Raw genomic sequence first — 144,179 nt, forward strand, 5'->3', positions numbered from 1 at the left:
ACTTTACAAGTTCTAAAACCTCCTGAATAATCAATCGATAATCAATCGAGGCCGTATGCATTCCATCTTACTGAATAATTCCTTTCTAGCCCACTCCCCAGAGAATGGCAGAAAAGAGGTGTGAGAGGCTGCAAATTCGATTTGAGCGGTGAAACACAGGCAGCGCAGGCTCCCCACGTCCCGGCGGGGATGCCCGGCCAGGCGGCGGGCGAAGGCGGCTGGACCCGACGCTCCGGGGCTCGTTCCTCTGACGCCACAGGCGTCCTCGCCGAATACCGCAGGCACAAACGCGCCGCGTCGCGGGGGCTGGCCGCGGCCGAGGCAGGGCTCACCAGGTACGACCAGCCCAGTCAGCCCACCGTCCTCTCCGATGTCACGATCACCCTCCTCTCCCACCACGCGCCCTCGCGCCTCCCTTCCCAGCACCCGGGCGGGCTCCACAGGCTCCTCCCAGAACTGACTCCGCGCCCCCGCGCGCTCTCCCCGCCCGGCCCCCGCCGCACGGCCCGCGGCTGCCATGGCAACCCTGCGCCGCCGCCGCCTCTTCACGCACGTCGCCAACTAGCGGACTCCGCGGCGGCGGCCGGCGCCCCACCCCCACCCCACCTGGACCGCATCGCCAACAGTGCGCCGACCTGCGGCACCTGGGTAATGAATCTGAAGGAGAGGGGCGCGAGAGGGACAGCAGGTGGCGGGGTGCTCGAGCTGGCAGCCCCGCCCTGTCTCCCGCCGCCGCAGGCGCCCAGCCCGTGTACGGCGGGGTTCCTCCGGGGCGGGCCGCCGTGCGGGGAGGGGAAGAGGAGCGGGCGCGGGGGGGATCGCGGGGCATCATGGGGATTGTAGTTCTGTGGCGCCGCGGGCTTGCGGCCGCGGCGGGGCGGCTCGGCCTGGGGAACTACAAAGCCCGGCGGCCCTGGCCGCTGGCAAAGACCGATAAACTTTGAGCGGACCGGGAGGGAGAAAAATCTTTCTCTTTGTCTTGAGGGGGCTGTGGGGTGGTCGCCGAACTGGGCTCTGTGCGCAGGAAAAGGGAAGTGGAGGTGAGACTCGTGCTTCCCGCCCTGTGGTCTGTCCCGCCCCGGCTGCAGCGCTCAGCCCCACCCAGGCTGGGCCACCGCCCAGCGTAGTCTCAGGGATGAGCAGCCGCCCAAGCTGCAGGGCCTCGGGCCTTCGGCGCCTCTGACCCTCCCAGGTTGCTGCCTCAGGGTGCAGAACCGTATGTATGTCACACATTTGATGTGAGACCCGAGAAACCGTATTTTAACAGGCTTTTTTTTTTTTCCCTTCCCAGATTCGATTATTTCTAGGTATTTAGTCATGTTTAAAGTAGCTCAGAGGTGTTTGCATATTAAACCCATCAATTTTAGTAGTTACTCAAAGAGCAGTAATGTTTAAAAGGTTAGGTGTGGAAGTAGAGAAAAGGTATCATTGCCATTATGTGCTGGTATCTAGTATTTTTTTTACTGTTCTACATTTTTGCATTTTATTTATTGAGGTTCAAGGTTGCCCCCCCACCAACCTGAGCACTGCCTACACAGATTGATTCTATTTTGAAGATTAGTTCAGCTTTAAATTACCAGTAACTTTTAAAGCACCGACTTTTATTTTTTTAGCAGTAGGTAGTAATAATTATTTTCTTTGATTATTCCAGTGTTTTTTTCAGAATTTCTCAGGAGCATGTTTACAGAATGAAAAATGCTATATTCTGATTTGTGTTTTTTTATGTTCTGGAATGCACCTTAGTCGTTAGAGTCAACCCAAGGCCTGGCAGTAAGGAAGCTGATACAGATTTAGAAAACCTTCCTTGATTACCCTTGAAAATTTTTCAATAGGTAGATAACCATTCTAGATGTTTACTATTTTATACAGTAATTCTTTGATCACGGGCTTATTTGTTGTGTGTGTGTGTTTTTAGAAACAAAAAATAAGACCAAGAATCTTATACAATTAGTTTTCTCCCAATTAAAATTAAGCTGTAAATTTTACTTAAAAGCAGCAATTTTGTACAAGAAAGAGATGGAAAGTAGGTTTAGTAAGACCAATAGAAAAAAGACTGAGGCCTTATGTTACACAATGTAGGGATTTGAAGTATTTATATATTCATTCACGATTTGTGAAGAATTTACTGTGTGTCAGGCATTATGCCAGGTGGCTGGAATAAAGGGATGAATTGAAGATAGTCTGTGTCTTGATGGGCAAACAGTCGTGTCATCACAATAGTGTGATAGAGATACATGCAAATTGTAGGGACCCAGAGTGGAAATAATCATATAATGATAACATTTATTAAGTATTTATCCTGCATGAGGCATTGTGCAGAGTATTTTGCATGCAGCTTCTTTCTTAATCCTTACAACAGCTATGTGAATTAGTTACTGTTATTTAGAGATGAGGAAACAGGTTTAGAAACCTTGCCCAAAATCATAGTTTGTCAAGTATGAACCTGGGATTTCAACTTATGTGACTCATGAGTCATTATATAAGTCATGATCTCAAGCACTGATGCCATTCTCCCTGTCAGTTAGTAGAGAGATCCTGACTGTCTAACAAGGTCAGAGGAGGTCTTCAGTGTGATGTGACTTTTGGCTTGTGTTAAGACAAATAAGCTTTCATTGGGGAGAGGATGATGAAAGTTATTCTAGGTAAATGACACAGCATGAACAAGGGATAGATTTAAGAATGAGTGTTTTTTATTTGTTCTGAATGACCGGATCCCAGAATATTTGCAAGTAGTGAGAGAGAGGCCAGATCTTAAAGTACTTGGTACCATGATCAGAGTTTAGAATTTTTCTTAACATGGGGCAACCACTGAAAAATTTCACATAGAGTAGTGATATCATCAGGTTTGTATTTTAGAGAGATAACTCCAGTTCCAGTGCGGAGGGTGGACCTAGGAGAGGAAAGATTAGAGTGGTGGTAGGGCAACCAGTTGTAGAAAAAACAAAAGTCCAGTAGAGAAATGAAGAGGGTCTGAACTAAGTAGTTGGAGTTACAGAAAGAGATGGATTTGAGGCATATTTAAGAGGTAAAATTGATATGACTTAATAAGAGTTCGGATGTTGAAAGATTTTGAACCCCAAATGAATGATCCCTAGGTTTCTGGCTAGGGATGATGGAGAGGATAATGAAACCCTTGACAGAGATGAGAGGTTTTTGTTGGGGTGAAGATAAAGATAAATTAGTCGAGTTTCGAATATTTGTTCAAGGTTCCTGTGGGAAATTCCGGTGGGATGCATTTGGGTCTGGAGTTCAGCGAGATCAGGGCTGGAGATAAAAGTTTGCATATGGATAAGTATTAATAGTTGAAGGTACAGGAGAGAATGGAACAGCTCACCTTGGAGGAATGAGTAAAAAGAAAATGGAAGAGGTTTGACTATAGAACTCTGGAAGCAGCATCATTTAAGCTGTGTGTGTGTGTGTGTGTGTGTGTGTGTGTGTGTGTGTGTGTGTGTGTGTTTGAGGGAGGCTCCATGTTGGAGAAGAAATGGGAGAAGAGCCCTCAAATGAGACTGAGGTTAGGAGGCAGAGAGGAGGCAGACCTGGGGGAGAGCATAACAAACAAAGCAGAGGCAAGTAAGAAGCAGGCAGCAGAGCATCAGGTGCCTTTGAGAGGGCACGTAAGGTGAAGACTGAGATGTGTCTGATAGATTTTGTGGCTAGAAGTCATTTCAAAACTTTGCAAAAATGAAGAGGAATCAGTGAGCTTACTTTAAAAATGTTTAAATTTTTCGATAGTAATACATATACAAAAGAAGAGAAAATAGAATGAACCCTCATGTAACTATCACCTAGCTTGAAGAGTGAACACATAACCAAGTTTGTTTTGTCTATAATCCCTACCTCCCAGTTGGATTATTTTGAAGATATGCAGACATCGTATCTTTTTATCTGTAATTATTTCAGTATGTATTTTTACAAGTTAAGGACTCTTTTTAAAAAAATATGACTTTAATATCATTATCCTACTTGACTGTACTTCCTTAATATAAAATGTCCAGTCACACTTTTTTTTAAAAAGGAGACTGCTATGAAGAGAAGAAAGAGATGAGGCAGTAACTAACAAAAGTTTGTAGGGTTGTTTTTTTTGGTTTTATTTTGTTTTTGTTTTTAAGACAGGGTCTTGCTCTGTCACCCAGGCTGGAGTCCAGTGGTGTGATCATAGCTCATTGTAACCTCCAACTCCTGGGCTCAAGCAATCCTCCCACCTCAGCCTCCAAGGTATCTGGGACTAAAGATGCATGCCAACACAGCTGGGTAATTTTTACATTTTTTGTAGAGATGAGGATCTCACTATTTTGCCCAGGTTGGTCTTGAACTCCTGTGCTCAAGAGATCCTCCTGCCTCAGTGGGAAAGTGAAAAAATTGTTCTTGAATTAATGTGTCACATTTAAGAAAGATCAATTAAGGGCTAGCTGTATTCCTCGGCACTATGCTAGTATTGATAGGAGAGAAGCAGCACTTCCAGCAGAAATGAGACTGGATATAGCTATTTACATATTGGGTATTAAAAAAGTGAAAGGTCAAAGCTTATGGTCTCTAAGAGGTAGACAGGAGTAAAGGTCAACTGATGAGAGAAGAGATTAGGGTACGAAAGGAGAAAGTGAGGATTTGGAATAGCCACTGTGGGAAAGGAACTGAGCAAGGACAAGTAAGAATTGTTTTATTGAGTGAGGTTGGAAATCAGTTTTGAATGGCAGTAAAACAGGAGGTTGTGTGATTTTTCTCCTTAAATTTTGATCAGTTTATTAAGGGGGAGCTTAAAATAGTGAGGAAACCAGTAGGCTAATGTGTTGCTGAAGAGAACAGAATCCAGGCCAAGATCTGATGATTGGATCATTCCTCAACCATTTTAGATTTATCAATTTAACTAATGTCTATCTTTTAAATAAATATAACAGTAAAACTAGAAAGGCCCTTATTAATACTTTATACTTTATTTTCTCGATATTTACAGTAATATTCTTAACATTTACAGTGATATTCTTTTATAGAGAACATTTCCCTAGCTATCGTTTACTGAATGTGATGTAGTGGAAGGAGCCAAGCAGATCTGACTCCTTGTATTGTCTAATTCTGGAACTACAACTTACTTTCTGTGTGATCATAGGCAGGTCTTCAAATCTATACCCTTATCTCATAAGTGGTGTTAATACTATCTATTTTATATGATTATGGGAAGACAAAACAGTTTAATGGAAGTAAACCCTAAGTGCTCAACTGAAAGCATCTCTCTTCTCTTCTTTACTGTTGCCTCCCCAACAGAGGAGTTCATTTGCTTGGTGGATATCAAGTCAATCGACAAAGCTAAGTTGGTTATAGCAAGGGGGTTTTTATTACTTGGCACAGGCAAGGTGCACACTAGGAATGGTTCCCAACTTTTTGTGTCACCAAACAAAAAGGTTGAGCTAGTTTTATAAACATAGGGTAATGAGTCATGATCTGATTGGATTTTGCAATGAGTTGATTTTGGGACCCATGATCTGACTGGGTCCTGCCATGGGGTCACGCCAGGGCTTAATCTGATTGGATCCTGGATCCTGCATGTGGTGTCCACTTGTTAATTCATTCCCCACTGTTGCTCGAAACAACGTATAGGTGCATGCTTGATTCATATGGGCATGCTCATGTGACCTTCAACCTGGGGGTCCATGGCAACTGAAGGCTCACAACTTAGTTGCCTAAAAGTTGAGCCAGATTAGTCTGGTGTCGTTACATTACTTACATTGTGGCAAGACTGTCACTTCTGTCTGAGGAAAAGCCCATGTTCTGTGACTTGACTTGATCATATTAAGCAAGAAGATCAGGTAGTAGTTGCATTATAGAATAACGATTTGACTATGTGGAAGGATTATTCTTTTAAACAAAGCTGCCTTTAATGTTATAAAATGTTATTTTATAGGCCATTAATACTAACGTGCTTTTGCTTTCTTTTCATCTTCAAAGAAACAGGAAGTTTCATTAGATGGTTTGAGATCCCAAAACCTCTAAAATATAATACTTCGATTCTCTGTATCTCATTTCTGAACTGATTTATATTATGATTTCACTGATATTTGAACATCTGTAAATTAAAATATGTGTATATTTTAATGTGCTCAATGTTTTAAAAACATTTTTTCTCTCCAATTATAGCTATCGTTGTATATGGTAGACCTAGAGAAATTATGCCTTAGCTTAGAATACCTAGTAAAAGTCAAGTGTGTACAGGCATTTGCCAGATAAATTGTGACAGTAGTTTAAAAAATGGAGTAGGTGTTTAATTTTCACTTGATGTCTTCAGTTATATTTCTTTTGCTAGGGATGGTTTGATTGTGGCCTTAATTGAAGGTATGGAAAAGGAATAAATGACCTTTTACGTCTCTTTCTAACTTTGTTTCTGTCCATTGGTAATTGTTTAAAACTCCTATTAAGCAGCATATTAAAAAGTGAGTTTTAGTTTGAAATCTTTATTCTTTTTAATATGCCTTTGGTATGAAGCTATTTTTAGCAAACACTTTTATAGTTTTTAATTACGTCTCTGTGTTTTTTTGTGTTTTGTAGAGACTTTTATGCTTAATTACTGATTACCAATTGCATTTACTCCCTAAGGTATTCTAGAACTCTTGAGAGTGATAATTTTATGACATTTATAAAGCACACATGCTTTGCATTTTAGTTCAAGAAACATTATTGTAAGTAAGTCTTTATGTCAAATAGTACACCAAATTCTGACAATACACAAATAAAATCTGGCCCCTCTCAAAGGAACTTAGAGTCTAATCAGTGCTCAATAAATACCTACTTGTGGTATAACCATTCTTGTGTTTCTTAAGGAGAGTCTTCAGAAAACAATGAATTTTATTTCTTTCTTTCATAACTTTTATTTGTTTGAGAGACAAATAATATAACTTCATTTGCTGTATTTCAATAGCCCATTCCTTTAATCTCATTTATTTCTCTATCCTTGTGAATGTCTATATGTCAATATTCTTCTCTGTTTTCCCCTTCATTCCATTTTTCTTAGTATTAGGAGGTAAGAAGAGGAAACGAACGAAAGAGAGGAAACCAGTAGGTTTTGTTTTATTTTTCTTAGTTGTGGAAGAATATGGATGAAAGAGGTATTTAACACATACTTCCTGGTATGAATGTAGGTATTTTATACTCTTATTTTCTGTTACCTGATATCTAATATTAGATACTATTTGAAGTCAAGAATTAAGTTGGTAAATTCCACGTGGCCTTACATAGTTTCTTACATATGTGCATAGATAATTGTTTAATGGGGTAGGTGCTTACTAAATAATGTAGATTGGATGATGACTGAGTGGATAGATATGATAAAATTACTTGTTTAGAGACTACTTGATAAAGTAATATGAAGCAGATGGTATTGAAAGGTTTTATGTTGTGTCATTCAAAGCACTATGAAATTAAGAAACAAATGAATTAGAAAATAATGAGCCTTTTATTTTTATTTTTGGATTAGCTGCATAACTTTAAAGGAATTGATGTATTTGGAAGGGATTTGAGGCAGTGCAATATAATGAGCTAGGAGGGCGGGCCCTGAGTTAGCAACATCAGAAACATCTGGGTTCAAATCCAGGCTCTGTTGGCAAGTTGTTTAAATTCTTTAAAGCCTCAGGTGCCTCCTCTATTAAATGGGGAGGGAGGATGAGTAACCATTTCTGTTTCATAGTGTTATGAGGATTAAATGAGATAATGTCTAGAAAACCATTTTTATCATGTTGTCTGTTGTGGAGTAGGCATTCAATAAATGTTATTACTATTATTTTCATGCTAACGGGGTATTTATGCAGTTAAGGTAAAATTTATAGTTCAAGCTGCCATCTTGAGGTAAAATGGCAGATGATCCACATTTTCTGTGTTTTGTAATGTTTTCAAGATGCCAGTGGAAGTTAGTACATGAGCAGAAATTATTGTGATGTTTACTTCTGAGAAACATTTACCCTCTTAGAACCATGTATCTAGATTCTTTTGTGTTTCATGGACAATTTTTTTTCTTTTTCTAAAGTATTTGCAGAATTCAGGTAACTTCATTGCTATAGACGTTCTTCTGTTATCTCTGGGTTTGTGATTAAGTTATATTCTCTATTATTCATGGCAAGCTGCAGTCCTTGAGAGTATTACCCAGCATAAAGAGATGGGAAGTATTGGGATTTTTAAAGTTAACGTTTTGGTAATGAGTACTCACATAGTAGGTTAATTTATTGCTATTAAAACATCCTTTGAGATGCATTAATTAGAGAAGTCGTGGTTATGTATTTTCTTAATTGCTTGTATTTATATCAGTCATTACATGAAATAAATGAGACTTTGGTCATTTGAAGAAACATTTTTTTTCTTTAAATATGTAAAATCTAGACATATTGGTAGATTTCTTTGTGGTAGATAATGCTGAAAGTCAAACTTGATTTGTTGTTTTGCTGACCATTGTTCTAACCGGTGTTACTGACTTCATATTGCTGTAGTTGAGGCTGCTTCAGTGTTTCTAAAATAAGCATCTACTTTCAGGAATTTACAACTCATATAAGGAAAAGGAACATATGAGAAATATGGAAGTGTGAGGATGAAAATAGTTTAAAGCAGAAATTTTTTTCTTAGCCTCATGTATTGTAAGTATAACTGAATTAAACATCATGCACATAAAATTATTAATAGTTTGAAAAAATGTTTTATTTCCTATGTAAAAACCACTACTGTGGAGACAAAAGAGTTATAAATATAATTTCATTAAAAAATTATTAGTGACAACTGAAGCAGGATTGGGCTCTAGATACAAGCTAGTTTTTCATTTTCCCAATTATATGTCTTAGTCTTGACATGAAATAAAAATTCACGCCTGTTGGGTTAGAGAGCTCATATGTGAGCGTGTGTGTGTGTGTGTGTGTGTTGGGGATTTAAAGGAGAGAAGGGAGTGAGTGGTTGGAGATGTAGCTGAGGGAGATAGGTTGGGACCATGGCTTTACGTGTTATGTTTAGATCTGACTCGTGAAACAGTGACACATCATAATTTTCTGGGACCAAATGAAGCAGTATTCTTTCTTGATCTGTGCACGAACTTGAACTGAGCTCCTCTCAGTCTGAGTGTAAAACTCCTTGATGAAGATATTGTTTGGATCATTTTGTATACGGTGACATTACTTGGTCAGTTAGGCAGTAAGTATTGCAAGAAGATGCTGAATTTATTTTTTGAATACGTGATAAACTCAAATAAGAGAGATGCTATCAAGTATGAGACATTGCTAAAATATTTCATGTCATTAGATTTAACCTGACCTTTAAAAAGTCCTAGAAATTCTTCTAATTTTTATTAAAGAATATTGAAAAAATTATTTCAAGATTATGGTGAAAAGTAATTAAAGTCATAGTATAGATTCTAGGAATTTATAGTGAAAACTGGGTCAGTTGATTTCTTGTTTATGAGGAAAAATTAGGTGCTTCAATTCTCTATATTAATGTTGACTGTAGAGTAAAAATAATACCTTACATTGATTCAGGGCTTGTTATATGCTGGGAATGATGCTAATGTATTATCACATTTACTTTTCAGAGTAACCTTACAATGATAAATGTTAATTTTTCCTGTTTTGTAGACATAAAACTAAGGCCTAGAGAAATTACATGGTTTGCCTGAGGTTACAACCAAAAATTTGTGGTGCCTGGAATCATACCCAGGTTTTTCCATCAGAAATTTTTATATTGCATTTATAAAACATAAAACTTGAATATTTTAGTTTGATATATCTGTCTGAAATTTTTATATTGCATTTATAACACATAAACTTGAATAGTTTAGTTTGATATAGTTTAGTTCTAGGTTGGCATCCCCCCTTTCCTTCCTTACTACTTGGAAGATATTATTCTGCTGTCTCCGGGCCTCTGATGTTCCTCTTGAAAAGCTAGCTGTCAATATAAATATTTTTCTTTTGTAGGTAATCTGTCATTTTAGTCTATTGCTTTAAAGGTTCTTCAGTCTTATTATATTGTCTCTAGATTTGAACTTTATTTACTTAAAAACTGAAAATTATTGTCTTCTGTCAGTTTTGGAAATTTCTCAGTGATTATATGCTTGAATATTGCCTCTCCTTTTTTCTGCTTCTGGAATTCATAATAGACATATGATGGACCTTCTCTTTCTACTCTTTGCGTTTCTTAATCTTGTTTACTTATTCTATCTGTACATGCTGCATTCTGGGCAATTTCTACAGCTCTGTCTTCTGGTTTATTGATTCTCCTTTCATCTGTGTCTGATGTCTTGCTTACTCAGTTCACTGAGTTTTTCATTTCAGTGAGTGTGTGTTTTAATGCCAGAAGTTCTTATTAATTATTTTTCAAATATGCTTATTCATTTTTTAGCGTCTTATCCCTGTGTTTTAAAAACATACTTATTTTATATTATCCTTCCAATAGGTCATCAAGGGCTTTAGATAATGGCATTAGTGCTGCCGTATGTTGTATTATCGGACTCTCACAGTGGATTTTTTTTTTGTATGTTGTAGTTTTAGATGTAATCTCAGTGGAAATAAAGGAAGGCCTGGGTCAAGGATATATCTTGTGTTTTTGTGAAGTGCCTGATGGAGAACTGATTAGTGAATAAACAAATTTTAGTATGTTTGTATAATGGGCTACTACTCAGCAATAAAAATTAATGAATTACTGATACATGCAGGTACATAGTTGAATCTCAAAAGCATTATTTTAAATGAAAGAATTTCGACTCCAGAGAACATACTGTATGATTCTATTTATGTCATTCTAGAACAGATAAAACTACAGGCATACCTTGGAGATATTGTGGGCTTGGTTCCAGACCACTGCAATAAAGTGAACATTGCTACAAAGTGAGTCACACAAGTTTTTTGGTTTCACAGTACATATAAAAGTTATGTTTACACTACACTGTAGTCTATTAAGTGTGTAATAGCATTACATCTAAAAAACAATGTACATACCTTAATTAAAAAAACTTTATTGCTGGAAAATGCTAATGATCATCTGAGCCTTCATTGAGTCTTAATCTTTTTGCTGGTGTGGAGAGTCTTGACTCAATGTTGATGGCTGCTGACTGGTCAGGGTGGTGGTTGCTGAAGGTTGGTATGGCTGTGGCAGTTTCTTAAAATAAAAGAACAGTGAAGTTTGCCACATCACTTGACTCTTCCTTTCCCGAAAGATTTCTCTGTAGCATGCAGTGACGCTGTTTGGTAACATTTTACCCCCACTGGAACTTTTTTCACAATTAGAGTCAATGCTCTGAGACTCTGCTGCTGCTTTTTTGACTAAGTTTATGTAGTAATCTAAATCCTTTGTTGTCATTCCAACAGTGTTCACAGCATCTTCACCAGGAATAGATTCCATCTTAAGAAACTACTTTTGTTGTTCAGCCATAGGAAACAACTCTTGTCTGTCCAGGTTTTATCATGAGATGGCAGGAATTCAGTCACCACTACAGGCACCACTTCTAATTCTAGTTCTCTTGCTGTTTCTACCCTATTATATATAATAGATTCAGGTTCTGTAAGTTTAGGATTGTGCTCCTGTAATTCAACCTACTTCACATGCAGATATTGCCAGGCCCTTTTCAAATTGCCCTGTAGAAATTGGGGCTCAGGGGCCGGGCGCGGTGGCTCACGCCTGTAATCCTAGCACTCTGGGAGGCCGAGGCGGGTGGATCGCTCAAGGTCAGGAGTTCGAGACCAGCCTGAGCAAGAGTGAGACCCCGTCTCTACTAAAAATAGAAAGAAATTATCTGGCCAACTAAAAATCTATATAGAAAAAATTAGCCGGGCATGGTGGCGCATGCCTGTAGTCCCAGCTACCCGGGAGGCTGAGGCAGGAGGATCGCTTAAGCCCAGGAGTTTGAGGTTGCTGTGAGCTAGGCTGACGCCACGGCACTCTAGCCCGGGCAACAGAGCGAGACTCTGTCTCCAAAAAAAAAAAAAAAAAAAGAAATTGGGGCTCAGGGAACTGGTGTAAAAAAATACCTTGTGTGAAGTTATAAAGCTTCTTCTGGAAGCTTTATAGTTTTTACTCTTATGTTTAGATCGATTTTGAGTTAATTTTTGTATATGATGTGAAGTAAGGGGTGAGTTTCAGTTTTTTGGGAACAGTATGGACATACAATTGTTCAGTACCTTTTTTTGGGAAAAAATTATCCTTCCCTCATTGAATTGCTTTGGTGCCTTTGAAAATAAATTGGCTGTATATGTATGAATCTGTTGTTGGACACCCTAATTTGTTCAGTGGGTCTATATGTCTGTCTTAATGTCAGTCCCACACTGTCTTGATTCCTATAACTTTGTAGTAAATTTTGAAATCAGGTAGTAGAAGTCCTCCTTTTTCACTCTTCTTTTTCAAAACTATTTTGTCTATTCTATATCCTTTGAATTTTAGAATCTTCTTGTGGATTTTTACAAAAAAGGCTGCTGGTATTTTGATTGGGATTGCATTGACTCTATGGATCACTTCCAAGACAATTGACATCTTACCCACATTGAGTGTCTCATTTCATAAACATGCACACACATGTGTATCCATTACTTTAGGTCATCTGTAATTTCTCAGTAGCTTTTGGTAGTTCTCAGGTTACAAGTCTTGCACATATTTTGTTAAATTTGTCCCTGAGTATTTAACATTTCTGTATGATTTTACTGTTTTGATTTTAGTTTCCAATTATATGTTAGTATGTAGAAAAAATTGACTTGTGTCCTGCAAACTTATACAACTCATTTATTAGTTCTAAAGCTATGTGTAGATTCCTTGGGATTTCCCGAGAATTTTCTCCATTGATAATCATGTCTGTGAATAAAAGTACTTCTACTTTTACAATTTGTATGCCTTTTATTTTTGTATTGCCTTATTGCACAGGTTAGACCTTCTAGTTCTCCTGTTGATTAAAAGGGGTTAGAGCCAATATCCTGGCCTTGTTCTTGATCCTAGGCAGAAAGCATTCAGTCTTTCACAATAAATATGATAGTAGCTATAGGTATTTCATAGATGTCCATTACTAGGTTGAGGGAATTGTCTTTTATTGTTAGTTTGCTAAGCATTCTTATCATGAATTGTGTTGAATTCTGTCAAATGTTTTTTCTGTATCTATTGAGATGATCGTATGATATTTCATTTCTATTCTCTTAAAGTTATATTGGTTAGTTTTTAAGTATAATCCATCTTGAATTCTTGGGATGTACTCCATTGGGTCGTAATGCATTATCCTTTATATATATTACTGGATTTTATTAGCTGAAATTTAAAGATTTTTGTATCTATATTCAGAGGGATATTGGTATGTAATTTTCTTACAAGGTCTTTGTCTGGTTTTGATATCAGGCTGAAAACTGGGCTTAAAATATGAGTTGGAAATGCTTCTACTACTTCTATTTCCTGGGAGAGTTTGTATAGAATTGGTTTTATTTCTTCCTTAAATACTTGGTACAATTCACTAGTGAATCTATTTGGGTCTGGAGCATTTTGTGTGTTTGGTGGGGAAAGGTTTTAAATTAAGAATTCAATTTCATTAATCGACATAGGACTATTCAGATTAACTGCTCTATTTCTTCTTGAGTAAGCTTTGGTATGTTATGACCTTCATAGAATGTGTCCATTTCATTAAGTCTCTTTTGCCTTTTAATATCTCTAAGGTTTATAGTGATAGGCCTCCTTTGTTTCTGATTTTGGTTATTTGTGGGTTTTTTCCTTCCTTTCCTCATCAGTCTTACTAGAGGTTTATTCATTTTATTGATCGTTCTGAAGAACCTGTTTTTGGCTACATTAAACATTTCTATTATTTTTCTGTCTTATATTTCATTGATTTCTTCCCTTTATTATGTCCCTCCTTCTCCTTTTGGTTTTAATTTGCTCCCCAACCCCCAGATTGTTAAGATAAAAGCTGAAAGCAGAACTCACTAAACTATAATCCAGGGGCCAAATCTAGCCTGCCACTTGTTCTTGAATGGTCCATGAACTAGGAGTGATTATTGTATTTTTAAGTGCTTGAAAAAAATCAACCATATCAAAGTATTATTTTGTGACATATGGAAATTAAATGAAATTCAGATTTCAAGGTCCATCAGTAAGGTTTTAGTGGAACACAGCTACACTTAGTTGTCTATATATTGCGTATGGCTACTTTTGTGCTAGAAGAGCCGAATCGAGGGATTGAGACAGAGACCATATGGCATTCTCATGGCTTTGCATTGCTGTTTGGTGCACTGTAATCAGTGTTTCAAGTGCTGTGTGCATCACTGTGTTGTGACATTTTACTTTATTATCAATGCATGCCCATCATGTAAAAACAACAAAAGACGAAAAAAAGTAGACTTGGAATGTTATACTTTTAAAGCACAGTGGAGTGTGGATTATCGAATTATATGCAAAGCCTTGTGTTTATTATGCTGTAACACTATAGCTGTGTTAAAGAAATACAGTGTACACTGACATTACCAGACTAAGCATTCATCACAACATTCCCAACTCACAGGAAAGTAATAGTCAGAAAAGTTAGAAAACTTAAAAAGGAATATCTTATTTCAGTAGAATTTTTTCACAAAATAAAAACATGAAAATGAGGCTGTATCCAGAGTAAATTTTCAAGTGGCTCATTTGTTAGCCAAACGTGGAAGTCATTTACCAAGGGTGGGTTAACTAAATTGTGTTTGATTGCAGCAGGCACAGAATTGTGTCTGGAGAAAGTAAACTTGTTTAAGACTATGAGCCTTTTGGCAAGAACAGTTGTTCGAAGAGTTGACAACATCAATAATCAATTAAAAAACAAGGCAAATGGCTCTTGATGTTACCAATACTGCTCAGTTGTTTATTTGAGAAATCAATGCTGACTTTGAAGTTATTGAGGAATTAGTCTTAATGAATAATATGTGTGGAATAACTATGACAAAGATATTTTCAAAAAGTTAAGAAAACACTTTCTGTACAACCTGAAGTGCAGTCTGCTAGAATGTGTTATAACTGATGATGGTAAAAGTCTGTGTAGAATGGAAAAAGCTCAGGTGGACAAATTTATAAAGCTGTGAAAATTTAAGATGATTAAATTCTATGGTTATTCATTGTTTCGTTTCTTAGCAGATTTTTTTTTTTTTTTTTTTGAGATAGAGTCTCACTCTGTTGCCCAGGCTAGAGTGCCGTGGCGTCAGCCTAGCTCACAGCAACCTCAAACTCCTGGCTGGGCTCAAGCAATCCTCCTGCCTCAGCCTCCTGAGTAGCTGGGACTACAGGCATGTGCCACCATGCACGGCTAATTTATTATATATATTTTTAGTTGTCCAGCTAATTTCTATTTTTTTGGTAGAGACGGGGTCTCACTCTTGCTCAGGTTGGTCTAGAACTCCTGAGCTCAAACGATCTGCCCGCCTCAGCCTCCCAGAGGGCTAGGATTACAGGCCCCTCTTAGCAGGTATTTTGCAGAGAATATTTGAATCTGTCATGTAATGTGGAACCAATAGTGTCATAACGTTTGCCCTTGTTGACTTAGCCATTGTCAGTTCCATGAATTTTTTTTGTCAGAAATAAAAGCTGAATATCCTCATGCCCTGCTGTATAGTAGTTTGATTGCGTAGTGGTGATAAGATTTTACTGCAAACTTTTGAGTGTAGGGCCGAGATTGAAATTTTTCAGAATGGTTTGAATGGCTTTAGAAATCAGTTTTTATTGCAGACTTTATAATGTTTCTTAATTCAACCTAAAATTGCAAGACAAAATAGTGCTTAAAACTAATATTGCGGTAAAGTTATTTTGATGGCAACTAATGTTGTTTGAATCACAAATAATATCAAGTCATTTTGTATAGCTTTTCATGCTGTCAAAATTAAAACAAAGAAATGAGGTTTCCATTCCTACCCAGAGTTTCAGTAGATACATATTTTTGAGCTCAAACTATGTTTCAGCAGCATTTTTCAGACTTTGATGCAAGTACAAAGGAAATTTCCATATTATAAAATCCATTTAGCTATGCAGTTGTGGCATTTTTAATTGGAGTGATTAATTTTCAGTGTATTTATCTGATATGATAAAAGGCAAATACTAAAAGGAGAAAATTCTTTAAATGCCTTCCAAACTATGAATATGCTTGAAGTTGTATGCTTGTGATTTGATATTGTTATGTGGCAGTATCTAACTGGTACTTTTTGAAAAAAGACATTTTCAAAGATGAAAAATATAAAATCTTATTAAAAGTTAACACTAATAACCATAGGAACATTTGCAGTGGATTTTAATGATAGAGAACACTAACTTTGAATCCCATATATTTAAGTGAAATATATCCCCCAAAAGAGTTCCATTCTTCTCATTAGTAAACCTGTCTTACAGAAAGTTGTACTCTGTTGTTACTACTATATTTTGAATTTCATTAATAAAGATTATGGAAATTTTTGTCTCATTATATAAGTACTACATAATATCCTCTATTTTGCTTGTCAGCCCTCAAAGTCTAAAGTGTTTACTGTCTGGGCCTTTACAGGAAAAGATGTTTTTTATCCTTCATAGTTGTGTACCGGTACTTATTAGCAGAATTAATGTTTTTGTGTCATAGTGACTTTAATTAATTTTTTCCACCTCGCCCCTCCCTCCTCCACAGTGGCTTTAAAAGGGAATAATTTATGGAGCAGCTTTGTTTCCACTGGATTTATTAATTACAGCTTATGCATTGTAATAAACCCTTACTGTTCTATGTTAATGTTCCTAAATTTGAAGGAAGAGACTTTCCATGGTGTCCTGCATTCTGTGGATAGATCTACTAGACATTGAAATTTGTAATGGCATAAAAGTAGTGTACTATTTGCTGCAGTGTGATTCTCAAGTAACATAACTCTACCTTCAAGGAACCTGTACTGGATGGATGGAATAAGGGGCAAATAATATGCCAGAATGCATAAAGCAATAGCTTTATTTTCAAGAACATGCTGAAGTCAGTTGAAATGCTTAGGACTAGTCATCTTTAATTTTGAGAAAAAATTTTTGAGCTCCTCAAGAATAGATAAAATATTGAGAGAGAGGAAAAGTCAAGCTCTCAAACCAAAAGTTTAATTCCCTCAGGAAGGCATAAAGAAGTATTTTGATTTTCTCTACTACTTGTTGTCATTGGTTTCCTGTTCTAGGAAATAAGAGTAGGGCAGTTTAGACTCTTTTCCAGCATATCATTCTTCTCTGTCTCTGGACTCCTATCCTATGTAGTCTTGGGAGGAAAGTGTCTTTGCATGGAAGCCTTGGATGATTCTAGGAGACTTTTGGGAAGCTTGGAAGAAAAGCCAGAGTTACTAGACTGGAGGGCTTTGATGGAAACCAGAGGTTTAAAGGATATTCTAACTAGCATCTTATAGAAAGGAAAAGATTAATGATAGTTATTTGTGCAGCCAAAAAGCTGTAGAGAATGACAGGATCGTGGAAGATTGCACACTGAAGAGCAAAAAGGGTTCAGATAGTTTAATTCATAGTTTTTGTGTATGGGGCAATTAAATGCGTATAAAAAGTGCATGTACAGCTATAGGCTGACTGTTCCTTTAAAATGTGTTCCTTAAGTATAACTTTTTATTTTTGGAGCCAAAAAGTTTTAGTGAAAACTAATTTCTACAGTTTTAACTAACATCAGTGGAAATATATTTATGTGATATTTGTATATTTATTTCTGTATTGTCAAGAATAAACTGAATAAAATAAGGCCATCTTTGCTATGATTGCAGCTTGTGGTTATTATAAATGAACAAGAAAAACTAGTGTGCAATTTATATACCTGTAAAATGAATCAATAGTTCAGAGCTCTGTAACTTCTCTCCCTGTTATTTCCTTGGTTATTCTATTATGATCACCTTTGTACTTCCCAAATTGGAAACTTTGTTCAGTATTATAAGACTGTGGTTCCCCAACCCCCGGGCTGAAGACTGGTTCTGGTCCAAAGACTGGTTCTGGCCCGTGGCACGTTAGGACCCAGGTGGTACAGCAGGAGGTGAGCGGTGGGCCAGGGAGCCAAGCTTCATTTGTATTTACGGCGGCTCCCTGTGGCTCACGTCACCGCATAAGCTCCACCTCCTGTCAGATCAGCAGCAGCATTAGATTCTCATAGGAGTGCAAACCCTACTGTAAACTGCGCATGTGAGGCATCTAGGTTGCCTGCTCCTTATGAGAATCTAATGTCTGATGATCTGAGGGGGAGCTGAGGCAGTGATGCTAGCTCTGGAGAGTGGCTGCAAATACAGATTATCATTAGCAAAGAGGTTTGACTGCACAGTGAATGTAATGTACTCAAATCATCCTGAGTCCACTCCTGCTCCCCCCACTGCCAGTCCATGGAAAAATTGTCTTCCATGAAACTGTACCTGGTGCCAAAAATGTTGAGACCACTGTTATAAGATGTATTCAGATAACCTTGAATGAAAGGTAACTATTTGACTTTCAAAGTAGTTTTAAGCAGATATTTTAAAGAACAATAAAAAATGTTTTAAAGTTGGTACTAAACACTGAAAGTCCTTATGTTTTATGTTTAGGTCTCTGAAAGAAGATGAATTTGGCTGAGATTTGTGATAATGCAAAGAAAGGAAGAGAATATGCACTTCTTGGAAATTATGACTCATCAATGGTTTATTACCAGGGGGTGATACAGCAGATTCAGAGACATTGCCAGTCAGTCAGAGACCCAGCTATCAAAGGCAAATGGCAGCAGGTAAGATCACGTTAAAGTATTCAGTGAATGAGGGTGGCAGTAACCTGTTACACTTGAGAGATTACAGTTGAAGAATTAGTTTGAGATATTGTAAATAGTTCTTATTTTTCTGAATGTTGAAATATACTTAAAATGTACTTTGAATAATTTTCTGATGTCTTGCCTAATTAATGTTTTATTTATTCTTGATCATATATTTCTTTCTTTCTTTCTTTTTTTTTTTGGGACAGAGTCTGGCTCTTTTGCCTGGGCTAGAGTGCCATGACGTCAGCCTAGCTCACAACAATCTCAAACTCCTGGGCTCAAGCAATCCTTCTGCCTCAGTCTCCCGAGTATCTGGGACTATAGGCATGCGCCACCATGCCTGGCTAATTTGTTCTATATATATTTTTAGTTGTCCAGATAATTTCTTTCTATTTCTAGTAGAGATGGGGTCTCACTCTTGCTCAGGCTGGTCTTGAACTCCTGACCTTGAGCGATCCTCCCGCCTCGGCCTCCCAGAGTGCTAGGATTACAGGCGTGAGCCACCACACCCGGTCTTGATCATATATTTCATGAGATATGTTTTGAAGATTTTTAATTCTAATTGAATCTACTTTTAATTTTTTTCTCCAATCAGTTACTTAATTGTATGTGACTACAGATTTTCAAAATAAAGTATTTCTACTTGCCCTTTTGCCTTTCATTTTTACACGTAGTTTTTACCCATTTCATAAAACTTTTCCTCAAGAAAGTTTCCTCATCTTTGGAAAGACTCCTTACAAATAAAAATGAGTTCATAATCTAATAAAAAATCAATATATTTGCTGTCTTTTTACTATACAACTTGATTATTTAACAGTACAGTTAATAAAAACTTGAATTATAATTTTCCCACTTAACTGTTTTTTTAATTTAATTTTAATTTAATACTTTAATTGATCAATATCTTTTAACATGGTTCTTGTTTTTTGGTGGTGCCCTAATTCCAAATTCATTGTAACTTTAAAAAAAAATTTTTTTTAAACAAGTAATACTTACAAGCAATATATCTTTCTTTAAGGAAATGAATAAGTAAAACCATCCATCTTCAATAAAGTTTAAACAAAATTGGCTTTTGTTTTATACAGGCTTATTAAGTTTGTATTTTTCACCTGTTATACTAAAACAATATGCCATACTTTTTCGAAAACTTTTAAGTCAAAACATATGGAACACTTCATAAATTTGTGTGTCATCCTTGTGCAGGGACCATGCTAATCTTCTCTGTATTGTTCCAATTTTAGTAAATGTGCTGCCAAAGCAAGCACTCTCCACTTAGTGTTAAAACTTAAAATCTTTTTAAAATTAAAAGTACAAAGTCAAGCATTTCTTTGAAGTTTCCATTTCATGTACTAATGCCTTTCAAGTGTTTCTTTTAATTTTTCCACTAGTTAGAAATTGATGTTTTACTAAGTTTTGAGGGTAAATTTGGCTTATTTTCTGATTTAAGTATTACCAAATTATAACGAGTGAGAATAACACGCTTGGGTGTAACTCAGGCTGAAATTTTAGTTGTTTTCTTCTACCCTTCCTACAGCCACAGGCAAGTTAGTTTGTTAATCTATTATGGAAATATTTTTGACATATTCTTAATAGTATATGTTAAATCGTGACCATTTCTACCGTGTTCTTTACCTTGGGTTCTGAAATTTCATTTCTCCCAGTACTGCATATTGTATAATTGTATGTATTAGCAATTAAATTTTACCTAGATTTTTCTTTGGTTTTGTAACTCCTTCATATGTTCCTTTTAATATAGTATTCAAGATAAAGGTAAGGGAAAGTTTCTTATGCTTTGCTTTACAGTGAAATGTGCTTTCTGGTTAAAAAGAAATTAGAATCATTAAAATGGATTTATAAATGTAATTTTCAATCTTTATCTGTTTGCTTTTGAAAATTTTTTTTTTTTTTTTTTTTTTTTTTTTTTTTTTGAGACAGAGTCTCACTTTGTTGCCCAGGCTAGAGTGAGTGCCATGGCGTCAGCCTAGCCCACAGCAACCTCAAACTCCTGGGCTTAAGCGATCCTACTGCCTCAGCCTCCCGAGTAGCTGGGACTACAGGCATGCGCCACCATGCCCGGCTGATTTTTTCTATATATATATTTTTAGTTGTCCAGATAATTTATTTCTATTTTTAGTAGAGATGGTGTCTCGCTTTTGCTCAGGCTGGTCTTGAACTCCTGACCTCGAGCGATCCACCTGCCTCGGCCTCCCAGAGGGCTAGGATTACAGGCGTGAGCCACTGCGCCCGGCCGCTTTTGAAAATTTTTTGAGCTCACAGTTTGAAAACAAAAGAACTCCCTTACAGTAGGTGCTCAGATAAATTTTTTAAATATAGGAAAAAATCTTGCTTTTGAACTCAAAATAAACTTTACACAGGACTTGAAAGTTTAAATAAGGCCAAAAGAATTCAGATTTTAGGTGAGGAGAATTTAAATAAAAAATGGAAGTGTATAATTCATACCGTTATACTACTTTTGACTTTTAGACACTCATGACAGGCATTTTATATTTAGTGATGTTGGGGATAGGAAATGCTGATGAAAATTTGGCTGATAATTTTTTGAAATCTATGTATAAATATATTAAAAGGATTTAGCATAACATTTTAGATTTATGGAAATGGATAACTTGTTACCAACTTAGTTGCTTGTTTTAAATTGTACTAATGATCATCACATTTTTTGGTAGAAATAGAGTTCCATTATGAAAGATATATAATTACTTCCCTTATTAAAAGGTGTATATAATTATCTTTTCTCAAACTAATTTCTACCCTTCTCTCTACCTTACTTTAAGTAGTTCTTTGTATTTCTGAATATGTTTTAATGATTCATTTTTGCATACTTTGAATGGCATTAAGAAAACTTGCATTTTGTAGCAATTGATTACAATTTATGAAATCTTTAAATAGTTTCTAGAGTAAAAGCTAATTTTTTTTTAAGGTTCGGCAAGAATTGTTGGAAGAATATGAACAAGTTAAAAGTATTGTCAGCACTTTAGAAAGTTTTAAAATCGACAAGCCCCCAGATTTCCCTGTGTCCTGTCAAGATGAGCCATTTAGAGATCCCGCTGTTTGGCCACCACCTGTTCCTGCGGAACACAGGTAAATGGGGGTTGACATTCTCTTTAGGCACTTCTAGTTTATTGATATTCAGAATGGAGCTTGATTTGAACAAAGTATGAAAAAGCATTTTTGAGGACATGTAAATTTAATATGTTTTAAATTTTCACACTTCTAAGTTTACAGTTGGTATTTGATAAAAAGTAGAACTAAATCACTTGTCCTATGTCTTGCTTTTCAAATGCTTTATTACTATAATAATAGAAGCCTGCTAGTCCTAAAATTTATCAGTTAAGAGAGATCTTTTAGGTTTCATAGTATTAGCATTAAAATTTAGATGGTTTTGCTTTTTTTTTGCTTAAAGAGACTCTTAACAACTTCAAGTGAAATTGGATTTATCTAGTTGGGCCTATAGCCAATTTCCAGAGTCTTAGTGTAGAAGGAACCTTACCAATAATGTTTGAGAGGCTTATTTCTTAAAGGTCAAATTTCCTAATGTGGCATGTAAGGCTCTAAGTTTCTCTCCCACCAGTTTTCCCTGACATCCAGTGTATGCATCATCTAAATTAAACCTCTCACTTTTTGCCTTTTCTTGTCCTCTTGTCTGTGCATGCTCTGTTCTTCAGGGAATATCCATAATCTCCATCTCTTACTAAGCAACTCAATATTCATTCTACAAGTTTCAGCTTCAGCGACTCTCCCCTCTGCAGCCTTTTTGATTTGTCTAGGCATAGCAGTTTGTTTATAGCAGTTATCATGTTGCATTTATTTGTCTCTTCACAAGATTAGGAGTGTTGCAAGGACAAAGGACGTGGTTTTGTTTACTTAAAACAAAAATCAAATAACAAATTACCATTGCTAACACAGGGTTTGGCACAGCATAGTAGGCATTCAACCAACATTGCACGAATAACTCTATTAATTTCATAAGTGAGGAAACTGAAGCCTGGGAGACCCTGACTTGTAAGTTAGTCTGGACCAGGATGTGAGTTTAGGTTTTTCTGGTTTGTCTGTCCACTTTATTGTGAAAGTGATAATGTGGCCAGTGTGGGACCATAGAAAATAAGTTTTTCTTTTGGTCAGTAGCTACGATTGTCTGTTTAACTTACTGATTTCTTAAAGTTTTCTAAAAACATTTTAAGAATTATGGAAAGTGGTTAATTTATTCCTTCAGGATTTTTTCCACTGAGTTGCAGATAATTTTGTGATTTTCATTGCAAAAACACTAGATAAGGATTTTTTTTAAAGGTTTACAACAATTTTTTTTCTTCTGATGTAACCACCTTCATATGTTTTTGGATTAAGGTGACTTTTATTCCTCAAAAGGTAGTGTTTCAAGAGTTGTAGGATTGTTATCATGGCAGTTCCAAAGTAAAGACTGAAAAAAAAATGGCATTGTGATCTATCAGAACTTGAAATTTTTCTGTATGTGTATATAATGGATACCTTTTTTTACTGAAAGTTATTAATTCTGAAATATACTCTAATTTAAAGCTAAAAGCTGACAATAACTTTAAATATAGGAATATATGTTCAGAATTGCTAGAGCACCATGATTCATTTCTAAAAGCAGGGTCCACAGTTAATAGCTCTAATATTCATGGCTCAAACTGAATAAAAAATTGTGGGTGGCATTTCCCATTGATAAATATTAACGTGAAAACTTTTCATTAGAATAACAGGACAATTTTCTTTGTCCTGTCTTAACTGTTCATAACATAGATCTAATTTAATTTTATATTTGTTTTAAAATCCTTTTTCTTAATGAAAGATGAATGTATCAGAATGTATTTCTTTGAGCCTCCTTTCTCTGTATTAAATTTTTAAAAAAGTTTCCCTTGTGTGTAGCCATTGTATGTATGTTTTTTTGTCCCTTTGTGAATCAGAAACGCTTAATCAAAGCAAATGTAAGACTGTGTATTGCCTGGGAAAAAAAAAGATTCCTATTCCCATGTATATCATCAACACCAATAGGAAAACAGCTAACAACACCACAGGGTTGTTTTTTTTTTTTTGAGACAGAGTCTCACTCTGTCACCTGGGCTAGAGTGCCATGGCGTTAGCCTAGCTCACAGCAACCTCAGACTCCTGGGCTCAAGTGATCCTCCTGCCTCAGCCTCCTGAGTAGGTGGGATTACAGGTGCACACTACCACATCTGGCTTATTTTTCTATTTTTTAGTTGCCTGGCTAATTTTTTCTATTTTTAGTAGAGATGGGGTCTCAATCTTGCTCAGGCTGGTCTTGAATTCCTGACCTCAAGTGATCCTACCATCTTGGCCTCCCAGAGTGCTAGGATTATAGGCATGAGCCACTGCACCCGGCCCACAAGGTTTTATCAGAGAAGGAGTTATGTTTAATACCTTGAGTAATAGCATGGGATCAGTAATTGTAAACTTTATGAATAAAATCTTTAAGTAAGCAAAACAACAGGTCCTTCATAAATTAACAATGTAAGGCAAATGTTAATGAAGTAAATCTTTCACTGGTTCATAGCACAGAATGTGTATAGGGCTAAAAAATAAGTAAATATTCAGATTGTAAGTTTAGAGTTAAAAGTTGTTGGAAGTTAGAATTGTATATTTTTCTCCTTTTACCAACTTTATTTCTTCTCCAAATCATGTAAAACGAACATAATAAAATTTTCACCTAGAGATAGTGAATAGTGGATATAGTCCTTGGATATTCTTGGTTTAATGAAACGGTACTTGACTTAGTCTATGAGATCTTGAATTCTGCTTCTGAACACCTACTTGCTTTATGACCTTGAGCAAATTATTTAACTTCTCTAAACATTAGTTTCACTATCTCTAAAATGGAGATCTTTACCTCATGGAATTAGCATAAGAACATTTAATGTCTAAGACAGTAACTGGCAGGTAATAAGTAATTAAAATTAATGGTCAACTATGAAATAAAGTACTAAATATTCTTTCAGACAAATATCAAGAGAATAACAATTAAAAAATGGTAGCCTCATTTATAAAACTTCTCAAGTAATTTTATTTGCTCCCTGCAAATTCTGTATAATTCCTTTAGTTTTCTGAAACATTTTGAGTAATTGTGGCAGAGAAGATATGGCTTTTTAAATGTTCCAGTCTTATGAAGTTGGTGAGTATTTTCAGGGAAAGAATGATAGTTAAGAATTGTTAATCACTTACTATATGTTTTATAAGCAGTATCTTATTTAAACCTCCAGTGATCTTATGAAGTAGGTACTGTTACTGTGTACCCATATTGTCATTGCTAATTCATTATTATGAACCCCATTTACAGCTGAGGAAATTGAAGCTTGTGGAGTTTATTATTTTTCCAAAGTCATCTAAATAAGAAAGTGGCAGAGCCAGAATTTGAACCCAAGTTTCCTCAACTTCAGGAGTCCACTTACATCTACTCTGCTATATCACTTTTGCACAGCATACTTAGTGGTATCTGTGGGTATATTTTGATATACATCTATGTATCCTAATATTATTAAATTGTTAGTGGTAGGAAAATAAAGAAACTGAAAATGCTTAATGAAATAAATACTGACATTTTAAGTATAATTAAAAAAATTTTCTATGGGAGCATCACACTGAAATCATTTCACTTCATTAACTTTTAAGACAAAACTACTTCTTCATCCTATTGCAGCATACCAAGGTAATGTGTATACCATGGTTTTCTACCAGTGGTTTTGCCACGTTGCTTGAAGTTTTGCCTTCTAAGTCATGCATCTGCTGAGTTTAATCATTATCATGGGTTTTTTTTTGTTTTTTTTCTAAGAGATGAGGTTTCACTTTGTTGCCTAGGCTGGAGTGCAATGGTATGTGATTGTGGCTCATTGCAGCCTCAAATTCCTAGGCTCAAACAATCCTCCCACCTCAGCCTTCTGAGTAACTAGGACTACAGGTGCACCACCATGCCTGTCTGATTTAAAAAAAAATTTTTAGAGATGAGGTCTTACTATGTTTCCCAGGCTGGTTTTAAACTCCTGGCCTCAAGTGATCCTCCCACCTCAGCCTCCCACGTTGCTGGGATTATAGGTGAGAGCCACCGCACATGGCCCATGACCATATTTTAAATTACCAGCAGTTGCTTGAATAAATCAGCACAATTTTTTAAAGAGATTAGATTCATTGCCTTAAATGTGAGGAAATTGAGCTACAAAAGTAGGATTATGATGGGAAGTAGTGGCAATATTAGAATTAAAATCCAAAGAGATGGAGGCTGCATATTGTTCTTAGTGTCCTAAGTTAAAAGATTTATTGTATTAATGAAATGATTTTATAATATTTTGCTTGTAGGCTTATTAAGTACATTATCTTTAATTAGTTGGCCTCTTCCAGTGAGACCTGTAGCCATGAAACTAAGATTTTCTGTATTGGAGCAGTATTTGACATAGCATATATTTGATAAACTATTCTTTATTCAGCTGAAAAAATAAATGTGGTAGTTCTTCCCCCCTGAGCTTTATTGAAGTACAGTTGACAATTAAAAATTGTGTATATTTAAGGTATACAACTTGACAATTTGATATACATTGTGAAATAGTCACCACAGTAAACTATTAGCATATTCATCACCTTACATAGTTTATCATTTTTTCTTCTGTTTTTTTTCATTTTGTGGTGAGAATACTTAAGATCTTCCCTCTTAGTAAATTTCAAGTATATATTATTGTTAACTATAGTCACCTTGCTGTATGTTAAATCTCCAGAACTTACTTATCTTGCATTACTGAAACTTTGTACCCCCTGACCAACATCACCCCATTTCTCTCTCCCCCACCCCCTGGTAACCTCCATTCTATTCTGTTTCTATGAGTTTGACTCTTTTAGATTCCTCATATAGGTGAGATCATACAGTATGTGTTTTTTTGCATTTGGCTTATTTCACTTAGCATAATGTCCTCCAGGTTCATCCACATTGTTGCAAATGGCAGGATTTCTTTTTTTTTTAAGGTTGAATAATATTCCATTTTGTGTGTGTGTATGTATATATGTGTGCACTTGCACACACATACACACACTACATTTTCTTTATCTGTTCATCTGTCAACTGACATTTAGTTTGTTTCTATTAATATGTCTTGGCTATTATCAATAATGCTAAAATGAACATGGCAGTGCAGATATCTCTGACATATTGATTACATTTTCTTTGGGTATACACTCAGTGGTGGGATTGCTGGCTCATAAGGTAGTTCTATTTTTAACTTTTTGGGGAACCTTTATACTGTTCTCCATATGACTATGTGGTACCAATTTACATTTCCAAGTGGCAGGTCTTTTTAAGTTACATCTTTTAGGAGGGTTGGCAGTAAGAATAGGATACACAAACCTGAAATTAATCATTTGGCTTGGTCTGCATAGTGTGCTAAAACTCTCATAGGCCTTCTAATGTTATTTCATCAAGAACCAAAGGAAGTGGTATAATGTGTTTCTGTGTACATATAGATCAGAAGATTGATTTTTTTATTGAATTAGTGCTGTTATGTAGAATTTTAGCAAAGGGAAAATTCTTTTTGACTTAGTATTAAAGTGGTTGCCTTATGTTTCTTTGGGCACTCAGATTAAGTAGCTGGTAGCATTTTAAATCCCAATTTGCAGTGAAAAGATTAAGGCCAAAATCAAGTACTGGTGAGAGAGCAAATTACCCTCTCCTTCATACAGATATTTCACCCAGGTTCTGGCTCAGTTATTTTGCTGAGATTAGAAGGCTGGAGAGCAAAGTTTTTATCATTTCCACTACTAATTGATTGTGCAAGTTCACTTCTCTGTGCTTCATTTTTTCTTCTGTAAAATGTATATTGTAATGAGATTGCTTTGTAGGATGCTGGCACCTATTATATGCCAAGCACTGTACCTGGTGCTGTCCCATATATGGCAGGATACAGAAACAGACATGTTCCTTGCTCTCTTAAGCATATATTCTTGTATTAATAGATGGGTGTGAGAGCCATTGCTGAGGTGGAATTGACTGGATTTAATGATTAGTGAGATATAGAGAATGAAAGAAAAATTTGACCAAATAATTACATATCTGGACCAAGCTGTTGAATAGAAGTGAGAACCAGACTTGGAGAGAGATTGAAATTAGTGATAGTTATTTCAGAATCATGAGCAATCAAGGACAAGAAAGAAATTTTAAGGTCATTCTTTATATGGTAGAGTAGGTTATTTGCCTAATACTCTTGGCAGGTTGAGATTATACTCATTTTCATAATATTATGGAGTCATATTATCTTCCAGAATTCTGTTTCTGGAGTATGGGATGGACTCTATTTTTAGAAAATGAGTAGAATGTAGGTAGCAGAGCTGATTAACCCCAGTAATAACTGACATTTATTGTGTTCCTAGCTGTGAACTAGGTACTATGCTTTTACAAAAAGTTTTATTTCTTTTTTAATTTTCATAACCACATTTTAAAATAGGTACTATTATTATCATTCCTATTTTTTTTAGAAGAAAAAAACCAAGCTTTAAAGATTCTAAGTTACTTTATCAAATGCTGCATATAGGTCAAATAGGGTGAGGATTGAGGACTGGATTGGATTTGGCAGCATGAGCGCACTGGCAGCCTTGACACAGTTTTGATAGAATGGTAGACAATGTTGGAGTGGGTTCAGAGAATGGGAAGAGGGGAGCTGAAGACAATGAGTATGTATTAATATAACGCAGTTCTTCCAATGAATCTTGCTGAAAAAGGGAACAGAGAAAATGGTAGTTGGGGAAGACAAGGAGTCAAGGTTTGTTGTTTTAGAGAGAAAGAATAACAGGATGTTTATATGCTGATGAGAATGTTGCAGTAGAAAGGGGAAAATTGATGATTCATGGACCAAGTGGACAATTGCTGGACCAGTGTCCCTGAGTCGACAAGAGGTGATGGGATCTGAGGCATGTGTTGAGGGAGTGTGTGGCTCAGAGTCACCCGAGGCAGGTGGTTATAAGGGTGTGAATGCAGTGAGGTGGGAAGATACAGTGGTGAGGGCTTGTGTGGGTTCTTTTGTGATCATTTCAGTGAGGAGAAAAAAGCAAGCAAGACTGTCTGAGAATGAAGAAGGAGCAGGTGTTTTTCTGGGTCTAAATTCTGATCTGAAGTGTCCTGGGGTGGGAGGACATTCCATTTGGCTATTTTATGTTATTGTTTCCTTTATGTAAGTTTTCTCTAGGGAGTATTTGTCTTATTTTATAGAACTCAGTAGTCATTCATTTCAAATTTCTATTTTGGAATTCTAGGTATTTATTTTAATAAGTATCTAAACACTTGGTATTTCTATTTTTATGTTACAGAAAAGGCAACTGAAAGATAGAAATTGTAATTCATTAGAGATAAACTAAGGAGTGGGAACGAGATAGTGGTAAGTCAGAATGAAGCATAACACGTTACTTTTACATTTTCACTGAAAAGATCTTTGCCTTGCTTGCTGCACATGAGCCTCTGTCATTTCCCCTTTTCGTGGCAAACTGCTGTATAACTGTAGTGTACATTTATTGACTTCCACTGTCCTTTTTCTCTTAATTACTAGAAATCCTGGCCTTCTAGTCACTGTAGCATTGGGACAGAATTTTTGAAAATATCGGATAACTTCCCAATTTAATAATGGGATACATTTTCTTATTCTTTCTGACCAAACTCTTTTTTCCCTCTTATGGCATCTGTGACATTATACTATTCTGCTTTTCTTCCTCTTATTTTTTATTCTGACTGTGGTCACCTCTTGTTGTTGTTTCCTAGTTCTCAGCCCTCTGCTCTTTCTGTAGTCATTTCAGCTCAACACACTCAGCACTGTTATGTCTGGGCACTATGGATGCAAAGACCAGTGGGAGGAAGGTCCCTGCCTCCATTTTCCTTTGCCCGGAGCTTGATAATTAACCAGGCTAGAAGGTTCTTACCCTAGCCCTGCCACATAGTGTCTTTGAGGACAAGTCATTCACCCTGTCCCTCATTTTCCCCCTCTGTGAATTGGGGATCACTATGAAAGTTACCTGATAGGGTTATTGTGAGAATTAAATGATTTAATGCAAGTAAAGTGTGAAGAACAGCCTAGCACATATGAAAAGCTCAGGAAATGTTTGCAGTTTTCATTCCTTACTCCTCACTTCCACTCCACTTGATATATGGTGGCCAGTGCCCTCACCTCATTTAGGCCTTTGTTCAGATGTCACCTAGAGAGTCCTGCCCCGACCACCCTATTTGAAATATTTACCCCTTCACCTGTCACCACTCTGTCCCCTTACTGTGCTTTATTTTTCTTCATAGCACTTATTGCCACCTGATACTATTCTGCGTGTGTGTGTTTTGTTTATCATCTCCTCTAGATTGTAAGCCCTGTAAGGTCAGGGCCTTTGATTTGTTCATTGCTGTACCCCTAGCAATAAGAGTGTGGCCTGGCACAATGTAAGCATTCAATGAACATTTGTTGAAAGAATAATTAAGTGCTTATTTAGATTTATTCCTGTGTTTAGCAATTGTTTTATCATTCCTTGCAGGTTACTCTTTCTGAATTCAGTTTCATCCTTGCTAAAGAATATTTAGTATTAATATTTCTTACAGCAAAGGTCTCTGTTAGTGGTAAACTAAGTTTTTCTCTCAAAATATCTGTATTTTCATGACACTCTTAAATGATAGTTTAGTGTAGAATACTAGGTTAGTGGTTATTCTCTATGCTTTGACGATAACATTAGTAATAGTATTATTTTGCCTTCTGACTTGTATTATCAGTCTATTTGTTGTTTGTTTATAGGTAACGTATCCTTTCTCTCATTATTTTTAAGATTTTATTTTTTGTTTTTTGCATTAAACAGTCTATCAGTTCTCTAAGCGTGGATTTATTTTTATTTATGTTACTTAAGACTTGTATATCTTTTGCTTAATTCTTTTTTTAAATCTTTACTAATTTTAAACATTCATTTTGTAGTCTATAACTGGCAGTTCTATTATCAGAAGTTATTGGGAGTCATCTTGCTTTTTGTTATTTCTGATGAATCTGGTTTGTGGTACAGTTGAGAATGTCTCTTCCACAAGTTTTAATCAGTCATTCCAACATGTGGCTTGTTTAAAAGGGGTTGTTACTCCTGAGAGGTCTGTGTTTGCTTCGGCCAGGTGCCTTAGGGATGTAACCTGCATAGGACCACTTTTAGGTAAATTTCTTTGCTTAGGGTAGTATAAAATTGAGTCTCAAATCCTTTGAGGATGGGCCCTTGGCTACTATTTCTAGGGAAGACATTTACTTCATTCCACAAATACAGAGCATAGACCCCAGTAGACAAGTGTACTTATTTCTTCCATATGTTTTAAATTCTACCCTTTCACTGAGATTCTTGCCCTTTGAGGGTCCAGGCTTTATACAGTATTCTCGGTTCAACTTCTTTGACTTGTGTGGGCGTGAGACCCTATCTCAAGTCTCACTGTGTGGTCATTGTAAGGTTTCTTTGAAGTAGCCGGCGCCAGAGAAAGAAAGACAAGCAGAGTTGAAAGGGATAAGTAAAGAGGCTTTATTGGAGCACTCCCGGGTGGGGGTAACGAGTCCCTGAGAGAAAGGGACCCGGGTGAGCCTCAGGGGACCCACGGAGTAGTACCAGAGAGGCTGCGCCACCCAGAAGTCTGAGTGGGTTTATATAGGTTCTTAGGACTGGGGGATGGGAGTTTCTTGGGCCAGGAGACGTTGGTGCGAGGAGTGAGGAATTTCTTTGTTTCAGCTTTGGGGCGGGTATTGAGGGATAGGAGGGACTTCTTCTTTTTTCCATTAGAGAAGGGAGGGGTACCTGCCACCAGCCTTACAGTCATTAAATCTCAGGCCCCAGATGTCTGAAGCCCCAAAACCCTAAAGGACGGCCATGTCATCAGCTCATATGCTTACAGTTCATTCTCTCTCTCTCTCTCTCTCTCTCTCTTTTTATCTCCACTAGGTATTTCTCATGCCTTCTGATAAGATCAGCATTTATATAAAAGGATATTTATTAAATTTTATCCAACATATTTTTACGTGTTTTATTATGGAGAGGTTTTCAGTTTGTTTATTTTTGTTGTCACTATGTATTATTTTTGTAGTTCTGTTATCATTAAGTTCTTAAGGGTCTTGTCCTACAATTTGTTGGTCTTTTTTTTTTAATTAAAAAATACATTTTTAAGGCTAGTCAAGTGAAGCAGTGGGAATGGAGAAGGAACAAAAAATCTGTAGCTGGTTGTGGTATTATTAATAGTTGTAAACAGCACTGCACTGGACCGGCCCAGTTTATTGTTTTCGATAACTCTTGTTTATAGTTGGGAACTTAACTTTATTAAGACTTTAGTTGTAGGTTATGTGTGGACAGAAGGAATATCCCATATAATTATAAAATATATATGTATATATTTTCAACTAAATTACAGGCTTTTTGAATGCTGGAACTATGTCATATGGTTTAGTGTTCCCTTTTTAAAAAATTCTATTTTTATTTTACTTTTAAAACAAAGTCTCATTTGGGCTAGAGTGCAGTTTGTCATCGTAGTTTACTGCAACCTCAAACTCCTGGGCTGAAGTGATCCTTCTGCCTCAGCCTACCCAGTAGCTGAGACTACAGACACCTGCCACCACGCTTGGCTAATTTTTATATTTTTTTTGTAGAGACAGGATGTTGCTGGGATTACAGGTTGGAACCACTGGTACTCCTGACCAGTATCCCCTTGTTTTACAAGTAGAATAATCTCAGAAGTCGGACAGAGACCTGTGAGATTTTATCTGAAGTTTAACTGATAGTATGTTGTTATCTGTAGAGATTACGTAGTCTTGATAATCTTAAAGAATACCATTATTCATTTAGTTTTAAGGTCTTTAGAGTTAGGCAGAAAATAAATTAAATATGTTAGGTTTTTCAAGTTCAGAATTCTTTAGAATTAAATGGAAAAGATAAAGGTGTATCTTTTTTTCTAATTTTAATATTATGGCGGTACAAACATTTTGCTTACATGAATTACTTTTGTACAGTTTGAGTCTAAGTTATAAATGTGTCCATCACCCAGATAGTGTGCACTGTACCCATTAGGTGTGAATATACCCATCCCTTCTTCCCCTCTCCCTCCTGCTTGATTTCCATCGAATTTTACTACCATATGTACACATGAGTGTTGGTTCCAATTTAATAGTGAGTACATGTGGTGTTTGTTTTTCCATTCTTGCGGTACTTCACTTAGGAGAATGGACTCCAGTTCCATCCAGGTTGTTACAAAAGGTATTAGTTGACCTTTTTTTTTAATGGCTGAGTAATACTTCATGGTATACATATACCATATTTTATTAAACGACTCATTTATTGTTGGCACTTGGGTTGTATCCACATCTTTGCAATGGTGAATTGTGCTGCTATAAACATTCGAGTACAAGTGTCTTTTTTTTTTTTTATAAAATGCCTTTTTTTCCTTTGGGTAAATACCTAGTAGTGGGATTGCTGGATCAAATGGTAGGTCTACTCTTAGTTTTTTGGGGTATCTCCATACTGCTTTCCGTAAAGGTTGCACTAGTTTGCAGTCCCACCAACAATGTGTAAGCATTCCTTCTCTCCGCATCCACACCACCATCTGTTGTTTTGGGACTTTTGATAAAAGCTATTCTGACTGGAGTTAAGTGATACTTCATTGTGGTTTTCATTTACATTTCCCTGATGATTAGAGACGTTGAACATTTTTTCATATGTTTATTGGCCATTAGTCTGTCTTCTTTTGAAAAGCTTCTGTTCATGTCTTTTGCCCACTTTTTAATGGAGTTGTTTGATGTTTTCTTGTTGATTTGCTTGAGTTCTTTGTAGATTCTGGTTATTAGCCCTTTATCGGATGTGTGGCATGCAAATATTTCCTCCCATTCTGTAGGTTGTGTACTTGCTCTATTGATTGTTTCCTTGACTGTGCAGAAGCTTTTTAATTTAATCAGGTATGAGAGTATATCTTTGGAGCCAAAGAAAAACAAGATACAACCCAATAATTAATTAACTTGCCTGGGAATGGTAGAATCCTAGCATTAGACTAAAGAATTAGTAATGTTACCACCGCTCCCTGACCTTTGAAATGATAGAATGACTGGCTTAGCAACTTTAAACAAGATTTAGTATGGCCCATCAGAATCACTGACAAGAATCCACTCAATGTCCTAGCTGAAATAACTGGTTGTGGGTAATATCAGAATGCTAAGAAAGCAACCCCCAACATGTTACATGGGATTGGATAATATTTAGTATAAAAAGAAGTATATCCACAGCTCTGTATCTCATACAAGCCGAAATTTCTGGTTAACTGTTACTTGGTTAACTTGGATGATAAGTGTCTTCTGTAGATTAAGCATCTTTTAACTCCAGGAAGATTTAATATTATGAATAGACATATCTAAGAGAATCAAAACTATAGTAATGCTATTTTTCTGTTAAGGGATATGTGCATGTTTATTATTTTTACGTACTTGGAATATTTAGGAAAACATGGTTAACAAGGGTGATATGCATGCATGTAATTCCACTTTAAATGTCTTATGGAATAATTTAGATTTGTAATTTTTTTTGACATACTGTTACATGTTTTATTGGAACACTTAGGAGAAATTTAAGATTACCTTATAAGTTTAATTTATTATAAAATCTATAAAAATATGTGTAAATTATGCTTTATTAAGTAAGGCAATGAAAGAACTAAGAAGTAAATAAAATATACTAAATATATAAAGGTAGGTAAAAAAAAGTTGGTGGCATTTTAGTAACTGGGTTTGTAAATAGGACCAAATACTATTCAAAAGTCTCTTAAATCTACTAGGCCTGTACATGGAAAATGATTTGTAGCTGAATCTAAAAAGCTTTAAGGAGAACTGAATTTTTTACATTTTTAACTTTAATAAGTTAAATATTTTAAAAATCAAAATAAGCCTCTAAAGAGTATTTTCTTCAGAAAAAGTACCTGAGGGGAATAACAACACAACTGAGATCAAGATTGCCTGTGACAATCAGTATGTTTCTGAATGTGATTGATTTACTTAGATGAGGGAAGAGTTAACCCAATAATACAGTCTTTTATATTATGTAACATAGTGCCTTGCATTCAGGAAGAGTTCAGATGTTTGTTGAAAGAATTAGTAAATATTTTGAACAGATTCCTATTATATTTGTTTATAATCTTCTGATAGGAAACAAACATTCTTAAAGTCCTTTTTAGAGCTGGAACTTATCATTAAAGATTAAATTCTGTGAAATCACTTGATTTGTGAAGAAGACACCAATTGAAGTTCAGGAGGGAAAGGTGGGTCTTAAAAGTAAATGCTTCTGAGTTAATTTAATACTCATTTGAGTGGGAAAAAACCATGATACTCCCTTCCCCACCTCACACCATACAAAAATTAATTTAAAATAGATTAATACCTAAAATATAAAAAGTAATAAAATAAAGCTCCTAGAAGGAAACATGGGAGGATATCATTATGATCATGGGGGTAGGCAAAGATTTATTAAACTGGACACTAACACATTAAATAAAGATTGATAAGTTGGACATCTAAAATTATGACCTTCTCTTCATCAAGATAGATACATTAAGAAAGTAAAAAGGCAAGCCACATACTGGGAGAAGATACTGGCAATGCATATGTCTGACAGGGGACTTGTATCTAGAATATATGAATAACTGCAAAGACTGTCTGATTTTTAAAAAATGGACAAAAGACTAGACCAGGCTCTCTACAAAAGGAATTAAGCATATGAGAAGATATTCAACATCTGTAGTCATTCAGGAAAGGCAGAGTAAAACCACAATGAGGTAGAACTACATTCCCACCAGAACGGCTAGAACAGAACAACTGGCAGTCTCCTATGTTGTTACTGGGAGTATAAAATGGCATCACCACTTTGGAAACCTGTATCTGCTAAAGCTAATCTTTCATATACCTTATGATCCAGCAATTCCACTCTAGTATGTACTTTAAAGAAATGAATGCTTTTGTCTTCATTATATGAACACAATGCTCATATTCATAGAAACTTTAATGATAACCTCAGACTAGAAACAACCCAAATATCCATCAACAGTAGAATTAGATAAACTGTATCTGCATATTTTTCCCCCTTCCCATAGGGAAATCTCAAATAGGAGAACTGAGCACAGTGTAGACATTTTTGCCTTTTATCTGCAATAGAATACTACACAGCAATGAAAGAGGATAAGCTAATGCTATGTGCAGTAACACAGATGAATTTTACAGGTAATATTGAAAGAAAGAAACCAGACATAGAGTATATACTATAGGCTTTTGTTTATATGGCTCTTAAGGACAGGCAAAATTAACCTATGATATTAAGGTCAGAATAGTAGTTATCTTTAGGGGCCGGTATTGACTAAGAGGGGACATGAAAGGGCTTTCTGAGATATTGGGAAATGTTCTATGTTTGATGTCCTGGTGGTTACATGTTATAAAATTTTTTGAGTTCTATTATTGATATATGTTCATTTTACTGTATGTAATACCTCAATGAAAAATAAACTTTAAAAATTCTATGAAGTATTATTATCTTCGTTTACAAAGGAAGAATGTGAAGCTTGTAGATGTTAAGTAGTATCCTCATATAATCAGTAATTGGTAGACCTGGGAGTAAAAAGATACCAAGGTTTTAGGATTCTAAATTTAGTGCTGACTCCAGATCACCATTCTGTTTCATTGTGAAGGTAGAAATAGTTTTTGCAGTATTTTTATGCTAACCGTAACATCTAGCATAGTTTCTGTACTTATTAGGTACACAATAAATATTTACTGATTTGAAAAAAATAGCAGTTATATATTTGATGAGTAGACATTAAAATTCATAATCATTAATGTTTAATTTCAGGTCACAGGTTTAAACTTTGTTTTCTGCCTGCTGATTTTTCACCAAATAATTTCTCATGGATTCAGAAGTCTCAACTGTTGACTCTAAGTACTTATAGTGAAAATGTCAGTGTGGACTACTTAGAATTTATGTTTCTTATATTTTTATTAGCTATAAAGAGAGGTGTTTTCTTGTTTATTTTAAAGTTATATAGATTAGTTTGATAGCTAAGTTAGGTTATCTTTCTTTTCCAGAAATTAACTTTAAGTAATCTGGCTTATGTTTTGGGTAAAAATTGTACTTATTCCAAATTACTTACTCTAAATAATACCAGAATTCTAACAATGTATCGACAAATAGATGTAACCGAAGAATTTTAAGTAATCATCAAACAGAAAGGTAGGGGAAGTGGAAAGAGCACATTAGCTCCTCAGAAGGAGCCTTTTATATCTATCTATTGGAGAAAATTATAATAATAAATTAGACCTTATTTCTTATTATGGCATGAAATGAAGGCATCTTCAGAGGGATGCTTTCAGCTTGCTTTTTCACTGAACATTATGGTCCTGAGATTCATTTATGGTGATTGCATGTAGCTGTAATTCATGTTCACATTTGTATTGTATTCCATTATGTGAATATTTACTAATGTATGTATCAGTGATGAACATTTGGATTATTTTCAAGTATTTATTACAAGCAGTACTGATAAGAACATTTACATATAATACTGATATTTAATATAGCTTGGAGAGGAACTATTGGAGTTTGGAGGAAATCAGGCTTATTTGCATGTGATAAAATAAGGCATATTTTCTTCCCTTCCTATAGGGAAATCTCAAATAGGAGAACTGAGCACAGTGTAGACATTTTTGTCTTTTATCTGCAGGTCAAACCAGTTATTCTTTATCTTTGACGTGCTATAGTTCAGTATCAGTCTGTTTGACCATTAGAGCAGAGGTCAGTGATGCTGTGTAACCTTACTAAAGTCTCTTTTTAAAAACAGACTAGTAAAAGAAGCATTGAGACTTTTATTATTTACACAGCCTGGAAGCTGTCACTGGGTTCTTAAATTGAAGTATGACATTGTGCAGTGATGCACTAGTGGACAAAGAAGTATGGAACAGAATCAAGGATGTCCTTTGGGAAGTTGACAGAGTCTGTTACAAATGTAATATCAAACTGCAGTGAGATGGAACTGAAGACTTACAAAGCACAGGCATACTTCCTATGAGACATGGGACTTGCCACAAATGGCACATCTGGCTTCTTGAGCAGTTTCATTCAGACCATTTATGAGCCCATCAGAATATTGAGTGGCAGGACAAGGTCAGTAATAGCAAACACTTGAAATGCAGCCTATGAACAAGCTTTGAAATAATTCTCCTACAATGTAGCTTTACTGAGCTGGATATGTGTGCAAAATGGACTACAGCAGGACTACTAAGTGACTACTAAATAGCATGACGAGGTGAGGAAAGCACAAGCTGAGAAGGCAGGCATAGCCACTAACAAAAGGGCAAACTTGACACATGGTCTGTGTGGAAGAGATTATCTTTGACCATACCCGTTAATCTGATTCAGAAAAGACATTTATACATTCACAAGTACGTATAAATAAAAGTAAAGTTGTACTCTGCTACTTTCCACAGCTTCATCAAAACCACAACAAAAAAAGTTAAGTCAGAAAATGGTGGTTACATTGAAAATGCTAGAAACAGAGTAATTTAACATTTTAAATTTTTTATTTTTTAACTAGTCTTACCACATTTTGATTTTATTGACAGAATGGTTTAAAAGACTACTAATACCCTAGAACCAATGATGTAATAATATTTTAAATTTCAGAATGCCTTACAGCCATCGTACTATGCACTATTTTCTAGTTCCTTTCCTGTGAATTTGTTTCACAAGATTGCTTATTTATCTTTGTGTCCTTCTAGGGCCATCACAGTAGAGACTGTATCACCTAATGGGTGTTCAATAAATAATTACTTAACTGGGCTGAACTCCAGTGATTAAGATGTCAGTATATGGTAATAGACATACAGTTTTCACCAGTTTTTCTTACCTTTACCAATTTCATGATGTAGTCTCATTCCAAGAATTTTGAGTATGCTGTATGAGACTTGCAGCATGTTAACACCTTTTAACCTTTTCTGCCCCTAGTTTGCAACTTCCATGGCTTTTCATCCATTTTCCTATCATGCTGGATTCACTGAATTATATGTATATGTCATCTTTTCTCATACCAGGAATGAAAACTCCATGATGAGTTAGGTGAATTAAAAGTGTGAGGCTGGAAGGGGGATCATAATAGATAAGGCACCTGGATGAAAAAGGAATACAAGTGTAGGATCTGAAGGGCTACAAATACAGGCACAACTATAGGGAGAGAAAAGGTAGGAAAATAGAGGTGGAAACAGTTCAAGAAAAAAGAACTAAGATTAGGTACGAAGTTGTAGTCTCTTACCCAAGACCCAAAAAGAGACAAATACTTACTGAGGAACCTCAAAACTTGACTATTTGAAGGAGACATGTTTCACATGACATGAAACAAAATATGCTACTTTGTATAGTTACATTTATATATTTATCAAAATTCTTAATCACATTTGGAGACCTATGTAATTGAAACCATCCCGTGATTTTAGACACCTGCAAAGTATGAATATTTTTACATATAAATTACTTTGTTTATAAGAAAGTAATTGTTAAGCCCTGTCACTTGTAATTTGATGAATGAAATGTTGAGTTTTCCAATACAGAAGCAGAGAAAATCATCTTGGTTGTAAAAAAAAATAAATAAATTAGTAAACTGAAGATAGACATATTTTGAATTTCTGTCCTTTCAGCTTTTAATGCTTTTTTTTTTTAAAGTTGCTTATTCTTGGTTTAGGAGAGTAATGAATAAAACCATTGACTTTTCGTTACACTATTAAGATTATTAGATGGGAATAGTCTGTGTTGCCCTCTATTGGTGATTAAGTTACTTTTGACAAAATAATTGCTACCATATGTGTCATTCATATGTATTTAATAATTGTATCAGCCAGTACATTTTAGAGAAAAGAATTTTTTAAAACTAACCTAATAGTTGCGGCCACAAATTAGCAAAAGGTGGAAAAGTAAGATCTGGGGCTTCTTGATTTAACAGTGTTATTGACTAAAGTAGTATTGAAATACTTTTGCCTTTGATTAATTTTAATTTTAACTATTTATTTTTTTTTGTCAGAGCTCCACCTCAGATCAGGCGTCCCAGTCGAGAAGTAAGACCGCTGAGGAAAGAAATGGCAGGAGGAGGAGCCCGGGGACCTGTAGGCCGAACACATCCTATATCAAAGAGTGAAAAACCTGCAAGTAGGGACAAGGATAATAGAGCAAGAGGGAGAGATGACAAGGCAAGACACTGTTTCTTTGTAACTCACTGACTTGACGCCCATGACTTTTGATGAATGTCATGATTTTTGTTGGCTTTTCAAGGTTTTGATGTGGAAGAGTTAAAAGAGTCTTGATTCAAAACCCAAGCCTTCTTTCTATTTTGAAGGCCATGCTGCAGTGCAAATAACTTCAGAATAATATATATACCAATGTTAAAAATATTTAGTAAAATGGATCCTTTATAGCAATACTCAAAATAGAGTTTTAAAATTTTTTGAAAAATATTTTAACAAGTATTCTGAATTTAAATGAACAATAAATGAAAACAGGCCGGGCACGGTGGCTCATGCCTATAATCCTAGCACTCTGGGAGACCAAGGCAGGAGGATCGCTTGAGGTCAGGAGTTCAAGACCAGCCTGAGCAAGAGCGAGACCCCGTCTCTACTAAAAATAGAAAGAAATGATTTGGACAGCTAAAAAAATATATATATAGAAAAAAATTAGCTGGGCATGGTGGCGCATGCCTGTAGTCCCAGCTACTGGGGAGGCTGAGGCAGAAGGATCACCTGAGCCCAGGAATTTGAGGTTGCTGTAAGCTAGGCTGATGCCACGGCACTCTAGCCCAGGGAACAGAGTGAGCTCTGGGGAGATACTTGGCTCTGCCTGCTCAAGTAGTTCCAGTAGTTGGACTATCTTTGGCAAATGAGTACATTTCATTTAAAGCTCTTCAAAACTAAGTAAATCTTGGCAGAACCCCATAGAAACCATGGCATATAATTCCTTTTTTTAAATCACCATATTATTAAATGAAGAATTTGGAGTAAATCATACTGCTTTAGTGGTGTTAATACCATTTAAAAAAGGCCCTTTTACCATTGTCTTTATGATTTTATCAAGTGACTTTATGATGTGTCCTAAGGACCTTACTAGGAAGAAACCCTGAATCCTAAGGAGGTACTTAAAGTAACAGGGAAAAAAGGCTTTGTGAGATGCATTGCAGAGTCCCAGCTCTTCCTCATCTGCAGCCTCTTTCTTGGATGCTTTGTAGGATCTAATTGTTGTGCCATACACAACCTGTTTGTAAGCTTTAAGTGACTCAGCCATGCACAGACAGTATGATATGAAGGGCATAAGTTTAGGGAGGCAGGAAGAACTGAGTTAAAATCTCTACCCTGACATTTATTAGTGAACTTGATTAAGTTACTTAGCCTTTCTGAGTCCTAGTTTCCTCATCTGTAAAAAGAAGGAAAAATAACTATCTACCTTGTAGAGTTGTTGTATGAAATGAGATAATGTATGTGAGATTTTCTACCACATAGCAGGTTCTAAGTAAATTAATTTTCTTTCTTCCTCTACATTAATATTCCAAATATTCTCTAGCAGTGGTGGAAACCCTCTGTATCCACCAATTCAGAGGTAGCCTTTCCTAATCTGTTGGGATCTAACAAGGATCATTTTAGTCTTACCTGCACTGTCCCCCACATGAATGTAGATTTTTAGTTTTTAGTAAAGTTGATCAGTCCCTCTATTTCTGATGAATTAAATAGAGGAGGATGGCATTTGAGTAATAAGAAAATATTATCTTAAAATAATAAAAATTATTTAGAAAGTGATTACATTATAATGTTTTAAAAGTTTAATGATGTTAATTAAAATTATCCTGTTATTGACCAGTGCTTTTTTTTTATACCTGTCACCAGGGAAGGAAGAATATGCAAGATGGTGCAAGTGATGGCGAAATTCCAAAATTTGATGGTGCTGGATACGATAAGGATCTGATAGAAGCCCTTGAGAGAGACATTGTATCCAGGAATCCAAGCATTCATTGGTTAGAGTCTTTTAAGTTATTGAATTAAAGTAGAAGAGAAAACAAGTTATAGGCTGGCTTGTTATAAGTCTTCTCTTGCCATCCATTAATCTCCTGATTATGACTTAATCCATAATATGAGAGTACAGAATTGATGGGACAGTTCCTCTGTCAGAGTATAGCCAAGGACATTTTACATGTTAATTTGATGTTCATATAACTGACAAAGGTTGTTAAATGAATAACATGTCCTAATTAATAAGTGCAGTATGTTTTCACTGATTTTTTTATGCAGTAAGAATTAGAATAATTTTCTTAATAAAAGAATAATTTCATAAGTAAAAAAATTAAAAGAATAGTTTTGACTATAAATCAAGCTGTTCCTGAATAACCACTATGAAACTTTGCTGTTCTTGCAAAGGGATGACATCGCAGATCTGGAAGAGGCTAAGAAGTTGCTAAGGGAAGCTGTTGTTCTTCCCATGTGGATGCCTGACTTTTTCAAAGGAATTAGACGGCCATGGAAGGTGAGAATTTACTAAAATAGTTTTGGTATGAGAATGATAATGCATGATAATGAAAGGCAGCATTGGTGTAGTTTTTTATGTGTTTAACACTTTGTAAAGGTTGGGGGAGGCTTATATACACCAAGAACACCTGGATTTGAACTTGTAGTTGAGATGTGCTACATCTGCATGACAGGAGAAATGGACTTGGAATGTAGAAACCATAGTTTTTAGGTAAAGTTACTTCCCTCAGATGTGCAGAGCTAAGAATAGTTTTAAGAATTTTCTAGATGTCTCTGTAAATAAAAAATTTAGTAAATAGAAATGGTGCATAGTCTTAATTCGATCACATACATACTTTTCTAAAAGTTGGCATATTTCTCAGTAATCATTAATTATTTTGGTTATTATTTAATCTAGGCTTTATATAATTCTCAAACATAATCAGAATATTTGTTTCCAGCTTGCCCCTGGCTTAGAGGCAGTTGACTTTATCTTTTGATGGGAAAATCTTTATGTACATTAATAGTTGATAATTTATAAAAAAACATTTTAATTTTAGAAATCATTTAAGTTCTTCTTTTGAAATTTCAGGGTGTACTGATGGTTGGACCACCAGGCACTGGTAAGACTATGCTAGCTAAAGCTGTTGCTACTGAATGCGGTACGACATTCTTCAATGTTTCCTCTTCTACACTGACGTCTAAATATAGAGGTGAATCTGAGAAGTTAGTCCGTCTGTTGTTTGAAATGGTGAGTGATGATATATTCAGAGTTCAAAGTACTATTTGTATGGGTGTATGATGCCCCCATAAGTTTAGGTCTGTTCACCTAGGAATCTTTTTTGAAAGGGCAGTGTAGTTGTATTTTAATAGTTCTTGACACACTACTAACAAGTCATGGGTGGTGGGTTTTGTGGGATAGTTGGTGTGTCTTCAGTGTATCTTTCTCTCCCAGATAAAAGAATGTCCTTTCGCATCCTGTCCAGTGAGAGTAGAGGAGGAGACTTTGGTCATGTTTGTGGGTTGACTGGTATTTCTGCCATCCAAGTGCTAACCAGGCCCGACCCTGCTTAGCTTCAGAAGATCAGACAAGATCAGGAGCGTTCAGGGTGGTATGGCTGTAGACTGACTGGTATTTCTGGATCACTAGTGAGCTGATGAAGTAGAAGAATAATTTAATATATATTTACAAAATCAGTTAGAAACTGATCTGTCTTTAAGGTTTGTTCCTTTTTCATAAGGGATTTGCAGTAATTACTAAAGAATGCATGTTTGAGGATAAGAGGTTGATTTCTTTTTTTAAAAAAAAATTCTCATTATGGAAATTTCCAAACATGAAAGTAGAAAGAATAGTATAGTGAATCCCCATATATCTGTCACCTAACTTTACCAACCATATAACTTTCATTTTTATAAATTTTTTTTCTGATGTGAATGATTGATATAGCCTCTGTCAATAACCAGATGGTGGCATTAAAATAGTGAGAAATTTCTACTCTTTTTTGCCATTGTTTTAAAAGGAGAAAATGGTATTTTAAAAAATATTCAGATTATTTTATGAGATCATTGAGTTATTTCTTTAAAATATTTTCCCAAAGGCGAAATTTTATGCCCCTACCACAATCTTCATCGATGAGATAGATTCTATCTGCAGTCGAAGAGGAACCTCTGATGAACATGAGGCAAGTCGCAGAGTCAAGTCTGAACTACTCATTCAGATGGATGGTAATTGATATTTAATTATTGTTTCAAAACTTACCTTTTTTAAAATTTTGTATAAATTCATGCTTTGGAAATTCTCAATGAATGGACTAGAAGGCAGCCTGAATTTTTAAAAATTATTTGTTTATTCATACACTCAAAAAGCATTTTATCACATACTTGTTATAAATCACATACCATTTCAGGTTCTACGGTTACAACAAAAAGACTGCCATGGCCTTCCAGGAGCTTACTATTTAGAGCAAAAGTTCTAGAGGTGTGGTCCAGAGTTCCAAGGGTCCTGGGGTCCCTTTAAAGAGTGTGCACGTTCCAAACTATTTCCCTGGTAATATCAAGACATTATTTGCCCTTTTCACTCTCATTCTCTCACATATGTGTAGAGTGACATTTTCCAGAGGCTAGAAGAAGTGGGATATCATAAAAGATGGAAAGCAGAAGCAGATATAAGAATCCAGCTGTTCTCTATTTAGTCAGATATAAAAGAGATTTACAAAAATGTAAAAAAAAATGCTACCCTCCTTAATAATTTTTTTTGGTTTTGAAAAACATATTAATACTTAACTTTTCATAAGAATATGTAAATAAGTAATGGACTTATTATTTTAAAATGAATTAATATTTAAAAATTTCTATTTTAATTTTTAATGATAAATATTGAAAGATGTACTCCACACACACAGAACTCTTTGGAGCTCTTAATAATTTTTGATAGTGTAAAAGGGTCTTGAGACCAAAAAGTTTGAGAACCACTGATCTAGATGGGAAGCAAGTAACTGATCAGATAATTATAACGTTCTGTGGTCGAAGTAAACTGTGGGTGCAATGGAAACATAATAGGAGAGGTACCACCCAGACTTAGGGAGTCATGGAAGGAGATAGTGGAGTTGGGCTTTGAAGTATTGATAGGAGTTATCCAGATATAGAACAAAAGGCATTGGGGAACCATAGAAGGAAGAGAGTTACGGGCTCAGAGCTGCTTTTTAGAGGTGTCTTTTTAGAGGTATGGTAGTGGTGTGGTAAACAAGAGGCTGTTAAAGCAAACCATGAGCAAAGATAAAATGTGTTTAAAAATATTCAAAGTCTATTGTTTCAAAACAGCCATGATCACCAACTGTGGTTGGTGTGTTGTATACAGTGCCAGGCACTGTAAGATACATAAAATAATGTACTGTAAGTCCTTTTCCTCAATGAGTTTACCATTTTAATTTTTGCTAAGGTATGAGAGAAAAGAGTGACTGTGTTACATTTTGGGGGAGGGATGTAGGGGAAAATATTAGGTGTTTAAGATGGGAAAAAGAAATCACTGAATGTAAATTTGGTCAGCTGAATTTCATTGAGCAGTATGTGTGACTATTGTTGATTATTAGTTAGACAGCTTGATTCTTCATGATAATGATTGAAGTAGGAGTTTAGTAATAATTTATTAAGAAGACACCATATTGAACTGGGTTGCTTTAAATCCACTGGTATTTTGTTATATGTCAGGCTAGAAAGTCTTATCAATAGTTTGTGGGTTTTTGATATTTTTTTTCACTACGTATTTCCCAGAGTGTCTGTTGTGTGACCTGAAATTTTTTATTCTAAAATTTTAATGCTGAAAAGTAGAAAAACTTTGTATATATGTATAGTCAATTTGGTTATTTTTGTCAGTGATTATTAGGTTCATTCTTAAATTTCTTTTCTTGTTTATTTTTTTTACAAGTCACTTAAAAGTTTGAAGGACAACATTATTACAATATGACCTGTCTTTCAAAATTATGACTGCATGCTAGTATATTAAGTAAATGTGAACCCTCTTCTGTTCTTTTATCTTGAGAAAAATCAAATAAATTAGAATAGAAACTAAAATAAAAATTTTGAGGAAATTTCCTCTTACTAATATTTTTTATAAATCATAATAAAACAGAGCCTAATCTCCTATGCCTTTTCAGAGGAAACATATTTTTCTTGTAGAAAAGTTGTTTTTCCTTATTGGATTAGAATCCTACACTAGATTGTATGGATTCATCTGCTTCTTTGTTTTGACGTTATCTGTGTGGTTTTGCCACCATGCGGAAGTCAGAAGGACTGTACTGTTTTCATCACTAATCCTACCGGCCAAGCATTTTGGCTAACATTTAAAATGTTAGTTGAATGAAAGCATAAAGGGCCAGAAGAAAAATCCTGTCTTTTCCCCCTCTTACTTTGTATAGGAGTTGGAGGAGCTTTGGAAAATGATGATCCTTCCAAAATGGTTATGGTACTGGCAGCTACTAATTTTCCATGGGACATCGATGAAGCTTTGCGAAGGAGATTAGAAAAAAGGATATATATACCACTCCCAACAGGTATGATGCCTTTCTTCTACTACATTTTGAGCTTTCTGTTACTTTCTGGTATTTTTTCTGTTTATTTAAATCTTTATTCTATTGTCATTCAAGTTGATAGCTACTACAAAACTAATTTGTAGTAGATGGAAGCAGAGGCCACAGTACTCTGTTGACATTCCTTACATTTCAGAGAAATTCTTGCATTCAGAGCAATATTCATGTTAATAAATTTGGTAGCACTTTTAAGTTTTTACTTTTAAACCTCATGAAGTCTTTATTAAACCTCATTTAAGTGATTAAGAATAAAATTCTGTTGGGATCTTTTTCAAAATATGCTGCTTTGGAAAATATAATTTCATTCTGTTAATGAATATTGAAATTTCCATGAGTGAATTTTTCTTTTTCTTTTCAAATAAAATTTACAAATAGTGAAGTGTACATATCTTAAGTGTATGATTTGATGAGTTTTGACAAATCTATACTCCTGTTTAATTGATACCCTAGCCAAGAGGTAAGGTTGTTTCTATCACCCTAGAAAGTTTCTCTGTGCCCCCACCAGTTAATTCAAACCTCCATTAAGCATTTACTTTACCTGATTTTTATCACCGTAGATTAGTTTTGCCCCTTGTTAAACTTCATATAAATGGAATCATGACAGCATGTACTCTCTGTATCTGGCTACTCTCAGTTAACAAAATGTTTTTGAGATTCATCCATGTGATTACGTGTATTAGTAGCTTATTCTTGTTATAATTATATCGCAATTTGTTTATTCTCCTTTTGATGGGCATTTGAATTGTTTCTAGTTTTTGGCTATTATGAATAAAACTATAAACCTTCTTGCACAAATCTTTTTATGGATGAATATTTTCAGTTCTTTTGGGTAATATAATAAGAATAGAATAGATGGATCATAGGGCAGGTATATGTTTAGCTTTATAAAAAATACCCAAAGTGTTTTCCAGAGTGGTTGTACCATCTTATACTCCGATAATCAAAGAATAAGAATTTTAGTAATTCCACAAATTTGTGAACATTTGGTATTATCAGTATTTTAATTGTAGTAATTCTAGTAAGTGTAAAATGGTATCTTATTATAGTTTTAATTTGTATTTCTCTGATGACTTATGATGCTGAGTCTCTTTTCGTGTGCTTATTGGTCATTGGTATATTGTTACGTAGTGTCATTTCAAGTCTTTTACCTAGTTTTTAATTGGGTTATTCGTTGTTTTATTAATGCTTTATATGTTTTTCTCACATATGTGCATTGTGAATATTTTCTTCCCACTGTAGTTTGCGTTTTAATTTTCTTTATGATGTCTTTTGATAAGCAGAAATTTTTAATTTTGATGAAGTCCTCTTATCAAGTTTTTCTTTTATTGATAGTGCTTTTTGTGTCTTAAGAAATCTTTGTGTACCCCGAAGCTACAAAGTTTTTCTCCTGTATTTTCTTTTAGAAACTATATTTAGAGCTGTGATCCCTCTTGAATTAATTTTTTATGTATTGTGTGTCAGGTAGGGTATTGAGTTTTCTTCTTCATGTGTATATTCAGTTGTTCTACTACCACTTGTTGAAAGGACTTCTTTTTTCATTGAATTATTTTGGCACCTTTGTTGAAAATTATTTTGCTGTGTATGTGTGGGTCTATTTCTCAATGCAATTTTGTTCTATTAATGTTTTAAAAAAATAGCTATGATGCTGTCTATTCAAGTTAACCTATTTCGTCTTGAGTAAACTCTGGGAGCTTCTGTCTTTCAAAGAATTTGTCCATTTCCTCTAAGTTGTCAGTTTATTTGGATTTGACCTAATATAACTGTGGAAGCTGGCAAAATATGTGAGGCTCTGGATTTCATGTCTGGTTTTGGAACTTGAAGTTGGTAGAGAGGGCACTGAGAAAGAGACGATGAATGTGCAGTGGTAGAAGTAAAGACAAGCTGTGCCTGTAGGGATGAGCTGGAACCCATGAGGATAGATTGGAATTCATGTAGGGCTCTTATTTCCTTTAAGATTCCCAACTTTAATGAATGGGAAGAAGAAGCTGGCTAAATGTATACCTGGCTCAGGACTCAAAAAAGTGAAAGGAAGGAAGAAAGACGACAGGAACTAAAAAGAGCTGGAGGCAGAAGTGCTGCCCCACACTAACAAGGTGAACCAATAGATATGTGACAATATGCATCAACTTTCTGAGCCTAGTTTTTGCCTTTCAAATCGCAGACATAATGACTCATGTAGTCAGCACTAACCCTGACAGAGCTAGTCAGTGAAGGGGATTCAGGGAAATGAAATTCCAGCTTCACTTAAATTGACATAATGCAAGTCCACACACCTTTTTTTCCTTTTATTGTTTGTAGGATCTGTATCGATGGCTCATTTTTTATTCCTAATATTAATTTTATCTCTATTCTTGATCATTTTGGCTAGAGATTTACCAATATTATTAATCTTTCCAAAGAACCAGACTTTTCCTTTAATTTTCTGTTTTCTGTTTCATTGATTTCTTCTCTTATTTTTATTATTTTCTCCTTTATACTTTATTTTTCCAAAGTTAAAAACTTAGATTATTGATTTTAAGCCTTTCTTCTTTTTTAATGTAAATAATATTAAAGCTGTAAATTTCTCTTTAAGCACTGCTTTGGCTTCATCCCAGAAATCTTGCTATATCATATTTTTATACTATTAAGTTAGAAATGTTTTCTAAATTTCCTTTTTCTTTCTTTTTTCTTTGGCCCTTGGGTTATTTAGAACTGTCTGGTTTAGTAGTCAAATATTGGGATTTTCTGGATACCTTATTGTTGATTTCTAATTTAATTCTATTATAGTCAGGAACATATTCTATAAGATGTCAATTTTTGAATATTTTTGAGATCTATTTTATGACTCAGCATATAGTATATCTTGGTGAATGTTCCAGTTGCAATTGAATAGAATGTTCATTCTGTGCTTGTTATAATATTCTATAAATGTCAGATCAGGTTGGTGTGATGTATGCAAATGTTTAAGATTCTTGCTGATTTTTTAAGTCTAGTTTTTCTATCAATTACTGAAAGTGGTTTATATAAATCTTCAGCTGTGGCTGGGAACTTGTTTATTTCTCCCTTTAATTCTGTCAGTCTTTGCTTCATGTTTTGCTTCATGCATTTTGAAGTTCTGTTATTAAGTACATAAATCATTATTGTTACACCTTCGTGGTCCTTCTGTTATTGTGAAATACCTCTCTTTATCGCTGATAATGTACTTTAGCATGATATCTACTTTGATGGATATTAATACAGCCTCACCATCTTTCTTTTGCTTACTGTTTACATGATATATCTGCTTTCCTTTAATTTTCATCCTGTCTGTCTTTATATTTACAGTATAGTTCTTGTAGACAGCATGTAATTGGGGTTTGTTACTTATCCAGTCTATCTCTGCGTTTTAATTGGAGCCTTTAATGCATTTAAATTTAATACAATTATTGATGCAGCTGTGTTAACTCTGCCATCTTGCTATTTGTCCTATTTGTTTCTCTGTGCCTCCTTTCCTAATTTCTTTTGGGTTAATTGACTAATTTTTACTATCCATTTTAATGTCATTATAGGAATTTTAGTTGTATCTAACTATTTATTTTACTAGTTGCTCTAGTGATTACAGTGTGCATAGTTTTATTTAGTTATTTTTTATTCTTTTATACTTTAAAGTCTATACCTAAATTAAAAGTGATTTATGCGTCACCATTACAGTATTACAGGTTACTCTATTTGTGTGTATATTTACCTTTGCCGGAGAACTTTATACTTTTGCTTGCTTTTGTGTTGCTGTCTAGCATCCTTTTGTTTCACTTTGAAGGACTCCCTTTAGCAATTTTTATAAAGCAGGTCTCAGAAGCCCCTTAGCTTTTGTTTATCTGGAAAGGTCTTTATTTCTTCATTTTTGAAGGGCCATTTTGCCTGATAAAGTATTGTTAGTTGGCAGGCTTTTTTCTTTCAGTACTTAGAATATATTATGCCACTCCTTTCTGGCCTGTAATGTTTCTACTGAGAAATTTCCTTATAGTCTTGTGAATACTCGTTAGTAGATGACAAATAGCTCTTCTCTTCCTGCTTTCAAGAATTCTCTTTGTCTTTGAATTTTGGCAATTTGACTATAATGTGTCTCAACTTGCCTGAACTTTGGGTTCATCCTACTTGGAGTCCTTTTGAGCTTCTTGAATTCAGATGTCCATTTTCTTTCTCCTATAGGTAGACCTCATTTTGTTACACTTCTCTTTATTGCACTTTGCCCATGATGATTTTTTTTAACAAATTGAAGGTTTGTGGCAACTCTGTGTCAGGCAGGTCTGTCAGCATGATGCTTACTTTGTGTTTCTGTGTCATATTTGTTAATTCTTGCAATATTTCAAATGTTTCATTATTATTATATCTGTTAAGGTGATCTGTGATCAGTGATCTTTGATGTTACTATTATAATTATTCTGGGGTGCCACAAACCATGCCCATATAAGATGACAAACATAATAAATGTGTACATTCTCACTGTTCCACTGAATAGCCATTCCTCCCTCCCTCTCTTTCCTCAGGCTTCCTCATTCTCTGAGCTGCAACAATATGGAAATTGAGTCAATTATAATTAATAGTCTTACAATAGCTTCTAAGTGTTCAAATGAACAGGAAGTGTCACATATCTGTCATGTGGAATCAAAAGAAATGAGTAAGCTTAATGAAGAAGGCATGGTGAAATTAGGATGAAAGCTAGAACTTTTGTCTCAAACAGTTAGCCATGTTGTGAATACAAAGGAAAAGTCTTGAAGGAAATTAAAAATGCTACTGTAGTGAACACATGAATGATAAGAAAGCAAGGGAGAAAGTTTTAGTGTTCTGGATAGAAGATCAAACCAGCCACAACATTCCCTTAAGCCAAAGCCTAATCCAGAGGATGGCCCTAACTCTTCAGTTCAGTGAAGGCTGAGAGAGATGAAGAAGCTGCAGAAAATAGTTGGAAGCTAGCAAAGGTTGGTTCATGAAGTTTAAGGAAAGAAACTGTCTCCATCACATAAAAGTACAAGGTGAAGCAGCAAGTGCTGGTGAAGAAGCTGCAGCGAGTTGTCCAGAAGATCTAGCTAAGATCACTGATGAAGGTGGCTACAGTAAACAACAGATTTTCAATGTAGACAAAATAGCCTTCTGTTGGAAAAACATACAATCTTAGACTGTCATAGCTAGAGGGGAGAAATCAGTGTTTGGCTTCAAAGCCTCAAGGGACAGACTGACTCCCTTGTTGGGGCTAATACAGCTGGTGACTTGAAGTTGAAGCCAGTGCTCATTGACCATTCTGAAAATTCCAGGGCCCTTAAGAATTATTGCTAAATGCTGTGCCTGTGTTCTATAAATGGAACAATAAAGCCTGGATGGCATCACATCTGTTTATAGCATAGTTTACTGAATATTTTAAGCCCAACATTGTGACCTACTGCTTAGAAAAAAAGATTCCTTTCAAAATATTACTGGTCATTGACAGTGTACCTGGTTACCCAAGAGCTCTGATGGAGATGTACAAGGAGATTAATGTTGTTTTCATGCCTGCTAACAGAATATCTATTCTGCAGCCTGATCAAGGAAGAGTCATTTTGACTTTCAAATCTTATTATTTAACAAATACATTTTGTACGACTATACCTGCCATAGATAGTGATTCCTCTGATGGATCTGAGCAAAGTAAATTGAAAACCTTCTAGAAAAGAGTCACTATTCTAGACAACATTAAGAATATCTTCGGTTCATGGGAGGATGTTACAACATCAACATTAACAGGAGTTTGGAAGAAGTGGATTCCAACCCTCATGGATGACTTTGAGGGATTTGAGACTTCAGTGGAGCAGTAACTGCAGATATGGTAGAAATAGCAAGAGAACTAGAATTATTGATAGAAGTAGAGCCTGTAGATGTGACTGAATTCGTGCCATCTCATGATAAAACTTGAATGGATCAGGAGTTGCTTCTTATGAATAAACAAAGAAAGTAGTTTCTTGAAATGGAATCTACTCTTGGTGAAGAGATACTGTGAACATTGTTGAAATGACAACAAAGGATGGAGAATATTTTATAAACTTAGTTGACAAAACAGCATCAAGGTATGAGAGGATTGACTCCAGTTTTGAAAAAAGTTCTACTGTAGGTAAAATGCTATCAGATAATATCGCATGCTACAGAGAAATCTCTCATGAAAGGAAGAGTCAGCTGATGCAGGCAGCTTCACTTTTACTTATTTTAAGAATCTGACACAGCCATTCCATGCTTCAGCAATCACTACCCTGATCAGTTAGCAGCCATCAATGTTGAGGTGTGACACTCCACCGGCAAAAAGATTAAGACTTACTGAAGTCTCAGATGATCATTAGGATTTTTAGTAAGAAAGTATTTTTTTTTAATTAACGTATGACTACTGGTTTTTTTAGATGTAATGCTATTGCACACTTAGTAGATTACAGTATAGTATAAACATAAATTTTATATGCACTGGGGAACTTAAAGTCTGTGTGACTCGCTTTTTTGTGATATTTGCTTTATTGTGGTGGTGTGTACCCAAACCTGCAGTATCTTTGAGGTGTGCCTGTATTTGGGAAGTGTTGGCCATTATTTCTTCAAATAAGGTCTCTGTCACTTTCTCACTGTTTCCGTCTGGAACTTCCATTACATGCATATTGGTCCATTTTATGGCATCCCATACATTTCTTAGGCTTTTTTCATTTTTCTTTTTTTGTTTCTCTGACTTGATTTCACATGACCTGTCTTTGAGTTCACTGATTCTTATGCTTGATCAAGTCTTCTGTTGATCCGCTCTAGTGAATTGTTCAATATAGTTCTTATATTCTTTAGCTCCAGAATTTCTCTTTGGTTCTTTTTTAATGCTGTGTCTGTTTGTTGAATTCTCATTTCATTCATGCATCGTTTGACTTCATTTAGTTGTTTTTTCTATGTTCTCTTGTATAACACTGAGGTTCTTTGATGATTATTTTGAATTCTTTGTCAGATAATTCACAGATCTTTGTTTTTATAGTTTGGTTCCTAGAGATTAATTTTTTCCTTTGATTGGGCCATGTTGCTCTGTTTCTTCATATGCCTTGTTTTTTGCTGTGATTTGTGCATTTGAAAGAACAGCTACCTGTTTCAGTCTTTATGGACTGGATTTGTACAGGGGAAGACCTTCACTAGTCATTCCAGCAAGAGAGTGTGGGGGCCTCTCCAACCTCTTATGGAGATGCCTCCTCTCTGGGGCTTGTGTATGTAATTTCCCAATTAGAGAGGTTTGCTGCTTTCTTTCAGGAGCTTGTAGTCTGTTGCTCCCTCTGGTGTCTGTCTGTGGTACTATCGGATCTCTGGTGCTGCAACAAGGGCTTAACTTTCTTTTGTTCTTTGTGGCCCCCAGACCTCCATGGTATGCCAGTTCCATCAGTGCTGTGCGTCTGGTGAGGCAGAAATCAGTCCCTTGGACAGTCTTCTGAAAAACTGGAATGTTAGACACATTTTCCACTCTTTCTTTCCCAGCTGAGAAGCCACAAGCTGGATACGTTCTCCCAATCATGTGGAGCTGTGTCAGCTTTTGTCTGTGGTATTATAAGTTGCTTGTGCTACAAGAAGCTGCTGAGCTCTTTTGTGTGCCTGAATCAAGTCTGGCAAGACAGGAAGTAGTCCCTTGGGCAGCCCTCTGAAAAACTGGAATGTTGGATGTACCTTCCACTTTTTCTTTCAATCCCAAGGGAAAAGCTATGAGTTGAGCTTTTCCTCCCAATTGCATGGAGCCGTGCTGGCTTGGGGAATGGGCTGACTTGGTTGAAATGAAATGGCTTTTCTTACCCATTTCAATTCTAGGCTTTGAACTTGCCTGTGGTGCTGTGACTTCCTAACTGGTTTCTAAGATTCTCAGAAAGGCTTTTTGAAATGTATATTGTTGTTAAGTCTTGTCTCTATGGGAGAACTTCTATAGGAAGTCGAGGGCTTCCTATTCTACTACTTTGCTGATGTCGTTCTTGGCTACTGTTGTTTTTTGATATGAGGTCAGCTACCATTCATGTTATTGTTTCCTTGTGTTTATTGTGTCTTTTCTCCCACAGGCTGCTCGTTTTGTTTTTTAAAATCAACTTTATTGAGGAATAATTTGTATATAATAAACTTTATCCATTTAAAATTCGATGAGTTTAACAGTTGTATACAGCCAGAAAACCATACCACAATCAAGAAGGAGACCCTATCGTTTATCCACAAAAGATTTCTTGTGCCCCTTTGTAATCCATCTTTCCCTCTTGTCTGCATGTCTCTTCCCTCAGGCAACCACTGATCTGATTTTTGTCAGTATAGATTATTTTGAATTTCATATAAATAGAGTCACACAATATATATTATTTTGTGACTGTCTTCTTTCATTCACTCAGCATTATGATTTTGAATTTTATCCCTATTGTTTGTTTTTTTTATTGGTGAGTAATGCTTTATTATGTGGACATACCACAGATTGTTTATCTATTTTCTTACTTACGAATGTTTGGATTGTTTCTAGTTTGGATTATTGTGAATAAAGCTGCTGTAAACATTCATGTTCAAGTGTTTGTGTAGACAGAAGTTTTCATTTCTCTTGAATAAATAACCTATATGTGAAATGACTGGGACGTGTGATAGTGATGATAGATGTTTAACTATAGAAAATAAGTTGGCATTTTCTTGAATAGTTGTCTTCTATTGTTGTTTTTAAGATATTTTATTTATCTTTGTGTTTTAGTAGTTTGACTATGATGTACCTCTGTAGGGTTTTCCTTTTATTTGTCCTGCATTTATGTTGGACATTTTCATATTGTTGTATGGGCCATTGGGACTCTGTTAAATTTTTTTTCCATCTTTTTTCTTTCTATTCTTCAGGTTGGATAATTTCTATTCCTCTATCTTCATGTTTACTGACCCGTTCTTCTACAGTCTCCTGTCTGCTTTTAAACCTGTCCAGTGAATTTTTTATTTTAGATATTAGATTTTGCAAATCTAACATTTCCACTTGGTTATTTTTTATAGTTTTCATTACTTTGCTGGGTTTCCTCATTGGCTCATTCATTTTTGTCTCTCTTTTCCTTTAATTCTTTGATATTCTTCCCTTCAGAAGGTGGGGCTTAATTCCCCTCTCCTTGCATAGGGATTGGACTTAGTGATTTGCTTCTAAGGAATACAGTATGGCAGAAGTAATGCTAAATGATTTCTGAGACTAAATCCTAAAAAGGATAAATATTTGCCTAGCTCTCTCACTTGTATCATTTGCTTTTGGGGAAGCCAGGTGCTATGCCACGAGGACACTCAAATAGCTGTGGATAAGCCCACATGGGAAGGAACTGAAGTCTTCCACCAGCAGCCAGCACAACTTGCCAGTCATTGAGTGAGCTGCCTTTGGATGACTGGAATCCTAACCCATGTGTGGACTATAGCTTCATGAGAGACCTTATGTTCATCAGGGTTCTACAGAGGAAAGAGAACCGATAGAATGCATATATATGCAGAGAAAGAGATTACTTTTAGGGAATTGGCTCACACAATTATAGGCACTTACAAGCCCAAAATCTGCACAGTGAACTGGTAGGTAGATACCCAGGAGGAGCTGATGTTGCAGTTGAAGTCTGAAAGCCATCTGCTGGCAGAATTCCCTCTTCCTGGGGAGAGGTCAGTCTTTTGTTTTATTCAGCCGATTAGATGATACCCACCCATGTTATGGAGGGTAATCTGCTTTACTCAAAGTCTGCCAAATTAAATGTTAATCTCATACAAAAAGTTCCTCACAGAAACATCCAGAATAATGTTTGATGAAATGTTTGGGCACCGTAATTCAGCCAAGCCATCATAGTAAATTAACCATCACAGACCCTAAGCTAGAACTTCCTAGCTAAGCTGCTCTTAAATTCTTGGTGCACAGAAACTGTGAGGATAATTTGTTGTTCAAAGCCTTTAAGTTTTAGTATAATTGGTTCAGAAATAGATAATTGGTATACAGCTTTATAGATTTTTGTCAGCTAATTCCAGCATTGGATTCATCTGTTTCTGTTGGCTACTTTGTAATTTTCTTGATTATGGGTCACATTTTTCTGCTTCACATGTCCAGTAATTTTTATTGTATGCTCTACGTTGTGGGGAGTCTGAGTTAATGTTGCTTTCCTTTAAAAGAGTGTTCTGGCAGGCATTCAGATTACTGGCAAAGTAAGAAAACTTCGTATTACAGTTCTCTGCCGCCTGTTGGCTAATACATGAAAGCAGTTGCCTCTTATATTTTGTCTCATATTATGTGTTTACCATCGGAGGGCAAGTCTGGTACTAGTTATTTCATGGCCAGAAGGTGAAGCCTCACCTTTGAATTTTGAAACTTAATTTTTATAATACATTCCTTGGTTACTTTTGTGACTAGACCTCAAGGTTGTACAACACAATTAATTGATAGATTTTTAGCTCACAGTTTCCATTTTATATTGTCTTTTGTGAGTGTTACCCTGTATTCTATTAATTTTAATCTCATTCCTTAAAAAGAAAACTTTTCTTTTTCTTAGAATAGTGTTTAATTTACTGATTGAGCTCATAAAATAATAAACTTATTTAAAGCAATAGCAGATGTGATTAGATTTAGAACCCATAAACTGTCCTGGAGTGTGACGCCTCCCAGAAGAAGAAACTCTTTAGTGCCTGGCCCTCTATTATATCAGTCTTACGAAAATTTGAAATTTGAGTGATTTGTTCTCATTTCTGATTTTATAAATTTCTTCTTTTTTCTCTTTTCCCTTTTTCTCTTCGTCTTTGATTTCTAAACAAAATATGTATATGACATCTAGTATATTTGAAAGTTTTAATTTTACTGACCATATTATAGTGATTATTAAAGAAAAATTAATACTGATGGGAGGGGGAATAAAATTTTTACTGCTTAAACTGGCATATTATTCACACTTTTGTTCTTTGAACTTAATTCACTATGAAAAGGAAGAAAAAATAGTAGAAAAATAGTTGAGGACAAGAAGTTCCTGAACTGCTGAGGAATGCTTAGGTATTGGGGGAGGGGCATACTTTATGTTTCTATCAGGTCATTAAATATGAAATGTTCAATTTCAAACCAAAAGTGTAGTTTATTATATCTCAAACAGGAAGCAGTAACAGTTGACACAGTTTTGCTATCTTAATGGTAGCTTGTTTATGCCAGCAGCGAAGAAGCCTGGAGAGCAAGTGGTAATGAAATCATGAAAGGCATTTTCCACAGCTTGTTAAGAACTGAATATTTCTCCTTGCAAAAAGTGGTCCAAAGCCTGGAAGAAGTGGTCAGTTGGTGCAAGGTCTGGTGAATACAGTGGATAACAGAGAGTTTCCAAGTCCAACTGCTGTAGTTTGAGCAGCATTGTTTGTGCGACATGTGGTCGAGCATTGTCTTGCAAGATGATTGGCCTGACTCTATTGACCAATCTCAGCTGCTAATCACAAGCATCCTCATCATTTCATCCAATTGGTTGCAGTAGACATCTGCTGTAATCAGTTGAACAGGTTTCATGAAACTGTAGTGGGTAATACCAGTGCTGGGCCACCAAACAGACACCATTAGCTTTTTATGATGAATATTCGGTTTCCATCTGTGTTTCCAGGACTTCGTCTTTATCCAGCCATTGTGCTGAACACTTGCAGTTGTCAAAAAGAATCCATTTTTCACCACACATAACAATATGGAGTAGAAATGGTTTGCCTTTATGATGTGACAGCAAAGAAAGGCGGCTTCAAGACGATTTCCCTTCTGATGCTTGTTTCACTCATGTGGAACCCATCTATCCAGATTCTTTACCTTGCCAGTTTGTTTCAAATAGTTCAATATTGTTGGAATAGTAACGTCAGACCTTGCTGCTAATTCACATGTAGGTTGAGATGGATTCGCTTCCACTACAGGTTTCAGCTCATCGTTATCCACCTTGGTTTCAGGTCACCCACATGGCTCATTTTCAAGATTAAAATCACCAGGATGGAAATTCTCAACCATCAATGTCCTGTGCGTTCATTAGCCACATCCTTCCCAGACACTTTGCTGATATTTTGAGCTATCTGCACAGCATTGGTTCCACAACAGAACTCGAAAATAACACGAAGTTTTGACTTATCCATGGTTTAACAAAAATTGCTCTAAAAAAAGTTTGAAAAATAATCACAAACCAAACCGTGAGTTTGAAAGACTGAGGATGTGCCTTCATAATAAAAATAAAACAAGAAATGTCAAAGTGAAATGTCAGAGGTATCAACTGTCAAACTTAGTACTTAAAGAAATCAGACATTTTATACTTAATCATCTAATATAAAGGTAGGAACTCAGTTTCCTTTGGAAATATAGAAGAAGAAAATAAATTTGGCTCACTAAAGGGCTTCCTTCTAAGCCTGTTTTCCCCTACAGGAAGTTTGTGTCTGTTATAGCTGATCACATTTGAGTGCTTCTCTTTGCTCATTATGTGCCTGAAGCTGTGTATGACCATGGAGAAATGCTTTCTCCTAAAAGGGCTTCCAAAGTGAAATATTAAAAATGATTGATCTCATGGAGACAGAGACTGATGGTTATTAGAGGCTGGGAAGGGTAGCAGTAAGGAGTGGTAAAGTGGGGATGGTTAGTGGGTACAAAAATATAGTTAGATAGAATGAACAATATTTGATAGCACAACAAAGTGACTATAATCAACAGTAAATTAGGGTGTACTTTAAAATAACTAAAAGAGTGGAATTATAATGTTCCTAACACAAAGAAATGATAAACGCCTGAGGGAATGGATACTCCAATCACCCTGATTTGATTAATTCACATTGTATACCTTTAAAGGCCCTGTCTCTAAATATGGTTATATTCTGAGGTACTGGGGACTAGAACTTTAACGTAAGAATTTTGGGATACATGATTCAGCCCATAGCATCCATTATGTGATTATACCACAATTTATCCATCATATTAGTTGATGGACATTTTGATTCTTTCTCGTTTTTTCTGTGATGAACACTGCTACTGTGAACATTCTTATATGTGCATAGGTGAAAATGCCTGAGTTTCTTTAGGCCAGGGATGCAGCATTCCATCCTAGGAGTGAATTGCTAGATCATGTTGCAGAGCTACAACATTACTAGGTAAATCTAATATGTTTTGCAAAGTGGTTGTTCCAATTTACACTCCTGCTAGTCTATGACAGTTCCTGGTGTTTCACATTTTTCCCACACTTGGTACTGCCAGACTTTTAAATTTATACCACTCTACTGGTATGCAGTGCTATCTCATTGTGGCTTCAGTTCTATTTCCTTTATTATTAAAGAGTTTGAAAATCTTTTATTTATTGTCCATTTGGATTTTGTGATATATCTGTTCAGGTGTTTTGCCTGTTTTCTATTGGGTAGTCTGACTTTTTCCTACTGATTTACAGGAATACTTTAAATACTTTGGATATAAGTCTTTTGTTCCTTATATGTTATAACTATCTTCTCAAACTCTGTAGCTTGTCTGTTTTCACTGTATTTACATTGTCTTTTGATGAACAGAAGGTCCTAATTTTAATGTGGTCAGACTATCAATCTTTTCCTTTGTAGTTTATTTTTTGAGTATATATCTTGAGAATACTTCCATGGGATCATTAAGATATTTTCCTATATTATTTTCTAAAATACTTACAATTTTGCATTTTAGGTTTATATGTAACATATCAGGCACTTATTTTTGTGTACTGTGTGATGTAGGACCTGATTTCATTTTTCTCCCTGTGGATAATCAGTTGTTCTGGTACCATTAGTTGAAAAGACACTCCTTTCCCTCATTTATCATAAATCAAGTGTCCATAGCATTGTAAGGCTGGTGGCAGGCACCCCTCCCCTCCCTAATGAAAAAAAGAAGAAGCCCACAAGACCTGCTGAAAACAATGCCTGCAAGGCCCAGCTAAGTTAAAGAATAGCCACACCTGGATGGTTACCCTGATAAGGGTCTCGGTTCCTGGAATCCATACATACCACCAGCCCCTCCTAGTTCTCAATACCCACCCTAAAACCATAATGGAAAATTCCTAACTCTCCACGCCAAAACTCTTTGCCCCGAAAAACCCCCATCCCCTAGCTCTAAAACATACACAAACCCACACAAAACTTCTAGGCGGCATGACTTCTCGGGTTCCTCTCTCCCAGGACCTGTGAACCTCCCCTGGGCCCCTCTCTTGGGACCTGTTACCCTTGCCCAGGAGCGCTCAAAATAAAGTCTCGTTGCTTACTCCTTTCAACTCTGCTTGTCTTTCTTTCTCTAGCACCGACCATCCAAAAACCTTACAAGTATATGCTTTGATCTGCTTCTAGGCACCTTATTCTGTGTCATTGATCTATTTGTCTATCTCTACAAGTGTGATTTCAATCCTGTTACTTTGTAGTAAGTCTTAAAATTTGATAGAGCAATTCCTCCAACCTTGCTGTTGCTCTTCCAGAGTGTCTCTGTGGTTCTTCATTCTTTCCATTTCTGTGAACATTTCAGTATGTACCTGTCAGATTCCACAGACAGACCTGTTAGGAGGATCTTAATTGGAATGCTTTGGCTCTATAAGATCAGTTGGGGAAGAATTGTCAATGTCAAGAAAGACAAAACAAAGTAAACAAAAAATAGACAGTGGGGGAGTATTTTAGATGAGAGAAGACTAATGAGACTTGGTAACTAAATGCAATATGTGATGGTTTAGAAAAGTTATAAAGGCCTGGTGCAAATGGGGAAATTTTACTTTGAATTGTGTATTGGATGATACTAACGTACCAGTGTTAAATTTCCTGATAAGGGTGAAAAATGTATATATACCTTTGTTCTTAGGAGAACTGTGCTAAAGAATTTAAGGTGAAGAATTGTGATGCCTACAGCTAGCTCTCCATTCAAAAAGGGGGAGAGGAGGGGAGGAGAGGAGGAGGCAGCTAGAGTAATAATGGCAAAATGTTAACAGTTGGCAAACTTGATGAAAGGTAAATGGGTCTTCATTGATCCCCCCCACCAACAGATTTAAAAATTTTCAAAATAAAAGCTGAAGAAAGGTAAATTTTATTTTGTGTCTCAGAAAATAGTACAGAGCCAGATAAACCAGTAACGAGTTATCTTAGTGTGCTATGTTAAGCAGATTTGCACTAAAACCAATAGTGAAATGGCAGGCATAATTGATTATTTAAAAAATTCACCAGTTTGAACTTAACTCAGTACACATTTAAGTCACACTGGAACAGCAAATGTCTGTGGGCTGGCTCTTTAAGTCAAAAATACGTTAGTGAGGCTTTGGGGTTTTTTTTTTTTCTTTTTTGCCAATTTCTGATTTTCAGGAAAATTTTTTTAAACTACTGATGAGAGTTCTGGAAATCTGTATCATTCTAAAAAGTGAGCAAAGTAGTTCATACATAGGAGTTATACTTGATGCAGTCTAGTTTCTTTTTGTTCTTGTTGTTGAGACAGAGTCTTGGTCTGTCACCCTGGGTAGAGTGCAGTGGTGTCATCATAGCTCACTGCAACCTCCAACTCCTGGACTCAAGAGATCCTCCTCCCTGGGCCTCCCAGAGTGCTTGGATTACAGGCATGAGTCACCGCACCTGGCCAGGAGTTATACTCAATACAGTTTAGTTTTGTAAAACTAGGCTAAATATTTTTTACTAGAAGCATTTGTAGTGCTTGAATACTCATGTTTATATTTCTCATATTCCTCTGTTTTCACAGCATGTATCCTCACAGTCTATAAGGAAATTTCTGAGTTTTGTTTTAATTTTTAGTTATTGCAGCAAAGACATATAGGAAGTTAACTGATTCTATGAGTCATGCAATGAATTGGTGATACCAGTGGACTCACAATTATTGACTCTTCTTTGCATTGGCCTCTTTCTTTTCTTGAATGTTAATATACGATTTCTCAGACAAATGATTTGTAAAGTAAAACGTCTAACACAACAAAAAAATCTTCCAACAGCAAAAGGAAGAGCTGAGCTTCTGAAGATCAATCTTCGTGAGGTCGAAATAGATCCTGATATCCAACTGGAAGATATAGCAGAGAAGATTGAGGGCTATTCTGGTGCTGACATAACTAATGTTTGCAGGTATCTTTTTTTAGTGATCTGTGATCTTAGACATTAGTTATAGATTTGGCAGGAGGACCAGTCTTAATGTAATTAGCCCTTGACATGAAAGCAGCTACCTATTTCTTTGAAATGGTTTCCCATTTGTCTTGATTTTTTCTATTTAACTTCATTGGTCATTGTTAGATGAATAATTATGTAATAATATATACACTGATGTTTTTGCTCTTTTGATTTTTAAGAAATTGTTGTGTCTAACTTGGTAATAATGATTTTGACAACCTAAGGTTAATTTAGCTCTATGTTAGAGCCTAACTGCATCAACATAAAGTATAATAATATCATTTAGTTTTGGTTGGCATTATTTGACCACATGCAGATGAACAAAGTTGATCAGTTTAAGCTGTGGAAGATAAATACACAAGCACACACACACACATTTTTAAATTTCTCTTTCAATTTAGCGACATTTTTAGATAATTCATATTACTCAGTGAAGAGGACTTTTTTGTTTAGATCTTATTTTTATTTTTCTAAGGGTGACTTTAGTAGCCTTTCTTTAAAGCCATAACATCTTTCTCTCACCTTCTCTGGTAGTATTTTTTCTTGGTGCATCTAAGTTTAGTGGTACACAATAAGCTCACAATAGTTTCTACTATCACTATAGTAAAATATCTAAAAATTTGAAATTTTGGTTGCTTGGCCTTCTTAATAGCTTTTTTTGTGATCACAAATCATCTATTTCTTCCAGACCCTCAGATTTATTTATAGTTGGTCAAATAGAGCTGAAAATGGGATCAGGGGAAGCCAGGGTTTATGCCTTTAGTTGCCCACAAATATTCCATGTAGGAAATTTCATGTGCTCTATATATGTCCTCATATTCATGTTCCAGAGAAAGAGGTTTCTGGCTTTACCCCTCTAATTAGGCTGTAGACAGACCAGTCTATGGTTTGAATTATCTCAACATTAGCCATATACTCATTTCCAACTGTACAATTCAGCATTTCAAAGTTCAACTTCAGTTTCCTAAACTTCTTGGTTTGTCCTTGAGGAGTAGGTGAGAAAGAAAATTCAGGGCTACCTGAGCTCACCCTAGACTTTTAGGGTTCATTAACTATATGTTTTATGTTTTAAGTTCTTTGATTCCTGTTTAACTTCTCAACCCTCAGGATGGAAAATTCTAAGCTGTATCATAAAAACACGTAAAATAATCTTGTGAGTGTTTTCCCATAAGTTTGTTACAATTGAAAGTGTTTAAAACTATACTGTCGACTGATTCTGGTACATTTTTAGGGATGCCTCTTTAATGGCAATGAGACGACGTATCAATGGCTTAAGTCCAGAAGAGATCCGTGCACTTTCTAAAGAGGAACTTCAGATGCCTGTTACCAAAGGAGACTTTGAATTGGCTCTAAAGAAAATTGCTAAGTCTGTCTCTGCTGCAGACTTGGAGAAGTATGAAAAATGGATGGTTGAATTTGGATCTGCTTGAATTTCTGTCAGCTCCTTCATGTCTGGTATTATTGTTTATAACATGTGAAGAATTCCTGCAATTTTTTTTTTAAAAACAGTTTTGGAATTTTTCATTGGAGAGATTTTCACTTAAGGGAAAAAAAAATCTAAAACTACAAAGAATACTAAATGTAGTTGAGAAATAAGAAAAGCTACATAGAGAGTCTGATCATCCCGTCCCCCAGCTTTGTGCTGGTATTCCACATACTCATGCACTCGTTTTTGCACCCCCAGCAATCTGTCAGAGAGGAGGAAGAAAGTAAGCAGTGTGCTATTTTAGGAACTTGTTTACAAGAGATTTAGAAGGACCGCTATTTCTCAGGTGTATTTGTCAGCTTTTTTTTTTTTTCCAGTTCTTTGCTTTGTCAACTTGAGGGACCTATCTATATATGTTGGTTTTTAATATCAAAAGTGGGTTTTGTGTCAAATTCATTGTTGGTTGATAAGAGAAGAATGATAGTATATTTTGGAGGAAATTACTTTGCTAGTTAAACCTTTAGAATTCAATTATTACTTACTATTAGAGTCTACTATATGGTTAGAATTTTTACCCCTCCCTCCTCCTGCCATTTCTTCTATTAGCTGTTTAATCATTTCTTGAGCTTTTATTGAGGAATATCTTCATGCTCTGTCTTTTCTCAATCATTTTGCCAGATTGTTTCTCTGGTCTTCAGTATTTTTTGCTGGTGCTTCTTATATTTCATATTGGAAAGGTAGGAAGACTATTATGATTGCATTAGATTCACTTCTTTGTTCTGGACTTCTAAGTTTGTTTTCACTTTTCTTTCAATAGGTTCAAACAAAAACTTTTCTCAGCTCCAACATGGTTTGATTTTTGTGGAATTTGACTTTAGTGTTTGAGATAAATACTTTGGCATTCTAAATAAGTCCACTCTCTTGTGGCTAATGCAAAACAAACAAAATCTTTATAGTTTTCCAGACAGCTTGTTTAACAAAACAGCATTGAAAGTAATAAATGATGTTCACTCAAAAATTTTAAAGTTCTTCCTTGTCTGTGTTGAGAAGTTGCACACACAGTAAGATTAGCATAGAAATCTGGTAGGCTTACTCAGTTCAGCAGATATTAGACAATACAAGGAAGCCACAAAAAGTAAATGGCATATATCTAATCATAAATGAAATATCCTAGTGTTAGTTTTTATAATTATATTTGTCCTGTTTTGATTATTAGGCAATCTATGTTGTAATGGTTAAGCTTTTTAAAATTTGTATTTGATAATATCCTGAATTCTCAATTTTGGATAGCACCTACTGGTTTAAAACTAAAAATAACATAGTATTTTAGGCATTAAAAATTAAATGTTTTAGCATCTTGCTTAAGAGATTTTATTTTTTCCCTACTAAGAACTATAGATGCCTTATGTTCTTTTTAGATAACTTAAGTCTGACTCTATTTAAACTTCAGTATTCATCTGATACTATAAATTGCCCTCTTTCCTGAGGCACAGATTATAAGACTTGAAATCATAAGGCATCATGATTTTATTGTAATTGAATTAATTTATCTTAAATATTGAAATGAAAAGTTTTCTTTTATTTATGAATTTTTAAAATAAATCAATAAATAAACCCGCTAAGATTATCTTGCAGACTATTGCCATCCAGTAATGTATTTTTTTCCCTGAAGCTTTAGAGGAAATTGCTACAATGTTGGTTTGTGATTGTTAAAACTTGTTTTTAATACTTTAATTGATTGTTAGACCTTCTCTGGGTTTTGTGTTATTTATCTTGGCATACATTTAATTTTTTTCTGAATTCTTTATTAATAATGACATGGTAATTGTAATTCTTTTATTGCCAGTTTAGCAGTATTGGAAATTCAAACTTCCTAGAAGCTTACCTTTACTATGTTCAGTGAGTCAGGTGTGTTTTTTTATTTCCCTATTTTCTCATTTTGCTCTATCAGTGGACGGTAAATGCTTTGTATATCTTAACACATTGACTGCCACACCAGAAAATTTTTTTTTTCCTTGGGGCAATGGTGTTTTATTATGAAAATAGAATAAAAACTTCAAAAACAAAATGATCCTTTCTAATTTAATGAAAAATTTGTTATTTTTTATTGTTTTCTGTGCATGAATCATATGCAAATTGAAAAATAGTTCTCCTGGCTCCTAAGGTGAAGAGACGTGTGAGTTATGTATGCCTCATGAGATCCTGGGCTCAAAACTAGCATGAGTTAAATACAACTCCCATGGCAGTTAATGTGTTAAGCCCCTTAAGGATCTTAAAGAAATCCCTTAGGTATCATCCAGCATATAATGTATATTGTGTATACATTGTCCTTATTGCAAAAGACAGTGTGTTGCCTTACCCAGAATGATATAGAATTGTTTTGCCTTGTTTTGTTTTTCTGTGTTGCATTATCAAAGTGAAATATTTGGTTCCTTTAATCCTCTAAAAACATGAGAATTTTGGGTTCTGAAGTATAATGATTTTAGGACTAAGTTATATATATTTAATAATTCTGCTTTGCAGATCAGGTGGTCCCTTCATTCACCAGACACATATTAGTTGCTTACTGTGTGCAAGACACGAGTGGAAGCTCTGTGGCTTTCAAAGCTGGACCAGACAGTGCAGTCTCAGCTTGGCACTTTCTCCAATGACTGACTCTGTGTAGCTTCTGGCTTCTACTACTGAAACAAGTTTAGGTCATAGAGGGAGAGGCGCAATAATCTGTGTGTGCTTTGGAAAGATAATATATAAAAGTTTTTTTCTTTCCTTTTTGCTCCTTAAATCTGTTTTAAAATTAGAACTAATATCCATTTGTTTGAACAATATATAACTATCATAGATCTATTTTAATGAACCATTTCTGACCATTTTCTAAGCTACATGTTTATTATAAACATGTACATATGTAATTAATGGTAAATATATACACATGTTATATGCTTACTATAAAGATTTTGCTTCCATAATTCCTTTTTTTAAGGAAATTAATATTGGTGAAATGTACCAGACAAACCACTCTTTAATGGAGGCTGCAGCTTTCTAATTAGCTGAGTAGAAAATAGACAGTGGCATCACAGACTTCATCTTGTAGTCTACAGCAGTGTAGTCATTCCAGAATGGCCAAAACATACATTAGACTTTGACTACTACCTCCCAAAATAGCAAGCCATCTTGGAAGGGGAACATGATGTGGTCTAGCCAGTATAGCTAGGGCCTTCATTTGAGCTACTGAGATTGAAGTTTTTGTGATATGATATTTGACTCTCAAAAATTAGGATGAAATCACTGATTACTAAAAAAGTTAGCACTCAAGTATCTGGTGCAATCTATGAACAGGCATACAGGTATATCAGGGGAAAATATATATTAATATATACAGCCCAAATTTACAATATAATTGACACACACATTCACTTTGCTATGCATAGCCTGACTCTGTTGAATATGAAATTATTGAAACTCTTTATTTTTGGATAGCCTGAGTTCATTCCTTCCTTGGAAGTACGTTTCTATATACACTGCTGAGTCTGTGATGAGAATTATAAAACAGTAACCAGTTGACATGGTTATGTTTTACATGTTTTACTTTCCCCGTACCCTAACTTGAGATAAAATGAAGGACCTAGGCAGGTATTGTATTGCATGTGGTGTGAGTGCACCTCAGCCCCTTCATTGTTGTCTTTGTTATTGTCTTTCTTTGTATAACAGATTCCCACTCTTCCTTTTATCTTATTAATGATAAATCACCTTAGAATATACTCTGTATAATAGGCATAAAAAGTTAAGGGTGTGTGCCGGCCTTTTCCAAGAAAAGGACACCTAAACTTGTATGAGGTAAAAATCATAGCTATTCTCTTTTTTGTATCTTTTTTTCCTTAACTGTTTTGATTGTGTATTTTTAACATACTACTTAATTTGTGATGCACATAATATTTATGTGAATCTAAGACTGTGTCACAATAGAAAAAAGTAGAAATTATAGGTGGAGGACATGTTAGAGGGATAAAAATATCTAAACCTCAAATGTTTTACTCTCGTTTTCACTATTTTTGCAGAAAAAGCAAAAAACTCTTGTAATTACTATAAGTTTACTTATTTATACTTTTAAAGTAGGCTTTCACACTTATTTATTTATTTTTTTTGACATTTGTTTTAAATATTTGTTTCTTAATTTAAGTGGAAACTGTATGAGTATTTGAAAAAATCAAATCCTTAAGTCAATAGATGTGTTCTTAAACATTCACTTCATTAACAATAATTCTTTGAATTTTTATTAGGTTCTTTTGGCTTTGGACAACTCTTTAGCTTTAATAATGTTTCTAAATTTCCGCTGACTTATTAATAAAAACAGGAAAAATATTAAGGTAGTGACATAAAATTATTTTTATTTTACCTTTCTCATTTCTTGAGAAAATAAATAAAAATTAAACCTGAATATTGCTTTATCACCAGCAGTGTGTAGGCTTTTGTCCGTTTGGAAATTTGGCCCAACAAATAGGAAATTAGTATAGAGAAGTTTCCCTCTCGCAAAAAGGCTCCCATTTGTTTTATGTTCAAAACTCTAAAATGCACTTTTACTTTACAGTCTCTGAAATGACTCACTTGCCCTTTGGTAAACCTGAATCTTTGCACATGTTATTCCCAGAGTCTACCTCAGTTAGCCAGGCTCAGTTTTAGGCAAGAGTGAATTTAATTAAATTCAGTTCATCATCTACACAGATTTGTTTCTTTAAGCATTTCCTTCCTTTCTGTTCTTTCTCTGTTCCCATTTACTTTTTTTTTTTAACCTTGAATTTTTTATTTAAATTATTTTGTCTTCTTCTTCTGGCAAAGACTTGTATTCCAAACTAAGCCTCTGAAATGTCTGAATTACTTTTCCCCTCTTTGTTGTGGCCAGCTTCGTTATTTGAGTGTATTTCTTCTAAGCAATAGCTTCAGACACACTCACATCCTACTGTTTCCTCATAGCTTCATAAATACAAACTAATGTGACAATATTAAAATTTTTGGAGCCTAACTGTTCCTGTGTTCATTCTCTAAGGACCCAAGTACTCCATGAAAACACACAAAACTGGACAAATACGTCTATCCATATGGCGGTACGGCAGCAGGGAGTCACCTTCAGTTAACATTGTTGTAGACACAGTATCTGGGGGATCACTGCATGTTACGATGGCTTGTAAATGGATTGTTCAGATTTCTGTTTCAGTGTTTTGTCTCACAGTATTTGAACCTAATTTTTAAAAAAAGATGTTTCTAAATTGTATTTATTAAATATGTTTTTCCTTACATTTTGTGCTGCTACTTTGCTAGTTTCATGAGCTCAGTTGTGTTTGTGTGTAGGTTGTAACTTGGTAATAAATTTCTAGAGTGTTGGTTGTCAGTGTTTTCTTTGTGGTTCATTTTGATCTACAGTCACAGGTCTGCTTATTGCCACCAGTGGGAGCAACAAACCTCTTATTAGTAAGGAATGGCTTTTCCCAGAATTTTGTTCTCATAAAATCACATATTGTAAACCTGACATTTTGTGTTTGCTGTGCATTATACCAAGGTATAACGCGAGGTTGATGCAGGTAAGATGTTTGTGTTTTCAGTTCTAACTGGTTTAATAAATAAATACACTTGTCTTATTTGTGTAGCACTATTGCAAATTGGTGTTCCATGTGATGAGACTCAGGTGACGGAATCTTATTTTATGACCCCCTGCAAACAGTTTTTTAGTTAATAGGCTTTATTTTTTAGAGCAGTTTTAGGTTTATAGAAAAATGGAGCAGCAAGTATGGAGCTCCCATAAACTCTGCCTCCTCCTGCCCCGCAGTTTCTCATTTTATTAACATCTTACATTAGTGTGGTACATTTGTTAACAATTGGTGAAATGATATTGATCTGTTGTTATTACTAAAGTCCATAGTTTACATTAGGGTTCACTTTGTGTTGTACAGTTTTGTGGGTTTTGACAAAAGCATAACGCCATGTATCCATCTTTACAATATCATAATTATAATTTCACTGCTCTGAAAAATCCCTTGTGCTCCACCTGTTCATCTTTCCCTCTTCTCCCAACCCCTGGCAACCACTGATCTTTTTATAGTCTCTCTAGTTTTGTCTTTCCCAGAATGTCATATAGTTGGAATCACAGAATGCAGCCTCTTTAGACAGGCTTCATTCGCTTAGCAATGTGCATTTAATGGTTCCTCCGTGTCTTTCTGTGGCATGATAGCTCATTTCTTTTTAGCACTGAATAATATTCCATTGTGTGGGTGTACCACAGTGTGTTTATCCATTCATTTATTGAAGGACATCTTGGTTGCTTCCAAGTTTTAGCAATTATGAGTAAGGAAAAGAATTAGCGAGATAAAAAGTAGGAGACGTCTGTGACTAGAGCCATCCCTCTCTCCCTTCAGTGCTTTCTGCTTTCCCCAGTGTGTGTGGCCAGTGCCGCCCAAGTGATGTGGCAGTGAGGCAGGCAGGAATTCAACTGGAAACCGCGAGGGAAGATGGGAGCATTGCCAGGCTCCTTCCCGGCCCAGCATCAGCTGCAGCCTTTCTAATGGATGAGCAGAAAGGCCAGGCTCAAGGCTCACCTGGATAGTTCCATCAACTCACGCCCAGATTCTGGAGGCTGGAGGTGAGGTGCTTCCCCGTCCCGGACTGGATGTTACCACGGTCACTGCACCTGACCAGCAGATGCGGGGTCTCACCTGGGCATCCCGCTGGCTCCTACTGCATGCAGAGTAGGTGAGAAAGGGATCAAGGAAGCAGCACATGTGTTCAGTGGTTACTTGTTACCCTCTTTATGATCAACTCTTATGGCCACCTCTTCCCTAGTTTTACTTATTCTAGTATCTTCTGTGTAAGTTTTGAGAGGCTCACCAGGATCCTACAACATTGAAAGCTGAAAATGAAAGCAAATGACTTGGTCTCCTCACCTTTTAGGTGAAGAGCTGAACCCATGAAGATTTAAATATGTGTTCAGATCACATTCTGACCTGGGAAACAGAACTTATATCTATTTCTGATCTTGAGGAATGCTGCAGACAAGACTTAAAGAAAGCAAGTCAGGCAGCAAAACACCATGGACCTTCAAGGCTGTAGCATGGTACCAATACAGATATTCACACAAGCTGATCATAGTTAAGAATAAAGAATAAAAGGTAAATTGACAACATGGGGTTGGAACTAAGATTTACAATGTTTACTACATACTAGATACTTTACTTTTATTGTAAAGTTTGTATTAAATTTGTGTATTCATATGTATTCATACATTAGCCCTAAGATGTATTTACTATCGTGCTTTTTCTGCAGAAGAGGAAACTGAGGGTTATAGAGTGACCTGTTCTAGTTACATGGCTTCTAAGAAGTGGAAGAAGGATTAGAACCTAGGGCAGTTTAGTTCCAGAGCCCATTTCTTTGCCACATTCCAAGATTATGTTCAAGAATGTTAAGCACACAAAAAAGTACTCAATTCTTGAAATAAATGCTGCATTCACTTGTGAGGTTACCAATCACTTTTTTTATCTTCTTTGTTACAATGCCTTTTTACCAGGATTAGGTCGATTACTGTGCTATGTTCTGTCACAGTATTTATGTTAACAGTGATAGTGCAAAAAAAGGGGGCTCTTGAGTTGTGGGATTTAAATGAATTTGGGACTTTTGCTGCCGTTTACTATGTCAAAGTGCAACTATTGTGCTTCAGGGCAAAGCTTTATAAAGTGAACTAATTCTAAGAGCATGAATTATATTTAGGCCACCAACTTGAGTGACATAGGACTCCGAAAATTATTTTTATTACTAAGATCCCCGACAGTGCTCTGCTAATTGGATGACAGCCCCAGAGCACTTAGCTGGATGTATAGTTGTCATCAGAGCATAACCAAGGCACTGGGCTTGGTGTCCATATTTGAAGCACTACCCCAGAGCTGAGTTTAGTTCTGAATGTTCAAAATCTTTCAATTAGCACATCTTAAATAATTTTTTAAGCACATGACTAATCATGGTATGACTACTGTATTCCATAACACAAATTCTAAACTGTAGTGTTAGTAATTATTATGTAATTAGAGATGGATGAATTGAGCTTCATTTGTGGTTTATAAAATACCTGAAGCTATTTTTTAAACATTTTGAAATGTTTTGTAGTATTTCTCAAACATTCTTAACCAAACATATTTCCTCTAATTTTTAAAACCCTGGTGTATTTTAGGGGAAGTGTAATCCATGTGTTTCTGATTCATTTGTACTTAACTCATCAAAGTTGTGTTTTAAGAACAATTTGGTTTCCAGGAAGCCTGAGGCACCCTTTTATGAATTCTGTCAGTCCTTAAAAGCCTTTTCCCAATCAAAACTTTTTTTCCACAAAGATAAATAAGTGTGGATGAAATGTTGTAGTTTCGTTTACAGTACAAAGCCCTTATTTGAAAATCTAAGCTAGTTCTGAATTTAGGATAATAAATTATTCTACCTTTACTGTAAGAACTCATTTCATTTGTTGCTTTTCAAGGCAAGTTTCTGCAAAGGGCTTTTAATAACTGTCTGCTCTTTTGAAAACACAGAGCATTGACATTCTTATACTGTCTTCCCAAATTAATAGCCAAGGTGACAGGTGGGTTGATCATACATACCAAACTAAATCAAATAGTTATTGGGGATCTATCATGTATGCTGAGTATATATATACTCATAGTCATACATATATATATACACATGAAAATCATTTTTATAGTTTAGCTTTTTTCTTTTTACTTGTAATTATAAAATTTAAGAACATATTTTGGATTAAATTAATTTATTGTGAAGTAACTATAATTAGTCTCATCTCTATACATGTTTTTTTCATCCCTTTTTAGGAGTGTTTTTCACCTGAGATTTAGTTCAATAGGTTACTGTTGCCTAGCAGTAGGTTTTTGAGAACAGCTTTTTGTGTAAATTTAATTGAACAAGTTGACTGTATGAAATCTTAGAAAAAGTAAGGTCATTGCAATGAAGAGGAAATATGCTGACAACTAATTGGTCGGAATGTCATAAACCATAGTGGATCTGGAAAAGACTTGCAGAAACATGGCAACAAAAGAATGACGTTTGCTCAAGGTAGCTAGAAACTGCATTAAAAAATACTCATTGGCTGGGTGTGGTGGCTCACACTGGTAATCCTAGAACTCTGGGAGGCCAAGGAAGGAGGATTGCTTGAGCTCAGGAGTTCGAGACCAGCCTGAGAAAGAGCAAGACCTCATCTCTACTAAAAATAGAAAAAAGCTAGCTGGGTGTCGTGGAGAGTGCCTGCAGTCCCAGCTACTTGGGAGGCTGAGGCAGGAGAATGCCTTGAGCCCAGGAGTTTGAGGTTGCAGTGAGCTATAGTGATGCCACTGCACTCTACCTGGGGTAACAGAGTGAGAATGTCTCAAAAAAAAAAAAAAATTCATGTTAAAAGGCACCATTTTCCTTGGTTCTGACTAGGGAATTGTGTAAAAATAACGTATTTGCTAATAACAAGAAATAATAATGTCTTCAGTTCCTACTTCTAATGGAAACTTTTATTTTTTCCTGAGTTCTTTAGTATGGGATTATTAGACAATAAAAATATCTTTTCTGTACATTTAGAGTAAACTCATTTCTTACATATTTCATTAGTTTGTGCTATCAATGAACTCTTAATATTTCAGGAAAACATTTTTATGATAGATAAATTCCTTTTAAGAATTAACCCTTAAAATTTTCTTTATTTGAGCCAAAATGCAAAACCTCTTGGTTTAGGGGAGACTTTTTCCTTTTATTTTGTATTCTTTTGCATAATAATTATTTTAGATTATAAAAGAAATATACTGACAAATTTATTAAGGTTTTAAAAAGCAATATCTGCAGAAATCAAATCAATACCTACCCTTACTTCTGTCTCCCCAAAACCCTTGGGCCAAGAGTCAGTTGTAGTTCTCCACCGCATTTCACTGGCCCATAGGGCAGGATTGTGTTGCTCATAGTCACTCTAACCTAGGACATTGCTCTCCCAGCTACTTTGACAATGCCTCTGCAGTAACAAAATGTTAGTTACACACCATTACTATACTGATAGTTTAAGAATATTTGAAAACTACAGTAGTGTTTGTAATTTATAAAAATATTTACAAAATACAGAAGGTTTAAAGACTATATATATAAAAACACTAAAAAATAATTGGCACAAAACCCTTCCAAAAATTTTGAATAATTTTATTGAGAGCCATGAGATTAAATATACTTTTTTTTTTAATCTTGGGATAACAATTTAGGGACAGTGATTTAGTTTATTTCAGTGCTTCGTTTTAATGATTGCTGTAGCTGAAAAAGTAACTTCACAAAGGTATGTAGATTCAAGTGGAGGAAGCAAATTATTGGCTGCAGTTACAAGTCATGAGCTTCATTTTTAAATCATGCCCACTAATTATGCAGTTTTTATTTAACTTTGGCTATGAAATTTGCATCTTCCTTGATGTCAGTCAGTTCTTGTAAATTAATTGAAAGGTTTCATTTTATATCAAAACCCATTGAACCTATTCATTTAGAAGATTTTTAAATGAGAAAAATTGTTTCAAGTTTAAGTTGCACATATTAAAGTTTATAATAAGAGACTCAATGTTTTGGCAACAACATCATGTACCAGTAGAAACATTTTGCAACATCAGTTTCCTCCACATAATGTGGATTTCTTTCATATAGTAGTACTTTTCTCATACATTAAAAAAAGTAGATAAGAGTAAGCATTTCATTTTATATAGGTCTGTATGAGTTTACATACACACAGCAAAAGTTTAATAAAATAACTTTTGCCCTTGTTACCTGTAATGCACTCTGATATTTTCTAATGGGTTTCATTTTATGAAATTGCTGGGCCTTCCCCAGGGAATTGATTTTGTTACTTGTTAGTGGCTGGCAGCTTGCAATTTCCAACAGTGCCTCCTGGACCTCAGGGTGCCTGTGGGTGCAGCCCTGGCCCTCTGCGAGCTTTGTGCCCATTACTCGGTGCCCCATTTTGGAGGTGGACTGATGAGCAGCAGCGGCCCACGCCTGGTTTCCTGGATGCTCAGGGGCCCATCCTTCACCATGCTGTTCCTGACAGGCTGTCTGTTTATTGCTTGGACCTGGCTGTCAAGTTCAGGTTCAGGCACTGGGCATCCACTCTTTGCCTGCCTCCCTGACCCTCCAGTGCCCAGGAATTCTAACTCTTCAGCCCACGGATTGCTTCCTGATTTTGATTGGTCTATACATGATAGTCCTTGGATGATTTAACACAAGCCTAATTCCTGCTGAGTTTCATTTCTCAGTCTTGCAATTATTCCCAACTTCTAGATATGAATGTGTCACTGCCCATTTCTTTTTTTTTTTTTTTAAAGTGAGTTATCAGTGATCACTGTGCCAATGTCCACAACAGTTTTTCCAACTGTGTTAAAAATGCCCCCTGGGGAAGGATCAGGTCGTTGTGGTTCTTGTACTAGTATGGGACATTTAGACAGTTATTAACCCCTTAAGGCAGCACAGCTGCTTGTTGAGCTCTCCTTGTTCTTGGAGGAGGAATGGGGCTCTTCAGTAACCGTGCATGGGGTTGGAATTATTCAGGGGAGGACAGGAGAGGAACAGAGACTCTTAGTTACTAACAAGACAGTGATAGACTGTGAGAGTCAGACTGGAAGGAAGAAACAGGGAAGGAGGGCACTGAGTTTTCAGAGGAAAGGAATCCTGATGTATCCATTGTGACTGGGCAAGGAAGGTTGGCAGGAGCCACAAATGTGCCTCCTCTGGCCAAAGCGCCGTTCCTGCTCTTTGGCTGGATGCCTGTGCTCTGCTTAAAACCAGGCACAGTGGGCTCATGAGAGGCATTTTGGTACCGTGAGAGCTTCTGGTCCCGCTTCACCATTTCCAAGCTGTGGAACTTCGGCCAGTTACTTATCCTCTGTGTGTGTTATCTCACCTTAAAATGGAGATGATGGTAATAGTACTTTTCTCATAGGACTATCGGGAAGGTTAAATGAGATTCTGAATTTAATGTGCTTACCGGTTCTGGCCCTCAGTAAACAGACCCTCAATAAACCTTAGCTGCGGCTGTGTGGGGCTGGTGTAGGGCCTCGCACACCAGGCCGCCCGAAGCCAGTTGCTGAATATAAGGAATGTTGCAAGCCTTTCAGCCGTCGCTAGGGGAGGTCAGTCATGGTGAGAGTATGCAGACCATGGCAATCGGCAAACACTCCAAGTCAGGGCTTTCTCCATCCCCCAACCCCCTTGGACAGCTAGTTTACCAGCAAATCACTGATTCACTGTTTTTATTTTGTGAGTTTTTCTTCCCCCTGCAAATAAAGCAAGTCTGAATGTCTAAGCTGTCTCTTTGTCACACCTTCTGAAGCAAGTGGATGCAACGACGAATAACACTCCCAACCCTTGCCAGTTGTGGTGAATGGCGTCAGTTTGACTTTCAGTGAACCGTTTTTGACTCAAGGGTTAAATGACTGTTTTGGGATCTGCCCAAACTGGGGGCCACTCTCTTCTCTGAACTAGACTAGACTTTCATTGCAGTGTTACAGAAATCTTAGGACACCAGAAGTAGACCAAAGTATTCTGCCGCCTTTTATTCCCTGACAAATGCAGTGTGAGCTGTACCTAGGCGATACCCACACTGCTTCCAGCCTTTTGCAAAAGTGGGATTCTTCAGTCATCCAAAAGCCTTTGAACCCCACAACTGGCATGGCTTACCCAGTGGCCGTGGTAGACACATGCACACAGAAGTGTTTGGCTGAGGGCTTGTGGGAGCCATTTGGCTACTTTTGCGGCAAAGGTGGAAAGGCAGAAGGAAGAAGGGTTCTGTTCTCGCCCATTTTAGTACCTTCCTGAGCTACAAACTGGAGGTTGGCAGTAGCACCCAATTAGAACTCTCTTGCCTCAGTAGCACACTAAGGATCAAATTTCTCCCTATTTTCAATAGAAAAAAATATATAATTTCTTAATAGAGAGGCTTTTTTTTTTTTTTTGAGACCGGGTCTCACTCTGTCACCCCGGCTAGAGTGCAGTGGAGTCATCGTAGCTCACTGCAACCTCCCACTCCTAGCTCGAGTGATCCTCCTTGAAAAGAAGCTGGGACCACAGGCGCGCACCACCACGCCCCGCTATTTTCTATTTTTTGTAGCAACAGGGTCTCATTCTTGCTCAGGCTGATCTCAAGCTCCTGGCTTCAGGTGATTCTCCTGCCTCAACCTCCCAGAGCACTAGTATTACAGACTTGAGCCACCGTACCCGGCAGTCCCATTTGCTTTTTACGAGAAAGAAAGAGCATTACATGATGTCAGAGGGTCTCAGGTTCCATAAAGGGGATTTCTCCCAAGGTCTCCCATAAGAAAGTTTCTGTGTAATCCACAGGGAAGGGAGAAATCCACACAGAGAGGACTCTGGAGGCTCGAGCAGGACTTATTTTTCCATCTGTTCTAATTTGAATCTTGTGCAAATATTTATGTAGGCCTATGATTTAGACCTGTGTAAAATTAGTCCAACTTATTGAATACCCAATAGATTTGAGGCACAACCTCTGCCCTCAAGGAACTCGTGTCCTAGTAGAGAAAGCCATGAAATGATCGTAGGATACTGTCTGCGGTAGTGACAGCCCACAACCGAGAAATGGTCTGGAGGAGGAGGACAAAGAAGGTGTCACAGAGGAGCTGACGTCAGCCACCTTCTGAAGCAAGCAGAGCAGTTTACCAGGTGGCACAGGAGGGAATACTAATCCAGGTGTAGGCAGCAGTCACCACCTTGCTGGTAATTTATGGTAGAGCCGTGCTGGCCTCTTGCTAGAGCGAGCTCTTACGCGGCTGCCGGATGGCAAGCGCTGTGAGGGCAGGGAGCATTCTCTCCCATTGCCTCCTCCACAGGGCGCTTCACACTGTAGGTGCAGTGAGAACCTAATCATACAAAAAGGTCTCCTTTCCTCACTGTCACTGTTTCTTCATTGTGGCCCCAGTTCCGAAGAACAGTGACGGGAAGAAACATTCACTGCACGACGATGGCAAAGCTTGGATCCAAAATCAGCTACTATGCAGAAAGCTGGAGCAGAATTCATCGGTCTGTGGACTGGTCAAGATACATGCAACACTTCGCTTCCTTTCTTATTTCTGTGACTTAAAGGTACTTTATATTGATTACTCGTATTGAGTGGTTGATAAAAACTGCTCTGCCTGCTTTCTCAAGAGGGAAAGTGGCTGCCCCAGCTGCAGCAGTCCCTGCGGCCGTGCGGTCACCCAGCAGTCCCTGTGGCCATGCGGTCACCCAGCAGTCCCTGCGGCCATGCAGGCACTGCAGCAACATTCCTCCTGGTGGCTTAAGTCTTACCTGCCCAGGATGACGAGACAGCCATACAGTCACAGTATCTTTTCAGTGCTACAAAATTTCCCTCCATTTTTCTGGGTCCACATGCAGTCTGTTAGCCCGTCTTGAAGTTTTCTATAGGGTAGACTTTTTTCCACTTGTGAAGGGAGCCTACTTTGAAAATCCAAAGGCGCTTCCTAATTTGCAGTTGTATATTACCTTCACACATTTCAGATTGAAATTCACACAATCTATTTTGCATTACTCACACTTAATAGTAATTTCTTTTGGCTATTGCCCTTAGGCTATGTAAGAATAGAAAAAATAGATTTGAGCTCTTTAGTTTTACTGTATTCACAGATTGTAAATCTAATTAGTTCTCTGGTTTTTTTTTTCTTTTCAAGTAACATACACATTGCTCTCTGAACAAAGATTGGTAAGTAAGGGCAGGTTTGCCTTATAGCCATGTTCATGTGGCCTAAATTAATCCTGTTATTTCACTTGAAAATTTCATCTTTTTTTCCCTGGCCTAATGTGCTGCATCAGGTTGATGTGTGCCGCTAGTAGGTATGGTGTCCTCCTGTGAAGTGGGGAGGAAAATTATGTCCATATTAGGTAATGCTTTAAGATTCATCTGTTCCAGAGCTGGCAGGGACCTTACAGATCATCGAGTCCAGTGTTTCTGAGACTGAGCTAGAGAGTTCATTTGTTCTATGAGAAAATTTGAAATACTGTGTTTTCATTTAGATGAGCAGCCACAAAAAAACCCCACAAACACAAGCCCATGGGGATGACCTCTCTGAATCAGGATTGTTCCGAGGTCACATGACGTGGCTCCGGGGATAGGATCAGACTCTGCAGGCTTGGAGGGATTCAGCAGTTAAGGAGTGGCCTGGGGTCTACAGATGACGAGTCCAGGACCCCTGCTCACCAAATTGGCTTCCAATTAGAGATGTGGTGACTGGGGGCATGGCCGTGATGGCTGTGTCATGCTGCCCCAAATTCCTGTGGGAAGCAGCCGCAGAGCATTTGTTTATCTTGGTGTCCTTGGTACTGTTGGAATTACTAGGCTGCTTCTGCTAGGAGCTCCCATCCTAAGGGCGTGTGTTAGTCAAGCCATCCCTGCCATTCTTTGGGTGTTTATCACATAAACCCAGGGGAGGGTGATGAATCAACCAGCTTTCTCTAGATGAGACCGAGGTAATGAAATAACCCCCAAATTCCAGTGGCTTGCAATGCCAAAGGCGTTCCTTGTTCACATATGTATGTCACCTGCAGCCCTGCTTTGGCTGTGACCCTGCCATGTGCATCATCTTGTTTTGAGGCCGGTGATGCCTGCAGTAGCCCCTGTTCTCATGGCACAGGGGAGAGAGCAAGAGGCCTCAGAAACATTCAAAGGCTCTTAAAACTGCTTTCCCAATGCTGCATCATATATCACCTCTGCTCATATTCCGTTAGCCAGAAGAATACGGCCAAGCCCATTGTCATTGGAACCAGGAAATACTCTCTCCACCTGGCGTCATGTGGCCATGGGTGGGGACGTACAACCTCTTCCAGGGAGGGAGGCTGAACGACTGGGGACAATAACGCACTCTAACGCAGGGTCGTCTGTCCACCCGTGCCACCACGTCTCACGGACAGCCACTCGTTGTTGCTCTGGGTCACTGGGCTATTCAGTTTGACTTTCTGTTTTTCATTTTCACTTTTTCTTATTTGGAAGTTTTAGAATTGGAAAGTCAGAAAGCTTTAGGGCTGGGTGGACATTTGGAGATCTCATCTAGAGCCCCTGCGTCTCTGGTAGGGGCTGGTGCGCCTAGTGAGGCGACTGGCCCCAGGTCTCACGGCAAGACTTCACTATGGTTCTTTCTTCACAGCCTCAGCTTGGGAAAACACTGGAGAGGAATTGCTACTTTGCTAATTGTAAAATAAAACGTCTGCTGTTCCTGAAGTCATATCCCTTCTGAAGGGGACACAGAGATAAAACAGAACCTGAGTGATTAGTTTTGGAAGAAAACTAGCTCAGTTTTCTATCCTTTTTTTTTTTTTTCTCAGCCACATTTGTATCACAGGGAACTTTTTAAAATTTATTATGTAGCATCAACAGAGCACTAGGAGTTGTTTAGTACTATAATAAGTCACAGTTCCTGCCAAGGCAAATTGCATCTCTATTTTATAAATAGTCTGCACCCTGTGCTGATTTGATTTAAAATATAACCTGTATGTAGTATTTGGTATGTTTCCTTTCAGCCTTTGTGTGGGGCTGCAGTAGGTGGATGGCTCTTAATACCGGAGACATTAAGCTGGGCGAGAGCTGTTCAGCGGGCAATCTGTGGGCTTCTAATGTGCCATGGTGCTCGACTGATAAAATAGCAAAGCCCAGCACTGCGTGTGTGAAATGGGGATAACCTTTATTCAGTCACCGACTTTCCCAGCACCCCGCCTCTGCTCTGCAGAGATTTAAAATTCTGAGGTCAATAACCAACGAAAAAGTGATAAAATAGATGGAAGGTACTGGATGAGTTCCCAGATAGAGGACTGAGGTTGGCAGACAACAGAAAGAGGCAAAATAGGAGCTGCCACAGCTTTGGGGAGGGGTAGTGATGGGGAAGGCAAAAGTGCTTATTGGCCGGGCCCGGTGGCTCATGCCTGTAATCCGAGCACTCTGGGAGGCCGAGGCGGGAGGATCACTCGAGGTCAGGAGTTCGAGACCAGCCTGAGCAAGAGCAAGACCCCCGTCTCTACTAAAAATAGAAAAAATTGGCTAGTCAAGTAAACATAGAAAACAAAAAAAACAGCCGTGCATGGTGGTGCACACTTGTAGTCCCAGCTACTCAGGAGGCTGAGGCAGGAGGATCGCTTGAGCCCAGGAGTTTGAGGTTGCTGTGAGCTAGGCTGACGCCACAGCACTCTAGCCCAGGCAACAGAGTGAGACTCTGTCTCAAAAAAAAATTGAAAGTGCTTATTGCATGAGAGGCTTCCAGATAAAAGGGAAAGTGAATAGGACGATTGCTGAGTTTAATCTTGTTCTCTGAGGGAAGCTCACGGGCAAGTACCTGGTGATGAATGACTGTGCAAGTCTTAATCATACTTCACATCCTAATGTCTCTTACATTTGTGATTAACATAATTTAAATATATGTTTGCATTGGCCAGTGTCTTAGACAAGATAGATCCCCAAAGTAGGGAAATTCTTGTGTAGCTGCCAGCATGGTTGAGGTTAAGTTGCAAACAAGGATTGTGTTACAGCTGTGGTCCCCGATCCCCCAACTGTGGACCAGTACCAGCCTGTGGCCTGTTAGGAACCGGGCTGCATGGCAGGAGGTGAGCAAGCAGGTGAGCAAGCAAAGCTTCATCTGCATTTACAGCTGCTCCCCATCGTTTGCATCAATGCCTGAGCTCCGCCTCCCGTCAGATCTGTGGTGGCATTAGATTGTTATAGGAGCATGAACCCTACTGTAAACTGCACATTAGAAGGATCTAGGTTGCACACTCCTTATGAGAATCTAATGCCTGATGATCTGAGGTGGAGCTGAGGCAGTGATGCTAGCTCTGGGGAGCAGCGGCAAATACAGATGATCATTAGCAGAGAGGTTTTACTGCACACAGACTATACTAAATCAATTGCTCACAGACTCATATCAAAACCCGATCAGTGAGTAGCAAGTGACAAGCTGCATCTGATGGCAGGATGTGATTAAAATTATCAGCCACATTAAAGTCCACGCCCTTAACTCACGTCTGTTCACGCAGCTCCGTGAGGAGGTGGACGCAGAGCACACACGTCTTCTCTTATGCACAGAAGTGAGGTGGCTTCTAAGGGTGGATCACTGGACAGAGTTTTTGAGTCATGAGAGCTGCTCCAGAGATTTCTTTTAGAAGAACAGTCACCACTGGCAGCACATTTCAGTGACACAGAATGGGTTGCAAAACTTGCTTACCTGTGTGACATATTCAACCTCTTCAATGAATTCAATCTGTCACATTAGGGGAGAAAGACAACTGTGTTCAAGTTGGCAGATAAAGTGGCTGCCTTCAAAGCCAAACTGGAATTATGGGGGCAATGAGTGAACATTGGGATTTTTGACATGTTTCAAACGTTAGCAGAGATTTTGAAAGAGACTGAGCCAGGGCCTTCCTTCTCCCAGCTGGTGCATGATCACCTCTCTCAGCTTTCAGAAGAGTTCGAGCATTACTTCCCAACCACTAAAGACCCCCAAACTGGGAAGGAATGGATGCACGACCCAGTTGTGAATAAGCCAGGTGAATCGACTTTGTCCGTGCTAGAAGAGGATCAACTGCTTGAGATCGCAAATGACGGTGGCCTTAAAAGTATGTTTGAGACAACTTCAGATCTCCATATTTTATGGATTAAAGTCAAGGCAGAATATTCTCAAAAGCACTGAAAAGCCTCCTTCCATTTCCAACATCCTATCTTTGTGAAGCACTTCGGGTGTCACCGTCTCCCATCACCCCCGGATGGGACTGTCCAGTTTCAGGAAAACAAGCTCAGGGCTCCCACTGACTCTGTGTTACGGCGAGTTGTATACTTATTTCATTATATATTACAAATGAAGTGCAGAATAAATGTAATGTGCTTGAATCGTCCCGAAACCATCCCCCCTCCACAGTCTGTGAAAAAATTGTCTTCTATGAAACCAGTCCCTGGTGCCAAAAAGGCTGGGGACGGCTGTGTTATAGAGTAGAAAGAGCACCCCTCCCTGGGTACACACAGATTCCAGCTTTTGCACAGGGCAGTGCAAGGAGAGAGGAGGAGGAGGAAAGGACACACCTAAAAGAGCTCATTGAAAACTGCTTCGGCTTTTCTGGAGACTGGAAGCAAAATTAGTCTGAAGAAACTTTGCAAAGCGCTCTTTCTGTTTTTCTACTTCCTTTCACCTTATAGGGGCAGAAAAATTCCACCTCCACCCTCTGAGGGTTCCAGCTACGTCCAAGAATTAAATTGCTGTAACCATAGACTAACAGCAGAAAAGCATAATGCAAAGTTTTACGTGGCATGAGAGGCCTCACAAAGACATGGAGACCCGAAGAAGTTAGAGTCAGTTACTCACATACTGGGTTGGACAAAGCAGCGAACTGGAAATGAGATATGGCAGAGGTGCTTGGGCCAGGTAGTCAACTGGGAAGATAAGGGTTGGTGTAACAAGGCTCTTTTGTACACAGCTCCTTTGGCTTCAAGTCGTCCTTGATAATAAAGATGTTGCATCTTTCTAGTATAGGGAGGGTGGCTTTCACATGGGAATTTCATCTCCTGCTTTTAAGAAACAGCATGACAGTCAAAGTGATTTTCTTCCACCTGCTTTTTTCCCAGTGCCTTTAACTTAAACAATCAACACACTAGAATAGCATATTTAAACACCTTCAGCCTCCTAAAACAGCTCCCAGTGAATCAAGTACCCAGTTCACTTAGGCTTTCCAAAGCCTCACGCGATAACAGCCCACTCAGCCTGCTCCATATCGTGTCAGAATAACCCATCCATCTGCCATCTCAGAATGCCTTTCCCTAGGCCACGGTGTTAGGAAAGCAATCCGACTGACATAATCATTATGCATGTTGAGATTCTTCTACCTCTTCATTTTGCCTTCCCCAATCTTTCTTCTCTCTTTGGCTGTAATTTCTAATTATCTCTGGGTACAAAATCTGTACACATAATGGTTTTCAACAAGGATGATTATTAGGACCACTTAAGGAGCTTTTAAAAATATACATGCCTAAACCCCTTTCCTTGAGATCATGATTTGGTAGGTTTTGGAAGATCTGGATTTTTTCAAAGTCTTCATGGGTGATTTGAGTCAACATCCGCGGCAAAGAACTCTCGCATAGGGAAGTCTGCTTTCCTCTTGTGCTCGCGGTAATAGATGGAGGCACTCACCTGTCATGTTAGTTTCTTAATAATACTGGAATCAGCTTCCCAGGAGGCATTTCTTTAGTTTCTTTTCTCTTAGAAGATTGAACAAGTATTCTTAGACTTTGTTCTCCCTGCCCAAATTCCTAACTTGTAAATTCAGCCACCTCCAGGGATTGAAAACACCTGGACAAAGATACACTATAATCCTCGGAATTACTAGGCTTAAAGAGGAGCAGAAGTCACCCTTAAACTTGATCTTACAGATGGCACTAATTCTCTCTGCCATATCCCTTCTTCCTTCTTTTAGGATCTCTCCCTCTCTCTCTCTCTCTCTCTTCTTCTTTTTTTTTTTTTTGACAGAGGGTCTCTGCTGCCTGGGGTAGAGGGCAGTGGCATGAACACAGCTCACTACAACCTCAAACTCCTAGGCTCAAGTGATCCTCCTGCCTTAGCCTCCCAAGTAGCTGGGACTACAAGCACACACCCCCATGCCTGGCTAATTTTTCTATTTTTTGTAAAGACGGGGTCTCGCTATTCCTCAGGCTGGTCTTGAACTCCTGGCCTCAAGTGATCCTCCCGCCTCAGCCTTCCAAAGTGCTAGGATTACAGGCGTGAGCCACCGCACCCAGCCACGATATCTCTTTACCCAATTCATACCCCTTACTATGTAAGGAAATCATTTCAATTGTTGTGGATGTTGTATCGTTCCTATTTAATTTCCATACAGCACTATCATGATAGTGCATATCATTAAAATGCATTAGATTCACTTTGTTGTATGTTTTATTTAATACTAACACTGAATTCTACATGTTGCCCTGATACCATGCCTGTCTGCTCACAAATTAAGAAAAGGGGACAATTGTCGATAACCTTTCACTTCTGTTTGATAATTTGACACCATGCAACAAAGCCCAGCTGTAAACAACAGGCCTGAGTTTTCTAGCATGTCCAGAGCCAGATCCTTGGGTAGTGTCACTTCACATTTTGAATTTCAAAGCAATTCCAATCTCTCCAGCCTTCTACCAAGATAGGGATGTGTGTAGGTGTGTGTTTATGTCTTTGGGGATGGAAGAGGGATCTTTTTCAAGGTATTTGGTAACATCTCCAGTGATGTCCTTGTGGACAAGGTAGAGAAATTCAACCTAGATGATAGTTTGGTTCTTGACTGGTTGAATGCCTACATCAAAGGGTATTATAGACTAGAAAGAAGGCTTTAATACCACGCTGCAGGGTCTTATACGTGACCCTGCTCTGCAAGTGTTTTAACTGAAGATGAAGATGAAGATGTCAAATTTCCAGATGACCCGAAGCTGGGAAGGACAGATTATATTTAAGATAGGAGCTCAGTAGGATGGAAGGGAGAGCTGAAATGAGCAAAATGAAATGTAAAGAAATGAAATGAGGTGGGAACAGATGTGAACTCCTACACGTACCAATGGCCTGATGCATACCATAGGGAGACCTGGTATGCTAGTCACTATATGACAAAGGCTTGCTCTATACGTGTCACCTGGAGGATACTGGCTTCCCAGAAGTTGGTCAGGAGGGTTCCAGAGGGCTTTTAGTCAGGTTGCTGGGTCTGGGGTCTCCTGAGGGCTCTTGCCATGTAAAAGGCCAGAGAGAGTCGCCCTGGAGTGCCCACGCCCAGCCAGTATCCCACATTCGCAACACCCTGCACCTCTCCTGAGCCCGGGACTCAGCACAAGGCATCACAGTTAGGTTATCTGTGCATCTGTCTAGGCTCCTAAACTGGAAACTTCTCTAGGATAAGGACCATGTTTTGCCCATTTCAGAGTTCTCAGGGCCCTAGCACCTGCACAGGCACAAAACAGGGTGACCCCACCGGCAGGAATTTTTGTCTACTCTGTTTGTTTTGTTCCCTAAAATGATGCTTGGCATAAGTAATCTTCAATATATGTTTGTTGAAAGAATGAACGACACATACAGATGCTTAATCTTAAGCCATTCATTCTCAATGTGGGGCGGCGTGTCCTGTTGGTAAGTCACTGCTTGACTGTTCTAAACGCTTCAGAACTTTACATCTTCTTTCTTTCTTATGCTTCTCAGTTCTTAGTCTGTTCCCATCTCTGATCATAGTGTGGGATTAGTGGAGAAAAGCCCAAACAGCACAGAGAGTTCAGTGATCCTTGGTAGAGACGTGCCCCAGACATGATGATGCCTCTCTGGGTTCAGGTTTTGACTTGGACAGAAATTTACGACTTCGGGGGAAAAATCTCATTTTCCTGAAAGCTTAATTTTCTCATAAATGTGGATGAAACACTCCAGAGGGTAGATACGGTATGTATAACACAGCACAGCCTTAATAAATGCCGCTATCATTATTATTTCACCAAGGCATTGGCTCAAATAAGAGCCATAAGTAGAGAGAGAAAAAGCTCTCTAGGAGGAATCAGGGAAAAAGAAAGTGGAAATTGCTAAAGGCCTGCCTTCAAGCCTTAATTCTTTTGCATGTCAAAGCACCAGCTCCTATTAGACAAGTAAGCTCCTCCGAGGGGGAAATGGAGGCCCTGCGCTGCGGTGGGAGCGCTGGTCTCCATGGTAACGGCACATTAGCTTCTGGTGCAGGCACACCTGGTATTCTCAGGTTGCCCCGCCATATGGCACCTCGTATATTTCATCAAGGAAAAAAAAAAACTTGCCTTGACCTCCCTGCTATGCCGCACAAACACCCTCCCTCCCTGTCTGTCTCTCTCACACACAGGAAAACAGGCCCCGCCACCTCCCCGCGTGTCTAATCCGCCGCCACTGAAGCGATCTAAGCCTCTGTCGCAGAGACTGGAGGAAACACAGTGCCGAGAGCCATGTCATCAGACAAAGGCCAGAGCGGTTATTCCCGCTTCCAAGCGGCGCCCAGGAGAGAGGAGCCCGACGAACGCCCTTCCCGCCCCCGCGGGGGACACGGCGGCCGGTGGTGACTCAGTTCGCGACACCGTTCGCAAAATGGCCTCTCAGATCGTCCCTCCTTATACACCGCCATTAAATAAATGCTCCGCTTTGAACTCGTTTAAAGGGAAGAAGATTCCCTGGCAGGATTTTTAAGAGCGCAGACAGCCTGCAGCTGCCGCGCGACACAACCAAAGCACGACGGCTGCTTCGAGATTTCCCGCTCTGCTTCAGAGACGGATGGTTTCAAACCTCGCGTTAAAAAAGATGTCAGAAATGGGGTGCAGAAGTCACGGTATCTTGCAGCATATCAAAGCCTTCCTTTTTAACGAGCATCTTATTGATTCGGTTTCTTCACACCGCGTTCCCGGGAAGGCCCGTGAAATTGGCCAGGCGGCGGCTCCGCACGCCCGGGTGTCCCCTACGCTTCCCAAAGCGCCTTTGCAACAACGGCTTAAAAAGCCACGGTGGAGAAACGTTAGAACTTAGGATCTAGAAATGTCGCCTGGCTTATGTTGCCCATGGTGGGGGTTTTGTTTGTTTGTTTGTTTGTTTTCTTTCTTTAAAGTACCTTGGGTAGCCTACAGAGTAAGAAATAATAATAGCCAAATGGATCCGCCCACCATGGGAAAGTGAGCTGTGGTCTGTAAACTTTGTAGTTTATGTTTTGAAACTGGCTCAATGTGCAAGGTTCCTGGATCATTACTTAATTGTAATTTGTGGAAAAGTTATGTTTAAAGTAATAAGAACTTTTCCTTCTATGTCACAGCGACCTTTTGGCGAGCTCACTGGTCTTTCTGTCAGTTGCTTCTCCACCCCCTTCCCTTGGTCATGAGGGAGTGTGGTGATCGCCTTGTAACCCCACAGGGAAGTGCAGGTCTTTTGGGGCACGCCTGACCTCTCCTAAATGTGCCAGGTATAATCAGACTTTTGATTCCAACCAAGGTGAAGTAGTCCTATTCCTCCCAGCTCCTCCCTCTTACAACTAAAAGACCCTGGACATGACAAAATTAACAAGCATAAAAAGACTCCAAATGGCAGAAAAAACTTGGCGGACTTCCCAGGGTCCTCAGAACTGGAGGAGCCCCACAGTTGTGGGACCCCCGGGTTTCCTTGTTCCTCTTGTATATTCTAGACAAGGCACCAACCCAGAGCTGCCGACAAAAATCTCCAAGAAAAGTCTGTTTCCCGCAGGCAAATCACCAAGAAAAGGGGGATCTAATAACAGAAAACCTTTTTGGTGATGCTCCTCCAAGCTAAATAACAGTGGAAAAACCACATGTCCCCCCTCCTCTGGAATTTCCATAGGGCTGACCCCAGGAGCTGATCTAGCACAAGCCCCCTGCCCTGCAGAGCAGGTGATAGCACTCTACTTCCCCACTCAGTAGGGCTAAGCAGAGCCCTCGTCTTCCACCTCTGACTTGGTGGACGCATGTGGTGCTTGAAGTCTCCTGTTGGGTGCAGTGTGTGGGCTGAGTGGCTGGTTTATCTCCCATCTTCTCCTCCATGGAAGCTGGCAGGGCTCTGATTTCCCCTCCAGGGTGATGTTAGTGGAGTCCAGTGGCCTCAAAAAGCAGTGTGAGTCAGCTCTCCCCTTTCCCACCCCCAGGTGTCAGTGGGGCCCAGAGGGGAAACTGAGCTCACACTCACCCTTGGAGGCAATGGACCAGTGTGAGTTTATGCCCTACTTTTGCTGGGATGGTATCTGTGGGGTTGAGCCGTAAATCTATAGATTAAAGAGACTGGGTGAAACCCAAATGAGATAAACCCAAGTGGTGTGAAACCTATGCCAAGACACATCATAATCAAACTCTTAAAAGTTAAAGAAAAAAATTCTTGAAAGCAGCCAAAGAGAAACAGCACATTACTTATAGGGGAACACTAATCTGAACAACAGTGGATTTCTCATCTGAAACCATGGGAGCCAGAAGGAACTGGTAAAACAGTTTTCAAGAATTGAAAGAAAAGAACTGTCAACCACAAATTCTACATCAAGTGAAAATATCTTTCAGGAATGAAGGCGTTGTCTAAAAGATGTATACAACAACAACAACAACAACAAAAGAATGAAGGGAGGCTGGACATGGTGGCTCACACCTGTAATCCTGGCACTTTGGGAGGCTGAGGTGGGAGGATCACTTGAGGCCAGGAATTTGAGACCAGCTTGAGAAACATAGTAAGACCCCATCACTACAAAAGCAGAAAAATTAGCCTGGCATGGTTGCGTGCACCTGTAGTCCTAGTTACTTGGCAGGCTGAAGCGGGAGGATCACTTGAGCCCGGGAGTTGGACATTGCAGTGAGCTATGATGACGCCACTGCACTTTAGGCAGAGTCTGGGAAACAGAGTGAAACGTTGTCTTAAAAAAAAAAAGGTAACAGAAAAAGGCTTGGAACTTCAGAAAGGGAGAAAGAACATTGGAATGTGTAAAAATAGGGGTAAATATAGGGGTAAATAGACTATCCTACTTCTCATGAGTTTCTTAAATCATATTTGATGGCTGAAGCAGAAATTATAATACCATCTGATGTGGTGTTCAATATATGTGGGGAAAATATTAATATTTAAGACAATTATACCTAAAAAGTGAGGTAAGTAAAGGAACTAAAATGGAAGTAAGGTTTTTATTCTTCATTCAAGTGGTAAACTTCAATACCAGGAGACTATGATAAGTTATATATATAGACTGTAATATCTATAGCAACCACTAAGAAAACTATGCAAAACAAGATATCTGAAAACAAGATACTGCAGGCAATTGTGACACAGTGGTAAGCATTTGTCAGTGATTGATTCAGTCATGTGCTATAAATACAGTCATGTGCTGCACAACAACATTTCATCACTGATGGGTTGCATATACAGCAGTGGTCCTATAAGATTATAAAGGAACTGAAAAATGCCTGTTGCCTAGTGACGTAGCTGTTGTAATAACACCGTAGCATTGTAGCCAAACACATGACTTGTGTATTTGTGGGGAAGCTGCTGTAAACAAACCTTTGTGCTGCTTTTTTACTTTTAAAAAGTAAAAAAATAAAATTTAAAAATTTAAAAATAGAAATAAAACTTATAGGATAAGATATAAAGAAATAAAATATTTTTATACTGCTGTACAATGTTTTTATGCTTTAAGCTGTGCTATTACAAAAGTCAAAAAGTTTTAAGAAATTAACTGTATAAAGTAAAAATGTTACAGTAAGCTAAGGTTAATTTGTTATTGAAGAAATAAAATTGTTTTTATAAATTTAGTGTGGCCCAAGTGTGCTGTGTTTATAAAGTGTACAGTAGTGTACAGTAATGTCCGAGGCCTTCACATTCACTCACCGCTCACTCACTGAGTCCCCCAGAGCAATTTCCAGTCCTGCAAACTCCATTCATTGTAAGTGCCCTACACAGATGTACCATTTTTGATCTGTTATACCATATTTTTACTATGCCTTTTCTATGTTTAGAGATGTTTAGATACAGGAGTGCTTACCATTGTGTCACAATTGCCTACAGTATTCAGTACAGTGACATGCTGTACAGGTTTGTAGCCTAAGAGTGATAGGCTACACCACTAGCCTAGGTGTACGTATCATAGGCTAGACCATCTAGGTTTGGGTAAGCACACAATGATGTCTGCAAACAACAAAATTACCTAATGACACATTTGTCAGAACATATCCCTGTCGTTAAGCAACACATGACTGTATATCAAGATGGAATCCTAAAAAAATGCCCAAGTAACCCACGGGAACATAGAAAAGAGAAATGGAAGAATTAGAGGAAACAAACAGAAAACAAATAATAAAATGGCAGATTTAACCTTAACACATCAACAATGACCTTAGATGTAAATGGTCTAAATAGACTAATTAAAAGATAGAAATTGAATGAGTGGATAAGAAAAAGATCCAACATACTCAGTCTTCAAAAACTTGAAATATAGCAACATAGGTAACAGGATAGAAAAGATACACCATGCAAACAATAATTTAAAAATAGGCAGGAGTGGCTATATTAACATTAATATCTGAAAGTAGAGCAAAGAAAATTACTAGAGACAAAGAGGGACATTTCACAATGTCAGAAGACTCAAGCTACCAGGAAGACATAAAGCAGTGAGAGAAGAACCACTGCCTTGGTTTTGGTGGCCATGTCCCTCTTCCTCCCTGGACTGCAAGAGCCTTTGAGGGCAGAGATCACACTTGTTGGCCTTGCTCTCTCACCCTGCCTGCCCCAGGTGCTTAAAAAATGTTTGTAACTAGATACGGTGGAACTCAACTGCACTTGCGGTGTGGCTCACGGGTCCATACCCACTTGGCCTCCAAGGGAGTGAGGGGCTGTTGGCTGCTCGAGGCAGCAAGGAAGGCTGTACCAATTGGGGTGCCCTTGGAAGCAGGGCATGTGTTGACTGGCTCTCTTTTGGGGTGTAGGGGAGGGCTTGCTTTCCCAACATGCTCTTCTTTGGGGTTCGGCTAGAGTCACCTCGTGGGTAGCTGGGCCCTAAATATGGGGAATCTGCCCTTAAGCTGCTCCAAAACCCTCTTTGTAGGTGCTTCCAAGAAGTCTCGGGATTCTTATGCAAATGACTTCCCAGCTCTCCTGAGAGACATATGCAGATTAGGCCCCTCAGTGACCCAGGCAGGAAACCATACCCACACATCATCCCAGTTGTAAGACACACCGGCCGCCAGCAGCCCGCCAATTAAGCAACACACTGAGATGCAGGGAGAGTCCCACCTCACAGGAGTCTGAGAGGGACTGGCCAGGAATAAGCAGAAGCCTTTCTTGTTTGTATGATTATGATACTTGGTGGCCAGAAAGGAAAGTATCTGCTTGGGAAATCTCTGCAGCGACATTATGAGATTGCTGGTGTGTTGCTAATGGTTTCTGTGCTCCCGTTTTACAGTTTAGTAGTTGCTCAGCGCCCAGAATTTACATGACGTGATATGGCAGCAGGTTTGCCTTGTGACCTCAGGAGGGAGTTTCTCCCTCGGGGCCTTTTGGGGAGAGGCGCTGAACCCTGAGCTCCCAGACCCGCAGAACTCGGAGACCCAGCCCAGGCACTGCCCGACCGCACCCTCCCTGTGGATCCACCCCGGCTCAGCTTTCCACAGTGCCATTCTGCTGTGGTACCCAGACTTCAAACTGCTGCTGTCCCTGACACCCAGGGCCAGGGGCCTCTCCTCACGCTGGCCTGACCCCATGGCCTCAGGCACATCGTTGGCTTCTGTGCTTGTCCAGCTCCTGAACTTCAGAATTCATCTTGGCTTTCACTTGTCCTATGGACCTCCCTAGTTGTGACCTTTGACATTCTCTCGGACCCATCTTCACTGGCCCCCAGCTGCTCTGGGTCGTTGCCCGCCTGGCAATAGCCTCTTTGACCGCAGCCCCCACGGGATGCTCCAGCGCCTCCTCCCTTCATCTCTTCGCCTCAACCATCCTCACCCATGAGCTGTCACCCCGGGAATCCAACGTAGCATTTCCAAAACCCCTCTGTGATGGGGTGACCGCTCTTTGCATCCTGTGTCCCTCACTGCGTGCACGGCCTTCACGCTGAGGGCAGGACTGTGGGCTGGTCAAGGTGGCCGTGCAGCCCAGCTGTGGCCAGTTCAAGTTCCGGCTTCACCTGTCCAGCTGCGTGACGCAGGGCAAGTTAGTGAGCCTTTCTGTGCCTCGGGCTCCTTATCTGTGACATCGAGATCATAACCATAGCTCCCCTACAAGACTGTTGGAAAAAGCAAATAAATTAGTCTATAGAAAGCGTTCAGAGCAGGGCCCAGCACACAGTAAGAGCCAGGTGTTTACTGTGTTGCTAAGTTAATCTTTAAGAAGTAAACTGGCTTTTGAAAGCTGGTTTCTGTAGTTCTAGGAACGCCGCCATTGCATCATGTGTAGCCTGCCGTGGGCACCCAGCCTGAACCGGAAGGCTGAAATCAAAACCAGCTTTAATAGAGGTGACGGGAATTCCAGATGCTTTTCTGTTTGTAATTTTTGAAGAGTGATCTCTCCCCTGATCTCTCCTTAGTGTTAGCTCCTGCGGCAGATGACTCTTGAACAACTTCTACTGGAGGAAATGCCTTCGGAGAGTGGGTACCGTTTCCTCTAATTCTTAATCTCCTTTGCCAGCCAGTGAGGATCCTAGCTGCACAGCTCTTCTGAGAGGGTGTTTCTGCGGCAGGCTGGCTCGTCACAGCGTCACAGTGCTGCGCTCCGTATCTCTCAGGGTTGAGCTATCCGCTCATTCTTAGCCACAGGTGGCCTCTACCCCTGCTGAGGATGTTTGTGTTTCTTGCAAGAAAGACCTTAATTTATTTTGCAGTATTCTTGTGCTCCTAGTTATTTCCTTTCTCTAGCAGCAGAGGGAAGAAAGAAGTGCTTCAAAGCTGCATGTCGGCCCTGGGAACAAATTCCTGGGACAGGCCTGAGAGTCACAGCTGGTGGCCACATAGCCTGAAGAGCCCAGCGTATCCCCTCGCCCTGCACACTGGCCCTGGATCATCCACCCTCAGCAGGACCACGCACCCCACCCCGCGGTGCCACACGCGTGCTTCTGCACCTGGGGCTTCTGGCTCAGGCTTTGGATGAGGACTGTTTCCTGTGATGACGGAAGGACCTGGCCCTTTGGCCCTGATTGTCCTGGCCTCACAGCGGTGGCCTCGGCAGACTCTGTCCCGCAGCTGGGATCACTGTGGAGCGATGGGTGCTAGGGGAGAAGGGTGCAGAACGGGGTGAGCAGTGCTCCCTGGGCCCAGGGGTGGTAGGGGCTGGGGGGTGGGAAGGGGCCTGAACTGAGTTTTCAAAGGTGAGTCAGTTACACGAGCTGACTGTGTGGCAGGGGTGGGAGCTGCAGACAGAGGAAGCCCCTGGAGTGAGGATGCGCAGCGCAGGGGAGCTGCGGGAGGAGGGTGCAGTGACACATGAGCTAGCAGGGGGCACCTAGCACGGCTGGGCTGGCTCTGGGCGCCCCGACCCTAAAGTGAGTGCAGAGCTGTACTAAAATCATTCGCTCTGGCTGGTCAAACAGGCCAGGTTTTGCTTGCAGAAGAACCAGAAGCCTCCCTCCACAGAGCCCCAGTGGGTTCTGGAACAAGGTCGTCCTCCGGGTGCAGGAAGAGACTGGCCAGCACTGAGAAGGAGGCTGGAAGGCACTTCGGGGGAGCCTCCGCCTGGAGAACGGGCGGGCATTCTGGGGGGAGGCGCGACAGGGTCTGTGATGGAGTCGTGTCCCCCTGTCCCCAAGATGAGCCAGGTGAAGCTAATTTGACCCAGCCCTCCCTGGGCAGCAATCCCAAAGCACCGTCTTGGACAGGTCTTCGGGTAGTGTGTAATTACCCATTATAACTAATTAGCTAGTTAAACGTTTCTATTTAGGTAATTAATTACGCATTTATTAAATGGCATCCACATGCCAGGCATCGCACATCCCACGGGATGCAAGGAAGAGTAAAACTTGGTTCCTGCCCCGCAGGCGCTTGTGGCCGGAGAGATGACCCATGCACAAGTGCCACCAGTGCCGGACCCACAGCTACGGCCACGCAGAAAGGCAGACACTTACTCTGCAGGCAAGGGGCTGGGGGTGGAGGGGGATAAGAGACGCTTCTGAGAAGAGTACTGGATGCGTAGTTTCTTTGGCGGGCAGGGTGGAAACAATGTTCCAGTTAGTTCCGATGGCATTTTCAAAGGCACAAAGTTATGAAAACCATGGCGTGTCTGGACAGCGTCTAGTAGGGGCTCATTAATCCGCAGCATGTCAAACCAACCCCACCTCCTGAGCCGTGCAGACGAGCTGGGCGGCCACAGCAGTCGCTCCCAGTTCTTCTCTGCAGGGCGTCCGGCCAGCTGGAACAATATTGCCAGATTATAAGGCATGTGAGAAGAATTTCAGGAGATGAGGTTGGGAAGGAAGTTTGGGGCCAGTGTGTGAAGAGCCTCACACGTCCTGAATCCCATCCTTCTGTTGATGACAGGAGCTGCTGAGGGTTTTACGCTGGGAGCGAAGCCATCATGAGTTTTAGACATAAACTCCAAGTGCAGCTTGGGGCACCTGAGGCTTCTACCTCGGGTGCTGCACCCACTGGGGTGCAGTGTGACTGTGAGGTGTGTGGGGAAGAGGGACTAGGGCTGCAGTGTTGAGGTGTGCAAAGCCCATCCTTAAAATAATAAGGAAGGGTAGATTCAACGTTATGTGCAAATCCCTCTCCCTCATACCAGGAGTGTGGGAAAAGGGGCTGGAGTTCCTCCTGCTGTGCTGGGAATCTCGCTGGGCCTTGGGAACCACACTGCACCTCTTTCTGAGTGTGTTGGGAGCTGAAAACTGCTACTTGGTTCCTATTTGCTAACTTCTTGTTTCTGTTTCATGTTACTTTTACACTCCCTTGTCTCTTGGAACCTATTTATTATATCAATTTAATTATTGGTCCATCTATTCCAACGACTGTGCTTCCAGAGGTATCTTAGTCCGTTCAGGCTACTGTCACAAAACACCTTGGGCAGGGTGGCATATACAGAACAGCAGTGCATGTCTCATAGTTCGGAGGCTGGGACCTCCCAGGTCAAGGCAGATTCGGTGTCTGGTGAGGGCCGGCTTCCTGGTTCCTAGACAGCACCTACTTACTGTGCCCTCATATGGCGGAAGGGGTGAGGGAGCTCCCTTGGGCCTATTTTATAAGGACACTAATCCTATCCATGAAGACTCTTCCCTCAAGACCTAATCACCTTCTTAAAGGCCCCACCTCCTAATACCAACACCTTGGGGGTTAGGATTTCAGCAGATGAATTTGGCGGGGACCCAGACATTCAAAGCGTGGGAGAAGGTGTATGCCGTTGGGTCTGATGTCTGCCTTTTTCATGTGATCGCACTCCTCACAGGTGTGGTTATTTGGCCTAGGAGCTCATATTTCCCCGAACACATGTTTCCCTCTCTGGTACTGTGTGTTACTGAGAAGCCAACAGTCAGGCTGCCGTGTGTGTCCCTCCTGGTAAGTTTAAGGAGAGGGGAAGGAATGAGCCCCGGAGTGGAGAGTCCTGGGAACCACAGAACCTCTATGGCCCTCCCTTGAGTCCCCTGGTTTGCAGCCACCTGCTCAGAGTGGTCTCTGTAAAGCCTCGGGCTAGGAGCAGCCTTGGGGCGAGGTGGGGCCCCAGGTTGCAAGGCTCCAGTCCTGGGGGTCAGGCCCCCTTGTTTTCAGCAGCCCCTCAGCTCAGCAGGGTTGGGTGGCAAAGCCAGCTCTCTTTTCCACACACCTCAGGCCCTGAGCCTCTCAGTATAACATATGGCACGAAAACCAGGTAGTTTAAGGCATAATTACTCTACAATGAACTATTGCTACACTCTGTTTCACTTTTTAAAGAAAACTTTTGCAATATTGCTACTTTTGCGATTTATTAATCAATCCCTGATCTTTGACTCCCTAAATAGGAGCTTTCTCTGGAGTGACCTCTACAAGGTATGTAATCCCCACTTGAGAATTTATAAAAGAACCACCTCAAGGCACAGAAAAATGGGTGCCTGAGAAGGCAAATTTTAACTCCAAATGGCATAACACTCGATGATGTTAGAGTCCTATCCTTTCAAACTTCAGATTTGATAACACTTAAAAAAACTTGATGTCCTCTTCAGATGAGCATGTATTCTGTTGACATGATCTTCCTCACATGGGCCAGTAACGGTCTCAGGAAGCAACGGAATCTGCTGTCCAGCTGTAATTGGAAAGCACAGCTCAATATTCATGCCCGACATGCATTTTGGCAATTCTCTTCAGCATCCAGGTGGGTTGTGCTAAAATTCCAGTAAACAGGTTAACTGTTCTGAAGGTGTTCTTGATGAACAGCTCATCTTGGCAGGTCACAGATGTGGCCATCCAAAACCAGACGTTTTAGAGAAAGCATGTTAAAACGATTCTAGGCCTTTCCTTACCTCTACAGGGTGAAGCCCTGGGGTTTCAAGTGTGCACTTTAGCATTTGGACATATCCAAGAAACCATTTCCTGAGAAAAGTCTTGGGCCTGTTCTTGGGTTCTCTTCTAACCCACCCTGGGTGGACATGAGATGATCTTTCATCCAGGCACCAATATATAATTGGCTCTTTAATTGTCTCAAGAAATTAATAATTTTGCTTCCTACGGTCATAGCCAGCAAGGCTTTAGGCTTTCTTTTCAATCGACTACCCAGAACACCTGTATGTCACCTGTTGTTATCTTCCTTTTTCTGCAGCCCGTGTTGAATGAATACACACGGGAATGAGGACAGTGAGTTTCAAGAAGGAGCCGAGGGGCCTGCTAACCTTTCTTTTCTCTTAAGTGGCTCTTGGAGGGTGCATGTGCCTCCCCAACGTTGGGATCTGAGTAAGGTGGAAAATTTATAATATGATTACATTTTTCAAAGTGAAAAATGACCAATCATTTTTTTAAAAATAAAAACTGCAGAATGTGAAGCTCCGCAAATTCTTCCGGCAGGTGAAAGTAATGGAGGGAGAGAAAGAGCTGAGCCCCCAGCCATCTGTCACGCGTGGGTGGGATCTGGGTGTGTCAAGTTCAAAGGATTATGGGTGATGGCTGCAGACTGTCTGACCAAACTCTACTACTGAACGTGGAGCCCAGACAACATGTGGACGGCAACGGACACTTCTTTACACTAGGGCCACATTAGTACCAAGTATAAAGGAATAAAGTCCGTGTGACTCACCATTCAGAAAGCCATGTTGGAGAACATCAAGAAAGATGGTAGCAGAAGTTCAGAGGGTGGGGCATGCAGGCACCCAGGAGCAGGCTGTGACTAGATGCCAGGGAGCCCAGGTGGGCAATTCCTGGCACTCAATAGACATCACCAAGGCATTTGTACTCACTTCACATTCTTCTCCTTCATTGGGTCATCCTTATGTGTAGACATCTAAGATGGCATGGCACTTGATCACCAGAAAGCTCTGTATCCAGGCTATATTGTACTACCTCCCATGGAAATCCCATCAAAGACCTACAAATCCATTGCACCCTTGACTTTGAAAGAGGATCCGTGTAAGAAATACTCATATAAAATCAGTATTATATATGTAAAGACCAGTAAAGGATTGGTTCCTTCCAAAGTTGAGTTCAATAAATTGATGAGCTTCCTTTTATTAAATAATGAAATCTATGCAACTTGTGTGTGTTTCTCATTTTGCCTTAGCTCTAATAATAATAATAATGATAATGTTTTAAATCACTGGGTCAAATCTAATCTATCAGCGTCCGGCTGTGGGGATTAGTGGAATGCCTGTTAGCTTAATAGGCAGGTAACCTTTGCAAACATTCATAGGTTTGTGAGCGGTGTGTGCCCGTGTGTGTGTGTGCACGTGTATGTGTGTGTGTGTGTGTGTGTGTGTACCCATAAGATACCTCTGGATGATTTCATCACTGTCTCATGGTTCGTACTCCTACTGCAAACTGTTTTCCTAATCAGGAATACAGAGGCACTGGGCAGAGTCTCCTTTCCTCTCAGCTCACCCACTTGGTACCTCAATATTGGAGTAAGATGCCTGGTTTTTAGGTGACATTAATGAGTTAAGAACAGATTTATAAACGTGAATTTCTTATTAGGCTAAAAGTTTTTTGGTTTTAATTTTCTGGTAACCCTGTGTTTAATCATCCTAAAACCAAATTGTCCTTTTCAATCCAAATAAGCTATTTCCTTCTGAGATCCAAGAGCTTTCAAGCTTTGAAGATAAAAGAACAGGCTGTTTCGTAGCTTGAAACTTTCCATGACACGTTGCTGAGACAAGAAATGAGTTGGCAACCCTGGACGCATCCTAAAAGGTTCATTCTAGAGAGGTATCGAATTCCAAAGCACCACCCTTGCTCCCCTGCCCAGTGACGGACACCCAGCTGCTCTGTAGTCCTCGGATCAGATGTGGGCACACGCAGGACTGCACTGGATGCCAACATGGCCATTTAGGAAGGCCAGAGAGGGCAGCCGGGAAGCCAGGCCAGGCCCAGCCTCGATGACATCTTAAAGGGAAGGGCAGCATCCGGTTGGAAAATGGGACACTCATATTTGTCAATGACAACACTAAAAAAATTAAAGGCTTCACATAGGAAAACTTGACAAAACACAAAATTTAATATATTACTGTTTTATCTTCTCAATGAAAATGGAGAAGTAACCATCCACACATTTGTCATGCTCAACAGAGCCTTCAGGGAAGTTAACACAGAACATTAAACATCATCTACTAAAGAATTACGTTTCACAATAGTAAGTAAAAGGAAAAAACATTAGCAAACAAAGGACAACATTCTTCTCTCCGGCTTATTTTCATGTTCGGACTAAGCTATTAGTTACCAGAGGGGAAGAAAGACAAAGTTAAAAGCTTTTAAGATTTAGGATATAATAGAATTGTTTCTTCTTGTGAAACACTGTCTTAAATCTGTTTATTCCAAACTCAGGTCAGATGCCACCTTAAGGTGACACAATGCGAAGGGTTCGAACACTGCCCACGCCTTCATAACTGTTGGAGAGACCCCGAGAAGGTCTTTTAGCCCTGGACGACTACAGGGTCACGTTTAGACAACAAATTCCAATTTTTAAAAGTTATTGCACACGAGCAAAAATGTGCCAGTTCACAGTTGAGCCATTGTGAAAAATGGTCACTTGGGCCCCACCTGCTAATCTGGCACGAAAGAGATCCGTGAAGAAACCACCTGTAGTCTGTCGGTGGAAGACGACAGAGGGTACCGTGGGGGTCACTCGGCCTCCCAGTGGAAACCTGTTGGTGTGACGCATATTTCAAAGGCGTCTGGACTGGGACAACCTCACTGCAGTGACTTCTACAGTGGCCACAGGACTTTTCCACTCAGAGAGCATTTACAGTGTGTCCAGTGTGGCCAAAGACTGTGCTAAGTGACTGTGGGGTACACAGAAAGGGCAGAGGACCAATTCCGTTCCTTTAGTATGTGTAAGTGACTAGCGTAGTGATATAATTAATACCACCCTTATCCCTTGCTGAAAATGCATGCATGTAACTAGTGAGGGCTTCAGGCAGCTCATAAGTGTTCTAAAGCATGTCCAGGTGGTCGCCAGGCAGATGTGCCCAGCAGCGATGAGCCAAGGTCGCTGGAGTCGGAAACCCTGAGCTCGTGTCCCAGCTCTGCCACCACTTCCTGGCTGCTGACGGGGCGAGTCCCTTGACCTCCCTTTCTACTCCCGAGGGCCCCTTCCTTGTTGGGGCCAAGCTGCCCAGTGTCTGGACTGGTGGGCTCCCTCCCTCCACTCTATCAACCCTGATACAACCCCCTGCCTGCTTCATCTGCATAGAACACCCTGCTCACTCAAGGTATTTAATGGCCCCCATTTGACCACAGAAAAAAATTAAACTCGCTGTCAAGTATTTGAAACCCTCCCAAATGGGCTTGCTCTGCCTCTCCCGGTCCCCTCCTCACTACTCTCCAACGCACTGCGTTCCTTTTGACCTCCGAGCCTTTTCCCGTTTCTCCCCGGGAGCACCTCCCCAAGTCCTGTCCTCCCTGCAGCTCCTCATCCACCTCGCGCACTGCCTGCCCCTCGGAGCAGTGACTGCCGGCCTCACTTCCTTGACTCGGACTTGAGGTTTCCTGGAAGTGACATTGCCTTTTTCTATTTTTCTGCCCCATTTCTCCCCGCTGGACACTTGAGCTCCTTAGGGACAAGGCCTGTGTCTCCCGCTCCCGGCACCTCCAGTGTCTGCACAGCACGGTGGCCTCTGTCGCGGCTGGGCTGGTGGCCCACGTCCCTGAGAGGTGACGAGGGCATCAGAGAGACAGCAGACAGCTCTGCACAGACAGGCATGGACTAGCCATGTCCATTTCACTCTGTGAGCAGGTCTGAACGTGGAAAGGCTCTTTTATTTTTTCAAAGATTCATTTTATTATGAATACTGTCTCTGCAAAAGGAGAGGCTTCGCTGGGATGGGGATAAAATGATCAAAATGAGCTCTGGCAGTGGTGGTGATTTAGGAATTGAGGTCATTTATTCAGCAAATCTGGTGTGCTTCTGCTAGTGGGAAGCCGTGCAAAACACCCACAGCTCCTGTCTCCCACGGCTGGGAAGACAGGAAGACAAATAAATGGGCATTTTCCCCCAGAGCCAGTACGGCAGGAGCACAGGTGCCGCGGGTGCCTCAGGAGGGACACCTAACACATGTGGGGAGGTGGCGTCCAGGGAAATTTCCTGAGGAAGGGCTGTGTACATTATGGCTGGGAAGAGGAACAGGACGTAGTTGAGAGAGGAGGAAGTGGGGAGGCCATGCCAGGCGGGAGGAACAGCAGGTATGAGGCCGGGAGGGAGAAAGAGCATGGTGCGATCTCGGAAACCACAGAGGAAGTTTAGAGGGTGAGTGGGTGGTGCAGGGCCCGATTGTGAAGGGCCCTTAACTCCATGCTGGGGAATTCAGACTGGATTCCAAGGGCATTCCACAGGCAGCCTCTGAGATGGAATGAGTTGGGAAGTGTTCCTTCCTCTTCTATTTTGGGGAAGAAGTTGTGAAGGATTGATGTTAATTCTTTAAAGGTTTGGTAGAATTCATCAGTGAAGCCATCTGGTCCTGGGTTTTTATTTTGTGGGAAGTTTTTTGGTTACTAATGCAACATCTTTATTTGTTACAGGTATTCCCAGATTTTCTCTTTCTTTGTGAGTCAGTTTCAGTAGTTTGTGTGTTTCTTCAAATTTGTGCATTTAATCGAGGTCATCTAATTTGTCAGCATATAACTGCTTTTGGTATTTCCTTCTAACTCTTTCTATTTTTGTAAGGTCAGGAGTAATGCCCTTTCCTCACACCTGATTTTAGTAATTTGAGTCTTTTTCTTTCTTGGTCAGTTTAGTTAAATGTTTTGCAATGTTGTTGATCTTTTGGTTTTATTTATTGTTTTTCTCTCTTTTTCTGTTGTTTTTACGCTCTATTTTATTTATTTTCTTTCTAATCTTTATTATTTTCTTCCTTCTGCTTATTTTTGGGTTTAGTTTGCTCTTTCTCTAATTTCTTAAGGTGAAATGTTAGAGTATTGATTTGAGATCTTTCTTTTTTTAATACATTGACTGCCACACTAGAAAAATTTTTTTTCCCTGGGGCTATGGTATTTTATTAAAACAAAACGATCCTTCCTAATTTGTTATTTTTTATTGTTTTCTGTGTGTGAATTATATGCAACACAATCCATATTTTTAGATTTAAATTGTCAATATTAATTGTGACAATAAGAACATCAACAAGTAAGATTTTCCCAAACCAAATGCATGGTTTTGCTTCATGAGTCTCCAGTGTCAAAACTAGCCTGAGTTAAATACAACTCAGATGGCAATCAATGTGTTAAAATATAAATGTTTACAGCTATAAATTTTCCTATAAGCACTGCTTTAGCTGCATCCTTACTTTTTTTTATGTTGTGATTTTTCTATTTGTGGTAGAGACAGGGTCTCACTCTTGCTCAGGGTGGTCTCAAACTCCTGACCTCAAGCAATCCTCTAGCTGTGGCCTTTCAGAGTGTTAGGATTACAGGTATGAGCCACCATGCCTGGACATTTCTCTCTTGATACTTTCAAGATTCTATCTTTGTCTTTGTGTTTTAACAGCTTGATTATGATGTGTCTAGGTGTGAATCTTTTTGAGTTTTTCCTTCCTGGAGTTCATTGACCTTCTTGCATGTGTAGATTAATGATTTTCATCAAATGTGGGAAGTTTTTGGCCTCTCTCTTTCTGCTTTCACTTTGAGCTTCCCATTAAGTGTATATTGATACACTTGAGGGTGCCCTACCTATCTCTCAGGCTTTGTTCATTGTTTTCCTATTCCTTTCTTTCTGTTCCTCAGACTGGATAATCTTAATTGGCCTGTCTTCAAGCTTACTGACTATTTTTTCCACCTACCCAAATCTGCTGCTAAGGCCCACTGGTGAGATTTTCATTTCCGTGATCATGCTTTTTAACTGCAGAATTTCTATTTGGTTCTTTTTTATGATTCGTCTCTTCATTGATATTCTTTATTTGGTGAGACATCATTCTCATACTTTCCTTTAGTTTGTTAGATGTGATTTCCCTTAGTTTGTAACATATTTAAAATAACTGATTCAAAGTCTTTGTAATAAATCTAATGTCTGGGCTTCCTCAGGGAAAGTTTCTATTCACTGTTCTGTTTTGTTTTGTTTCTGGTGTGTAGCCTATACTTTCTTTTTTCTTTGCATGTCTGTCTCATAATGTTTTTGCTAAAACTAGACATTTTAAATAATATATTAATAATGTAGCAACACTGGAAATCACATTCTGCCTTGTCTCCAGGGTTTGTTGTTGCTGTTTGTTGTTGTTACTGTTTTCTTGAGTGATTTTTCTGAACTAATTCTGTAAAGTCAAGATTCTTCATCATGTTTAGCCACTGAACTCTCTGCTCACTGAACTCAGTGGTCCGTGCGTGCCTGTAACTAATAAATCTCCTAGCCTTTGTGAAGGGCTCTGTGTACACGGGGAACTCCTTCAACACTCAGCCAGGCTGAGAAGAGGAACAGGACGTAGTTGAGAGAGGAGGAAGTGGGGAGGCCAACTCTGCCTTAGCGTTCACTTCCTGGTTTTGCAGAGCCCCAAGATCAGTCAGGGGTGAGAGCTCCGGGCCTTCTCAGGTCTTTTTGGACCACATGCTCAGCCCCAGGCAAATGTATAGTCCTACACTGCACCTGGCCTTCTAGATGCCCAGGAAGAAGGCCAAGCTTTTCTAAGATCCCCTGGAGATCTTATGCCCCAGATTTCCTTCTTGGCTGTTTCGTTAGCTAATTGTTTGCCCCAGATGTTATCCACTCCTCAGGCAGCCGCAAAGCACCCAGCCAGAATTGCCTCTAATTTTTTTTTGGACAAATACCCCTGGAGGAAAAGCTTTTGCACCGGGTGAGCTCTAAAGGCAAACGAAGATAGCCTTGTACACGGGGTCTTCAAGGGAACTACCAGAAAGGCCAAGGAATGACAATTCCCTGGGAATGAGGCTTTCAAGGAGCCACAACCCCATTTTTCTCTCCCTGATGGCGGCCAGGCCGCTGTCTTTTACTGTGATCATTTGTTTTCTAGGCAGCCACCAAGCCGAGATAGGGAGATAGGAATGGGGCAAGTTGAAACTCCACGAAGCTCACTGCTCATACCAAGACTCAGCTGTTTTAATTAAATAAAAGCGTCCCAGAATATTGCAAACCTTAGGTTAACTTCCAGGGTTCTAGAAAAGTTGATTTTGACAATTTTTTTTTTGTCAGTTTTCTTATTGCTTTTTTGCAGGAGAGAATTTTTGGATTATCAATTATTAATTGATGTATCAAGTGTGAATCAATTTGGGTTAGCTATTATCAATCAGATTTATGTCTTGGAGGATCTGACCCCAGTGTGTAGGAGACACTGGGGTTGGAGGAGTGCTGGAATCGGGGCGATGAGTTGGGAGTTGTGTGGTCAACAAGCAGCAGAGGACTGGGACCTGCACTGAGGAGCTGGCAGATGTCTGCCTCTGCAGAAGTATCACCCATCAGTAACACTCACATTGATGACCTTGACTCATAAAAAGAAATAAACTAACAAGGCAGCAAGCACGGGCCGCCACTGCGTGCCCGTGTGTGCCTGCTCCGGGCTGGGGCCTGCTCCGGTGTCCTGCCTCTTAAGTTCCACATACCTCGAAGGGCAGAGAGCTCTGACATTAACTTTTAAAAGATTTCAACCAAGAAAGTGAAACCTTAAATAAGTGAACATTTAAAATTCAAATGGATCAGCTCACATTTTGGTAAAATGAATTTGCGTGGACCAGCTCTTGCCCAGGGCTGTTGGGCGGATGAGATTTGCTGCCTGTGAGTTAAATCCAGGTGGGAAGAGTCGGGAACTGCGGGTGGGAGTCGCTCAAGCCCTCCTAGCCAGGGTCAGCGACCCTCTGTTACTCAGCACTCCCCCCGGCTGACAACGGGCACAGTGTGCCAGGGAGAGTTCATATTCCCCGCTCGTATTAATCTTCCCTTTCCAGGGCGCTTGCCAGTCTGCGGAGGAAAACACGCCTCATGTCAGCGTTTCCGATGTAAACGAGCGCTTTGTTCCTCAGCGCTCCCGTAGGGGAACCATCTTTCTAATCGGTTGCCACATACGGTCGGCTCACCCCGACCACACTGTTCTCTGTAGCATCTTGTTGCTGCAATCTGTGGTTACAGTTTTTAAAGACTTAATAGACGGATGTGTTTTTCTGTCCCCAAAGGAATGAAGCTTTCCACTTGGCGTTGCTCTCTGCCATCGTGTTTGTGTTGTCGTAGACATGGAGCGGAAAATTGCCCCTGCTCCCTATTGCCCAACTGTCCACACCACGTCCAGTCCTCGGGAAGACAATCAATTGCTTTAGCAAATTCCATTCAGACATTCGAGTCATTAGTTGTTGAAATCTTCCCTATTCTTTCCTCTGACCAACCCATAGTTCTGGGATGGAAAAAGAAACCACGATTCCCATGCAAATGAAACATCAGCCGCTATTGTCTCCTTTTATTATTTCACAGCACCTCAATTTGTTATGAGATATTAATGAAATAGATCAAATGTTTATGCCTATGTGTCATGCAACTTTTAAATTTCTTTACTGTTCCCGACCTTTACATATGTACCAAACACAATGTGTATAGCTAATGCCACCTTCAATCTTCACACCAACTGGATGAGAAAGCTGTTTTTAGTCCCATTTTATTAATGGGCAACTGAAACTCAAGTACTTAAACATCTTGCCTAAGTCCACACACATGCCCCAGCTGTGAGCCCTCTTCACAACCGTGTCCACTGCCCTTCCGGAAATCAACATCACCTCCCAGGAAGAAATTCTCATTTTCCAAGTTTGTGCATTTTGCACAGCAATCACACTTTCAGCCAAAGTATTTCATGCTTCATTTTTGCCAAAGGTTTGAAGACAGACTGTGTCAACTCCTAAGGAAGAGCTGCACAGATGCACGCAACCAATTATGCCACGGGAAACAGGTTTACATAGGGTGGCAAGGCTTAGAATTCCTTTTCAATGGTTTATTTTTCAAACCTGTAGCCCTGATTTACAGCAAACATTTTGTACCTCTTGAAAGTTTTTGATATGCAGCAACCAAGTAATTATAAAATTTGAGCTACAGTAGCATAGCAAATTAATGCCAGCCAAGAGGCTCAGGTGAAAGACATTCTTGGTAGCAACTAACATTTTCAATTAAATGCTAATTCTTTTCAGACTAGTAGATACTTTCTCTGGAAGAGGAAGAGTTGGTAAAAAAATGACATGAAGTCGTTTGGCAGAATTGAGAGCACATGTTCACTAAGGTTCTAGATTAAATAATTAGGTGTAATTAATTGGCCTTGCAAAATGACCCCCTTCCTAGGTTAGTTTTTATTCCCTTATACTACCAGTCAAGCTTAACAACCAGACTTAACTAGCCTCTCTGAAGGACTTCCTAACCTACTCACCATCCATCACTAACAGCTGATTCTTGAACCACTCCACCTGCAGAGCCTAGGACTTCAAACCCCACGCCAGGTGACCTGTATTCCACAATCCACTATACAAGCCCTTGTCCTTAGTCATTGGTCAGGGAGACAGATTAGAGACTTTCTGCCGTTCTCCCAGCAGACATCATTTGCATTAAAATTCCTTCCTTCGTTCCTTGACAATCCCCGCTGTCTCAATAATTGGATTTTTGTTCGGCAAGCAATGAAACCTAGGCTGGACCCCTTTTGGGATTTGGTAACATAGGGATGGATTTTGACACCGTGCTTGACTTAGTCACCAATTTACTTAGTGATACTGGACACATCACTGACCAGGGACAGCTCCATCCTGGTAGTACCTAGAACAAGGGTCTCCACAGGTGAGTGTGAAGAGAGGACAGTGGAGGGGCGGCTGGGAGCAGCCAGGTGAGGCATTTCCGGACGTAGTCCCTGCAGCTTGCGTCGGACTGCACCACGACGTGGCAGCAACAGTGAGGCCAGGAGCTGGAGAACCCAAGGGGCTGAACGAGGAGGTGGGATGGGATTTCCCTGGGAGAGATTCCACGCTCTTCCAGCAGGGGTCAGTATGAGGGGTGTGGTGTTGGTTTGCTAGGGTGCCATGACAAAGTACCGCAGCCTGGGTGGGTTGAACCTAAGACATATATTTTCTTACAGTTTTGGAGGCTGAAAGTCCCAGATCAAGATGTTGGCACTTTCTGAGGCTGGCCTCTCCCGTTAGCTTGTAGATGTCCATCTTCTCCCTGTGTCCTGGCATAGTCTTCCCCGTGTGTGTGTCTTTGTGCTAATCTCTTCTCATAAGGACAACAGTCATATTGGATTAGGGTCTGCCCTAATGACCTCATTTTAATCTAATTACCACTTCAAAGACCTGCCTCCAAACACAGTCATATCCTGAGGAACCGGGTTAGGTCTTTAACATAGAAATTTTGGGGGACACAATTCATCCCCTAACAGTTGTTTCGCAGCGGATTAATTTTATCATGTGTCCCACTGCAGGGGGCAGCTTTTGAGCATGAACACTCAACAAGTCTGTTTAATTACTTCAAAGTGTATTCTAATGGGCCAATATATTTTGCACATTATAAAGCATACCCATATATAGCAATTTTAGAGGATAAGCACGATATAAATAGAAGCTCTCTTTTGTCCATGACCCAAAGGATCATCTTGTTACTTGCTGGGATGCAGGCACCCTGCTGCAGGGACTGCTGTCTTTGCGGTTACACGTCTGTCTCACTGATTCGTATTTTTTCTAGGCCTTCTCTGGGACGCACCTGCACTCCAGATTGACACGTTCTTTCCTTGGATATGAACAACTTCGGATTACCGCGAAGTCTCCTGTTCTGGAGCCACATTCCCTCTTTAAGCAGATGCTCTCTGCATCCCGGCTGCCCTGTGCTGATTCATGCTCCGCCTCGGCAATCACATTGCCTCCGGTTCCACGTCCTTGAGGGCACACAGCAAGCTCCGATCTGGCTCACCGCCTGCACTTTCCTTTTGTCACCTAACAATTTCCTCTGTGATACACTTTTCATTCATCTTCTACATGATTTCCATTTCCCCACTTAGGCTGTAAACTCCGTGAGGGTATAGGTTAGTCTTACATCTGTCTGTTTTCCTGGTGCCGAGCGTGGTGCTTGGGAATGGCAGGGCTGTGTAAAGATTGTTGGTATTAGAACTTTGAATGGTCATGTAGTCAAATAGAAAATTCACAACTCATCATTGCTTTAAAGGTTGTACATTCAAGTCTTGCAATTAAGCATAAGGGTAAATAAGATTCTAATACAATTAACAAAAAAGACTTTCACATTCATAGCCTTCCTAGTTGCCCTTCTGTGGGGAGAAAAACACATGAGAGTCCTCACATGTGGCTGAGCTGGTGTTGTCAGGGCATGACCCAGGGCTACGGGAAGGCGGCAGCCAGCCCCAAGTTCAGCTGGACTGGCTGCAGGGAAATGACCCTGGGTGTGGCCTGACCTGTCGCTGAAAGAAGGGCAAAGGCAAGACTGGACGAATCTGGAAGAGGTTACCACGTTGAAGAGGTCAGAAGACTACAAGAAAGAGGAAGCCTCCATGGTGCCACCCACAGAGGAAAGCCACTAACAGTTACTGAGCACCTGTTGTGTGCCAGGCGCTGTTCTAGCACTTCCCCTCGACCGCCTCCTTTAATCCTTACAATGGCACAGGACGAAGAATAGCTGCATTCTGCAGATGTCTCTATTTAGAGAAGTTAAGTAATTTTCTCTATATCACATAGCTGGTAGGTGTGTGGAGGAACCAGGATTTGAACCCGGGGCCGTCTGACTTGGGGAGACTAGATCTTCACCTAGCACACACCTGGTGATCCCAGGAAATGGCCCATTTTATAGCATCTTTCTTTGACTCTCCTACCTTCATCAAAAAGTGTCTGTGTCCTGTTCTCCTAGGGAGCTGTCTTCCAGTGAAGGTGGGTTGGCAGCGGAGGTGGTGAGTAGGATCGGGGCTGCATGCTTCTCTGGCGGTCAAGGTACTTTCTGACGTGCGCTCCCCGGCCGTGCCTAACACAGCTGCAGCAGGAGATACTTGAGGGCAGGCTGGCCTGCAGGGCTTTCTCAGACCACGCCATGCAACCAGCCACCTCTGTGGCTCATATCTAGGCGTGTTGGGGTTTGACAGGTTTAAGTCCTGGCAGCAGTGGAGGCTAATTATGGGATATTACACTCTCAGCAGCCTTTACCTTGGGCTACGATGCAAAGACCACCAAGGCACATAAGAACAGAGTCTATTTGTTGCTTAATTAGAGTGGGGGAGCAGTGAGCTGTGTTTTAAGAGTGTCTCTCCTAGTGTCGGCCTTGCTTTCATGCTTAATGAGGGGTTTAGAGTTGTGGGTGCTTGTCAACATGATCTCAGTGAACTTTGCTCACTGAGGGCTGGCCATCGTGTTTTAGTTCTTCCAAAGATTCCTCCTTTTTAAGTATCTTTGCCAACAGACTCCCGCTTCTTGGGCAAAGTTACTGGTGAGGGTGCGTCGGTGTTAATGCTGTGTAAGGTCGCACACCTCCTCACTGGAGGGGGCCTCAGCATTTTGACACCACGTGTGTATCCTGCCCTCTGGTCTTTCCAAGTGAAGGAAAAATAGTCCCTCTGCTCTTTTGAGCCCCATGCAACTCCAAAAACACAAGCAAAGCTCCCACTAGGTGAGCACCTTTGTGTGTGCAGAGCGCCATGGTAGGTTGGGTGATGGGACAAGTGGGAGGTGCTGTTACCGCAAGCTCAGCACTTGCCCTCGAGGCCGCATCGTAACAGTGAGAACAAATGTTTTGGGGAGGAGGAAAGAGAATTTGTACTACTTTGCCAGCAAAGGAGGAAAAATGGCGGACCTTCTCATCTCAAAATCCAAATTTCCTGAATATAAATACAGAGCTTTTAAAGCGAGGGCCCCTCAGTTCTAGGCCATTGTGGTTAACTATTCTAATCATCCCATCTCTGCCTGTGACCTCCGCCAGCCACCCACCTAGGGGGCTGGTGCCACCTCGGAGTTTTAACAAAGGATTTAACCTGCCTCAGGGGTGCAGGCCAGGCTGCAGTTCCCAAAAAGAGCAGAGGAAGTTTCAAAGAGACAGAAAATCTTTTTTTTTTTTTTTCCCTTCAGGCCCTTCCCTCTGCTACAGTGCTGTTTCTAACATTAACAAATGACAGCAGGCTACCTATACACTGAATACCTGATGCTCAGCCCTTTTGTTTCATTTGCTCTTCACATCAGTGAGAAAGGCATTGCTGTCCCCATTTCACAGATAGGAAGCTGCGGGTCTGAGAGACTGAGTCACAGCGTTGCTAGTGAAAGAGCCAGGCCTGGCCCCAGAGCACATGCTCTTCCACGGCCTTGAACTCAGGACACTGTGTGGACTCCAGTGCTGGGGGTGGGGGCGGGGCAGAGAGCTGGTCACCAGCTGTGGCACGGCCGTTCCCTATCAATCCTAGGTTGACAAGCAACGTCTTGCCTGATCAGAGGACGTTGTAGTTCTTCACACACATCTCTGTATTGGAGGCTATGGTTTTGTTCTTTCCTCAATTGATGAAACAGCCATTCATCTAGCCTTGGGTCAGTGAACCCCGTCAGGTGTGTTTTGGGGTCTGACAGACACAGGGCAACTTCACCGTCCTGTACCAGATGGTACTTCGGTTCATTTTACTCCAATTAGATGGGAATAAGAGGACGTGGAAGGGCAGAGAGCAGCTGACAGGTTTCACATTCTATTTTTTCCCCACTGAATGTAATGCCAGCACTATCAGGTCATACCTGCACGGTGGGATTCTTCAATGACCCAAGCCATCCTGGGCCCCAGAGCTGGCATGAGGGTGGACACAGTGGATTTGCTGGCACCTCTCAGCCCAGTCTTTGCAAGGACAGCCAGGGCCTGTTCTAGCAAAGGGTGTGTGTATGTGCGTGCATGTGTGTGTGGTGTGACCTTTTCCCCAGGGCAGAGATTATAGGTCCCCAGTAACATCATAACTTTACTTCGTCTTACTCTGTTGGAGGGATGAGGTTCTCTCCAATGTACTGACGGAGACACTGTCAAAAGAGCACATATGAATGGTCCATAAAGAGTGATTGAAAGGTCTTTAAGCAGGGAATTTGCCAATGTTATATTTCTCCACCTGGAGGCAGGGACGTAATTCCTCCCTTGGAAAGAGCTGTAATTCTCAGTTTGTTGATATCATTGGCTTCCCCAGAGAAGGAAGAATCATTACGAGGTGCTGTCAGGCGACTCCGGCCACGTTGGGGGAGTGGGGTGGGGTCTCCCAAAGGCCTCTCGAAAGATGTGATCATCAGCCTCCTGGTTTCTCATGTTACAGAGAAGGAAAGGGGGAGGTGGCCGCAGGCTGGGGCAGGGCGCTGTTGTGCCTCCAGTTAGCTTGGCAGCTGCCTTGGGCTTCCCGTCAGGACAATGACAACAGTCATACTCATTTCACGTGCTCTGGCGGGAGTTTGTGAGAAAAGCCCACACAGTTCAACACAAAAGCACAGAGCAGTGCTCTTTCAAAGAAACATTTTTCTAAAGTAAAGAACTTCTGGGAAATGGCATCTCCAAAAGACAGAGTGTGGGGTTGTGGAGAGAACCCTGAACGGGATCAGAGTGTTGTCCTGGTTTTACCACGAGTCCTCTGTGTGACCTCAGGGAAGTCACTTATCTCCAGGGACCTCAGTGTGTTTATCTACAGAATGAGGCAGTTGAATCAATGAGTGGGTTTCCAACCTGTTTGATGGTGGGACGTCTTCGGATTCCATGATGGTGGGAAACCTTTCTTAGAAATCCTGTCTATAAAACAGACAAAGTGGGAGCTGCAGTCATTGAAGGTCAGGTGAAGGCAGGGACAGGAAGCCACTCATTCTGGACAGCTTCCCACGCCCCAGACTTCTCTGGTTCTCAAATTCTCACACATGACCCTATTTCTTACCAGGAGATGGCTCTCTTACCTCGTTTCCAAACTGTGTCATCTGGAGGGAAAGTTATTGATCAAACTAGTTTGGAGACTTGCTGAAGAAAAATGCCTGTGAGCTCAGCCGCAGAGGAAACCTCCGGACCATGTGCCCCTCCGGTTTATGACAATGTGGCGCCCGTACCCGTGACTGGAGACTCCTCACGGTCTACCTTCCTGCCTCCTGAGGAATGTGAGCCTAGAGCAGCAGGGACAACATGGGTTTGTCACCACCCCACCCACCCCAGTGAGACAGTTAACCTAACGAAGCTAATGCCAAGGTCTGAGCGTGCATGGCCCCGTTCGTACGGTACAGGTGATGGCAGTAGGAGACGGGGCTTTGGGGGGTGATGAGGTCACGAAGATGCCCTCATGAGTGGGACGAGTATCTTTATAAAAGAGACTAAGGACAGCCACCTGGTTCCTACCACCCTCTGGGGACACACAGAAGGTGTCGTCTCTGAGGACCTGTCCCTCACCAGACACCGGATCTGCCTGCGCCTTGATCTTTGGCTTCCCAGTCTCCAGAACTGCGAGGAACAAATGTTTGTTGTTTATGAGCCGCCTAGTTTATGGTACTTTTGCTACGGCAGCCCAATGGACTAAGACATGTGGCAAAGCAGAATAATTTTTTAAAAATACCTAAATGAGCATTACCATATTACCATCAAGTGGAGACTGTTACTTCCAAGACGGTGAACTACGGTGGAGTTCCTAGACCACTCCTCCCCTTGAGAGCAACTAGAAAAACTGCAGAAAATATTTTACAATCTCTGTTGAAGGTATTAGAGAGCTACCAAGGCAGCTGGGACTGGAGGAGCCCAAACCAAGGGGAGAAGGGAGTCACAGAGGGGTGAGCTGACATTCAGGCCCACTTTCCCCGCTGAAGCATGTGCCAATTTCAAACGCCACTGGAGACGCCGAGAAGCTGAGTGGGACTTCCGGCGGTCTCCCGGGGGTGGGAAAACACACACTGGAGTTCAGGGTCTGCCAAGGAGCAGGGTCCTGGTAAGCACTGCAGACTTTCAGGTGGGCAGCTGAGGGCTGCCCCAGGCATAAGGGAGAACTGGCAGGGACCCCTCTTCACAATGACTGAAACCAGCTTTGAATTAGCCCCTGCAGGCTGGATTAAGATAATCTGCCCCTGGCCTAAGCGCCAAGAGCAAAAGTAAATCCTTTGCAGGCAGATAATGTCATCTAGACCCTCAGATCATCTCTATAATTTTTCCTTTTTTTTTTTGAGACAGAGCCTTGCTCTGTCACCTGTGCTAGAGTGCAGTGGTGTCAGCCTAGCTCACAGCAACTTCAAACACCTGGGCTCAAGCCATCCTCACACCTCAGCCCCCCAGTAGCTGAGACTACAGGCGTACACCACTGAGCCTGGCTACTTTTTCTATTTTTTGTAGAAATGGGGTCTTGCTCTTGCTCAGGCTGGTCTCGAATTCCTGACCTCAAGTGATCCTCCCGCCTCGGCCTCCCAGAGTGCTAGGATTACAGGTGTGAGCCACCGCACCCAGCCATCTCTATAATTTTATATTCAGAATATCTCATATTCAAAACAGACAGACAGACAGGTGTCAGGTCCAGGCTGAGACCTGGCCCGGTGTTGGCTTGGTGTCTTCCGTAGCTGTGTGATTTCTCCCTAGGAGGGCAGCCCCTTGGAAGGGCCCGGGTGACCACGCTGCAGGGCAGAGCCCGGTGTGAGCTGTACGTGTGCTCTCTCATTTCCTCCAAACAACAACCCTGGGGTGTCAATATTATTATTTTTCCCATTTCACAGGTGAGAAAACGGGCCGGGAGATTTGACTTAAGTCTGTCTGACGGCACAGCCTGCTCCCCGCAGGGGCTCTTATTCGTGAGCGTTGTGCGGTGACACACGCAGGCAGGTACTCAATCTATGACTTAGCGTCAGTGCCTGGCTTGAGACTTGCCAAAAGAAACACTCATTCGTCAGGGCCCCGCAGGCAGACAGACAGCTCCTGTATTTAAGCATCGTAGAGCACGCGGCATCTGCAGGGTGACACATCACACCATTTGGTTGGGGATTGAGTGTCAACTCGCAGATAATTTTTAATGCTGAGAGATAGTTGCCTGAACATGGGACTGAATTCCTTGGCCTTCTGGGAGGCCTGCATGGAAAGTGAAGGTGACGTCCTTCTACCCCTGGGGACCCTGGACCGGGCCTCTTGCAGTCAGGTTTCTCAGGCCCGTCTCCAGGGAGTCCAGGTGGAAACCTAGAGCCCCAGGAAAGCTGCCTGGGGGGAGTCAGTGGGGTCTGTAGCATGTTCTTAACTGCAGGATCTCCAGCCGCAAGTGACGCTGTGCTTTCAAGGTGCTTGAGGTTGCGTGGGGCGAGCGTGGACATCCAGTCGGGGGCTGGTGCAGAACTCCGGGTGGCGCAGGGGAGATGCAGGGAGTGGGGAGCCTGGACAGGTGTGTGCTGGCAGATCCCGTGTGCGGTGGGGGTGCAGGGAGGGAGCCTGAGCCTCAGGTTTGTGGCTTTGGAAACGGGGAGTGTGATGAGACTGCACTGCCCAAGTGAAGGTGGCAGAGCTACCTGGGTGGTTCTGACAGCAGAGGCACCGTCTTTCCTCTGCGCAAGTCCATGTCCTGGGATTATAGATCCGATGAGAGGGACCTTGGAGAGCACCTGGTGAGAACCTGGAGGTGGAGTGGCTCTTGGGGCCCGCACAGCCGGGGAGGGGAGACGTCAGGTGGGCGCTCCGTCCAGCTGCCTGGGGTGGGCAGGTACACTCTGTTCCATGCCACTAAAAAACTCGCTGCCCAGAATAGCCCGTGAGGCCTTTCTGAGAAGCTCTTCGGTGATAAACAACCTGCTCTCTCCCACAGCTCCGGGGAGCCGCTCCTCTGTCTCTTGCACAAGCTCACTGGACGGTCAAGTGCAATTAAGCCATCAGCCCACTGGGCAGGGAGCTCAGCCTGCTGACCCTGAGGGACGTGGCAGGCTTCAAGGGTACAGACCGGTCATCCACAGGAGCTCATGGGGACTGAGAAGCGCCCGTGCGGCGGAGCCCTGAGCCAGCTTTCCATTATAAAACTGAGTGTGACCTTCAGAACCCCTTGTGATTGTATGAGGCTGAGCTCTCTGCAGAGCGCAGGCAGACTGACCCACGCCTGTCATCACAGCTCTTTCACTGTGACGCACGGACCCTCCATCCCCACGCCTGGCTCGCTGTAGAGTGTGTCCTCTCTCCAGGTTGTCATGACAATTTGCACTGAGAAGCTGTTTCTGGAGAGGGAGCAGGAAAAGAAACAGGGGAAAATGCTTATGAAAGCCAGGCCCAGGGAGCCCGAGGATTTCAATGGCGTTAATACGTTTACAATGGTTTTGGAAGGGTAATTGGGATTTCTGTCCTCTGCACCAGCTAGCTGCTGGGAACTTTGCTGTGTATGGTGGCAGAGCACGAAGTCCAGAATGCATTACATTATACTAATTATAGTAATAATGATAATAACAATTAAATGTGAGCCTTCAAAGGCAGGTCCCTTCTGGCAGAATCCATTAAGGAGAATGGGTGTAATTATGCAGGCAATAGAGGCTCTGAGCATTTTTAGGGGGTGGTCAGTGTTATCCTGATGACAATCTCATTCTCTAGCCTTTTGTCACTGGCCATCTGGCCCTCCAGTGTCTTTCTCCCCAGGTCTCAACCATCTGTCCAGCAATGTCTCACTAATCCTTGCAAACGACTCTGTGTAAAGTGAGAAGAAAGTAAAGGCTAACCCTCCCATTTCACAGATTAGTCATTGAGTCCTCCAACACGCAGTGAAGAAACCCAAGGGAAGGGACCCTTGGTGAACGTGTCCCATAGAAGAGCCGCACCCTGGAGCTCTGTCTGCGTAAGCCAAGGGGAAAAATGCATACTTACATTTTTTCCTATTTTTCTCTCTTCACTAAACAAATGCATGTTCCTTGTGGTAAATTTGAAATATATAGAAAACCCCAAATGAAAAGAAAAAATTATCAAAAATGCTAATACCTAGGTTTAATCCTACTACCAAGGAAGGATTTGATCTATAAATGTGTCCTCCTTGTCCACTCAAGCTTAGTGATTGACGTGAGTCAGGTCAGGATGGCTGGGGAGGCTGCCCAAGGGCTGCCTGGGCACAGCTATGTCCTCAGCTGTAGTTTCTTGGCAAAGAACATCCAGCCTTTCAGTCCATGCATGCAACGTGTGGAGGCGTTGTGAGGCTAGACGTCTGGAGGAGCTATAGCCCTTGTTCTTCAGTTGCTCACAGACTACCCTGGGAAACAGATATTGGAATCAGCTAGTTAGACAATACTCAGCAACACACTGCATTTTACAGAGGAGCAGATGGAGGCAGGAACACAACGTGGCTGTGTGGATGCAGCAAGCCTCAATTTCAAGATCAAATATCAGGTGCAAGACAACTTCCAGACAGCTCCCAGTGATCCTTATCTCCTAATATTCCTACCGTGTAGTCTCTTTCCACACTGCATGATGTGTGGCTTCCAAGGTGAGGCAGGAAGGGCATTGAGGCATCCCTCGTTCTCGTGGCTTGCTTGCTTGTTCCAAAAGAAGTCGGCCAACACATCTTGTGGACTCTCACATAAGCCTGTGGAGAGGCTGGCACTGAGAGGACTGGGGGCTCCCGCTAACAGCCAGCACCACTCGTCAGCCGTGTAGGGGGGCCTTGGAGAGGAGCCCCCAGTCCCAGTCGAGCCTTCAGATGGAACCACAGCTGCAACCCCGTGAGAGACCCTGAGCCAGAGCCCCCAGCCAAGCTGCTCCTGAAATTTCTGATCACAGAAACTGTGAGAGGTCTTAATAAATTATTATTAAGCCACTAAGTTTTAGGATAATTTGTTATGTAGCATTCAACAAAAAATACAGTTTCTCTTGTTTCTCTCCTGGGAAGAAATCTCGGAATAGCCCCCACATACAGAGTGCTTACTGGGTGCCATGCACCAGGCTGAGGGATTTACATTCATAAACTGATCTAATCCTTGCAACAGTGGGCAGCAATGCCTGCAGGGGAGTATCGCTTCTATTTCCATCTGACAGAAGAGGATGTGAGGGCGTGGGGAGGGGAAGGAGTCTGCCCAGGGTCAGGCAGCTATCCAGGGGGGGTGCCGCACTTGAACTCAATGCAGCCTGACCCCAAAGCCCAAGCTCTAATGACGACACTTATTATTTTATTTCCTCCTAAATGCTCAACCCAGGAAAGATTCACCGCGATCCTGCAACATGCCAAGCACACTGCCAGGCCCTGGGCATGAGACCTGCCCCGTGATGCTAGGAGGGCCGCCTCTCAATGCAGCCACTCGGCACTCCAGTCCCTCCGGGAGGCCACCAGCAGGAGCTGACTCTGCTTTGCAACAGGCCCACCCCGTCTGTGCTGGACAGTAGCTGCTCAGCAAAGAGTTCTGGGATGGTCTGCAGGCTCAGCTTAGGTGACCAGGCCATGTGAAAGAGAGAGGACATTGTGTTTGCCCTTTGGCTACATTAGGCAGGGGGGAAGTCAACATATCTTCCTAGGCCAGGTGCGGTGGCTCATGCCTGTAATCCTAGCACTCTGGGAGACCGAGGGGGAGGCTAGCTTGAGCTCAGGAGTTTGAGACCAGCCTGAGCAAGGGTGAGACCTTGTCTCTACTAAAAATAGAAAAATTAGCCAGGCATCGTGGCGTGTGCCTACAGTTTCAGGTACTCTGGAGGCTGAGGCAGGAGGATTGCTTGAGCCCAGGAGTTTGAGGTTGCTGTGTGAGCTATGATCACACCACTGTACTCTAGCTGGGGTGACAGAGTGGGACTTTATCTCAAAAAAAAAGAAAAATAAAATAAAAAAATCTTGCTAGTCCTTTAGAAAAGAATTGGGGCCAAGATTTCCTGGCATTAGGTATTTGAAAATCCTCCCCCACCCCACCATGTTTGATACTCATTCCTTCCACCTCTAACCAACCCCTGTGCCCCTGGCCGAGAAGGGAACCGGTGGTTAAGGTCTCCTAAGACTCCAGCGGCTGAGTCCTTTGCCTCATGGCCAGTTTGTGAGGCTGGGTTTCGTACAGCCCCAGTTTCCCTGGAATATTCTCAGTTCAAGAGGGATTAGAATGTATTCACTTTGCAGGTTTCAGATTCTCTGGGGTCTTCATATAAGTTTGAGGAAAGCTCACATCTTTTAAAAATATTTCAGTGGAACCCAAGCTTCCTGAACTGTGCCTGGCCCATGGGAGAGGCTTGGTAAAATCTTGTTAGAATGAGTTTCGCTGACAGACTCGCTGTGGATGCTCTGTCAAGGCTCCTCTTTGTGCACGTGAGCCTCAGGGACGCTCAGCACCTGACCTGCTAGGTGGCTGCCTCTTCACCCCAGACCCAGTTCTTGCTGTCCCCTGACTGAGCATTGCTGCTTCCCAAGGTCCCCCCATCCTTCTTCATTTCTGTGTCACCAGGGCTGAGCACAGTCCTTGGCACATAGTAGATGCTCAATAAATGTTGGTTGGTTCATTGAATGAATGAATGAATGAATGAGTGACGTAGGCTCTGGTCAAGCTCTCCTTGGCTGTATCCCCATAGACAGGAGCCAACTATGATGGGCAAGGGACATAGCTCTTCCCACGGACCTGGGGCATTGAGGACTGTTGGATTCTGCACATTTTGCACAAATCCTGCTTCTCAGAATGTGAAACACAAGACCAGCTCCCTGGCATCCACCGCCTCGCCTCTTCCCAGCGTCAGGCCAAGAATCACCACTGGTGACAAGTGCTGGACGGCCTGCCCGAGGAGTGGTCCCGTGCGAGCGGGGCACTGGCAGCTCTGAGTGCCAGGCTCTGGCTTCCTATGCACTTGGGGCTGCGAGTTTGGAGAGGATCCACCACTTAACAGAGGGGAGCGGCTGGAGTGACAAGCAGATCCTCGCGCCAGGAGAGCTTCCTGCCCAAAACGTATGGTGCGTGTCCAAGGGCTCTCAAGGTACCCGAAGCCATGCCAATTTGCAATAATTAATCAGTAAGACCCAAGCGAACGGGCTCGCTGTTGCTGCGTGACAGCCAGATGCCTGGGGTGTGAACCGAGGCCCAGCGCACGGCTCTCTGCATTGCACAGAAAACTGTCTTGTTGAAACTGTAAAATCGTTAGTGACAAAGAGAGGGAACAGGAACGATGGTGATTTGATGCTGACATGGCAGCTCACGCCAAGGGCTCCCACACATCATCTCCTTCACCCTGGAGGCAGGGACTCACCCGGCCTCTGCCTGCCCTTACCCAGACGGCCAGCCTGCCACACAGAGCCTGGGCCACAGGCAGGGCGCATCTGCTCAGGTGACCGAGATGCTCCTCATTCCCTGCTCAAGGCCCCGTCTTTGCCCTGTGCTTTGCCCACAAGTGCCAGGCGTGGGTAAGTCCTTCTCAGACATCACCTGTTTCACATTTCACAGCCGCTCTACGAAGTAGGGTCTTATTATCCCCATTACACAGATGAGAAAACCGAGGCTCAGAGGCTTTACACTGTTTACTCAAGTTGCAGAGCTCATCCTGTGGAGGGGGGAGCGCAGCCAGGTCTGCTGGACACCAAAGCCCACAGCACTCTCAGCTACCACAATTTCCTGCCCTTTCAAACAAACAAAAGCGGGTGTTGTGACTGGGTGTTGTACTGTTTCCTGTAACAAAGCATCACAGACTGGGTGGCTTAAAACAACAGAAATTTATTGTCTCACAGTTCTGGAGGCTGCAAGTCCGAGGCCAAGGGGTCCGCAGGGCCCCCCTCTCTCAAAGGCTGTGGGGGAGAACCCGTTCCCTGCCTCCCTCTCAGCCTGATGTGTTGCCGGCAACCCCCGGCATCCTCGGCTCGCAGCTGGGAACTTCAGTGGCACCTTCCCTGTCTGTGTCTGTCTTCACCAGGCCATCTTCTCATGAGGACACGAGTCACATTGGATTAAGGGCCCACCCTACTCCAGTATGGTTGTATTTTAATTTAACCAATCACATCTGTGATGACTCTATTTCCAAACAAGGTCACATGCTGGGAGTCAGAACTTTAATATATCTATTTTAGGGAACACAACTGATTTGGTAACAAATGTTATCGTTGTGTTAAATCTGCAGTGACCATGAAACAAGAAGGAAATACCTCTGACTTATAGCTGGATGGCTGTAACACAACCCTAATGAAAAGGCATGAGAGTGGTCCAATCGCGAAGGGCCACTGCTGACAAGAGCTGAGGCAGCGCCTGCACGGACTTTGCAAACACACAGCGCCAGCGCCTGGCCCGGGCCTCCCACAGTGCCTCTGAGCTCCCGGTTCTGCCACGTCTCCTAGGGTTGAAATCCATGTGTTGGCCATCAGCTCTCCACCCACGACCTCCTACCCCCGCCACCACCAACAAAAGACCCCAGAACAAGCAGCCTTATGGCGGCCGGGAGGCCTTTATCAGTGTGAGGAGGAGGAAGGGGGGACGCCAGAGATTTCTCAGGAGTGGAGGGGAGGCAGAGACAGGGAGACTTAGTGTTGGTGACGCCAATTCCTCTTAATGAGGAGTAATGAGTGGTTTTGCTTGGCGATTAATCACCAGAGCCTTCTCCCTGGAGCTGGAAGGGATGGGACGCGGGTTGGGAAGGGCTGTGACAGCAGCTCCAGCAGAGGGGCCTGGTGAAGGCTGCCCCTCGGACTCACCTGGGGGGATTTGGAAAGTGCTGCAGCCCCGACCAACGAAATCAGAATCTCCAGAATCTCCGTGGTTGGGACGCAGGTCTTTGTGCTGTTCTCAAGCTGCCTGGGCGATTCCAGTGTGTGGCCTGTAGCCGGGTTGGGAACCACTGAGCTGTGGGCTCAGCCACCCACCCGCGCTCACCACCGAGTCAGCCCATCACTGCGTCCTGCCCCCCCCCCCCGCCCCCGTGAGCTTCCCGCTCCTCTGGGGCCAGCCAGGAAGGCACTTCTTGGCGTGTTCCATTTCTTGTCCCTGTTTCCGCTGTGTTGGAGTGAAACAAGGGGTTCTAAGAAAGCCATTTTGATGAGGTCATTTTGAGTGGCTATTCTATATAGAAATAACCCATACAAAATGTAAAAACAGATTTTTATTGCCAAGAAGTTGGCACAGCAGAGCTTCCTGAGCCTTAAGCACCCCAGTTCCCGGGGGGTTGCAGGGGCAGGGGGTGGCCCGGTGCGAGCCGCAGCGTGGGGCCCAGGCGTGGGCCGGGAGTGCTGTATCCTGCCCTTTCTCTTTCCTGCTTGCTGGAATAGGGGTGTAGGTGCCCAAGGAGACCTCGGCACCAGAAGACACACGTAGCAGAGCCTGGATCTCTGGCTCCGTGGTCCTCATAACTGCCTGGGACTGACCAACTCCAGCCTTGGTGGGAGTGCAAGAGACACAGACTTCTGTCTTATTTAAGCCAATGTTATTTTGAGTATTTTTTGCTTTTGTTTTTTTTCAGTTACTCATGGTTGAGCCCAATGTCTACCAATACAGTGTCTCAATTTAAGATAAACCCAGCCCTCAACCTGGGATTTAGCCCTGTCAGGAGAGCTGCCCAGGTCTGTGGGTCCTTCTGGGCAATAACTTCTTTTAAAGGAAGAAAGAGGCCGGGCGCGGTGGCTCACGCCTGTAATCCCAGCACTCTGGGAGGCCGAGGCAGGAGGATCGCTCGAGGTCAGGAGTTCGAGACCAGCCTGAGCAAGAGCGAGACCCCGTCTCTACTAAAAATAGAAAGAAATAATCTGGACGGCTAAAAATATATATAGAAAAAATTAGCCGGGCATGGTGGTGCGTGCCTGTAGTCCCAGCTACTCAGAAGGCTGAGGCAGTAGGATCGCTTGAGCCCAGGAGTTTGAGGTTGCTGTGAGCTAGACTGATGCCACAGCACTCACTTTAGCCCGGGCAACACAGCGAGACTCTGTCTCAAAAAAAAAAAAAAAAAAGTAAGAAAGAATGCAGATTGCTGCCCTCAGCCCCCAGTATCCCAGTGAGGAAGAATGTATGCGGCCATAGGGTCCTGGTCACACTTGCACTCTGTCCCTGCTTCTCCCACCCTTTACACACCTCCAGGTTGAATCCAAATCCCGGGGTCTATATAAGCAAACCAGGCAGAAGGAGAGGGGAGGGTGAGAGAAGCTTCCGTGTTGGCTCAGGATGTGGTGACACTTTGATGCATCTGCAGGGCGTGAGCTTCCCCTGCTGGTGTGGGGACAGTGCCCTCCCCAGACGTAAAGAGGGCCCTTTGACACTCGGTCGTAGTGGTCTCAGGACAACAGCGCTGCATGGCTAGGAGCATGCAGCCTCAGTAGCACCAGTAACCACAGGAGCAGAAGGGTCAGTGGACTCCAGGCAGCTCTGGGGCTCACCTGAGCAACCTCAGATGGCCTTAGAGACCCCGAGAAGTAAGACAGCCAAGGGAAGCCACTAGGCTCTGCAAAATATCAGGTGGAAGGAGAGCAGGAGACACCTGAGCCCCAGGGACGTGGCCTGGGGCATGCAGGCCCTAGGGGAAACCTTGCAGGAGTCCTGGCTGCCTATCTGCCAAACCACACCTGGGCACCACCCACGGAGGGCGCACCATGCTGAGCGCTGTCCTGGCTGCTCCTGACAGCTGTGCGCCACCCTCCCTGCCCCCCGCAGAGCTCCCAGGCGGCTCTCGGTCGGAAGGACCTCTCTGTTTATCAAAGGCTCTGCTTGCCCTGGAGGTTCAGAACATCCTTTTCCTTTTCCCTCTGCATGTGCACACACCTCCGCCGGGTAGCAGGGCCCCACGAGTCTCTGGAGAACAGGGTTTAATGACTCATAGAGACACGTGCTTGGCAGCTTCCTTCGTTTCTTTTCATATGAGGAACAAGACACCCATGGAAATGGCCCAGTGGTTTATGAATGGAGGCCCTATAAAATCCCGACGTCTGATGCTCCCGATCTGGGGACTTACAGGAAGCCCGAAGCTGGATTTGAGAGCAAGGTTTCAAACAAAGCTGCTAAAAGAGGCTGCTGTGCTGGGGGCGTGGTGGGCAGGCTGGTCTGGCACACTTCTGTGGCAAGGGTGGAGGGGTTGGATGGTACCCTCTGGGAAGGGCCTGAGGGTTGGAGGATTCCCTGAATATTTCAGGAAACCACCGACTGGGACCTCGTGGCTCTTTGGCTGTGTGTTTTCCTCAAGGTTAACCTGCGTTTGGGCTGATGGAGAAACCTGTGGCTTCCCCTGCAGAACACCCAGCTGGGGCTTCAGACCACAGACGTCTATTTTCATGGTTAGAAAGACAGGATCTGTTCTTACCTAGCTGGGTACTGTTCTCCCGAGCCCTTCCCTCCCACCCCCCATACACCTGTCACACATAGAGACCGTCCAGCAGTACCTAGTGACAGTTGCTCTTTCCTTGCCTCGGAACTGTCTCTTTTGGACTAACATGTCCGGGAGCTGCTTTCCGGTTGCCTGGGATACCAAATGGCTTAATAACCCTGATGAGGCCGAGAGAGTATAAAACAGTGATCAAAAGGAACATCCACCCTCGAGATGTCCTCTGAGCTGACAGAAGACTTCGCCTTTGAGCAAATGAATCATCTCACCTGCCAGCCACCCTCTAAAGCCAGGGTGTGAAAGGAATCAGGCCTGGCCAGGGAAATCAGATCGTGGGCAAATCAGCTGCTAACAAAAAGAGGAAACCTGAGGTTCTACTGTATCTGGACTCTTTTTTGTAAATCCAAGGGTCTCTGAGACTGTGAGACGTTCAGGTGTATGGGGCTCACGCCTGCGTCCCTGTCCCCTCCACACTGTTTTATTTATTTATTTATCTGAGACAGGGTCTCCCTGTCACCTGGGCTAGAGTGCAGTGGCGTCATCATAGCTCACTGCAGCCTCCAACTCCTGGGCTCAAGCGATCCTCCTGCCTCAGCCTCCCTAGTAGCTGGGACTAAAGGTGTGCACCACCACAGCTGGCTAATTTTTAATTTTTTGTAGAGACAGGGTCTCACTATTGCCCAGGCTGGTCTTGAACTCTGAGGCTGAAGCGATCCTCCCGCCTTGGCCTCCCAAAGTGCTGGGATTGCAGGTGTGAGCCACTGCGCCCAGCCCCCACATTCCTTAATTTATCTACACACCTGACTTTACACAGACCGCAGGGAAAAGATCATCTCAGTTCTGGCAACAAGTTGTCTCAGCCCGGGCAAAGCACCTTACCTCTCTGGTTCTCAGTTTGTGCAGGTGAAAATGAGGGTGTTTGACTAAGTGTTCTGTGGGTTCCCTTCCAGTTTCAATGTTTTATGACTTCATGATTTTTTTCAGATTGATTTCTCGAAACAATCCAGTATCTACCAAGTCAAGCTCAGGAACAGGCACTGGAGATACGTGGTGAGTACAAGGCTGTCTCCGCTTCCAAGCCCAGAGGGGGACGCATGTGGAAGTAAATTCTTAGAATGCCACGAGGTAAAGGATACACTAGAGTCACACACCAGTCACTGTGGGAGCACCAAAAAAAGAGGGTGTCTGAGTGTGGTGAGGCCGCGGCAGCAGGTGTGCACGGGTCTGCAGGGGAGCTCAGGCACCTCTGGGGTCACAGCGGGAGGTGGGGAGAGTGAGGAGTGCTTGGGGTTCCGCAAATAGTTCCTGATGAAGGAGGAACCAGGGAATTCCAGGACCCAAGGCCGAGTATAGAGGGACCTCATGCTCCACAGCAAAGTAGCACGATCAGATCTGTATTCTAGGATCGTCATGTGGGTAGCGTGGAGGCTATTTTGGAGGAAGCAAGACTGAAAGCTTGGAGACCAGACAGCAAACTGTTGCAGTAACCCACGTGGAAACGGACGAAGGCCTGCACGAAAGGCTGTGGCTCTGAGGGTAGGGCTGGCAGGGGCTGTGGCCGCGGGGGAGGAGGTGAAGTCAGCAGGGCTTTGGTGGCCGATGGGGACTGGAGAATGAACGGCTGAAGTGCAAGAGTCAGGGTGACGCCTAGATTTTAGGTAACTGGCTGGCTAAAGTGGCCGTTGGCCTGGAAAAGACAGAGGAGAAGGGCAGGCTCAGGGTATGGGTGTGGATAACATGCTATTAATTTGGGGTCCACTGGGTTGAAGGTGACTGTGGGAAGTGCACATGGAGGTGTCCAACAGCGAGCTAAGGACACAGCCCTGTACACGGGGAGACAGGCTGGGACCAAAGTCACAGGCTCGGGGCGACAGCACTAGGAGGCTGCATACAGATGGAACTGGCCCAGGAGAGTGTGTGGGCGGAGATGAAGGCACTCCCAGGCCTGAGCCTCGAAAATGTCAAGATTTGGGGACAAATACTAGAGGTGATGGATCCTAAATACCCTGGCTTGGGCAATGCACATTCTGTGCACGTAACAAAACGTCACATGTACCCCTTGAATATGTACAAATATTACGTATCCATAGAAAAGATTTGGGGAGCAGTTTGAATAAAGGTAGTTAGCGTTATGGCTTTTGATGGCCATATTTTCCCAAATTTGGTCAGTGGGAGCCCCTCCAAGCTGGCTCCTGTGCATTTTTGATATGTTCCCCTTAATCTCAGCACTTCCTTGCTCTCTGGAACAGCAAAATGTCCCAGGCTCACCTGGTACTTTTCTTGTCCCCAGCCTGGAACTGGCCATCTCTCTAAGGAGTTGTGACGTCTTTTAGTGGGGAATGGTATGTAGAAAACAAAACACGAGTGTCAGTGTGTTTATCACTATTGAGATGTCATGGCTTTAGGGCCTTCAGTCATTTACAGAAATAATTATGGTGATGATAGCTAAAGCTTAGCTGTTGTCAGACTCCGTGCTAAGCTGTTCATATGCACCGTTTTATTCAATCCTTACAACAACTCTGTGAAGGAGGTACTGTTGCTACCTCATTCCACATTTGAGCAAATTTTGAAGTTAAAAAACCCACTGGAATCAGAGTCCAAGTCTGAATCCAGAATTCACTCTTCTAACCACAACCTATATCTTGAGTGCCTGGCACTGCCTTAACATTCGTTTTATTTTTATTTTATTATTTTTTTAGAGTCGGTGTCTCACTCTGTCACCCAGGCTGGAGAGCAATGGAGTGGTCATAGCTCACTGCAGCCTCGAACTCCTGGGCTCAAGCCATTTCCTGCCTCAGCCTCCCAAGTAGCTGGGACTACAGGTGCGCACCACCACATCTGGCTAATTTTTAAAAAAATTTTGTTGAAATGGGATCTCACTGTGTTGCCTTGGCTTGTCTTGAACTCTTGGCCTCAAGTTATCTTCCCACCTCAGCCTCCCAAGTCACTGGGATTGCAGGCGCCAGCCACTGAACCTGCTGCCTTAACATTGTTGCTAATCTCGCAATAGTGCTGCAGAGATAGAGTTCCTACTACACAAGTGGGGAGACCTGAGGCTCGCAGAGGGTAGGTGCTCTGCCTTAGGCCATCCGCTAGTAGAGCCAGAGCCCCTGCTTCCTGCCCTGCCCATGGTTGTCACGTAGTGTCCCACTGGGGTTCTGGGGCGGGACTGTGTTAGGAAAGATGTGGCTGGGGCACCACCCAAAGCCCTCCTGGGCCCACTGGCTGCCCTGCCAGCTTCTCCCTGCCTCCTGGAAGCCTGGGTGGGGAGCAGCCAGGACCGAGAGGCCCAGCGTTGAGTAGCCAGCGTGGCCACATCGCCTTGTTCCTGGATGGGGCTTCTGGTTCCTCTGTGTGCTGGTGGCAGTGGTGGCGTGGCCTCAGCCTAGAAGGACAGACTCAGGGGCAGGTGTCTGGGGCTGTCCTGTGCGGGGTTGCTCCGGAGGCCTCAGGAGCCCAGATCCGAGTGGGGAGGACAGTACGCCGTGGATCGTAGGGCTGGAGCACAGGGCACCGGAGGCCACAGATGTGGATATGAGTCTCATCTCTGTCACTTGTTGTCCGTAAGGCACTGGGTGAGTTACTCACTAAAATCTCCAAGTCTTGGTGACCTCATCTGAGCCCTGGGGATGACAGTGTTCACCCACCTCCCAGCGTCGTCGGGAGGATACGATGCACACGTGAAGTGCTTGGTGCAGTGCCTGATCCACTGTGGATGCTTGGATTGATGTCACCTGGCCCTGTCCCCGCTGCACTCAGGGCAGAGGCGCCAGCAGGAGCACGGGAGGAGCACCCCTCCCAGCGCAGCTGGCTCACGCCGGGCTTGGCGTCTCCCTCCTCAGATCTGTCCCTCCGTAACTGAGCCAGTGGCTTTTTAAAAAATTAATTACTTTTTAATTAAGCTCATGAGAGGAAACAGTTTGGAAGCTGCCTCCTGGCCCTGTGTGGCTCGGTGCTGTCTCAGTGGGAGAGGGGACGGCGAGAGGCAGGGGAGGAGAGGGCCGGGAAGAGGGGGTCGTGTGGCCGCTGGGCTGTGCAGCGACTCCCTTGGAGTGTTTTTCCCGGTGTCTACTGGACGCCTCCACTGGGAGGTCGGCAGGCATCGCAGACATAGATAAACAGATATCTTGAACTGCCCTCTGAATGGCCATCCAGGCTACTTATTTAGCCTCGAAGGCACACTAACCCCCAGCCCTTGCTCCCCACAGCCAGGAGCAGCCAGCTGGTCCTGCTCCAAGGTCCTTCCCAGGTATGTGGTCTTCTGTGGACCTTTTAGGCACATGAACAATGGCAGACAGCAGAGGGAGGCCAGCCCGCCAGCTGGTTGAAGTGTGCAGAGTTGGGGGCCAGCCTCACTCCTGGGCCGGGTAGACGCCCCCCGCTGGCCCCAGGAGAGCCCTGGGAGGGAGGAGAGTGAGCAGGACGCGCCTTCCCTGAGGCCTGAGGGGCTGGGAATGGGCCTCCCCTAGGGTTCTGTCCCCAGGAGTGGAGTGGAGTGGAAGTCCCCTGTCTCTGGGGGCTGGAGCCATGGAGAGTTTCCTCCTACGCTGCCCCCGAGGGCAGGCAGGACACCTCTCTCCCCTGGACTGCTAGTGTCTACTGGCGCACTGGTTGCAATTTCCTCTCTGCCTCTCTCTGGCCCATTCTACGGCCCGCAGCCAGTGTGACCTCCTCACAGCACGCATTGTGTCACATTGCTTGGCAGCGTCAAGCCTATTCCTGAGACTCTTGTAGGGTCCTTGGCTGGAAGGAGCTGCCCCCAGATGGTTAAGGAGCTGCTCCTTCTCGGGGGACACCCTGAACAATAAATTCAGACTTGCCTCCAAATTGCTCCCCCAGAAAGGCCACTCTGCAGCACCCAAACCAAAGCCCCCCTCTTCAGCTTTCTCTGTCACATCACCGTGCTCTGAGGGCACCTCTCACGACGGCATTTCCCTTGCTCATTTACTCACTCACTTGCCAGCCGTGAGCTTTCTGGTCCCCTCTGCCTGGAGCACGGGTTCGCCATAGTGAGGCTTGCTCCTGTTCCCTGCTGCTCCCGGCATACAGTAGGTGCTCAGTTAAACACTCGTTGAGCAGGAGCTGCTGGCACAGTGCCCAAGCCCTTTCTTCTCCCTGAGGACCCAAGGAGCTCTTCAGAGGTTGCTTGGTGGACTCCTCGGGAACTGCCGTAAGCCTGCACAACCCTCCAAATTAGGACATTCTTTCTGCTCAGCCAGGCTCATGTTGTTTTCACTGCATCAGGGTTTTACAGCTGAAGCAGCTTAGCACTGTGGTTAAGACTGGAGCTGGGGTTTGGACGACAGTCAAATCTGGGTTTAAATTCAGGTTCTGTAAGTTGCTAGCTCTGCAAATCTCAGGAAGTTACTTAACCTCTTAAAACCTTTGTTTCCTCGGCTGTAAAACAGGGAGTCTTACAGAGTTGTGACAATTCCATCAAATGATGTAAGCAAGGCACTTAGCACAGTGCATGCCCCCTAGAAGGGCCCATGGACTATTTCCCTATTATTATAAGATCCGAAAGCCGTGGTGGAGGGGGTGGCTGACGTCCCAGGTGACCACTGGGCATCTTTGTGGTCACTGCTTTAAAACATCCTCTGTGGTTGACCTGTTGCCTGTGCCTGTGTCTGCTGACGCTGAGCCAGAGGACCCCGATGCTGCAGAGCTGGCAGGATGCAGGACCCTGCCCCTCACCCCTCTGACCAAGGAGTCTCTGGACGAGCCTCCCTGTCGGGGGTGGGGGGGCACTGTCCCTCGGGAGGCCATAGTCCTGTGCAGTCACCACTCTGTGGCTTGTCACCAGCCAGGATAAAGCCGGCCTGTTTTGGTCACTAGCTGTTGCTCTTTCAAGATAAAGGGGAGCCAGGACCGACTTTTTACAGAAGCTATTTTTAGATTTCTCGCTTCATAGCAACCCTGGAATTTCCTATTTTCTCCCACTCTTACTTTTTTTTACAGAGGACCAGTCAACCTAAAGCACTGAATAAATAACCCGCCAGAGACAGCACGGGCCGATGAGACAAGCCCAGGGTCTAGAGCCAAAAAACACATCACCTGCCACCGGGTGATCTGAGGGAGGTAAAGAACTTCTTTGGTTGCAGGAACCACAGAGGTCCCCAGACGCCTTCAGGACACAGGCCCCACCATGCGGGTCCCAGGGCTGGGCTGGCGGTTGGAGGGCGTGAGGGGCTGCGGGTGGCAGGACGGGACCGGCACGTGCTTGCGTGTGGTCCTGCCATATCCACAGGGGGGAGAGGAAGGCGGCCCACTAGGGGCGGGTTCTCGAAGGAAAGGGAACCCGCGCTGTCCTGAGGCCGGGGCTACCGCCAGGCCGTCCCCACCGGGCGGCGCGCGAGCTCTGTCCTCCTGTCGCAGAGGGAAGGGAGGTCAGGGCGGTTACCTCTCTGGGGTGTTGGCGTGGCCCCAGAACTACGGGGCCGTGCACCCCAACCAGGACCCGTGGTCTCCCTCCCCGCACAGGTCAAAAAAGTGAAAAAGTGGATAAAAGCGACCCCCTGGGTTCAGGCAGCCAACAGGCGGGCCCGGGGACACGGGCAGCAGGTGCACGGGCCGGCCCGAGCGCAGGACGCGCCAGGCACCCGGCAGGCGCGACGCAGGTGCCCGGAGAGACAGGGAATTGTGGAAAACGTCCTCCCAGGGGCGACAGGAGCCCCAGAGCCGCTCCCACAGGCAGGAGGAGGGAAGAAAGGGCAGCCCGGGAAATCCCAGCCGGCTGTCTCCAGGGGAAGGGGCCGTGGAGAGACCGCTCCGGGGGCCCAGGGCGAGCGAGCCACGGGGTCTTCCCCGAGCGTGGTTCACCCGAGGAGGGGACGGACACGTAATGCCACCGACTCCGGGGCTGTTTGTCCTGCTTCCCGGCTCCCCGTGCTGCCCCGTAGACCTCCCACCCAAGGACGAGGCCCCTTAAGAGCAGGGATGGGTCTCACGCACCCCCGCCGCAGTGCGGGCCCCCAGGAGCTGAATGATGAGCACCCGTGTGCCGAGCACGCGGGCAGGGCCGTCTCCCCACCGGCGCTCTCTGGCCCTGTCGGCAGAGGCACAGGCTAAGGAGACCCCTTTGCAGTTCGTGGGGGAGGGTCTCACCTGCGTTCTCCCAGCAGCGGCGCCTGCGAGGTCGCGGCCCGCTCCCGCAAGGAGAAGCCGCCCTCTGCTGGCCGCGCGGTGACACCGCACGCGGGTGACACCGCACACGGCCGCCCGCGGACGCGGCTCAGAGGCCAGGGCGGCTTGGGCGGGTTGCAGGTGACTGCACAAGCAAGAGTAGAACAGTGGGTACCGGGGCTGGGGACACGCTGGTCAAAGGGTACAAAATTTCAGTTAGCAAAATCATAACATGTAATCAAAATGTTTGTACCCCCATAATATCCTGAAATAAAAAAAAAATTTTCAGTTAGATGGGGAGGCTACGTTCAAGAGATCGGTGTACGACATGGTGACTATAGCTAGTAACAATGTACTGTATTCTTGATGTTGCTGAGAGTAGCTTTAAAATGTTCCCACCGCAGAAATAAGTATGTGAGGTGATGCATGTGCTCATTAGCTGGATTTAGCCATTCCACAGTGCGTGCATATTTCAAAACATCATGTTGTACATGATAAATAAGTACAAATTTTAGTTGTCAATTTAAAAATAACTTAAAAAAAATAAACTTTTAAAAAACTGTGATTTTCCTCCCCTTCTTCTATTTTACCCGTTTCTTTCCTAGAGCCCCAAACACCCCTTCCCCTCCCCCCCATCCCCTACTCCTGCGGGTTCCAACCACTGGCCCTGTGGATGCCAGCGAGAACTGACAGTGCGTGTTGCATACAATTTCATCTCAGAAGACAAGAAAACAGTAAACAACTATCAGAAAAGAAATACAAAATAATCTTTAGGTTCTCAAAACTTCAACTCACCACCAGGGTGATGAATTTTTAGAAATGATCATCTATTTCCATGTAACAGAGAAACCATTATGCTTTGAGGGGAGGATATTTCTTCTCTTCTCTAACGTGAGCGTGATGCCAGCTTAATAACTGGCATCCCAGTTTGTGGGTATGTTTGGTAAACATCTAGTCTTTTGATGGTGGTCAGCTCTTCAGGTTTGGGTCCACATGCTTGTCATGGCCACGAGGGCTGTGAGGTCTCAGGGAACGTTGTATTATTCCTTACACCTGGTTTCAGAATTCAAAGCAAGGTTTTTTAATGTCTTGCTTTTCTTCTGATCATGTTAAATGACTTCCATCACAAAGAGTGCTCAGAAACTGTGCCGAGCTGCCATGACTCAGCTTGTCCCTGCAAAGCCACTTCTGCAAACGGAGTGACCTGACCCCTGAGGATGTCCCAGCAATTCGGGAAGAGAGCTCCTTCCCCAGCCAGCTCAGGTATTATCAGTGCAGCACCTTGGCCGTGGCGAGAGCCTAGGCTTTGGAGTCAGGCAGGCCTCTGTCCAAATCTTGGCTTTGCCATTTGCTAGCTGGGACTCAGGCTACTTCTTTAGCTTCTCTGAGCCTGATGCCTCTTCAGTAAAATGGAGGTAGTGTTTCTCCCAACATAAGGTGGTTGTGAGAATCTGATGTGGCATTAGAAAAGTCAATGGACAGTAAATGGTGATTGATCATTGTTAATGACCAGCTGACCTACTACTACCGGTTTTGTGTGTCAGAGACACCTATGGCACAAGGGAATTGGAGTTCCCTGGCTGAGAAAGCTATTATAGATTAGTTTTGCAATCAGAATATGCATTTTGGGTCCTCAGAGAGATACTTTATTCTAGAGTGACACTTTTATCCCACTCTGCTACAAAGCAGCATGTGACCCTCTGCCAGGGTTTAGGAAAATGTCATCCATAGCAGAAACTAAGGGTAAGCTCAGGTGATGACATTGTTTTTGGAAGTAGGGCTTGGAGTCCAGTTGGTAAGCTTTTCGTTGCCTCTTCTAGACCAGGCATTTAGTCCAGAGGTAGGCTAGGACTTACAGAACACTAGATTCTGAATTTTCCAGGTTCTAGCAGCAGGCGAGTAAAGCGACACTGATACAGGTGGAAGCCACACAAGATCCAATTCTGGTCAACAAAAAGGAGACTTATTAACACCCAACACTCCTCGGAGATGGACAGACCCCCTTGGGGGCTAGCGAGCATTCCAGACTGAATGGATTCCAGCGCAGAGGGTGGTCAGTTGTAAAAGGACTTTGCTTTAGAGGGATTAGACTAATTTGGTCTTTAAAACTCCTCAAACTGTGAGAGGCTTTGATTGAAGACATCTAGAGATTGGATTCCTTTTAGCTCACTGTGGGCCCGTGGCCAAGTCTCAACAACTCCCTCACGTCTCTCATGGTGATAGGAAGGGATTAACTTGGATGATTTCTACAATTCCTTCCAGTTCCCACATCTCACGATTACATGTAAAGATCTGGGAAAGAGAACAATAGAGAGAAAAATGTTTGTTTTTTCCCAAGAGCTTTTATTTAAATCAAAAAATGAAAAAAAAATAGATAATGAATTTTTGGAATAACCAGTGAAATCTTTCAGCTAAATTCTGCGCATACTATTCCCATCCTTCATTTTCTCAACCTTACTTTTAAAAATAGACAATTAGAATTGTTTTATGTTATCAGAGCCTTCCAACTCCCCAGCACCGGGAACATTCTGTACAGCACAGCCCGCAGACTTCAGAGCAGGGTACGTGCCTGTGTGCTTGCAGAAGATGTTTTTATTGTTCCGCTCAGGGCCTCCCCTGGCCTGCCGTAGCCTCGCCAGGCCTGTGAGAATGACTCACATTTGGCCAGCACCTTTATCCATCTTCAGTCCTTTCCCAAGCTGTGTGCACAAAGGGAACACTTCGCCATCCTTGTGCAATACCTAGGGGTGGTAGAAGTGACCGGCAGCAGACAACCCTTAGGAGTTCAACACACACACACACCCCACTAGGGCTCAGGGCAAAACAACTTGCCAAAGCAGTCAGGTCCCAGCATTAATTTATGGAAGGCAGAAAAACATTTCTCCAGAGGACCAAGTTAATGCACTGCTGAAAAGTGGACAAGAAGTAAGAAATGAATTATTTATGGAGTGTTTATTCCATGCCAGGCACTGCTGGTTTGGTCACATGTGGGAACGGAGAAGCGGGCAAGTTTACTATTAATACTTAGGCAGTATGGATCCCCTCAGAAGCCTCTGGTCAAGTGGCTTCCACCAGCCAAGGCAAGTCCTTTGAGGTCACAGGCATGAGACTTGAGACAGCAGCTGGTCAGAGGATCGAGGCGGGGCACCAGTGGGGTTGACTGCAGAGAGGGACTGCCTCTCTGCTTACTTATCCTTAGAAACATCCCCAGAAAGGGCTGTGACTGGCCCAGGGTAGGTCCCACCCTGCGTCAACCTGGGTAAAATTCCTGAGCCAGAATACAGTGTAACCCCTTGGTGATGAGGCCTGGAAACTGGCTTTTCACAAAAGATCCTTAGGTGATTCTGGGGTCAGCAAGCTCAATTCTATACTTTGCCTGTGGATGCGTATCATTATAACCTGGGGACATATTAAAAAACACACATGTCACCCCTGGAGATTCTTATTCAGGTCTCAGTGGTGGATATCCCTGCTTATAAACTTTGTCCTCGAACTTGGTATTTAGCTTGAGATCCATGGAGCCAAGGGCTCATACTCCCTGCCCCACCACTCCAGTCATCACCTATATGATTTTGTAGATGCCTGTGTATATTTTTCTTGGAAGAAGGGGTCAAAACTTTTATAAGATGATCAGAGAATACAAGCCTGCAAATTCTTACAATCACAGCTCTAAACAAATTAAATTGATGGACCAAGCTTTGCTGGATTTGGTTGCTCAGCTATGCATCCAGTACTTCTTACTCCGCCACATTTCCCTCTTTTCACAGGGACCCTGCCAATGCTTTGCGAAGGAATGCAATGCTGTGTCTAACGCTGTTCTTCCATCTACTGGTTTGGCATGTGCATACAATTGAAAAAAATTTTTGTGTTATGACTTTATAGCCCATAATAGGCTCCTCGTGGTTTCACTTTCTTACTACTGTTCATATGTCATCTGCTTAATACTCAGGTGGAGAATTGTCTTGGCAATGGATGTAGTGCTTAAGATTTCTGTATAGTTTGTACTTAGAAGCAGAGGGTTGGGTTAGCCACTCTCTTCCGTTCATGGGACCCTGTGGCATTGGCGCCTGCAGGGCCCCATCTCATTCATTCATGCATGCATGTGTGCTCGCGGTTATTTTTTTGGCTTCCATCCTCCATTTCCATCCCCTTCCCCTCATGGGCACCCATTCCAATCTGTCCCATGTATGTTGTTAGCAGCGCGTGCTCTATCAAAAACACAGTGTTAACATGTGCATATTATGAAATGTACACAAATATCCTATAGCTCATCACTTCTTGCTTTCTTGACTCAGCATTATATTTGAAAAGCTGTGTTCATTTTGCCATGTGTCTGTGAGGTCTGTTCCTTCCACCTGTGACAGAATGTTTCAGAGTGTACCCACTGCACACATCCACCCCCATGGAGGGACACCTACTGCCACAAGCAGAACTGCAACAAGTCTTGTCATGCAAAGTCCCTTAGAGTGCAGCAGGATCTTGCTGGGAAACATGCCCCGGATGGCATTGTTAGGAAATAGAGGACAGGTACTTTTAATTTGGTGAAGTGCTGCTCTGAATTGAATTGGCTGCACCAGTCTACAAACCGCCAGCAAAGCCCGAGAATGCCAATATTCCTACGTCCCTCCATCACATAGCATTATGCAGCTTCCTCGTCTGTGCCAACTGGACGGGTGTAAACGCTATCTCACTGTTATTTAATCTGTATTTCCCTAATTACTGATGAGGTTGAATGTTTCTTCATATGCCTGCTATTCAGGGGTTTCCCCCCTGCAAATTGCCTCCTGTGATCCTTCAGTTTGTTTGAGGAGAGGGTGTTTCTAACCTTTTTGTTGATTTTTAGGGTTCTTGCATATTCTAGATGCTATTCCCTCGTCAGTTTTGATGTTGCAAGTGTCTTTTCCCAATCTGCCATCTGTCTCATAACTTTGTCCTTCTTTGAACAGAAAGAACCCTTTAATTGGGATGTCTTCAGATCCATTAAGCTTTTACCTTATGCTGTGCGCTTCTGAGGTTTCCCTTAAGAAGTGCTTCCCTACCTCTAGGCCACCAACATCGTCTCTGGAGACTCTGCAACCACATTCAAACTGAGTGTGACAACAACCAGTCGCTGTGCACTTTGCACTGGCACAGCTTTTTACCACGGCTGGATCGCAGCCTTTGCTTCAGGCCCAGCATCTGAGTCCGGGCTGCTCACCCACCCGGATCCAAACCCTCTCCTACGGTTGTCCACACGGCCCTGCCAGCATTCAACCCAGAACTCTCGTGTTAGGATGGAGTACTGGTGCACATGGGTTTGAGAAAAAATTCTCCAGACAAAGATTAGGATAGAAAGAAGAAATTTATTTTACTTTCCCAAGAGGGAAAGGGCCAACATGGTGAAAGAGGAAGAGTGTGTTGACAGAGAGAATCAGGTATTCAGGCTTTTTATTTAGGAATTAAAAAAAAAAGGGTGAAGATGATTTAATGGCTGTAGCTGAATTAACAGGGTACTGTGAAGGCTGCATCCGCTCCTCTTCTTAGCAGCCAGCCCGTAACAGAAGCCGATAACAGAAGCCACAGATGGGTTTATCGCTGATGACTGTGATCTTGTCATTGATTCTGCCCCTGGGCAGAGACTGAGGGCTGAGCTAGCAGGTAGGTCTACACAGGAACTTGTATTGTCTGTTCAGGAACTCCTCAAGGCTGTAAAAAAGATTCTCAAAAGCAGTTTTAAAGAGAAAGATTTACATTTCCTTTCTGTCTGTTTAGGCTCTTTTCAGACGTTTGGAAAACGGGATCCCTGCAGGGTGCCTGTCAGCGAGGGAGAGAAAGAGCAGAGAGCAGGGAGAGAGCTCATGATTGATCTTTAGCTGTTATTAGGAAATTGCGGGATTAGATACTTCCCTGTTATTTCAGCAAGGCCGGCCTTTTCAATTCCCTCCCCTTCTGCACCCTCCACTGCTGCTGCACTTTATCCTCTTCTCTCTCTCTCTTTTTTTTTTTTTTTTGAGACAGTCTCGCTCTGTTGCCTGGGCTAGAGTGAGTGCCATGGCGTCAGCCTAGCTCACAGCAACCTCAAACTCCTGGGCTTAAGCGATCCTCCTGCCTCAGCCTCCTGAGTAGCTGGGACTACAGGCATGTGCCACCATGCCCGGCGAATTGTTTTTTCTATATATATTTTTAGTTGTCCAGATAATTTCTTTCTATTTTTTAGTAGAGACGGGGTCTCACTCTTGCTCAGGCTGGTCTAGAACTCCTGACCTTGAGCGATCCTCCCGGCTCGGCCTCCCAGAGCGCTAGGATTAGAGGCGTGAGCCACCGCGCCCGGCCCTCTCCTCTTCTCTTAGCTAGATGTGGCCATCCTTTAAAGCCCACTTCCCCAACAAAACCAACCGCTTTGGTGAATCTAGCCTTTTTTGATCCCATCCTTTCTACCCTTTCACCCATATTAAAAAAGAGATTAGAACCTCATTCCCTAGTGACTGCATGTGTGCTCTGCCCTCTCCCTGGGGCTGGTTGTCCGACTTATATTTATTCTGCCGTGGCTCCTGGGTCATTGTTCTTAGTAGGTACCTAATAAATACCCTTCTCTCCAAATTCGAGCTGCTGCCAAAGACTGATTACTTAAGCCTCCAAAACCTTTTTAAAAATGCATTTCTTCCTCTCCATCTCAGAAGCCACATCCGTGCCTGGGTTTAATCATCGCAGGCTCAGACTTTTACAACCTTTTATACCTTCTTTCTTCCCGGCTGCCTCAGCTCCAGTGAGAACACAGAACTGCTGTAAAGTCCCCAGGCTCGGAAGCTGTGGGTTCCGAAGGGACCTCACACGGCATCTGGTGCACCCTGCCTCTGGGACTTGGACTCCCTTCAGCATTCTCACTCACAGCCAAGGGCTGCTCAGTCTCTACTTGAATACCTTCGGCCATGGTGGAGTCACTACCTTCTGAGGCTGTTCATTCTCTCTTTGTCCAGGGACTGCTTCCTCATTTTAAGCTGAAACTTGTCACCTTACAGTTTGTAACTATAAGTCCTCAGTTTTCTTCTTGGGACCATTCAGAATACTCTGAATGCCTCTTTTGGCAAATGTACCTCCCCAAGTGTGGTGCTCAGAACCAAACACAGCACTACCAGGTGAAGAATGAAACAGGACTCTCCTCTCCCCCTGGATTAGCTTCTTGGGATTACTGTGACAATTTACCGCAAACTTGGTGGCTTAAAACAGCAGACATTTATTCTCTCACAGTTCTGGAGACCGGAATTTCAAAATCAGTATCCCTTGGCCAAAACCAAGGTGTCGCCAGGGCTGTGCTTCCTCCAGAGACTCTAGGGGAGAATGAATTCCTCACTCCTGCTGGCTGCTGGCATTTGTACGCTTGTGGCTTTACCACTCGGATCATCAAGGCCAGCATCTTTGAATCTCTGTGCTCTGTCTTCATATAGCTTTCTCTTGTGTGGGTAGTCAAGTCACCTCTGCCTCTTTCATGTAAGAATGCATGTGATTACATTTAGGACCCAGCTGGATAATCCAAGATAATCTCCCTCTCTCAAGACCCTTAATTTGATCCTATCCACAGAGACCTCCCCACAACAACCATTTTTCCACATAAGGTAACATTCATAGGTCCCAGGGATTAGGATATAGATACCTTTGGGGAGGGAGCATTTTTCAGTCTTCCACACACCTCTTAAAAGGTAACACTTCCTTTAAGAGAGTCTAGCATCTCATTTGCTTTTCTCGTGGTCACATCATATTATTACATTATTGACTTTTATACTGGGCACATTGTCTTTACAAATCCTAATTCACCTGCATTGGTGCTGTGGGTAGCTTGGTTCTGACTATGATATGTTAGCTCAAATGAATGACACACTGTTGGCTTTAACCTACTGTTCCAATTTATTTGTTTATTTCAGAGACAGGGTCTCACTGTCACCCAGGCTGGAGTGCAGTGGCCCAGTGATATCTCACTATAATCTCAAACTCCTAGGCTCAAGGGATCCTCCTGCCTCAGCCTCCCAAGTAGCTGGGACTACAGGTGTGTGCCATGATACCTGGCTAATTTTTTAATTTTCTGTAGAGATGAGATCTTGCTATGTTGCCCAGGCTAGTCTCGAACTCCTGGCCTCAAACCATCTTCTGGTGTTGTTGGCCTCTCAAAGTGCTGGGATTACAGGCATGAGCCACCACACCTATCCCCACAGTTCTAATTCTGTTGATATCTTCTTAGATATAGCAATCAAACATTTGGGATTTCTGCTGACTTAATTAAATCTGTAAATTCTAAATTTGGTAAGCACTTGCTTAGTCTTATCAGCAATTGAGCTGTTCAGCTGAAAGCAGAGTCCTGTGGCTCATCACCAGAAACCTCTCTCCAGGTTCCATTAAGCCTGTTCCCTTCCCCTTTCATCCTGTCTCCTACAGTCCCCCTGCTGATTTAAGTAGGGTGTCTTGCACTGGGTAGGAGTTGGGAGTGATAATTTCATATTTATTAAGATTTCCCATATTCCAGGTCCAATTTTAAATCCATTACTTTTGGATCTACTCTGAGTTTTAAATGTAGTTAAACATTTGACACCACAAGGAAGCTACTACCTGGGGCAGTGATTCCCAAACTTTAGCGTGCATCAGAATCACCTGGAGGGCTTGTTAAAGCACAAGTTGAGTTGCTGGGCCTCATCTTCAGAGTTTCTGATTCAGGTCTAGGGTGAGACCTGAGAGTCTGCATTGCTAATAAGCTCCCAGGTGATGCCGCTGCTGTCTGAGACCCACACTTTGAGAACAACTGTTGTAAAGTATCGCTCCATTATGTCATCATGTTAACCGGACTTTTACTGCTTCCTGTAAGAATGTTTGGCCACAGCAGGTGTCTGGTATTTGCTAAATAATGATGAAGAGACTGCTGGCTCTCTTTGGTGTTACATGGCCTCTATTAGATAAGTTATTCTGTCACCAACATATGCGTAGCAAACTGCCTTCTTTTCTTAATTCTTTGTCTTCAAATTATTCCATGTTTTCTCAAATTAGAAGGCATATGTAAACACTTGATGACTTGAATTAAAAGGCTTAACACAAACACTAAGGAATTATGTATGCTAGTTTTCACCCAAATTATGTAGATTTAAGGTCACTCTCCACCTGCCCTTGTGGGGCACCTCTGCTCCCTCATCCATTTCAGCTGAGAGTGTTTCTCCTGACTCCTGCCCCCAGCACTGTCATTCCCTGAGTAAGCACAATGGCAGGGCTAGTGGGACGGCTCCCTCCAGGCAGAAGCCCTTGCCATGACAGCTGCATGATGGAAAGGAAGCCTGTACCGTCCAGGCTGGTTGTGGGAATGGCAGCGTTGCCCAGGCAATCTCGGCCCTGGGCCTCCCAGGAGACCCACCATCTGTCTTAGCTTCTCTGCCCTTTCTGGTTTTCCAAGGCTTGAGGACCCCAGGCCCAGAGGGACACAACCCAACCTTGCTGATTTGGTCTAAAAAGGCTCTGTTAATTTACTTTGCAAAGTAAGTCATTGACATTTATTTCCTCTTCCTCCTCCTTCTTTATCCGTGGCATTGAGAAACATCCGCATGCTCATGCTGTTTGGGCTTCTGTGAGATTGACAGCACAGCACAAGTGACAGCACAGATGTCTATATGCAGAGGACGTTTACAGGAGCGGGTCCATGTCATTACAGGAAAGGGTCCACATCCCAAGTGCTAATTGCCTGACGGCTGAAATTCCCAGGCATCTTCCACACTTATATATTTTATTAAGGGAAGAAAACACAAGGCTGATGCAAAGGTCTGAATGTTTGTGTCCTCCCCAAATTCACATTAAAATCTAATCACCAGGGTGATGGCATCAGGAAGTGGGGTCTTTGGGAGGATTAGGTCATAAGGGCAGAGCCCTCACTAATGGGATGAGTGGCCTTTTAGGGGAGGCCCACAGCTCTTCCACCAGGGAAGGACACAGCTAGGAAGTGCCACCTATGAACAGGAGAGCAGTCCTCGCCAGACGCTGAATCTGCCAGTCACTTGATCTTGGACTTCCCAGCTTCCGGAACTGTGAGGAATAAATTCCTGTTGTTTATAAGCCACCCAATCTCTAGTGTTTTGTCATAGCAGCCGAAACTGACTACCAGCTGGATTAGGGTTGCTATTTAGAGTTATAAACTTTTTCAGACGTTCTTATAAAGACATTTTACTTATTATTTCTGTTTCCATCAAACAAACTAAATAAAAACTTTTAAAGTTACTCAAACTGTGTTCTATGGTGCTCTAACTCTTTCATTCATGACCCTACATATTTGTTCCTTGTTTGGGAAGAAACCCTTTGCGAGGGTCGGCGTTACGTGTGCAGTATATGTAAGAAAACAAGCTGTATTTGGAACTCATTCCCTGCCAAAGTACACACGATTGCAGGAGAGAAAGCCGATACTCTTTGCCCCGGAAGATAAGTACAAATCGAAGAGTGAGCGTTCGGTTGCTCTTCAGGTCATAACAAGCAGATGCATAGATAGGATCTGTCTGGACTTTCCAAGCCCTACCATTCTTCTTTTTTACTGCATCTCAGTTCTTTTACTCCTTAGCCAGCGTGAATCTTGTCACCAAGACCCCTGAGGCACCAATGGGAAAATCCCGCCACTGGTTTCTTTTTCTGAAAACCACCCCTGAACCCCTGAAGAGGAAAGCGGCCCTATGTCTGGGAAGCACTAGGGAAGTGGCGTCCGCCAGGGGGCGCCGCGCTCAGGGCCACCAGCGCCGGGATGCGACATCCCCGCGGGGACGCCCTGCGCGTGTTTATCGAGCCGGAGGTGGCTCAGGCTCGCAGGGCTGCCGCGGCCCCTGGCCTGCCTCGGCGCTGCGGCTCGGGCGCCGGAACGCAGCCAGAGGCCCGGGGCCTGGAGCTGAGCCGGGCGACAGGCGACGGGGGCTCGGGCGAGCTCGGGCTCCGCGGCCTGTGCCGGTCGGTGGTGGACGGCGCGGCGCCGGGCAGCGAGCGCGCGGGCGGGGACGCGCTCCGTGCCCCAGGTCGCAGAGTCGCTAATGGTCCCGGAGCGCCCGCCCGGCGGAGGAAATGGCCCTGCCGGAGGATTGATCTCCCCTGGAAATGGCCAGGGCGGCGCTGCGGTCCCAGGCGTCTGGCCGCCTCGCAGCGGTGTCCTTCCGTATCCACCCTGCAGCCCTCGTGCTTCCCTGCGCGAGAAAAGTGTGCATTTCTCCATTTCCAGCCAGAGGCCCCAGTCCTCGATAAGGAGATTGCCTTTCTTCGGGGTTCGTGGAACCGGGGTCAGCGGAGGCGAGCCGGGGAGCTCCCTAGGGTCTGCTGGGGGACAGCCCGGGTATTTAAGCGGCCACGCCTCCACGCGCGGCTGCCTCCGCTCTCCTGTTACGGGAAAGAGAGGCCCGGGGTTCCCACACTTTCACCCGAGGGCTTGGGAATCCCGACGTCCACACCCCGCTGCCGCGCGGGCGCTGGAAGGGCCCGAGCAGTTGTCCGTGCCCGATGCTGTGCTGAGCCCCATAGGAAACGAGCGTCAGATCACTCATGTTACAGAGGACGAAATCGGGGCCAGCGAGGCGCGGTCCCTCGCCAAAGCTCCGCCAAAGTATACAACTTCCCCCACTGAGGACGGGGCTGCTTCCCCGACACCTCCGCCCGGGAAACCAGTTCGGGTAAAAGTTTAACAGAACACAGCACCCCCACTGATGGGGGTGAGAAGTGGGCAAAGTGGGGTCCCAGAGCCATTGCCAGACACTTCCGGGTTCCAGGATCCTTGTGTGTAAAATGAGGGTCGCAGAGCTTGCTTCAGGCGCTCAGCATGGATGTGACCAATGTTTCCTCCGGTCTCCTAACATTGGCCCAGCTTGGGGGGCGGGGCGGGGCGGAGTTTAAGGGTGTATAAGTTTGCTGGGGCTGCCATAGCAAAATACCGCAGACTGTTGGCTTAGACAACAGAAATTAATTTTCTCACAGTTCTGGAGGCTCGAAGTCCAAGGTCAAGGTGTTAGCACGTTTGGCTTCTCCTGAGACCTCTCTTTTTGGCTTGCAGACGGCAGGCTTTTTGTTGTGTCCTCACATGGTCTTTCCTTTGTGTATGTGTCCAAATTTTCTCTTATAAGGACACCAGCCAGAATGGATTAGGACCCACCCCAAAGACCTCATTTTTAACTTAATTACCTCTTTAAAGATCTCATCTCCAAATACAGTTACATTCTGAAGTACTAGGGTTTAGGACTTCAACATATGAATGTTTAGGGGGGACAGGGGAAACACAATTCAGCCCCTAACAGAAGCCTAAATAAGTTTCAGCTGTATGATGCTACACTTTGCAAAATGTGTACTCCTATTCCGTTTGCAGTCAGTTTTTGGTTTGCACATAAACATCTTGCCTAAAACCAGCCATGAGAAAAATGCCCAAACACTGTATTCATGTTTTTAAGGAGTCATGAGTCTTTGGTTTGGCTCAAGCAAAGTCATGTGTAAAATCCAATAAATGGAAGTCTTTATTGCTCAACCACTTTTGAAAAATGTTTATCAGAGAGGCCAATTTTTTTCTCATATCTGGTCTCATGACTTTCTATGAAACCAGCTCTTTGCAAAGAAAAGCCTTAAGTTGGCTGGAGATTGTAGTGCAGGCTGATGAACGCTAGATGGCGCCCCGGGCAGAGGCAGGGAGGAGACAAAATGTCTGCAGGCTCAGCTCAGGCTCTTGATTGGGTTTGAAGAAGAATGCATTCTTGAAGTTAGATTTCTTTAATCAAAACGACAGCCACTGCCCTGAGACTAGTGGAAAAGTCAGGTTTTTTGGGGGAAGGTAGTAACGAGCATTATGTAATCCAGTAATCCTAACTGAATGATGCTGAAATGGTTATTATCACCAGGGGCCCTTTTTCCTCTCTGTCAGGCATCTTGCTCTTGTTACACATCTTCAGTGGCTATTCTCTTCAGGATTGCATGCGCTTCCAAATCTCTGCCTCCTCTCATTCCTGCTAGGCTCCCTGCCTCCCCGATGCAGGCTCTCCCTCCAAGTTACTGAGCAAAGTCTCACGCCTCTGCTGAACACACTGGCATGTCTGCATGCCCAGGACCGTGTTAATTGAGTCCGATACCGTAATGTTAGAAGATGAGGGCCCTGCACAGCGCAGGAGATGAGAAGGTGTTTGTGCACTGGAATGCTTGTTATGTTGAATTCCTCAGGGCCATGAACGGTGGAGCTGCACCTTAATTTCAGTTCTGGGTTGGAGCTGTGTGACATCAGGATATTGCTACAGAAATGATTCCCACACTTCTCATTTGTTTGTCCTCCTAGGCTATTGCAGTGTTGGGGGTGTGGGGGGCGCCCTAGTTTACAGCCATATCTCCTCCATCTTGGTGGATGAAGGCAAGGGCAGGATGGTTGTCGCATTACTTCAGAATGTTTTCCTAGACTGTCCTAGTCTGAGGGGTCTAGGGTCACACTGGGGTTTGCTTTTTGACACCTAGTGCTCTGTGCTCTTCGGTTCATGGGGAAAAGCTGGTTACTGCAGCGATTCCCGATCCTGGCTCCATGTTTTACCATCCGTGCTGGATGGTCTCAAACTGTCCCCCCACCCCGTTCATTCTTGGCCATTCTCTGCCCAGCTCCCATCAGGAGCCCTGTCCCTGCGGGAACCTCTCCCTGGTTGGCTAGAACACCACTGTCTGCCCTCTCTCCTTCAGGCTTCTGGCTCTGCCACCCCTGGCCGGTTTGTTTATGCCTGTCCAGGCCTCCGTAAATAGCATTTTCATTAAACTCTCTTCACTTAGCCCTGAAGGGAGGAGCTGGCTCTTTCCTGCAGGCCTTTGTTTGAATCACGGTCCAAGCAAACAGGTTCATAGCTTAAACCGGTGAGCCTCCATTTCCTTCTTTCTAAAATGGTAAAATTAGTACCTTGTTGGTTTTGAGGATTAAAACAAGGGACATTCAAAAAGTATTAATTTCATATAAAAAATTCTAGTTACCAGCAAAATAAA

The 144,179-nt window shown here is 42.0% G+C and overlaps 1 protein-coding gene and 1 non-coding gene across 3 annotated transcripts; one reads left to right on the forward strand and one right to left on the reverse strand.

Moving 5' to 3' along the window:
- The first annotated feature begins 469 nt into the window (after positions 1 to 469).
- Positions 470 to 63,901, forward strand: KATNAL1 (katanin catalytic subunit A1 like 1). Of its 2 annotated transcripts, none has more exons than XM_045566838.1 (11): positions 470 to 648; positions 18,492 to 18,667; positions 21,633 to 21,793; positions 39,783 to 39,948; positions 41,629 to 41,756; positions 42,157 to 42,262; positions 42,836 to 42,994; positions 43,842 to 43,968; positions 46,158 to 46,292; positions 62,237 to 62,363; positions 63,637 to 63,901. In XM_045566838.1, exons 2-11 carry the CDS (start codon positions 18,506 to 18,508, stop codon positions 63,833 to 63,835), a joined length of 1,470 nt encoding a protein of 489 aa, XP_045422794.1. In that variant the 5' UTR covers positions 470 to 648; positions 18,492 to 18,505; the 3' UTR covers positions 63,836 to 63,901. The 2 variants fall into 2 exon arrangements, with proteins under 2 accessions (XP_045422794.1, XP_045422795.1); XM_045566839.1 differs by lacking the exon at positions 470 to 648 and adding an exon at positions 881 to 1,040.
- On the reverse strand, positions 19,850 to 19,956 carry LOC123649529. The gene has a single exon (XR_006739037.1). It is a non-coding gene; the product is annotated as a U6 spliceosomal RNA (small nuclear RNA).
- Positions 63,902 to 144,179: the final 80,278 nt, after the last annotated feature.

The sequence above is a fragment of the Lemur catta genome, chromosome 13 (genome assembly GCF_020740605.2).
Source record: "Lemur catta isolate mLemCat1 chromosome 13, mLemCat1.pri, whole genome shotgun sequence".
NCBI lineage: Eukaryota > Metazoa > Chordata > Mammalia > Primates > Lemuridae > Lemur > Lemur catta.

Bases quoted from the DNA above. Each gene is read 5' to 3' on its own strand.
- KATNAL1 (XM_045566838.1), top strand. From the start codon at position 18,506: ATGAATTTGGCTGAGATTTGTGATAATGCAAAGAAAGGAAGAGAATAT. The intron at 39,949-41,628 runs GCAAGACACTGT...ACCTGTCACCAG, and splicing joins CAAGAGGGAGAGATGACAAG to GGAAGGAAGAATATGCAAGA. The intron at 43,969-46,157 runs GTAATTGATATT...TACTTTGTATAG, and splicing joins ACTACTCATTCAGATGGATG to GAGTTGGAGGAGCTTTGGAA.